Below are 144179 nucleotides of genomic sequence, written 5' to 3'. Positions count from 1 at the left end.
AAGTGTTTCTGTGAGTTTTGTTGAACTTAAATCTCATTTATGTCATTGAATTTTACCTCACTATATGTGGATTTTTATTTTTTATTTTGGGGTGCCTGTAAAGCCACACTAGCCAGTAGGCCCAGTGGTAGTGAGTGGTGCATGGGCCAAGTGTTTCTGTGGGGTGTCTTGAATTTAAACATCATTGAGGGCATGGATGGCATTGGATTAGGGTGCCTTTTGTGTGTTTTTCGACTTTTTGGGGTGGTGTTGGGGCCTGGCCATGTGGGTGGGGGCCATTTTGAGGCCTGGTCCCGGCAGGGCCTGGCCAGGTGGTGGGGGTTAAGGGCCATTTTGAAGCCAGGCAGTGTGCTCAGGCCTGCACCCAGGTTGCCTTGCTTTAATCCATTAGGACCAGTGGTAGTGGGTGGTGCATGGGCCAAGTCTTTCTGTGGGGTGTCTTGTATTTAAACATCATTGAGGGCATGGATGGCATTGGATTGTGGTGATTTGTTTGTGTTTTTCGACTTTTAGGGATGGTGTTGGTGCCTGGCCATGTGGGTGGGGGCCATTTTGAGGCCTGGTCCAGGCAGGGCCTGGCCATGTAGCTGGGGGTCAAGAGCCCATTTTGAAGCCAGGCAGTGTGCTCTGAGCCATAGGCCTGCACCCAGTCTGCCCTGCGTTCACCCATTATGCCCAGGGGTAGTGAGTGGTGCATGTAGCAACTCTTTGTGTGGGGCCTCTTGAATTTAAACATCATTGAGGGCATGGATGGCATTGGATTGTGGTGATTTTTGTGTTTTTCGACTTTTTGGGGTGTTTAACTGATGTTCCTCTGGCTTCCATTGCTTTTAGGTGCTCAAGAGAACCACCAGTGCCAGGAAGAAGTCCTGCAGCGGTGTGTGCAGCACAACGTCACGTGACATCACGCGTGGCCACAGACAAGACAACTCTGCAACTCGTGCAACTGCGGCCTGCTGTTCTGACATCTGAAGAAGATGGCCCCAAAGAAAGGTGGCCGTAGTGCCTCAGCGACAAAAGTTGCTAGTGCCACTGCCAGTAAGAAGGAGCAGAAGAAGCAAGTGGCACCACCTACCAAGGAGACTGGTGTGCCCACCAACACCTTTTTTCGGGAAAAAAAACTACGCCTGCAGCAGCAACGGTGTCCGCCGGGGACCAAGCTGGAAGCAGCACCTCCGCTTCATTGGGCTCAGTGCCACCACGCCAAGTTAGGTCCAAGACCATGAGTGCTGCTGCGGCAGCCACTTTGGTTGTTCAATCACCATCGACAAGGGATGTTAGCTCATCACAAGAAAGTACCATCCAATCAACGCCGGGTGTAACTCAGCTGACGAGTGTTCAACAACCACAGGTGCAACTAGTACAAGCACAAGTTCATGGGCAAGGAGAGGCGCAAGGAGAGGCGCAAGGAGAGGTGCATGGAGAGGTGCAACTGCCTACAACGCTTGTTCCTCCAGAAGTAGGGGCACATCAGGAAATTGATATTGAAACGGAGGTATCATGCGAGGAAGCCACTCCTCCTGATGTTGATCCATTGTCTTCCACATCCCCAGCAAGAAAAAGGTCAAGGAGGGCTACTACTACTACAAGTTCTTTTTCAAGCCCCCTTCATTCTGATGACCTTGATCCTCATTGGAACCCACAAATGCAGTATGAGAGTGAGGCACGGCATGAGCCGACAAAGGTAGCTAAGCCTAAAAGGAAGGTTCCTGCAAGGCTTCGACTTATGGGTGATGACGACGAACAAGAAGTGGTGTCTTCTGCTGCTGATGAACAGTCTGACGATAACCCAGTCATCACAGACATCACTCCAGCCACAGCGGGCATGCAGCAGACAAATATTTTCACCCTATCCCGAATGGCTGCTGAGCAGGATGTGGGCTGCATGGCACTGGTACCACCACCAACGCAGTTAACTACAACACCAAAACGACCTGCAGCTTCCATATTTTCTCGGCAGAAGGGCCGGCAGGGACCTCCATCCAGCTCGACCTCCATTACCTCAAGTAGTGGTGCTGTAAGTGAACAACAGAAACAAATTCAGCCACGCCCATCCTCCACTTCATCTGGCATTGAAATTCAAAGTAGCACCTCCACCACCAGCAGACATCTCCAGTCCCCAGTTTGGGACTTCTTTACTGTTAGCCAAAAAGCGGAAAACATGGTCGTTTGTTCGATTTGTAAAGTATCAGTTAGTCGGGGTAAGCTTGGTACCAATTATGGTACCGGAGGACAGAGAGGTCATCTCAAAAAACACCACCCTATCCAGTGGTATGCGCACCTAAGTAAGATCAAGGAATCGATAGTAGAACTGATCCAAATGTATCCATTCACATTGCATCTGATGCTGACGAGGGGCTGATTGTGCAGGGGGGGAAGTCAAGAACCGACCGACATTTTTTCTGGTACACCCAGTACCCCTGGCAGCAGACTGCAGTGGTAGCGCCCACACCCTCTACCCCTGCAACATGTATGAGGCACATTAAGAGTCTGGGACAGACACCAATGTAAAAAACTAAATCAATGAGCCTAACTGGTGTGAAGTCTGCATCATCATCATCACGTAAAACGGTCCAGCCTACCATTAGCAGCATGTTTTGGTCGGATGTGCCATTTGAACGCAACCACATAACGCAAAGCTGGCTAAAATGCACTGCACACTGGGTCTCTTTTGCAGGGGTCGCACAACTGGTAAAACAAGCAGGTGTTCACACGGAGAAAGTTTTTCAAGCTACTGGCAAACATGCAACAGTAGGCATGTTTGCCATGGAGAAATCTCACACTGCAACTAACCTTTTGGAGGAGTTTAACAGGAAGGTCAAAGAATGGCTGCATCCAAGAAATCGCATAGTTGGTTATGTTTCCACGGATAATGGCAGTAATATAGTTAGGGCCATGACTGATGGTGAATATTTCAGAGTGCCGTGTTTGGCGCACAGTATTAACATCGTGGTTAAAGAATTCTTGAAAAAAGAAGACCCAGTCATCAAATTACTGACCATCTGCCGAAGAATCTGCCCACATTTCAGCCATTCTTTTAAGGCCCGGAAGCAGCTGAGGAGCATTCAACATGAACGTAAACTGCCAGTCAAAGGACTAATCCAGGAGGTGGCAACACGTTGGAACTCAACCTATTAAATGCTTGACCATCTGTCTGAGCAGTGGGGGGGTAATAAATTAGTATGTCTATAAACTGGGTTCTACTCAGAAAGAAATTAAGCTAGAGTTGGAGGAATGGAAGCTAATTGCAAGCCTGACAGACATGCTTCGTCCTTTTGACGTCTTCACGTGTGAAGTCAGCAGGGAGGAAAGTTCTTTGGGCAAAACTATCCCATTGTTGGTCATGCTAGAGCACCAACTGAAGTAGGTGTCTTCAACGTTCAGAGATCATGCTGAAAAGCGAGAAGCATATGATTTGGCGGAGAAGTTATTAAGGCGCCTACTTTACAATGAAAGGCTTCAAAACATACATACAGAACAACATTACATTTGTGCCACTATTCGGGATCCACGGTACAAAAAGGCAGTGGCCAGCAAAGAATTCATTCCTTTTGATGAAGCAGATGTTTCAAAGTACAAACATTGGCTCGCTGTGTCAGCCACTCGGTTTGAAAAAGAGTGGCAGAAATTGCAAGGTGACAGCATAAGTACAACTGAATCAGCAGGCCATCCGGCGTCAAGTTCCACTTCTGAATCCATGGCCGAAGGGAGTCACTTACCCTCACAGCCGTTAACAACATCAGCAACCGAGTCATCATCATCCTCACCTGCACGAGGCCCAAAAAACATATTGTCGGAAGCGGATTGGCTAACTCAGCATGGGTTTGCTCGGTCCACTGCTGCAAAGGCCACAGATTTCACGCAAAGTGGAACAACCCTGGAGAACCTTGAGTCGGTGGTGCAGGCCTATCTGGATGAGGCAACAGAGGTCTGTCTTAATGAGAACCCGTTGGTGTATTGGTTTTGGAAAAGGTCTGGATGGCGACTGATCACCAACCTGGCTCTAAATTATTTGTCTTGCCCACTCGCAAGCGTGTCTTCTGAACGTGTTTTCAGTGCTGCTGGTGCCATTGTAACTTCAAAAAGGACCCGCCTCTCGCCCAAAAATGTGGAGAGGTTAACAATAATCAAGATGAATCAGCACTTCATACCACCCGATTACAAAATACGTGAATGCACGCAGGAAGAAGAGGACACCGACTTAGGTGACGCCGACGGAAGTTCTTCTCTGTCACCTGACCAACTCCTGTCTCAATTCATAGACTTTGAGGACGAGCTCTACTTCCCTGACACCGAGGCCTGAAAATTACTTCTTTTTTTTTTCGTCCTTATTCACTTTTATTCCTGTGTGTCTTTCTTTGTTTTGCAACTTTTACCACAACAAAACTCTAATCACCTAATCACAACACGTCCATCATCAGCACTGTCTTCATCTTATTTTCCTTATTGATTTGAAGGTGCCGCAGTCTGCATTCCTGATGTTCACAAGTTCACAACTCAATCATGCTCCTCTATCCTCCTCCTCCAGACTCCCCCTATCCATTTCCCTCAAGGCAGATGGATGGATTATGGAGAATAAATAAACTTTGTCTTCGTAGACGAGTCTCCTCAAGTGGGACTGAAATTAGTGAATGAGTACATGCTTGCTGATTGTTGACAGACTTACTTCTGAAATTGACAGGAGAGGCTGCCCTGTGGGCCCTCACTTTCCGAAGAAGATGCGGACAAAAAGTAGAACAGGTAATGAATAATGAGAAGATGCATGCAGTGGACAGCAATGGCTGTCTGTCTCTGTTGAAACCAATTGCTGTTTGTTTTTTGTGTTTTTTGTGAACAGCGCAATTTGCCATGTTTTGGATATATAAGAATTGCAGGTTTTTGGGGGTTTCTTTGGGGGTGTTCTAGATTTGCAGTGCTAGGTCGGGGGTCTGGGAACACTGCTGGCACAGTCTAATTTTGATTGCATTTGTTTTTAAGGAAATCCATGGTGGAAAAGGGGAGTTTTGGCCTAGCTGCAGAGCGTGTTTGGACAGAATTGAAAGAAGGCCAAAAATATTCTAAGTATGAGATTTTCCATTTTTGCTTTTTGCCTGTTTGGCGGTCTTCTACTTTTTTGCGGGTGGGTTGGCGGGTCTTGGGGCATTGCTGGGAAGGTCTATAGGAATCAAGTGGTTTTGACAAAATCCATGGTGAAATTTTGTTCCCGTTTTTGTTCACTTGCCTGTTTTTGGGGGGCTTTTTGGGGGGGTTCCTGGTGTTTCGGGGGTCTTTAAGCAATGCTGGGCATGCCTAATTTTGGTTGCAAGTGGTTTGAAGAAAATCCATAGTTGGAAAGGGGAGTTAGGGCCTAGCTGCAGAGCACGCATGGAGTGATTTTGGAACTAGGCCTAAATATTTCGAAGTCCCCGTTTTTGTATTTTTGCTTTTTGCCTGCTTGGGGGTCTTCTACTTTTTTGTGGGTGGGTTGGCGGGTCTTGGGGCATTGCTGGGAAGGTCTAATATCGGAATCAAGTGGTTTGGACAAAATCCATGGTGAAATTTGTTTTCCGTTTTGGCTCACTTGCCTGTTTTTGGGGGGCTGTTTGGGGGGGTTCCTGGTTTTTTGGGGGTAGGATTTGGGGTCTGGGAGCACTGCTGGCACAGTCTAATTTTGATTGCATTTGTTTTTCAGAAAATCCATGGTGGAAAAGGGGAGTTAGGGCCTAGCTGCAGAGCACGCTTGGAGTGATTTTGGAATGAGGCCTAAATTTTATTGTGTGACTTTTTCCGGTTTTGCTTTTTGGCTGTTTGGGGGTGTTAAACTTGTTTTCGCCTGGGTTGACGGGTTTATGGGCATTGCTGGGAAGGTCTAATACCGGATAAAAGTTTTTGGGAGAAAATCCATGGTGAAAAAGTTTTTCACTTTTCAGAGTTTTCGCTCACTTTTGTGTTTTCGGGGGCCTGCTTGGAGGGGGTTCCTGGTGTTTGGGAGGGATGGGGGGTCTTGGAGCAATGCTGGGTATGGATAGTTTTGATTGCAAGTGGTTTGAAGAAAATCCATAGCGGCAAAGGGGAGCTAGGCCCTAGCTGCAGAGCGTGCACAGAGTGATTTTGGAACTAGGCCTAAATATTTCTAAGTCCCCGTTTTTGTATGGTTGCTTTTTGCCTGTTTGGGGGTCTTCTCCTTTTTTGCGGGTGGGTTAGCGGATTTTGGGGCATTGCTGGGAAGGTCTAATATCGGAATCAAGTGGTTTTGACAAAATCCATGGTGAAATTTTTTCCCCGTTTTTGCTCACTTGCCTGTTTTTAGGGGGCTATTTGGGGGGGGTTCCTGGTGTTTGGGGGTGGGTTTTGGGGTCTTTCAGCAATGCTGGGAATGCCTAATTGTTGTTGCAAGTGGTTTGAAGAAAATCCATGGTTGGAAAGGGGGGTTAGGGCCTAGCTGCAGAGCGCGCATGAAGTGATTTTGGAACTAGGCCTAAATATTTCTAAGTCCCCGTTTTTGTATTTTTGCTTCTTGCCTGTTTGAGGGTCTTCTACTTTTTTGCGGGTGGGTTGGTGGGTCGTGGGGCATTACTGGGAAGGTCTAATATCGGAATCAAGTGGTTTGGACAAAATCCATGGTGATTTTTTTTTCCCGTTTTTGTTCACCTGCCTGTTTTTGAGGCGCTAATTGGGGAGGTTCCTGGTTTTTTGGGGGTGGGATTTGGGGTCTGGGAGCACTGCTGGCACAGTCTAATTTTGATTGCATTTGTTTTTCAGAAAATCCATGGTGTAAAAGGGGAGTTAGGGCCTAGCTGCAGAGCGCGCTTGGAGTGATTTTGGAATGAGGCCTACATTTTATTGTGTGAGTTTTTCCGGTTTTGCTTTTTGGCTGTTTGGGGGTGTTAAACTTGTTTTCACCTGGGTTGACGGGTCTGGGGGCATTGCTGGGAAGGTCTAATACCGGATAAAAGTGTTTTGGAGAAAATCCATGGTGAAAAAGTGGGGGTGTTAAGCTTGTTTTCACCTGGGTTGACGGGTCTGGGGGCATTGCTGGGAAGGTCTAATACCGGATAAATGTGTTTTGGAGAAAATCCATGGTGAAAAAGTTCTTCACTTTTCAGAGTTTTACGCTCACTTTCGTGTTTTTGGAGGCTTGTTTGGGGGGGTTCCTTGTGTTTGGGGGGGTTGGGGGGTCTCGGAGCAATGCTGGGTATAGATAGTTTTGATTGCAAGTGGTTTGAAGAAAATCCATTGTGGCAAAGGGGAGTTAGGGCCTAGCTGCAGAGCGCGCATGGAGCGATTTTGGAACTAGGCCTAAATATTTCGAAGTCCCCGTTTTTTTATTTTTGCTTTTTGCCTGTTTGGGGGTCTTCTACTTGTTTGCGGGTGGGTTGGCGGGTCTTGGGACATTGCTGGGAAGGTCTAATATTGGAATAAAGTGGTTTTGACAAAATCCATGGTAATTTTTTTTTCCCGTTTTTGCTCACTTGCCTGTTTTTGAGGGGCTGTTTGGGGGGGTTCCTGGTGTTTGGGGGTGGGATTTGGGGTCTGGGAGCACTGCTGGCACAGTCTAATTTTGATTGCATTTGTTTTTCAGAAAATCAATGGTGGAAAAGGGGAGTTAGGGCCTAGCTGCAGAGCGCGCTTGGAGTGATTTCGGAATGAGGCCTAAATTTTATTAAGTGTGTTTTTGGGGGCCTGCTTCGGGGGGTTCCTGGTGGTTGGGGGGTGGTTTGGGGGTGGTTGAGGGGTCTTGGAGCAACACTGGGTATGGATAGTTTTGATTGCAAGAGGTTTGAAGAAAATCCATGGTGGCAGAGGGGAGTTAGGGCCTAGCTGCAGAGCAAGCATGGAGTGATTTTGGAACTAGGCCTAAATATTTCTAAGTCCCCGTTTTTGTATTGTTGCTTTTTGCCTGTTCGGTGGTCTTCTACTTTTTTGCGGGTGGGTTGACGGGTCTTGGGGCATTGCTGGGAAGGTCTAATATCGGAATCAAGTGGGTTGGACAAAATCCATGGTGACATTTTTTTTCTGTTTTTGCTCACTTGACTGTTTTTGGGGGGCTGTTTGGGGGGGTTCCTGGTGTTTGGGGTGGGTTTTGGGGTCTGGGAGCACTTCTGGCACAGACTAATTTTGATTGCATTTGTTTTTAAGGAAATCCATGGTGCAAAAAAGGGGAGTTAGTGCCTAGCTGCAGAGCGCGAATGGAGTGATTTTGGAACTAGGCCTAAATATTTCTAAGTCCCCGTTTTTGTATTTTTGCTTTTTGCCTGTTTGGGGGGGTTCAACTTTTTTGCGGGTGGGTTGGCGGGTCTTGGGGCATTGCTGGGAAGGTCTAATATCAGAATCCAGTGGTTTGGACTAAATCCATGGTGAAGAAGGGGGGTTAGGGCCTTGGGTTATGGTTAGGGTTAGGGTTCTAAAATCGCAGTTTACACTTTACACCTAGCTTGAGGGGAAAGATCCGCACATTTCGCCCACACTTATTTATCCTTCAAAAGGAGACTCAGAGTACGCACTTTCGAAATGATGCTTGTATGTTTTGTAATACTATCAACTCTGAAACTGAAAGTGTTATTTTTGCACTACACAGCGTACCTTATATTTTTTTAACTGGTTCACTTACTGTTTTTTCCCATCAAAAATTACAGGACGGCTTTTAATATGTGCCATGGAACAAACGCTGAACTCAGATGCAATCCGCAATTACTCATCAGGCAGCCAGTGGACAGTGTGTCTGGTTACCAATATTCATCGACAGTGCGTAAGATGGAATGGAGGAGTATATCGCGAATAAGAGGAATGGCAGGATGCATGCAACTTCACCAATTCAACAGGACAACTACAACATAAAGTTACAGTATTCTCTCTTAACTTCTCCTTATCTTTTAAATGTTATTGTTGTAAACATTTTTAACTTCTACGAATGTGGCTAGGTGCGTTTCTTTGTTCCTGGCTTCAAAGTCATCTCTCCAGCTATTTCATACATTTCTTTGCTATTTTTATGCAGTAGTGCACTACCTTTATGTCACATAAAAAATGTATGGATATCTTTGAATCCAAAAATGTGTTTCTCTTCATTTGTTGTTTGCCCATGCAGTGTTCTCTTTGTCTTCTCTCCACAAAACTTTTCCCAAAAAACACCATTCCCATCCAATCTTCAAAAACCCTAACCCTCTTCCCCCGGGCTGTGTGGTTTTTTATTGAGGTATGACTGACACCAAGAAATTCCACACACTTGCAGGGGAGGATAAGGTCTAAGCAGCACCAGAAACATGTTGGGAAATGGAATTTCATGTGCGACATCGTGAATTGAGCATCAAACATCATTCTCGTACACATGACAAATCAAATGGTTAATTCTTATGTTTAAGTATCCTTTGCCTTCATAATATTTCTTATAGTAGCCATAGTCCACAAAGCTAGTAAAGTTATATTTAGAATACTGTAGCACTGCTTCGGCTACAATTTATGGCGCTGTTCTGTAGCGTACTATCTATCGTACTGTTTCTAATGCTACGCTCAGGCCACTCAATGTTTCATTTCCTTTTTTTTCACATGCTGCTACTGTCAGTGTGTACCACTACTACTACCAGCACAACAATGATATTTCATCCGTCGAGGATACATGTCAACAACCAAATTTAATCAACATTTGCCATGCAGGCAGCCCTGTGGCTACCCCTATTCTGAAACACGAATCACAGGTAAGATAAGCATTTTGGAAAGGTAGAATAATGGGCTAGGACTGGGAGGAGAGCAGAGACCGGCAGTACTACTAGTAAAGTACTAGTAGGGCTACTGATTTCACTAACTCGGTTACTGGCACTTTGGTACATTTCAGAAATAGATGTTTCATTCATGCTGGTAAGTTGGAAGAAACCAAACGTCCAGTAACCACCGCCGACCCCCACACAAAATAATATGAACGCGTATACTATGTTTTGGTTTGAAAAATAATTATTAAGAAATATATCTATGTAGTCATACAATAAAAAAATCAACCCAACTCACCCCCCTCCTTAACCCCAAGCAATGTCCAAAAGGCCAAAGGTCCCCTTTCCCAAACACCCAATTCCCACCCCCCCAACAGTCTTTAAAAAAGGGGCAAGGGACAGTCACTTCCTGCGGTGGCGTAGTGTGGACAGCTGTTGCTGCACGTCCGGCAGCTCTTTGCGGAGGTCCCGGAGCTAGCTCTGTTGTTTTTCGGCTATCCGCTCCAGGTACTCCACTCTCTTACGGAGGCGGCGCTGACGTACCATCCAGGATCTGGGGGGGAGAGCTGATCGTGTTGCTGCTGTACGGCGGCGGCGGGAGGCTGTCGGGCCACGGCTCCGTTTGGCTGAAGGCTTCTGGCTGGTGGACACGGGGCACTGGAAGAGGATGCAGTGGTTGCTGTTTCCTCCTCCTGCTCCCGAGCCCACAGCCGCCGATACTCGGCACAAATAGCCTCCAGCTTACGGGCCCTGTCCTGGACAGCCATCTCCTTTCTGGTGAGCTGTGTTGGAGTAGCATCTATATGAAGAAAGAAAGAAAAATACTGTAGCCAATAGTCTTTAACATAAAGTCAAAATAATTTTACTGAAAGTTGACTCTCAATAACACCAGCAAGTAGCAAACACAGTATAACATTTTGCCATGTATCTTTCCGCCGTCTTTGTAGGCGTGTGACATTATTGGGAGTTTCAGGAATTCTACTTGCAGGACTACGGATGGACTCACTAATACATTACATACATAGTCAGAGAGTACTAAAAAAAGTCTTCTGTTTTTTTCTCTTGTTTTGCAAAAGAAATTAGTGGTACGTGAACTTGTGGTAGCCGGCATGGCAGCTCACTCAGGCATGATGAGACTCGCAGTACTTTAAGCAGTACATGCAGGTGGGGATAGGAAGCTCTTACTTTTCTATAGGGGTGGCTCTGCCACTGGCCATACTTGGTTACATCAATGGCTACTGCTCAATGTAATGATATCTTTCGCACTGCCCCCCGGGCCTTTACTACAACAAAAGAAGAATGGAAATTATTCAATTCTGATCATATATCATTATCCTGCCGATCACATGATCTTTGGTTATATGATGGATGCCTTTAGGTGCTTTTATTTGATAGATTGAGTGAACTACAGCGATAGTCCACCCATAACACAGCTGAAATAAAATTATTACATAGGGAGTGAGTGTGGAACCCATAATTGGTGGAGGAAGGGACTTGACTTGATATAATGTTGTCAACTATACAATCCATACACAATAGATGCTGCACTTGCAAAGTAAAGTACTGTACTGTTAGTCAAGGCAGGGAGTATTTGTGATCAATCACAAATTCTAGAATTTGGATTTCCTCAGTTTTGCTACTCTGGCACGGACATGCTGTTCAAAGTAACCATCTTTATCCACTCAGCGTCTACTCTACTACATCATACACCTCTGCTATCGATGAGGAAAAATAAGATAACATCCAGGCTTCCAAAGTACGCCTATCATTCTTCTTAATGTCTCAAATGTCCCAAGTTTTCTTTTTCTCAACAACCAACTCACACCCTTTTCATTATATTTTGGAAACCACAGTCTTCTTCTCTTGACTTGCATTCAAAAACACCATTCTCTACAGTCCAACACAATGGTTCAGCACCCCACACAAAGTACAATTGACAATAATAGTCAAAACAGTAATCAGGAAGAAACGATTCAGTAGGACTTAAAGTTTTCTTTCTTGCTTTTATTCAAAGTCTTCAAGTAAAAAAAGGTAGCCAACGCGTTTTGTCCGTAGGACTTCTTCAGGGCGAAAGATATTGAGGTCGTTTAGTCAAATGGTTTTCTCTCAAGACTTTTTTAATATATATTCAGAGCTTCAGGTGTAAGTGGCATTAATGGCCTTATTATGAAGGACAGTAGTCAGGTCCTTTCTCTCAAAACATTATATTCAGAACTTCAGGTGTACAAGGCATAAATGGCCTTATTATGAAGGATAGCAGTCAAATCCTTCTATACATCATGATCGATAGGCCATCAGAAAAGTTTATTTTCATCGTCCACAACCCATTTCTGTGGTATTCGTGAATATCTTGTTTTCAATCACGAACAGCGTGTGCGTTCTCCCTCGGTCCCAGTCTCGAGTTGGTGGTTCGAACCACCAACTCGAGACTGCATAATAAGGCCATTTAAAACTTTAAAACTAACAAACACTGTGTGGTTTGTGTTCACGAGTGAGTGAGCGAAAGGGTTTGAACTACTGCACTTGGAAATCATGTTTCAGCAACTCAGATAGGCCGGGACTCGGCGGTAGTCTTTTTCTGTTGTTCTGGGTCGTGAAATCATTGGTCAGACACACTACATAGTTGGTCAGGGGATTGGGGGTTCAACCTCTGTTCTGGGTCAGAGGTTTGTTAAACACCGTTTGCCGACTGGGCAAGCTTAGCTTCCTACACAGACCGACTCATAATCTGGTGGGCGTGTACAAAAAACTGCCCCATGGTTCAACGATGAACTAAGAGTCCTGAAAACTGCACTGAAGAGAGCCGATAGAGAATGGCGCAGGACCTTCTCCAAAGAAACCAGAAACGCCTACTTGACTGAGAGGCGACTTTACCATAACCTAATTAGAAAGTCCAAAACAGCATAGTATACGTTCAGAATCAGTGAAGCTGGTAACTCAGTGAAAGAGCTGTTTTCGCTTTACAAAACTCTTTCGAGCGGAAAACCTGCAACTATCCCAGACGATTGTTCATCTGAATCGTGCGATAAGATCGCAGACTTCTTTGCAGAAAAAATATCCAAAATCTACTTGCATTTCCAACTCAGCCCATAAATGGGACAGAATTTGTGGAAAGTCCAAGGGATTGGGGGGATAGACACAGATTGACCAACTTTGTTACCCCGCCCCCAGAAGATCTAAAAATCTGCAGATCTGTGAGGTCGGGCTCTCCACGGGACCCTACCACCCCTAAACGTCTGGCAGATAGTCTGGTGGTATTGGAACCATACATCAGACATCTATTAGACCTGTCTTTTAGCACCAAGACCGTACCCAAAGATTGGAAAAAGGCGGTGGTTCTACCCCTAAGGAAGAAACCCACTATCAGTTTTGAGAAACTAGAGAACCTCCGTCCAATTTCACTTCTACCTTATCTGGCTAAAGTAGCCGAAAAAACGGTCAATATGCAATTGATGGGCTTCGTGGAAAAGGCTGCCTTATTACATGATACTCAATTCGGCTTCCGTCCCTGCCATTCAACGGAGTCTGCGCTCCTAACGGCGGTGGAGACCCTACGTCAGGGGGTGGATGAGGGTCACACCATGGCCCTCATCCTATTGGACCTGAGTGCAGCATTCGACACTGTAGCTCACGCCACCTTACTACAGTGTCTGAATAACGGAGGAATATCTGAAGCTGCACTCCAATGGATCCTATCCTTCCTGACTGGGAGAAGCTTTCAAGTTCGCCAGGGTGATTACTACTCCAGAGACATAGGACTAGGCCAGGGCGTTCCCCAGGGATCGTCCCTGAGCCCAACCCTGTTTAATCTCTATGTCTCTCCAGTGGCTCCGATTGCCGTGAGCCATGGATTGAACATTGTGTCATACGCCGATGACACGCAGCTGGTTATCTCCCTCTCACGTGCGCCCGGACTTGCCATGGACAGCTTCAGGGCTTGCATGCAAGATCTTGCAACCTGGATGTCCACTAATTGCCTTAAATTAAACGGCAACAAGACCGAGGTGCTCGTGGTGGGGAGGAATCCATCTGTCTGGTCGTTGGCGTGGTGGCCCCCATGCCTAGGTGAGGCTCCCGTGCCTCGTCAGGAAGTCAAATACCTTGGTGTCTGGCTCGATGCTGACCTGTCTTTTGGACCCCAAATAGATCGGGTGGCGGGTGTCTGTTTCAGAGTTTTAAAAACCCTACGGAAGGTCCTTGTCCCCCTTCCTATGTCCGCCCGGAGAACGCTGGTACATGCCCTCGTCACATCGCGCCTAGACTACGGCAACCTATTGTACCTCGGAGCAACCTGCAAGGCAATAAACCGCCTCCAGGTATTACAGAACGCGGCAGCCCGCCTCATCTTAAAAATCCCAAGAAGATCGGATTCTAAAGCTGCTCTTCAGACCCTCCATTGGTTGCCAGTGAGAAGCAGAGTGGAATTTAAAGCCCTCTGTACCTGTCACCGTATCCTTGCTAGGAAAGCTCCAACGCCACTTCAGAACCTAGTTACTAGGTACGTACCATCACGCGCTCTGCGCTCTTCACACGGAGGCCTATTAAAGGTCCCTAGGTTTAAAAGGGCCCACATGGGGGGACGCTCTTTCCGCCATTTGGTAGCGAAGAGCTGGAATGCCCTGCCTCCTAATCTCCGCCTGGACTCATCCGAATCCAGCTTTCGGAAGAACTTAAAAACATACCTATTTTCAAGATAATCGAGCTCTCTTCTTATTTCTGCCCTGAGTTTTGTTTTCAGTTGTAGCGCGGGGACACGCTTTTAGCGTAACCAAGCGCTTTACAAGCCTCCCTTATTATTATTATTATTATTATAATCGTAAATAGTAGTAGCACAGAGAGTGATGGTAGAGGCAGGATAAGAATGTAGAAAGTAGTCTAGATTAGAAGAAGATCATAGACTATTTTATAAAAAATAGAATTAGGAAACAGCTTGTAATGAATAGGAACTGGAAAAGTTAGGGAAGTATAAGTATTAATATAACAATAGAACAACTTACTGAGGCCAGCAGAAGAGCCTGCAAGGGACTGCTGTGACTGTCCACCTTCTTCCACCGGAGTCTAAATGGTGCTGCTAGTCGGCTTGCCCCTGGGAGGTGCTGATGATCATGAAATAAAGAAACACAACATGGATGATTGTTTTTTTGAAATATTTGATTTCTTTGACCACAATCTAAAATTATCTCGGGGAAACAAATTATCAACAATTGCACTACATGTATTAACCTATCTGATCTGGTCAACTTGGAGGATACTACTAGTACAGAATTGCTGGATTCGCAGGCCGTCTACTTGGAAAGTTATGTAAATCACCAACTAAACCAACAACAAAAAGGTTCTACTACAACTGCCAGCACTCAGCAGCACGCGACGTGACAGACACAGTCCGTCATCATGATTGCAGAGCACTAAAAAATGCCCTACTACTACTACTAATAACAAGTCATAATACACTCAACCTATCCATCCATCACTATCTCTTCTTCTTAGTGGCAGCAGGAGTACAAAGGGAGGACTAGACTTGAGTCTCTAGTCTCTCTAGCATTACGCAGTTCTGCTCAAATGAGCACATAGTTGCAAACAAGTAAGCATTGCAGAAACGCCACTCAGCAGGCGAGCACCTGCAATCACAGAAGCTATTTAAACATTAATTTACCTGCAATGTAATCGAATCTGCAGCATTCTTGCTCTTCGGGAAAAACATATATTAGCAATATAATACAGAGCAGAAGAAAACAAAGTAGTTATTAAATAGCTACTCACCAAGGCCAGGGAAATCCATACCTAGCAGGTGGAGCAGGTCCTGCTCCCGGTCGAGGGCGTCGGCCCACCGGTGCGTCGCTTGGTCGTAGATGCGCCAGACCCCCGACTCCCTCCGCATGGCCCGGCACACCTTATCCCATCGCTGGCGACTCTCCCGGAGGCCATACCCTTGACCGGGCCTGCCCCCTGCTGCCACGGTCTTAGGGAGGTGGCGCAGAACAAAAAATACCAGGGCGGCCACCTCCACCGCGGTGAAAACCTCCCTGGCCACTACATCAACTCCCCTCAATCGCCTGCAAGGGAGCCGGCTACGGGGTGCGGGACCCTTCCCGTTTGATTTGCCGGCTCCCTTTGCCATGGTCCTGGCCGAAAGAAGGAAAGAATAGGGGGAAGAAAGAAAAAAAAATGAAAGAGAGAGCTAAACTAAAAAAGGAGTTATAAAGTAACAAAAAGTTGGAAAAAACACTAAATATAGATCTAGTAAAATAGAGAGATGGATAATGAGCAAAAAAGAGCAAAAAAAAGTTCAAAGAAAGAAAGGATGGCAAAGATTCAAGCAGGATTCAAAAAGCATGCACAGGACCATAGCAATGTATGAAAAACAAGATGGCCGCGCCCATTGAGGACCGCGTGGGTAAGTTCACGTGATATTTCCCCCGCGGGCACGCAAAAACACGTGCAAACTTGTAATAGCGCGGCGCACACAACGGAAATGGAGATACGCAATGCGCACAAGATGGCCGCGCCCATGTACGACCGCATGGACAACCTCGCGGTCGGTGCGCTGCAAGCGGTCCGCGAATAAGCATAAAACCCGCGAACATGCAAAAAAAAAGAAATTCGCGAATTCGCACGAATTCACGAATTCTGCGGATCGCAAATTCGCTCTCGTGCGATTTTGAGGACCGCTAATTCGCAAATTTCGCCCATAATTTTCATTCAGAATGTTTTTGGTGCATCTTGGCCATGCCTTGATAACATTTTGGAGTGTTATGCAAAGTGCGGGTCTGCCTGCCATCTGGGGGAGTCCTTTGCAGGAGACAAGTATCTCACGAAGATGGTGGGTTGCACGATACAGACAAAATAGAGGCAACAAGCAAATGCTATGGTGTTAGATGAATTTATACGGTTATAAGGGAATGTGCGTCAGATGTGTCTGTGATTTGATTCAGGTGAATATAATTGTTTTATAAATGCTGGAGTTTTATCACTAGACTGTTGTGAATAATTTATTGTATTCATCATATTTTATATCACAACAGAGGTTTTTATTCAACATTTGAATTAAGATTTTTAGTTACCCTTTGGTTATTACACATGGTGCATGCCTGTTAGCCTTTCCAAGCATAATAATCTTAAATGTGCAAACCCCTATGCAAAGCCTTTACTTACGTGTAACCAAACAGTTACGTTATTATTTTATTTTTTATTTGTTATTGTAAGCTACCTGTATAATTTTATTTCAATGTAATTTTTTTAACATAAAATATTATATACTGTGTGACTGTATGAAACTGGGTTATTATCTGGGAGGAGTGGAAGTCCCACTCAGGTAACCACCACAAACCTTGTCAGGGTGAACCACAAAAGTCACCAAACTAACCTGTGCTTAACCCTCGTGCAGCTTGGCACAAAAGCATCCACCATTAATTTTAAGGCAATGTGTAGAGTATTTATGCAGTGCTCAACCAGTAATAAAGTGAAAACACAACACAAGAAAAATACCAAGCCATTTAAAAAGAAAAAAAGAGTAACTTTAAAAAATTCAAATGATACTAGAACAACAAAAATGCTAAAATAGAACCAGACATATTCACATTCAAAGTTTCTAGTGAAAATAGCACCTAATGGCATAAAGCAACACTCGTGGTACTCTGATCGTACTAGACCAGGGGAAGGTCGGTAAAAGTTCAGTTTGACCGATAGAGCGTGGGTTGGATACAGAGACCAGGTTAGTCCCCTGAAAAAGTTACCTGCTTAATGCCGAACACGAAGAGTTCTGTTTGCAGTGGAGGAGGCTATGAGGATCAGGGAGATCGCTGGAAATGGGCATTGCTGTAGCACGGAGAGCAGGCAGAGTGGTGTAGACTTTTGTCATTGTAGAGCAAAGAGCCATTTGGGAGCTGCGGAGATCTCGCATAGCCAGTTGTCGCTAGCGGTTGCTCTTATGCACACACCAGATTCCACCGTAGCTTTGTGTTGTTGGTCATCACGGGCGGCACAAACCAGGTGAGAATCATGGTTGCATATAGCCCAAACTTCAGGATTTCAGCTCTTTTTCTTTGGAGTTGCTCGAACTGATGCCAGCCTCAGGTCAAGTATCTGGGGGGCACATCGTGGGGCTCCGAAACTCACTCCAGCCGAGGTCAGCAGGACTCGGGGGGATCCAGTTGCAGGTCCGGGTAGGTGTACTGCAGCAAGTCCGCTGGCTAGTTGCAGGTTGGCCTCTGGAGCTTGTTATGCCCTTGTAGCACACACAGGAAGTCAGCCTACTGGCTCTTGGACGTGGGGGGGCTCCCTGTCCTACCTCCACCTCCACATCCGGTTCTGTAAAGTTCTACCCCTGCCCCTTGTCAAGGCTCCAAAACATCGGGGGTGACAAAAGGCAGGGCAGGCCTGGTGTCAGATTCCTTTATCTGTATGCAGGAGACAAAGCCTGCTGGCCTAGGTACATACTATCCTGCAAATCCTGTCCACACTGAATCCCCTTTTGTGTTACTCTTTGGAAGCAATATACAAACCCCAACAGCAGTGCCATTCACAGTCATGTGACCAGGAAATTGGCAAAAGGCACAAATGGTTAGGGCAAGGATATGCCAACTTTCTCAAAGTTGAAATCACAAAAAGGTGTCACGAGAGGTTTTTTAAATATTCGTAATAAACCTTAGACAACTAATTCTGAGTTTTTTTAAAGCTTTATTCTGCTTAATTTAGATATTTCAAAAATACATTCATAAATCAATTGGTCATGGCTTCTACATGAAACAATACACTAGTAAATCACACAATTGCAACACATTTATATGCATTATTTCGAACCATTTCTTAGTTAGAAAAATTATATAAACAACACACACATAATACGATACGTTTTTTGTGGAAAATACATATACAACAAACAAATGGTCACAAGACAAACGTCAAAAACTTATGTGTGCCAGCCTGAAATTAAACCTGTCCTGTTTTTACACTGGAAACACTAGGCCAGTGGTTCCCAAACTTTTTCGACCTGCGGCTCTCTTGACCCATTGGCCATTGCCCGTGGCTCCCCACTTTTACTTCTTTGAAAGGTGGAAGGATGTAAGCCCAGCCTTGGGGGTATTTGCATTTTTCTCCCTGAAAATATTTGTGGTGAAGCTGATGAAGGTATTATAATCATATACGCAGGGTGTTTCGTATTACTAAGATGGCACCTCTAGTGAAATATTCCTAGTTATAATTCTTTGCCCATGCCTTTTTTTTAGAGTACCCTCTCAAACCTTTTCATCCCACTTACAGTGCTAGAAAGCACCCCTATGCACGTAGGCCCCATTGCCAAAGTGTTTCTGCGCTTGAAGAATATTTGCATGCACCTCCATTTCTACTCATGTCATACGTGCTAACACACCTGTCTCAGCAGGGTGACTCATGATTTTTAAACCAAATACTGCTTATTTTTGCTGTCTCCTCCCTTTTGTGTCCTCCTCCCTAAAATTGCATTCAAATCAATGCAAGCCAAATAAATTCCTCAGGTTTTTTTTTTAAACGTCCTTCTTTCTTGCTTCCAAATGTTGGCATTAAGCTGTATATAGGGTTTTGCTTCCCTGTGCTCAAGGAGAGAGCAGGCCTGTACGGTAAGTACCTATGGTTCAAGTTCAAGTGTCAATACATTATGCTTGATGTGTTTAATAGACAGGACTGCTGAACTTTCCTGACAACTTGCATTGGTGTAAAATGCATTTGGAAAGAAACAAAACGTTTAATGAGTCTAACAATATAAATCAGGCATCTTCTGCTTATTTTGGGAGAGTTGGAACATGGGGATCAAGTGCAATGTGGAGGTCATCTGCCTCGACATGCCATCAATTAAGCACTATGTTTAGGCATGTCACTTACAAATCATCGGCATCATCCGTTTAAGTCTAATTAGTCTAACTGAAGCCAACCGACCCTAAACATTAAATGCATTAAAGTGCTTGGTGAGCATCTCCCCTGGCTAGGTTTGGCGGCTCCCCAGGGAGCCACGGCACACAGTTTGGGAACCACTGCACTAGGCGGAAAATTGCTCATTCAAAGACACATATCTACTGTCCTGCCTGTGAGAAGATGGGGATACATATCCTACTGGCTGTTGGCAACATTGCAAAGAGGGAAATCATTTCTTTGAATTCCCTCGTGGCACACCCTATATACAGTCCCCCATACTCAGAAGCCACCGTGTTTCGAATCCCCACCAATTCCGGGATTCTCTTCAGGACTCAGACTTGGTTTTTTGGCTCTTAATTGTACTGCTCCTCTAGTTCAAACTGACAGCTTTCGGTTTGAATTAGAGGAGCGCAATGAATTTCCAACTGCCTCTGCAGGATTGAAAGGAAACAGACAAAAACACTAGAAGAAATTCACAGTCAAGCGTCCGAATGCACAGATGGCACTTCACGATTTTCAAGATTTGGCCCGCTTTTTAAAAACTACCGAGAGCTTCCACAAGGCCAAATATTTTAAGCCTCGATCAGTATTAAGAACTGAAGCACAGATATTTGACATCTATCTGCAGTACAATTAAGAGCCAAAAAATCAGACTGTTCCAGCTCAACACCTTCCAGCCAAAAGCCCACCCACAAACCTAGCCGTCCCAAGAGCTGGATAAAGAACATCCACCAAATCACCCAAGCAGAGTTAGAAACACGTGTCAACTCCTAAATCCTACCTCTATTTGGCTTCTCCTCCACCGATTACCCTACTGACCATTACAACACAAAAATGGCAGAACTCATTGAAGCAATAACACCTTTGAAACTCAAGAAGTCAAGAAGTATCCCCTCCAGATCCTGGTTTAAAAATGACTTGAACTGAAAAGCATCAACTCTGTTCAGCAGAAAGAACCTGGAGACAGCAACCATCTGAAGCTAATCTCTCGATCCTCCGGGCTGAACACCAAATATGCAAAAAACATATTATCAGACTTCTGGACTGGTTCAAAAACAGATTGAAAGACCCTTTCAACATAATAAAGCAGTAAACATCTCCTTCCTCAACTTGCAATTAAAAACTCAGCCAACCTCTTTGAAGAATTTGCAATATTTTTCACAGAAAAAGTATCAATCACTCCCTTGAGCCTCCCACCCTGCCAGCTTATTCCAAGGATACCACCTGTGAAAAGGGCTCTCCCTAAACCCATCCTCTAAATGCAGCTCTCATCTCCTCCTTGTCAACAAAGCTCCTCCCTTCATGATCTCTGCTCTCCAACATCAACTCACCTGAACTGAAAAACAATCCAACCTGGTCTGAATTCAATCATGTTGGGGAAGAAGATGTCCGCAAAATATTTTCTAACATGAAGCCGACATCACACATCTCAGACTCTCCCCCAGCGGCACATGTAAAAAAGCTCAGTTACATCATCTCTCCTACATGTACTAAAATTACCATCTCCTCCCTATCAAGCAGTTCTATGCCATCTCCCCTCAAACCAGGCCAAGTAACACCCCTCACCAAGAAACAAGATGCTGACCCGAACGATCATAATAACTTCAGGCTAATAACTAACCTCCGTTGTCTTTAAGAAAATCATCAAAAAATGTGTTTGCACAACTCAACACCCAAATTGAAAAGTTACAACTTGCATAGCACCTATCTAGTTGGTTTCAGGAAAGGCTGCAGTACAGAGACTGCCAGATCTCTGGATGAAGGGCAGCCTTGCCTCGTAGTCCTCCTGGATTTTTCAGTCAACACTGTCAACCATGGCATCCTCCTAAACACCCTCTCGAAGAGAGCAGACATCAATGGAACGGTCCTTCAGTGGTTCACCTCCTTCCTAAATAGGTGTACACAGCTAATCAAATTCAACAACAAAATCTTAAATGCATCGTCAGTCCCACAAGTTATCCTGCAAGGGCCAACCCTGTCCCCTGCCCTATTCAAAGTCTATATGGACCCTCTAACAGTGATCCTGAAACAAGCTACAATTGCCTATTGTTAGATTTGGGGTCTCTAGTTGGTGCGACAGGCGTCTGCTGCGACATCGATCCTCTCCCCTGGTGATGCGAGTTGCTTCCATAAGGATGAGAGCCGCTACAGGCCCTTCGACACTCCTCCCGATGATGCATCGGCGTCTGCTGCGACGTCGATCCTCTTCTCCAGCGAGGAGCTGGGACATGCCCTGCGACATGCTTCCCAGGGAACCAGCAAAAAACACAGTTGATGGACAGAATGTAGAACAATGTCATACATTCACCCCAGTACAAGGATCTGGGCCTAAATCCATCGTTTATTTGCACTCCACACCACCCTGGGTTAGACACTGGCTATATGCAAATCAGCTCTGACCCTGTGCCTCATGGGAACAGTCCAGTCCGAACTACCAAGCCATGTCTTTCCCAGACCGGAATCAAGCATCCAAGGACCGGTTTCTGGCTATCAGCCTTCATCAGCCTGGATAGCTTGACTCCAGTGGTGTGGAGAGCCTGGGACTCACGTCTGAGCATACCCAGCACACTCGTGGTGAAAATTGCAAAAAACACAGTTGATGGACAGAATGTAGAACAATGTCATACATTCACCCCAGTACAAGGATCTGGGCCTAAATCCATCGGTTTTTTGCACTCCACACCACCCTGGGTTAGACACTGGCTATATGCAAATCAGCTCTGACCCTGTGCCTCATGGGAACAGTCCAGTCCGAACTACCAAGCCATGTCTTTCCCAGACCGGAATCAAGCATCCAAGGACCGGTTTCTGGCTATCAGCCTTCATCAGCCTGGATAGCTTGACTCCAGTGGTGTGGAGAGCCTGGGACTCACGTCTGAGCATACCCAGCACACTCGGGGTGAAAACTGCAAAAAACACAGTTGATGGACAGAATGTAGAACAATGTTATACATTCACCCCAGTACAAGGATCTGGGCCTAAATCCATCGTTTATTTGCACTCCACACCACCCTGGGTTAGACACTGGCTATATGCAAATCAGCTCTGACCCTGTGCCTCATGGGAACAGTCCAGTCCGAACTACCAAGCCATGTCTTTCCCAGACCGGAATCAAGCATCCAAGGACCGGTTTCTGGCTATCAGCCTTCATCAGCCTGGATAGCTTGACTCCAGTGGTGTGGAGAACCTGGGACTCACGTCTGAGCATACCCAGCACACTCGGGGTGAAAATTGCAAAAAACACAGTTGGTGGACAGAATGTAGAACAATGTCATACATTCACCCCAGTACAAGGATCTGGGCCTAAATCCATCGTTTTTTTGCACTCCACACCACCCTGGGTTAGACACTGGCTATATGCAAATCAGCTCTGACCCTGTGCCTCATGGGAACAGTCCAGTCAGAAATACCAAGCCATGTCTTTCCCAGACCGGAATCAAGCATCCAAGGACCGGTTTCTGGCTATCAGCCTTCATCAGCCTGGATAGCTTGACTCCAGTGGTGTGGAGAGCCTGGGACTCACGTCTGAGCATACCCAGCACACTCGGGGTGAAAATTGCAAAAAACACAGTTGATGGACAGAATGTAGAACAATGTCATACATTCACCCCAGTACAAGGATCTGGGCCTAAATCCATCGTGTTTTTGCACTCCACACCACCCTGAGTTAGACACTGGCTATATGCAAATCAGCTCTGACCCTGTGCCTCATGTCTGGGAAAGACATGGCTTGGTAGTTCGGACTGGACTGTTCCCATGAGGCACAGGGTCAGAGCTGATTTGTATATAGCCAGTGTCTAACCCAGGGTGGTGTGGAGTGCAAAAAAACGATGGATTTAGGCCCAGATCCTTATACTGGGATGAATGTATGACATTGTTCTACATTCTGTCCATCAACTGTGTTGTTTGCAATTTTCACCCCGAGTGGGCTGGGTATGCTCAGACGTGAGTCCCAGGCTCTCCACACCACTGGAGTCAAGCTATCCAGGCTGATGAAGGCTGATAGCCAGAAACCGGTCCTTGGATGCTTGATTCCGGTCTGGGAAAGACATGGCTTGGTAGTTCGGACTGGACTGTTCCCATGAGGCACAGGGTCAGAGCTGATTTGCATATAGCCAGTGTCTAACCCAGGGTGGTGTGGAGTGCAAAGAAACTATGGATTTAGGCCCAGATCCTTGTACTGGGATGAATGTATGACATTGTTCTACATTCTGTCCATCAACTGTTTTGTTTGCAATTTTCACCCCGAGTGGGCTGGGTATGCTCAGACGTGAGTTCCAGGCTCTCCACACCACCGGAGTCAAGCTATCCAGGCTGATGAAGGCTGATAGCCAGAAACCGGTCCTTGGATGCTTGATTCCGGTCTGGGAAAGACATGGCTTGGTAGTTCGGAGTGGACTGTTCCCATGAGGCACAGGGTCAGAGCTGATTTGCATATAGCCAGTGTCTAACTCAGGGTGGTGTGGAGTGCAAAAAAACGATGGATTTAGGCCCAGATCCTTGTACTGGGATGAATGTATGACATTGTTCTACATTCTGTCCATCAACTGTGTTGTTTGCAATTTTCACCCAGAGTGGGCTGGGTATGCTCAGACGTGAGTCCCAGGCTCTCCACACCACTGGAGTCAAGCTATCCAGGCTGATGAAGGCTGATAGCCAGAAACCGGTCCTTGGATGCTTGATTCCGGTCTGGGAAAGACATGGCTTGGTAGTTCGGACTGGACTGTTCCCATGAGGCACAGGGTCAGAGCTGATTTGCATATAGCCAGTGTCTAACCCAGGGTGGTGTGGAGTGCAAATAAACAATGGATTTATGCCCAGATCCTTGTACTGGGATGAATGTATGACATTGTTCTACATTCTGTCCATCAACTGTGTTGTTTGCAATATTCACCCCGAGTGGGCTGGGTATGCTCAGACGTGAGTCCCAGGCTCTCCACACCACTGGAGTCAAGCTATCCAGGCTGATGAAGGCTGATAGCCAGAAAACGGTCCTTGGATGCTTGATTCCGGTCTGGGAAAGACATGGCTTGGTAGTTCGGACTGGACTGTTCCCATGAGGCACAGGGTCAGAGCTGATTTGCATATAGCCAGTGTCTAACCCAGGGTGGTGCGGAGTGCAAAAAAACGATGGATTTAGGCCCAGATCCTTGTACTGGGATGAATGTATGACATTGTTCTACATTCTGTCCATTAACTGTGTTGTTTGCAATTTTCCCAGGGAACCAGCGGCATCTGCTGCGACGTCAATCCTCTCCCCATGCGATACGCTTCGGTGGCCCTGCGGTGACTCACGATTCTTCTGCAATGCACTTCCTGGTAATGTGGCGGCATCTGCTGTGACGTCGATCCTCTTTTCCGGTGATGCATTGAAAATCTGGTGAAACGAAACAAAGATGGTGCTTTCTTCTTGATGCAACACACATCCTGGTGATGCGGAGGTGTCTGCTGTGACGTTAATCCTCTTCTCTGGCGATGCGCCATACTTCACACAATGCGAGCCATGACAGGCCCTGCGACACGCTTCCCAGTGATGCAGTGGCATCTGGGGCAACGTCGATCCTCTTCCCTGGCGATGCGAGTTGCTTCCACAATGATGCGAGCCACGACAGGCCCTTCGACACTCTTCCCGGTGATGCAGCCGCGTCTGCTGCAATGTCGATCCTCTTCTCCGGCAAGGAGCTGCGATAGGCCCTGCGACGCGCTTCCCAGGGATGCGACGCCATCTGCTGCAATGTCGATCATCTCCCCTGACGATGCGAGGCGCTTCGGTGGCCCTGCGATGACTCACGTTTCTTCTGCGACAAGCATCCCTGTAATGGGGCAGCGTCTGCTGCAACGGCAATCCTCTTCCCCGGCGATGCGGGGCGCTTCGTGTTGTGAAGCGGCAGTTCTGCAACACGCTTCCTGTTCTTGAGTCGCGCTTCTAGCCCCTTGCGACAATCAGTTTCTCAGAAAGTCCAGCACAACTGCAGGCATTTCCAAAGAACTCTTGGGGAGTTGGTGGGAGAAGTCTGTTGTCCCTGAGACTTCAGCAGGAGGCAAGCTCTTTTCTCAAGCCCTTGGATATCCTTACAAGTTGAAATAAAGTACACAAAGTTCCTCTCTCCTTTCTTTGTCAGTCAGGCAACCACTGCAGGCCAATCCTCCACGCAACACTTCAGCTTAGGGATAGTCTCTCCTCAGTCTTTCTGGATCCACTCCTCAGCAGAGGTTTCTTCTTGTTTTCCAATGTGATCTAATTCTCTGAGATTTGGGTCCCCTCTTTTATACACAGTTGTTCTTTGTTCTGTGAAGGCAGAGAGACCTTGCCTAGTCCAAACCAGTTCTGGTCAGTCCTGGAATACTCTGTTTACACGACTCCTTCTTTCCTTTCACAGTGAAGGGCAGAGAAATCAGAAGCACCACAGGAAGTGGAGTCAGCATTGTGGAGGTAAGGCACAGTACTATTCAGGTCCCAGGTGCAACTCCTCCCTTCCATCTAGATGCAGGTATTTCTATTCACCACAGGGCTGACTCACCCTGTCTCCTGAAATCCCCCAGCCCCTGTCACTCAAACTCCAGACAAACTCCAGACAAGGAATACACAAAGTGGTATTTTCAAACACAGAATGTTAAAACTAACTTCACTAAAAGATGTATTTTATTATTCTGAGTTCAGGCATACTAAACTCAAATTTCTACCTAGTTCAGTACCGAGTCAGTTAGGATTATAAGATGTAATAATCTAACTGCCCACTCTGGCCTATGGAGAATAGGTAGCATTGAAATAGTGAAACACGAAAATGTCTGTAATTCACTATTAGAACATGCCACATACATTAGGGCATGTCCTACCTTATACTTACAATGCACCCTTCCCTTGGGCCTACCACAGGGGTGTCTGATATGAAAACAAGGGAAGGTTTAGGGACTTGCAAGTGGGTACAGGTGCCTAGTCAACATGGCAGTACCAGACTGCACACAGGCTGTGCAATGGCAGACCTGAGACACACGTTTACAGGCTGCTTCTGTGGCTGGCACAACCAGTGCTGCAAGCCCACTAGCAGCATTTATTTTACAAGCCCTCGGCACACTCAGTGCACTGTACTAGGGTCTGACCAGTAAACCAAATCAGCCAATCATGGAATCACTAATCCATACAGCAATTTACAATAGGGAGCCCTTGCACTGTGGCACTGGGCAGCAGTGGCACAGTGCCCAAAGCATCTAACACCAGCAAAAACACATGAGGCAACAGCAAAAATGGAAGGGAGACCCATGCCAAGGTGCCAGGTCTAACACTTATCACCTCTATGCGGATGACACCCAACTCTACATGAAAATCTTGTCAGCCAGAAACATCCGGCAATAAATAGTACTCTAAATGCAGTTCAATCCTGGCTAACTGGCAACCACCTCAAACTCAATCCCAACAAAACAGAAGTCCTCGTCACCCAACCAAAAAGAAAAACCCTTTCCTGTAAATAGCTGGCTCAACAACATCACTGCACTAAGCTGCAAACTGTCCATCTCCAATTCTGTCGATTCCCTGGACAGTCACTTAAGTATGAAGGAGCATATTACTGCCTCTGAAAAAAGTGCCTTCTTCTTGCTGAAACACTTACAAAAAGTCAAACGCTTCATCCCCAATGATGACCTAAAGACAGAGCTACAAGACCTTGTCCTCCTCAAGCTGGACTATGGTAACCCAATGATCATGGCTGTCCCAAAACATACCTACCCCTCTGAAAGCAACTCTCCATGCTGTGGCCAGGCTACTATCCGGAGAGAGTTGACATGACCATATCACTCCCACTCTCAAGCAGCTCAATTAGCTTCTAATAGAGGCAAGTGCCATTTTCACAACCACATGCATAACCCACAAAGCTCTTCACATGGATAAACCAACCTTCCACTTAAATAAATCAAAAGCCGGTCTAAAGAGATCTCTACAAAGCTTAAAAAGCCCTTTCCTGATTCCACCTAAATTCAAGAAAGAAAAATCTTGCGCTTCCTACTTCCTAGGGAATGTCCCCAGAATCTGAAATGCACTTCATCAAGACTTACACGAAAATCAATCTCTCCCCCACTTCAAGAGGAAACTGAAACTCCTTCTCATTAAGAAATATTTGAAAACACCTTCATAAAACTTTTGACAGACCCGTGCAGCCACCCACAAACTCAAGACTAACCTCAGCACCATTATCTCAGGGAAAACCCTTATACCTCCACTCGCATGCCACAAAGAGGCCCATCCATAGCTACCCATGAACTATCTCACCCATTCAATTCTACTGCATGTCACAGCTCACTGTCAATTCCTGGTCCTATCTATGTCTACTTGTTCCCCGGGTAACCTACGCAAATGTATCTATGCATTGTTAAAATATTATTATATTATATATATATGTGTGTGTGTGTATGTGTATATATATATATATATATATTACCTACTGGCGGTCGCCAGTAGGTATATATAGTTAGGATTTTTTCTCTATGGGATTTTTGAAAATTCTATGTCTAATAACTTTGGCGTTTGTGGACGGAATTGGCTGAAATTTTCAGGAAAATGGCACATTTTGTTTCTGAGCAGCCCTTGAAAATTTGGGGGGGGTTCATCAAGGGGGGGCCGAGAAAAAAGGGGGGTCCCAAAACGTGTTTTTAACATTGAGTTTTCCATAGGGCGGTTGGCCTCACTTTTAGCCCGAACGGCTGAATGGATTTGCACGAAACTTGGCAAAATTGTAGGGACTGGTAGCCCGATGTGCCTTTTGTAGGTCTCAATGTATGTGCTACAGTGGATTTTGAGAAATTAACGTTTAAAAAAAGATATATATCTGTAACAGCGGACCGGGCAGCGCTCCAGGACGCGTACTTTTCGCGCAACGGAGCTTTGTGAAGCGAAGCTGATTGGTTCTCCGGCGTCTGTAAACATTCCAAACAGTCCGTAGCGGCCGCCATCTTGTCTCTCGGTAGGATCGAGAGAGAAGAGGAGGCCAAAGCGAAGGGGCAAATGACCATAAGGGGGCATAGTAGATCCTCGCTGACCCCCTAGGTTTGATGTGGAGGTTTTAAAAGGGCCCCGCGGGGCAAAAAAAAAAAAATAATAATAATAATCGAACGGCTGAATGGATTTGCACGAAACTTGGTAAAATATTAGGGACTGGTAGCCCGATGTGCCTTTGCTAGGTCTCAATATATGTGCTCCAGTGGATTTTGAGAAATTAACGTTCAAAAAAAGATATATATCTGTAATAGCGCTCCGCTTCGTGTACTTTTCGCGTTACGGAGGTTTGCGAAGCTGATTGGTTCTTCGGCGTCTGTAAACATTCCAAACAGTCCGTAGCGGCCGCCATCTTGTCTCTCGGTAGGATCGAGAGACAAGAGGAGGCCAAAGCGAAGGGGCAAATGACCATAAGGGGGCATAGTAGATCGTCCCTGACCCCCTAGGTTTGATGTGGAGGCTTTGAAAGGGTCTCGCAGGGCAAAAAAAAAATATACAGTTTTTTTAGTTTTTTTGCGTGGAGTGCGCCCGGTTCGCGAACCGGGAAGTGTTCTGGGGAGCGTACTTTCTTGAAAATTAGTGAAAAAAGTTAGAGTAAAATAATAATTGTGAGTGATCAGATGTAGGGTAGCTCTGAGAAGAGCTTTTGGGTTTATGGTACATTTAGGTACTTATAAGTAGGTACCAATGCACAGTCTTAAATTTAGAGTGAAAATTCTGTTGCCCTCATCTGAGAAGTGAACTCCATCTCCTCTGTAGATATCTTGCATGTAGTAACGCAAGTTATTGTTGTACAGGGAGCCCATTCCATGGTCTCTCATGTAAGCTGAAACACATTTGTTTACATGCTTCCTCGATTTCTCAATTTGTGGACAAAATTGGTTCGACCACCTCCATTTTTGTCTTTGGCATATATTTGAATATACCAAGGCAGTCTGAGGAAAAAGTGCCATCAATTGCTCAAAGGTGTCCTTTAAAAGCATTTCCAGACCTACCCCAGTCAAAGTGCCCAAATCATTACCTCCACAGTGCACAATTAACAGGTCAGGTTTTGGCAAATGCATAAAGGTTTTCACCAATGGTATCAATTGGTGACATTTTAATCCTCTGTGGCCAAACCACTTAATTTCCACATCTTGTAAATTGAGGTTAGGTAAATTCCTGTTTTTAGCGTACCTTTGAGCCCAATAGATATAACTATGTCCAACAATCCAGACAGAAAACATGGCGAGAGAAGGTTCTGCTGCAGTCAGATGAAGTGTGGCAATGAAATGGCAGTTGAAAAAATGAGAGTGTAAAATGAAAAAAACTGAGGAGTTTCTGTGTTAATGAAGCAGTAAGAGTGATTGGTGGATTTTGATTGCTGAAAACAGAAAGTTAGTGTGCATGGATGAGTTCGTTGAAAGATGTATTTTGAGTGGCGAAGAAAAAATCATTAAATGAAAGAATGCTCTGGATATGCAGGTGCACTGAGAGTTCAGAGTTCAATTGCAACATTGTTGTGTGAACTTGGAAACACCAGAGGTTTTGCAAGAGGTGGTTGCTATGCAGAAAAAGCAGAGAGGGGGCAGGGTTTTGCTTTGAAAAAAAGTGAGGGAAGAGTTTTGATTGGTGTGACATGAGAGATATGTGTGAGGAATTACAGCATTTCTGTGCTTTTGATAGCTGCAGACTCTGGAGTGCATACCTTTTGCTCTGCTGAAGACAAATTGGTGTGTTTCTGAGACTGTTTTGAAACTCAAAGTATGAATATATAAAAAAAAGAAAATCGTTTTTGAGGTAAAGGAATGTTTTCAAAATTTATGTGCGCCATATGCCCCCAAATTTCTTTTTCGGGGGTGCAGCAGGGTGTTCTTGAGACACCCCTGCACCCTCGGAAAAATTTCGTAATTTGCGATGAGGTAATTGCTAATCGCAAATTGCACCTTCATTCCTATGGGCCTCCTGCTGCATGGAAATTAATGGGTAATTTGTAATTAGCAAATAGGTCATCGCAAACTAGGAATGGTAAAGAATCGCTATTTATTCCTTAAAGTTCGCTATTTAGGAAATGCAAAAAACTTTGATGATACATATGGCGGTTCATCTCTAACAAGATAAGAAGCATAGGGATAGATTTATGATGACTGGCGCATCACCAGGGATGTGTTAGTCATTCTGTGCCGCTGTTCCGTCACCTATGGTGTGCTGCATTTACAATGCGGCGCATCATGGGGCAAAAACAGCACAGATGCGTGACGTATCTGTGCCGTAAAGGTGGCGCATTGCTGGAGTTGTATCGCAAGTGTGATGAAGCTCCAGCAAGGCTCAGGGGTGCCCCTGTCGCAGGGTTTCTGTTCTCATACAGAACTGTGGACAGAGGATTGGAACCTCGGCGAATTAAAGTGTCCCAGAACTCACCTTAGTAATCAAAACCCCTTAGCAAGCTAGGTACAGTGTCACATTGGATATAACAAACTCTTAATGTTTAAACAATCCAGAATATGAACTTATAGTACCTCAGGATACGTGGAACTCATGAACAGTCGGTCGTTATATATTTCTTAGAAACCAGAACATGGAGTTAAGAAGAACACATGTGTATTTGAAATGTTTATTTACTAATGCCGTCTTCTCAGGCGTAGTATGTTAGATAATACAAGTACACATATTATCAGTAGCAAAATTACCAGCATAGTTACTAGTACATAAAAAGCGAATGGTGACAGTATGTTAACATGCTGTAAATGAATAAGAGTTAGCAACACTTATAAGCAGCCGCGGGCCGTGGAGGGAGTTACGGTGGGGCAGGGAGGCGGGGAGGGGGAGGGGCAGGGTGGAGAGGGCTCCACCCTGCCCCTCCCCCTCCCCGCCTCCCTGCCCCACCGTAACTCCCTCCACGGCCCGCGGCTGCTTATATCTCACCCTCCCTAATACACATATTATATTATTTGCTAAGAAGGTCTCTTTGTGTTGGTTTAGGGCGTGCCCATACTTTAGTGTCTTAGATTTGAAGGAATCACATCAGCATACACCAGCTCTCTCTTCATGTGAACCGCATCAACTGTTGTGTATGTGTGTTCGGCAAAGCAATATAAAACCCGCCTCATGCCCAGAATTGGCAGAAGTTGCACTTATGTTATGAGTATGAAGTCGTGGAGATCAGACCTCATAACAATTCTGTATCGTGTTGTTCTTGAAACTTCAGCACTCGCTGTACAGATATAGTTTAACAAGCAAAGCAGATAGTAGAGCAAGAACATATTATTCTCATGTAAACCACGATGAACTACTAGGTTGAAAGCTAAAGCAACAACTAAGTGTCGTGTGCAGAAGTTGCAAAAAAGGAAAAATGGCGTTTAAACCGGTAATGAGCCCATGCTAACTTAACACGGTGTAAAGATATCCAGGACCTAGATGACACCTCCCCATGATCCGGAAACGAACTGAATAAGATAATAGAAGTGCCATCTCATGAGAGCAGATTGCAAGTTTATATGTGGACGGTCCGCAAGGTAAAGCATTAAAAACTAGGAAAATTTAATGCTAAAGAAAAATAAAACAGCCAAGTACTTTATCGAGTCTTAAGCCAATAGGCAAGCTAAATAATAAAAACTTGACAAATAAGTCAATGAATTGTCAATGAAATGCTAGTACTCAGCATATCAAACATGAAAAAGGTCTATGACATAACTGTGTATGCAAAATAAGCTGCAACAGCCTCCAATAGGAAGTCACCGTCTTCATCCGAAAAGAGTTCAGCCATCCAATTTAAAAGCGGAAAAGAACATACGTGCTCTCCCAGCACCGGATCCTCTATCACCATCAGAGGACAGCTCGGTGGGTTTTCAAGAAAGCTCTGTTCCAAGAAAGACTGTGTTGCCGCCAGTAAATTCCAGGGACCAATTAGTCCATGCATCAATGCCACAGCCATAATCCTTTCGCCAGGACAAACCAACTCGTGAGTAATGATAGGAGTCATCAGCTGATTAAAGTCGACGTCAGGAGAAACCGGTCCGCAGAGACACAAATCAATGGCCCAATCGAAATCACAGGTCAGGCAGTGAAATACAGGCTGGACACAGGTGAAGTAGGAGAATCGAAAAGATAATCCATATGCCGTGCTTAATATCGCCAACGGCATTGTGCCATAATATTCTAGCATGCGATTGCGGAACAGTGTCAGCAGCTGCAGGGCGGGAGCTTGCACAGGAGGGACATCCATATTTAAAAATGTAAAAAAGCACAAGAGCGTCCGCTGGTAATGCAAGTAAAAATGGGAATCCACGAAGCAGAGTGGAAAAAATAGAATGAAAGAAAGCAGGGATGACTCCAAAGATTTTCTCAAATGAAGTCACGAGACCACTGGTAACAACTTTAAAAAAGTACGCCAGGGCCTTTGTGGAGGATGCTTTAAAGATAATCCGAACCATCTTGCTGAAATGGAAAGGCAAATCTGTATTGAAAAGGGTCTGCACCTCTGTACGGGTGTTCGCTATGTGAAGCATGAAAGTTTCACGGGCCGAACTCAAGGCCACCTCTCTCTGAGACAAAAGAGCTCTTATTCTTGCCATGCCGTTGAAATCTGCTCCCAAGGTTGGTATTTGTGGCGAGATTGAAAACTCCCTATGTTCATGTGTGGGAGGAAATAGAACATTTCTGCAGCAAATAACCCGTTCACTTACTGTTACGATAAAAGGAATACTTTTAATTAACCCAGAACAATCTTCATTATTGAGCATCAAATAACTACCATTTTCCAACAACTTGAACGTGGGGATGATAGCAGGAACTGGCGTGCCTTGCAACACGCAAGCCATATTTGGTCGGTGTTTGTTGCATGAACCGTGTAACTGTATGTGCCTACACATTAGTGAATGATGTGGCTTCTCAGTGCATTCCTCTCCATTCAGATAAACTTCTTGATCATCTTTGAAACATCTGTATGTGTATGGAAGCGACCAGACCTCATGAAGAAAAGCACTACCTAAAGGTTCATAACGACCTATTGGTATATATTTCATACAATTTGAAAACTTATATAAAGCAAAAGGCAGCGTTATTAAACCGTGGATAAGGCACGTTGCCAAAAAACCGGCAATCCTCTGCTGATGATGTCACTGAGCATGTCATGAATGATGTAATATGTGACATCATCAGCAGTGGATTACGGGTAATAGTATCTCTAGTTTACTCCCTTATAGCTGTCTTTCTTTTAACATAAGTGTCTGTTTCCTTCCCTTATACTTACTGTTCTTTTTTGAAAAAAAATTTTTTGGTTCACTTCCGGTTCGCGTACCGGCGAGCGAACTGGGAAGCGAACTACGAGAAATAGAGGTTGGCACAGTTCCAAATATTGTACCAATTTTTTAATAACGGGGAGGTAGTTCTGAAAAGAACTTTTTTTTGTATTGTTTTTGTTGTTTTATATTTTTTTAATTATTTTTCTGAACATTTTTTTACTTTTTTTGAATTTTTCTGAACAGTTTTATATTTTTTTGGGTTTTTCTTGGAGGGGGCAATGAAAACGATTCATTGTAAAGGGCTCAACAGGAGCAACAAAACAAAAAAAAGTATTTATTATTTTGGGCGTTTCGTACAAACTTGCATATGATAGTCAATAGCTCTGTTGATCAGAGTGATGCTTCTTTCTCCGTAGCAAATGAATCCATCGCAATGTACGCAGACGTGTTTTACTTCACCAAATCTCATTTGTATATTTGGCACTATCTCCCTGCCCTCTGGTCCCGTTACTTCCGGTACAACAGATCTTCTGGCCATAATAGGGAGATTATCTAGGTCGTTCCGAAACTGTGCAGCACTGTAGTTGTTAGGATGCCACCTAGTCATATGGCGATGCATTGTGTAGTTTCCGAAACTGTATTTTTTCTCGGTCCCTCTGGACAGTCTATCTTGACATATAAGGCAAGTTACGTATCTTGCATTTACTTTTTTCTGACCTTTGGGAATTTAAAAAAATTGCCAAATGAAGTTTTCTTTCCGGTGAGACGTCCTGGGCTCCTCAGGCAAAAACTGCCTCTCTTCGTGCTCGTCGTCCTGTTCCTCTTCTTCCTCTTCTTGTTGAATTATAACTTGAGCAGGTGGTCCACTCTTCCTTGGATGTGGTGGAGGTGGTGGGGAAGCACCAGCTGAAGCTACTAAAGAAGCCATTGCTCACTGGTAACAAAGGGTCTTTCTCTCACAAAGATGAAAGTCAGAGTGAGGAAAGAAGGAGGGATTTTCATCATTTGGGAAAAACAAGAGTTCTCAACCAATGAAAAGTGTTCATTTTATATTATATGACCTAGTCTTACATCATTAGGAAACCAAAAGTGAAATGAACCAATGAAAAGTGTTATTACCAAGTCACATGACCTGCTGTGTTTACGTTAAGCGCTTTGCAGGGCCTCCCGGTTTGCTTCCAGAAACCTGCGCTTTGCGACTCGCTTCGCGTACCAGTTCGCTAACGTAGCACGTCATATGACGTATCACGCGACAACGTGAAACGTCATGCGGACGGGAGGCGTCACAATGTTGTTTTCTAACGCGGCAGTTGCGGTAAAGAAACGTTTACCGGCTCGCGGTCTATTTCGCGGCATCAAGGTCAGCTAACGGGAAGCTTCCCGATTCGCGAAGCGGGAACGAAGAAAAAAAAATATTTAAAAAAAAAATTATTCATAAACATATAAAATATATTTTTGGATTTAAAGAAGAATACATTTTACAGCTACAGATATTAGCTGTTAAAAAACCAATGAAATTCACTGAAAAAACCATAGGTTATAGACCATATATAGTTAGGAATTAGCATTTACAAAACCTTGAAAATTCACTGAAAAAACCATAGGTTATAGACCACATATAGTTAGGAATTAGCATTTACAAAACCTTATTTTACTCACACAAAACCATTGAAATTCCATATATAGTTAGTTGCACTAACTATATATCGCGCACCCGCAATCCACTGCTGATGATGTCACATATTACATCATTCATGACATGGTCAGTGACATCACTGATGACATCACTGATGACATCTCAAATGACATCACTGATGACATCTCATTTGACATCAATGACCACATCACTGATGATATCATTCATGTGACAATACAATGCATCTCCTCACATTTTAATATAACCTCTGTTTCACCCAGTGTTAAATACAGAGTATAATTTTTGAAACCATTGACACACCAATACTAGTTACTACATACGCACTCACTGATTCCTATGTCTACACACACATTCACTCATTCACCCATACAATCATTCATACATACGATCACTCATCTTTACAACACTATCATATGCACTCATACACCTATACAGACACTCACAGTCTGCCACTCATCCATGGAGTTACTCACACACCTAGTCAGTCCTGTAAAGAATCAATGACACTTCCATTTTCTTGTCTATACAGTTAAACATAGAACACCTTACATTTTCAAACATATACTAACACATACTTACCTTCTTATACAATCATTGATACAAGTACACATTGATCTGCACAGAGTCACACACCTCCCAGCCAGCCACACACACACTCAGTCTCCCATACAAATACTTGGACAATCAATCAGTAACCCATATAGTTAATCATATAGCTACTGATCAACACATGCAGCAGTTTACAGAACAACAGACATAATGATGCACAAATTAAGACAGTTTAGTCACTAACCCATGCACTCAGTGAGACACATTTAATCACTCACTCATACATTCAGTCATGCACCTACTAAATCCTTTGTCCAGACACTTATACTTCCACTCATTCTTCAATATGTAAGACACATTTTAACTTTACAGAAACATACAGTCACTGGATGTTGTCATCAGTGATGTCATCAGTGATGTCATTTGAGATGTCATCAGTGATGTCATCAGTGATGTCACTGACCATGTCATGAATGATGTAATATGTGACATCATCAGCAGTGGATTGCGGGTGCGCGATATATAGTTAGTGCAACTAACTATATATGGAATTTCAATGGTTTTGTGTGAGTAAAATAAGGTTTTGTAAATGCTAATTCCTAACTATATATGGTCTATAACCTATGGTTTTTTCAGTGAATATATATATATATATATTCACTGAAAAAACCATAGGTTATAGACCATATATAGTTAGGAATTAGCATTTAAAAAACCTTATTTTACTCACACAAAACCATTGAAATTCCATATATAGTTAGTTGCACTAACTATATATCGCGCACCCGCAATCCACTGCTGATCATGTCACATATTACATCATTCATGACATGGTCAGTGACATCACTGATGACATCACTGATGACATCTCAAATGACATCACTGATGACATCACTGATGACAACATCCAGTGACTGTACTTTTCTGTAAAGTTAAAATATGTCTTGAGTGGATGTATAAGTGTCTGGATGAAGGATTTAGTAGGTGCATGACTGACTGTATGAGTGAGTGATTAAATGTGTCTCACTGAATGCATGGGTTAGTGACTAAACTGTCTTAATTTGTGCATCATTATGTCTGTTGTTCTGTAAACTGCTGCATGTGTTGATCATTAGCTATACGAGAGGCTATATGTGTTATTAATTGGTTGCCCAAGTATTTCTATGGGAGATTGAGTTTGTGTGGGGGTGGCTGGAAGGTGTGTGACTCTATGCATAGATGTGTGAGCAGTTTATTCACTAGGTGTATGAGTTCAAGAGTGCATGTGGAAACAGCTACATGGGCAGTTGACTGTGTGCATGAGTGTATTGATGAGTGAATGGATATCTCAATGCTACATGTCATAGTAAGTACATATGTAAAACACAGTACATGTGAGAGTTGGCATATATAAATAACTGTGCATGAGAGCCACTGAATGAGTGAGTGGTTGTATCGATCATTGTGAACTTGTATCAGGGATTGTATAAGAGAGTAAATATGTGTTAGTATATGTTTCAATAAGTAAGGTGTGTTTAACTGTATAGTTGAAGAAATGGAGGTGAGATTGTTTCTTTGCATGACTGACTGGGTGTGTGAGTAACTCCATGGATAAGTGGCAGTGTGTGAGTGTCTGTTTACACTGAGTGTATCTAAGGTTATATTAGAGTCTGAAGAGGTTTATCGTATTAGCACAAGAATGATGTCAAATGAGATGTCATCAGTGATGTCATTTGAGATGTCATCAGTGATGTCATCAGTGATGTCACTGACCATGTCATGAATGATGTAATATGTGACATGATCAGCAGTGGATTGCGGGTGCGCGATATATAGTTAGTGCAACTAACTATATATGGAATTTCAATGGTTTTGTGTGAGTAAAATAAGGTTTTTTAAATGCTAATTCCTAACTATATATGGTCTATAACCTATGGTTTTTTCAGTGAATTTTCAAGGTTTTGTAAATGCTAATTCCTAACTATATATGGTCTATAACCTATGGTTTTTTCAGTGAATTTCAATGGTTTTTTAATAGCAAATATCATAAGCTGTCGAATGTCAAGTACGTGGTAAGTAAAAACATTTTTGTGTTTATGCACACTGATCTGCTTTGAATGCTGCCCCCCACCCCTCATTTCTATTAGGAGTACTCTCTCTTTGCAGATAGTGAAGGGTAGTTAACGCAGCCCTTTGCCCCCTTTGTAATACGTCGTGCCTGCTTCTCTCTCCATTTGATTGATTGTTCTCTTTGGTTCATTCTCTATTTACAAACAAGCACAGAGTCGCAATACTCTGTTTAGTCTTTGCAGATAGCGAAAAATCGTGTAAAAAAACAAAAGGAATCGAGCAAAATCAGTAGGCCACTAATGGGATCTCTTTTTGACCTCGCTAAAATAGAAACATTAGGAACAACCTGTTGAAAATAGCAATGCGTATGTACATAAGCGGCGTTCATTTGTGTTCACAGTACCCCTTGTTGATTTTTTCAATCGAGCATTGAATTGTTCGAAGTTAATTCTCTTAAGGATCTTCTCTACCTGCAAACGAGGAAGAATAGGAATATTCTCTCTCCCTTTGCAGATAGTGAAGGGTAGGTAACGCAAGCCTTTAACACGTCGTACCTATTTCATTCCTCATTGATTGATTGATTGTCCGAACATTGACTGTTTGGGAATTAGTTCTTTTTGGAGGTATTCCCTGTTTGCAAATAAACGTAGGAAAATCTTTGCAAGTAGTGAAAGGGTACGTAATGCGGACCTTTCTCCCCCGTTGTAATCTGTCATGCCTATCTACTCCCCACTGATTGATGCACCTTTTTCACCCGGACCATTTACTAGAGATACGTCATCTGGCCCGACCAGAGAGCACCCCTAGTGAAAAGGACATATGCAATAATAACGAAGTGATCACTGTATCCTGTTAACAGAAACTTTACCATGAAACAACCTGGAAAGAAAAAAATAGGAAAACGAAAATCAGTAGGCCACTGATGAACATGAACTTTTATTAAACAACAAACAAAGAAACGATAACATAACGTAATGATAAAACCTATTAATGTCCTAGAAACAAGAAAACGTTAAAGTATGCCAGTGGTGAGAGACCAGAAAAACAGTCCGAGAAACCAAATCCGAGAAACCAAATCACCCCTCGCTGTCCCAACTCATGCACTCTGAAAGTTCAAAGTTTTGAGGAGTGCTTGTAACATTGTCTGAAGCCTATTTGCAATTGCTTCATCTTCACTATTCTTAAAGTAAGTGGGGGCTGTTGTGATGCGGTGCCACCCTGAACCGCTTGACGGAGGCCCCCGAGGGACGGTGTCATGTCGCGGACTCGGAGGGGGCGCTTGGCTCCGGCCCCCTCCCCAAGTCGTGTTGCCCTGGTGTGGCCTGAGATCGCCCCCGACATAGGTGGCCGGCTCCCGGGGTCAAGCGGAACTTTTTTCCTTTTGGTGACTCTTCCATTCTTCACCTTGTCCCACAATCCGTTTCACCTAAAGACACGCTGTAGTGGGGCACCCCTTTTCCGTTTCATTTGCCATTCAGCCCGCTTTTGCTACACTGTGCCTCTTCCGCTATTCAGCTGTTTACCGCCCGCTCTTTCGACTACAGCGTCTCGCTCACCATGTACTTGAGTTGCTCCCGCTCTTGCGGTGCAGCGATAGGCGGCTGCCACAGGACTCTCAAAATGGCGGCCATCTCTTCAGATTTGGGCGTGGTCCACTAAATGGGCCTGCGACACCTTGGAACTCGGACGCTTGTCTGCTAGAGCTTGGGCTCCATTCTCGAAAGCGTCCCCTCATCCTTGAAGATTCTACAAAAGTCTTGGGGGCCCCCGACTCCCGCAGGCTTCTGGTGGGGAGCGCCTAGCATGATTGCTCGTGGAATGGCCACGACGGAGCTACGAAATGGTGGTGCTCTCATGCTAACGCCAGCTTCAGTCTGAAACATCCAGAAACACTGTAGACTACCAATTCGATCAGTTCCGGTAGCGCTCCAACGTGACCCGGTAGAGAAGAACATGCCCTCCCCTCTTTGACTGATGGTTCTTGTTGCCTGTCCCTTCTGTTGTCATTTAACAGAACTATTTAGCCTGCTGAAAGGGGTTGTGTGCCGTCCGCTGGTTGGTGGAGACATTTTGACTATATTCTGGACCTGCGTTGTCGCGTAATGCGTCATATGACGCGCCGCGTTAGAAAGTTTAATAAATTATGAAACACAATAAACAATCCTTAAAAAATAAAAAAAAATAAAAAATAATCAACAAAAGCAACAGCTAGGTAATACACATTTAATTTTATCTCCGTGAAGCGGAGCGCTGTTACAGATATATATCTTGTTTCTGAACGTTAATTTCTCAAAATGCACCGAAGCACATATATTGAGACCTAGCAAAGGCACATCGGGCTACCAGTCCCTACAATTTTTCCAAGTTTCGTGCAAATCCATTCAGCTGTTCGATCCTACCGAGAGACAAGATGGCGGCCGCTACGGACTGTTTGGAATGTTTACAGACACCGGAGAGCCAATCAGCTTCGCTTCGCAAAGCTCCGTAACGCGAAAAGTACGCGAAGCGGTGCGCTGTTACAGATATATACCTTTTTTTGAACGTTAATTTCTCAAAATCCACTGGAGCACATATATTGAGATCTAGCAAAGGCACATCGGGCTACCAGTCCCTACAATTTTGCCAAGTTTCGTGCAAATCCATTCAGCTGTTCGATTATTATTATTTTTATTTTTTTTTGCCCCGCGGGGCCCTTTTAAAACCTCCACATCAAACCTAGGGGGTGAGCGACAATGTACTATGCCCCCTTATGGTCATTTGCCCCTTCGCTTTGGCCTCCTCTTGTCTCTCGATCCTACCGAGAGACAAGATGGCGGCCGCTACGGACTGTTTGGAATGTTGACAGACGCCGGAGAACCAATCAGCTTCGCTTCACAAAGCTCCGTTGCGCGAAAAGTCCGCGAACCAGAGCGCTAACCGGTCCGCTGTTACAGATATATATCTTTTTTTAAACGTTAATTTCTCAAAATCCACTGGAGCACATATATTGAGACCTACAAAAGGCACATCGGGCTACCAGTCCCTACAATTTTGCCAAGTTTCGTGCAAATCCATTCAGCCGTTCGGGCTAAAAGTGAGGCCAACCGCCCTATGGAAATTAACATGGGAAAAACGCGTTTTGGGACCCCCCTTTTTTCTCGGCCCCCCCTTGACGAACCCTCCCAAAATTTTCAGGGGCTGCTCAGAAACAAAATGTGCCATTTTCCTGAAAATTTCAGCCAATTCCGTCCACAAACGCCAAAGTTATTAGACATAGAATTTTCAAAAAACCCATAGAGAAAAAATCCTAACTATATATACCTACTGGCGACCGCCAGTAGGTAATATATATATATATATATATATATATATATATATATATATATATATATATATATATATATATATTCTCAGAAAAAAACATAGGTTTCAGGAGTTATATAGTTAGGAATTAGTTTTTAAAAAACCTTTGAAATTCACTCAAAAAACTATAAGTTTTAGTGGTGTTATAGTTAGCTGGACATTTTACTCATACAAAACCAATGAAATTGCTCCTATATAGTTAGTTGTACTAACTATATTTCGCGCACCCGCAATCCACTGCTGATGATGTCACATATTAGATCATTCATGACATGGTCAGTGACATCACTGATGACATCTCAAATGACATCACTGATGACATCACTGATATTTCATCAGTGTACCGTTCAGCGAGGCAAGGCTGAAGGAGGTGTCTGCGGAGGGAGCATCGTCATTGTTGAATGGCCTTAGTTCAAAACCACATTGAAGGATTCTATATTTTAGACTTGGGGCTTAATTATGATAACGGTGGGACCGCCACCAACAGTTCATCGCTGGCAGTCCCACCACCATCGTAATAGTGATTCCCACCCACCACATTAGGATGGCAGGCAAATGTTTGACGGTCAGGGAACCCTTCGCGCCATTAGACAGAACCACAATCCCTACAATAGTGCCGGTACCTGCTGGGCACCTCCCTAGGGATTACACAGTGTTCCTTCCTACCGCCCCTTTCATGGCCGGTGGGAAGGCATGGTGCCTGCCATATAGTGCAGTGGTATGCAAAGGTGTATTTTGTTGTTCTGCGGCAAGTGCTGCAGCTTGCAGCACATGCCGCACTACAAAATATACACTTTGCAACTGCCTTTAAGGCGGTTGCATTGTAATTAGCAGGGCGGGAGGGATCACAGCTAGCTAGGTGGTCCCGTCCCTGATATGGTGGCGGTTGGACGAAAGTCCATATAGAAAGTCTCCAAAATAAAAGTTGAAAACTCCAGCAGGACGAGGCTGAGGGCTGTAACTGAAGACCATTCTACAAGGTCAGATACCCCTTTCGCGGAGCACCACTTAAACTGATTTGCTGCTGTGGAGAAGAACATAGCGGGAGAAGCTGCAAAGTCAATCTGACCAGCGATGCACCTAGGCCGATAGGTGACCAGTTTGGTCCTGGTCTCCTTCTGGTTCTCAGAGCACTATTTGGGCAAATTTAGTTTAAGGTCGTAGGTTTGGAAATTGCCCATCTTTAGCACCACAACCAAGGGTCCAGGACTAGTGGGAAACCTCTTGGTGGTTCAGAATTCACCCAGGCTAGATCCAGGTGCAAGATGGTGCAAGCCGGGTATGTCCCTGTGGGTATGAACGGGAGGTCAGATAATTACCTCTTGGAGACACTTCTGGTAGTCTTGGGGGTAGGTGAAGATGCAGCGCTCAATAGCAGGGCTGGTCTCCAAGGGTTTAAGGAAGGCTCCAGCCAGCAAAACACTCCTTTCAGGTGCAGCAGCAGTCTGGCAGAGTGCACAGCAGGTCACAGCAGCAGGCAGTCTTCAGAGTCCATCCGCAAGTCCAGTAGTGAACTGAGGAGTGGGTCTGAAGGTCCTATTTTAATACCTAAAGGTCTTCTTCTGGAAAGTGGGAGAAGAGACTGAAAAGTTTATTTGAAGTGTCTGAATTTCCTGACTCCCCAGCCCTGGCACCAAGCAGGCTTAAGTGACAATGCATGTGTGTTAGGCCTGTTGTGTGGTGTAAATAACTAGTAATAATAATAATCAGTGATGTCATTTGAGATGTCATCAGTGATGTCACTGACCATATCATGAATGATCTAATATGTGACATCATCAGCAGTGGATTGCGGGTGCGCGAAATATAGTTAGTACAACTAACTATATAGGAGCAATTTAATTGGTTTTGTATGAGTAAAATGTCCAGCTAACTATAACACCACTAAAACTTATAGTTTTTGAGTGAATTTCAAAGGTTTTTTAAAAACGAATTCCTAACTATATAACTCCTGAAACCTATGTTTTTTTCAGTGAATTTCAAAGGTTTTTTTAAATACTAATTCCTAACTATATAAGGCCTGAAACCTATGGTTTTTTCAGTGAATTTCAAAGGTTTTTTAAATGCTAATTCCTAACTATATAAGGCCTGAAACCTATGGTTTTTTCAGTGAATTTCAAAGGTTTTTTAAATGCTAATTCCTAACTATATAAGGCCTGAAACCTATGGTTTTTTCAGTGAATTTCAAAGGTTTTTTAAATGCTATTTCCTAACTATATAAGGCCTGAAACCTATGGTTTTTTCAGTGTTTTAAAAAAAAAAATTGATTGGTTAATTGGCTTATTAAGTTTATCTTAGTGAATACATATATTAGCGAGTAATGTTTAAATATTTAAATATATGCATGAGTGATGTAATATGTGACGTCATCAGCAGTGCATTGCAGACGTGCAAGTTATAGTGAGTCCAACTAACTATAACGTGGGAATTTCAATGGTTTTATGCGAGTAAAATTTCCAGCTAACTATAACTGGTTTGAAACCTATGGTTTTTTCAGTGAATTTCAAAGGTTTTTTAAATGCTAATTCCTAACTATAACTGGTGTGTAACCTATGTTTTTTTCAGTGAATATATATATATATATATATATAAAATTTCTATGGCAAAATGAAACCCCTCATTTTGTCCTTTTCAAATTAAATGTATTAAGTGTTACGACTTTATTCCAATCAAGATGACCTCAGGTGTGCCATACTTTTGTTATAAGTAAGACTGTTAGCGTTCTAGTTGTTCTTTAGAACACTCTGGGACATTCTGTCATTGGGCTATAGTTGGGCTACATCTGGCTGATATTTGGGCTACATTTGGGCTCTTTTGTCTCTGGTGGCCATCTTGGGAGACTGCATATCAGAATTTTTTTATGAAATATAAGAGGATTTGAGAAGTCACTCAAAATGTGCCCTAATTTTTCTTTCTTCAGCACTAATCATAATTTCTATGGCAAAATGAACCCCATCATTTTGTTCCTTTGCAAATTAAATGTTTTAAGTGTTAACACTTTATTCCAATCAAGATGACTTCAGGTGTGCCATACTTTTGTCATAAGTAAGATTGTTAGCGCTCTAGTTGTTCTTTAGAACACTCTGGGACATTCTGTCATTGGGCTATAGTTGGGCTACATCTGGCTGATATTTGGGCTACATTTGTTTTTTTTGTTTCTGGTGGCCATCTTTGGGCTACATTGGGCTACATTGGCTACATTGGGCTACATTTGGGCTCTAACATATATATAGCCCAATGTAGCCCAATATATATTTTTTCAAAGTTAATTTTTGTAAAAACCACTGGAGCACATATCTTGAGACATAGCAAAGGCACATCGGGCTACCAGGCCCTACAATTTTGCCAAGTTTGGTGGAAAACCATTCAGCCGTTCGGGCTAAAAGTGAGTCCAACCGCCCTATGGAAATTAACATAGGGAAAACACGTCTTGGGACCCCCTTTTATCTCGGCCGCCGCTTGACGAATCCCCCCAAACTTTCAGGGAAGGAGCGGAGCGCCGCGAGGCAAAGTTAAGGAAAATTTCAGGAAGATTCCTCAACCGGCGCCAAAGTTATTCCCAATAGAATGTTGCGATTTCCCTATGGAAAACAATCCTAACTATATATACCTACTGGCTATCGCCAGTAGGTAATATATGCTGCAAGGCTCGTCTGTTCCACAACCTCTCCAATGGATTTGCAATAAGACGAGGTAGACCCTGTTCAGTGCTTCTTTTTAGTTTATTTTCAAATTAGCAACCATATAATCACGACGCGTTTCGGCAGCTCCCTGCCTTGATCACATGACAACATTGTCGTGAGATACACCCTCTTTTAAAGTGACAGTGCTTCGATAGACACAGAAGAGTTATTCAACTATACCTTTTCTAATCACGTTTTTTTAAAACCATTTCAACTATGTAAAACAATGTACTTAAAAATCATAATAATCATTTCATGCTTCGAATGCATTAACAATTTGGTCTGATTACAAATGTAAATGACGCTTTTGGGTAATTAATACCCGCTACCATTTCAATTTTTATACATACGTTTTGTTTAAAACAAAACATACAAAGTTGATTACATGCTTTGAATGCATTGACAATCAAATCTAAATACATTTCTATGGTAGCCGATACCATCTATTCTAGCATTCCTTAAGTACATTGTATCAGTCTACTAACCCATACGTGAAAAGATAGTGAATATTATTCTCAAAAAATGTCTAATGGCCATAATTCAAATGTGCATCCCCAGAACCCTAAAAAAACTAAAAAACCTTATATCTCCTAGTGTTGAGAAGAAAATAACCTTTTAACCTAAAATCAATTAACTACTATCCAACAAATAGCACCTTTAGTGATTACTTTGTGCTTTAACATATTTCTGAGGTATTACTGCAACGAATAGCCTAATTCTACATCTTGGAACAGTTTTCATAGAGACAGTATTCAAATGAATTCTATAGGATTTTTAAAGTTATTCCCGCAATCGAAAAAACAATATTTTGTTGGATTACTAATCAATTCATCCATTTGATAAAATACAATAAATAATTATTATATATATAAACAAACCTATATAGCATACAAAAATATATATTAATAGATAAATATATATACTGCTATAATACATCTCTATTAAGAACAATTTCCATAATGTACAAAAAGGCTAATTAAAATATTTACATAAGCACACACATCCACATATAACCAAGGTATTTTACAGTGCAATATATATATATAGGTTTGCATAGCTTGGAGAGAAGGAAACTCCCATTGCTGTTCCACACCTCTGCATGTATACTTTCTTGTTGAAAAGGAATACGTTGTTGTAGAGACACAAAGTATAATGTTTATACAGAGAGGCACTCAGCCGAAAATTAACATGAAATGCACATGATTTAATAATTAGAATTGTTTAAATAACAGCTAGACGTTTATGCACAAGAACTGCATATCCCAGAATGCAACAGTATGCCGACTATGTATAAATATGGAAAGGAAGTAGGACAAATGTTTGATGCCGCCGTGAGAAGGAACCATTCGGTTCGAAACGCGTAGGCTGCAACAGCGTATCAAATAAATACCAACTTCATCTATCAAGTGGAGTGCCGGAATATTATTTTCGTGTATGATATATATATATATATATATATATATATTACCTACTGGCGGTCACCAGTAGGTAGTTATAGTTAGGACCTACTTTCCATAGGAAATCCACAACATTCTATTTGGAATAACTTTGGCGCTGGTGGACGAATCTTTGCGAATGTCTCCAAGAAAATGGCCTGCTTGGTTCTGCTCCTTCCCTGAAAGTTTGGGGGTGATTCGTCAAGTGGGGGCTGAGAAAAAGGGGGTCTCAAAACATGTTTTCCCCATGCAATTTTCCATAGGGACCTTTAGCCAGGGCTACAGACCGAACGGCTGAACGGAATTACACCACATTTGGCAGAGAGGTAGAGTTCGGTTCGCAGATTGTGCTTTTTGTTAAATGGTGTAAATCCGTACAGTAGTTTCTGAGAAAATTACAAGTAAAATCATAGCGATATCTAGAGACAGAGTACGGCACACGTACGAAAATCCGTACAATTACGAGCACGAGCTGCATGCTGATTGGTTGTCAACCGTTTGTCAACATTCCAAACCAGGAAGTGTTGCCAGCCATCTTGTTCGTCGCTAGAACCGAGTCACAAGAGAACAGTAAAACAAAGTTGAGAAATAAGGAAAAGGGGCAGGGTAGAAACATCCTGACCCTCTAGGCTTGCTCAGGGGGTCGTTCATGAATTTTTAGGATACATATTTTTTTTTAATAGAAAAATCGCGGGGTACGTGTACGGAAATCCGTACAATTACGAGCACGAGCTGCATGCTGATTGGCTGTCAACTGTCTGTCAACACTGCAAACCAGGAAGTGTTGGCAGCCATGTTGTTGGTCACAAGAACCGAGTCATAAGGAAATAGGGAAACAAAGTTGGGGAATAAGGAAAGGGGGCAGGGTAGAAACATCCTGAACCTCTAGGGTTGCTCAGGGGGTCGTTCATGGATTTTTAGGTTATTTATTCAAATTTTATTTTAAAAATAGAAATTGCGGCGTACGTGTACGGAAATCCGTACAATTACGAGCACAAGTTGCATGCTGATTGGCTGTCAACGCTCCAAACTAGGAAGTGTTGGCTGCCATCTTTTAATGAAGTATGCTGTGGGGTCATGACCCTCGTACATGCCCCGGGGACCGCCACCTTCCTGGGGCAGTAATATTTTAAAAAGGGGGGGTCCGTGATGGCACGGACCTCCCAGCCCCGGGGATTACCACTTTTTCGGGGCTTTTTAATGTTGGGAGGGGGTTGTGTGGTCTCCCTCCTGGAGCTCTTGATGGCTCTGGGGAGCATCATCTCTCAGGGCTGGTTCCTGCAGTGTCCCGGGGTGTCTACCCCCGGGACCCTGCTGTTTGATATGGTAGGGCGGGAGCGTTGCGGCTCCCACTTTAGCACAGGAAACCGGTTTCCTGTTTGACAGAGAGAGCAAGTTAGGCTGCTGTGTCTTTGGAGTAGGAAAGCAGATTGCTTTTCATTAGAGAGAGCAGCAGATAAACTGCTCTCTCTGACAAAGCAATGCCGGCTCTCGAAGGACGCGGGAAGCCGGCTGGGACCGTGGGGGTATTGGTGTTCCCCACACGGTCCCTAATGATATTTTTTGAGTCCCGGGGAATGGGTTCCTTTGTAGCTCCTTAAACATTCGTACATTTAATTTCTGTAAAATCCTTTTTTTATGTTGGGGAACAGAGTATTCCTCTAGTGACTTCGTCATCCATGTATGTTTTTTACTTTTTCTTTATTTGAATTCCGTTTTATTTACAGTATGTTTCTACCTCTCTTAAAAATGAGTCCATTGCAGTGTATTTAGCTTTATCGTTCTTTTGCTTACTTACCAGTTTGTGTTCAAGATTCGGTGTCCTATTTGTGTAGCTTTCCTTTGTGTATCTTTTGTGCAGCTTTCTTTTGTGTATGTTTTTTTGAAACTGAGTTTTTTAATTCAGTGCTTCATCCAGTGTTTTGAATATAGCAGTACATCTGTAGACATGTTCTTTACTCCTTTTCTTTGCTTCCCTCCACCCTAATTGACAACGTAATGGGGTGAGTCAAAGCATGGCACTGGTGTCGTCACTGTTTTACGTTTGCAACACAGTAGGTAGGATAAAAAAATAAAGCACTTGACACAATGCAGAGTGACACTATTTATTGTATTTAATTTTCAAATATTTTTCAAAATTAAATACACTCATGTACAAAATAGTTTTGCTTTATTTGCAAGATAAATATCTGATATAATTCATATGAATCACCACATATGCTGATATTACAGTAAAGATAAAATTAAGTGTTTATGTTTTTGTACAAGGAGCTACAACATGAGAAATTCAATATGGAAAATCAACAAAACAATTTGGAAGACAGTTACACTCATGTACAAAATATTGTTGCTTTATTGGCAAGATAAATATTTAATATAATTCATATCAAGTACCACATATGCTGGTATTACAGTAAAGATAAAATGAAGTGTTTATGTTTTTGTACAAGGACCTACATCATAAGAAATTCAGTATGGGAAATCAACAAAACAAATTGGAAGACAGTTACGAAATTAGTAACAGTGTCATAGAAGAGCTGAACATACTTTTTACAAGTAGCGAGAATGAAGAGGAAGATATAAATGCTGCAGATATTAGCTGTGATTTCCTAGACTAAGCCTTTGATGTTGATTTTCTGGAAGCATTAGATGACATTGAGTATGATCATATGAGTTTTGAAATTGATAATCAGGAATATCAAATACATGATGAAATTATTTCAGAAGCTCTATTAAGTTATGAGATGTTATAAGAATACATTTATTAAAGTGGTTTGAGACATTCTTGTTGCAGAATTGTAATCATTCAGCTAGTACTGAAGTACTCATGTTGCAAAGTGGGCCTTAGGCATGGACTGTTTGAAACCCCTATAGACTATGTATGCAGTTTTTCATGCACCAGCAAATTTGTCTTTTATACCTTTAATTGCCCAGTCTGTTTCCTTACACTTCCAGGAAACACTAATACACTTCTAGAAAGGCAGTAAGTGTGCAAATTTCTTACTGCCTTTGGCTGGGGTAGTTGCTACAACAAAAAGGCCTGATAAAGGGCCTGCAGTTTGAATACGAATATGAAATAGAACAGTCGATAACCATAGCCAAGAAAGGCAGGAAGTAGGTGTGTGTGTACGTGTAGATGATGTATTGAGTGAGTTGGAGATGAATAATGTAAAAAATAAGAATGGCTACAAGTGTCCAAATTATCCACTGCCATCCACGGGTAGTAGTTATCAAGAAGGCTCAATAAAGAGCCTGTACTTTGAATTAGAATAACAAACAGAAGATTTGATAACTATAGAGTATACTGGCTCTTTTTTATTATTGGTAGAGTTTTGTTAAGCTTTTTTTTTACACATGAACGGCAGGAAGTGCGCCAATTGCCCACTGCTATTCACGAGTAATAGTTACGAAGAAGGCTCAATAAAAGGCCTGCACTTTGAATTTGTATTACAAAAAGGATAATTGATAACCCCATGCCAAGAAAGGCAGCAAGTGTGCAAATTTCCCACTGCCTTCAGCCGGGGTAGTAGCTACAACACTAAGGCTCGATAAAGGACCTTGACTTTTAATCAGAATATGAAATTGAACAATAATTGATAACCCCAGCCAAGAAAGGCAGTAAGTGTCCTGTTTTACCACTGCCTCCGGCCAGGGTAGTAGCTACTTCAAAAAGGCTCAATTAAAGGGCCACGAGTTTGAATCAGAATATGAAATAAAAAAATTATTGATAACACCAGCCAAAAACAGTAGCAAGTTGGCATGTGTTATGTGTAGATGATGTGTTGATTGAGTGGACGATAAAAAAGGTGAAAAATTAGAAAGGCTCAGACGTGCAAACAATCCGCAGACTTGTCAGGGAAGTGGATCTTTGGACTTCCACCTCATTATATGGATAGGGCGTCAAATTGTGCAGTGGGATGCTAAGAAATGGCTACCACATCGAAGGAAGCAATGTGAGAGCATTAAGTTACCACTGTGGGTGGTAGGGCTGAAAAATTACAACACCGGGCCCATTTTAAGGACTGTAGTTTGAATTAGAATAATACTTGGCAAAGGCTGCAAGAAAGTTAGCAGGTAGGTGTGTTTGAGGTAGTGGATGCAGAAAAAGGTGAAAAGGAAGAAAGGTAGCAGATGCGGAAAGAACCCACTGTCTTGTAAAGGAAATAGGTGTTTGGTTTTCTAGTGCATTACAGACTGAGTCGGATTCCCCAGTGGGAGCCTGAGAAATGGGTATCTCATTTAAGGAGTTAAGCAAGTGCACAACGTGCATATACTGTGTGGTGGAAAGGACGCAAGTGTTTAAATTACCCACTGCCATTCACAGGTAGTAGTTACCAAGAAGGTTTAATGAAGGGTCTGAACTTTGAATTACTTGTAGAATTATGGATAACCTCAGCCAAGAAAATCAGCAAGTGTGAACATTTCCTACTGCCTTCAGCCGGGGTATTAGCTACAACAAAAAGGCTCGATAAAAGGCTTTGACTTTTAATCAAAATATGAAAGTCAAGAATTGATATCCTCAGCCAAGAAAGCCAGGAAGTGTGCCAATTTCCCACTGCCTTTGGCCGGGGTTGTAGCTACAACTGTAAGGCCTGATAAAGGGCCTTGAATTTTAACCAGAATATGATATTCAAGAATAATTCATAACCCCAGCCAAGAAAGGCAGCAAGTGTGCAAATTTCTTTCTGTCATCAGCCGGGGTATTTGTTACAACAAAAAGGCACGATAAAGGGCCTGCACTTTGAATACGAATATGAAATAGAAGAATAGTTGATAACCATAGTCAAGAAAGGCAGCCAGTAGGTATGTGTAGGTGATGTGTTGATTGAGTGGAAGATTAATAATGTAAAAAATAAGTAAGGCTGCAAGTGTGTAAATTACCCACTGCCTTTAGCGGGGAAGTAGTTACAACAGAAAGGCCCGATAAAGGGCCATGACTTTCAATTAGAATATGAAATTCAAGAATTGATAACCCCAGCCAAGGAAGGCAGCCAGTAGGTGTGTGTCCGTGTAGACTATGTGTTGATTGAGTGGAAGATAAAAAAGGTAAAAAATAAGAAAGGCTCCACATGCGCAAAGTACACACTGCCTTGTGAGGGAAGTGGATGTTTGGATTTCCAGTCCATTACACAGACTGTACATCGGATTCTGCAGTGGGAACTTGAGAAATGGGTAGTACATCTAAGCAACCAATGCAAGTAGACAAAGTACACACACTGTGTGATAGAAAGGATGCAAGAAAGGTAGCAAGTGTGCACATTTCTTATTGCCTTTGGACGGGGTAGTTCTTACCACAAAAAAGCTTGATAAATGTCTAATGACTAATGTTGAGGACAGCGATGGTCCAGTTTCTTTTTTTTGATGATGTTGATAAACTGTTTCACGTAACACAAAAGTTGATCGCAAATAAATGCATAGAAATTTAAGTTTACCAAATTCAAGATCTATATGTGAGTATGGACTGTTTGCTGAAGATGCTGTTGCAGCAGTTTGATGTGCTTGATGCAGCAGGAAGTGGGTTATCCTGCAATCTCTGTGTTGCAGCTCAAGGAAAGTTGTTAGGGTGCAAGTTGTTTATGTGACGCACTATATTTGCTGTGCCAAAGGATTATTTTTTGGATTGAAAACACCTTGAAAGAGTTGTTTGGAAAATGTTACAGGTTACTAGTGGCTGGTGTGTTTCAGTTAGTATGTGTCTGGACTTCCCTGGAATATTTAATGGACACATTAGGGCTTACATAATACAGAAATACTTTGCACTTAGTGATATCCAATTCTATTTTATGATGAACGGTTGAATTCTACATCCGCCTTTAGGAGTAGTGGGAGGGTAGCATTTTAAAGTGTTTGACAGGTTACACTACATGTGTCCATGCAGGTAAAGAAAACTTAGCATGGTTATGCATAGGCACCCTCTCACACAAAACGTAGTACTCAGTATTCAGGATTGTAAAAGCTTGCAATAGGAGTGACTGATGAGTTTATATATGTCAGTGAGAAAAGAAAAACAAGTACGCTTGTTTTACATTAGAGATATACAGACTTGAAAGAATATGCATGTTAATGCATGATATATTTTTTGAAGGTATGGTAGAAAGCAGTGAAAGGGTGTTTAGAAACAATACTGTTCAGCTTAAAAAGTGCTCAATTGTTCTTTTTGTTGAGTGTAAACACACATTTTTGATTAGGACCATGGAATAGTGGTGTAACTATATCATAGATGGTTTACCACCGAACTTCGAGAGTCCAGGCGCACATGCCGCCGCCTCGAAAAGGCCTGGAGAAACACCAAATCCACAGAAGCCCACAACAACTTCAGAGCCGCCACCAACGCCCACCATCAACTCATCAGAGAAACGAGGAAAAAAGCGATTGAAGACAGAATCTCCACCCACGCACACAACAGCAAAGAACTCTTCAGCATCATCAAGGAGTTCGCCCAACCCACCAGCGAGTCTACCAACATCCCTCCCTCACAAGACCTCTGCGACAAACTCAGCATCTTTTTCCACCACAAAATCAAGAGCATCTACGACAACTTCGACGAAGACAACCAACACACTGAACCCTCACCAACCACCCCCGACACCCGGAAACCAGCGATTGATGACTGGACAGCACTCACCACCGAAGACACACTGAAGACAATGAAGTCAATCCACTCAGGGGCCCCCACGGACCCCTGCCCCCACCACATCTTCAACAGAGCCGCCAACACCATCGCACCCATGCTCCGCCAAACCATCAACCGCTCCCTGGCGACCGCCTCATTCCCCGACGACTGGAAACACGCCGAGGTCAACCCCCTCCTAAAGAAACCCTCAGCGGACCCCACCGACCTCAAAAACTACAGACCCATCTCCCTGCTCCCGTTCCCAGCGAAAGTCATCGAGAAAGCCATCAACAGCCAACTCGCCACATTCATTGAAGAACACAACATCCTCGACTCCTCCCAATCCGGCTTCAGAAAAAACCACAGTACGGAAACCGCCCTCCTCGCCGCAACAGACGACATCCGCACCTTACTGGACAAAGGAGAAACAGTAGCCCTCATCCTCCTCGACCTATCAGCGGCGTTCGACACAGTCTCCCACCGCACCCTAATACGCAGACTCTACGATGCAGGAATCCAGGACAAGGCCCTCGACTGGATCCGCTCCTTCCTCTCCAGCAGGACGCAGCGGGTCAGACTCCCCCCTTTCCTCTCGGACCCCACACCTATCACCTGCGGAGTCCCCCAGGGCTCCTCCCTCAGCCCGACGCTCTTCAACGTCTACATGGCTCCACTTGCCCCCATCGTCAGAACCTACGGACTCGACATCGTGTCATATGCAGACGACACCCAGCTCATCCTCTCCCTATCCAACGAGCCCAACACCGCCAGACGCAACTTTCGAGAAGGCATGGAAGCCGTCGCCAAATGGATGAAAAACAGCTGCCTACAACTAAACACCAACAAAACAGAAGTACTCATCATGGGCCCAAACCCCGACGCCTGGAGTGACACCTGGTGGCCTACCGCCCTCGGAAACCCGCCAACCCCCACAGACCACGCACGCAACCTGGGAATCATCCTGGACTCCGAGCTCAAAATGGACCGCCAGATCAACTCTGTCTCATCTTCCTGCTTCCACACCCTCCGCCTCCTTCGTAAGACCTTCAAATGGATCCCCCTCGAACACCGAAAGACAGTCACTCACGCCCTGGTCACCAGCAGACTCGACTACGGCAACGCACTCTACGCCGGAATAAACAAAAACCTCATCCGCAAGCTACAGAACATCCAGAACGCCGCCGCACGACTGGTCCTCAACCTGCCAAAACACTGCCACATCTCCCAGCACCTGCGCACACTCCACTGGCTCCCTGTCGAGGCGAGAATCACCTTTAAGATGCTCACCCACGCACACAAGGCCCTCCACGGCACCGGACCAGCATACCTGAACAGCCGACTCAAATTCCACGCACCCCAAAGGACCCTACGATCAGCCCAGCTTTCCTACGCTGTGGTCCCCTGCACCAGAAAGACCAGATCGGGAGGCCGCTCCTTCTCCTTCCTCGCGGCCAAAGCATGGAACGCCCTTCCGCTCCACCTCAGACAGACATCGCTCCCCATCTTCGCAAGAAACCTCAAAACCTGGCTCTTCGACAGACCCCCTCCTTGATGGAATGGAACCTGCACCCCCCAAACCCCCCCCCACCCCTAGCGCCTTGAGACCCTTACAGGTGAGTAGTCGCGCTTTAACAAACTCCTGATTGATTGATTCTATTGTCAGATATCTACCATAGTGATAGTGGAATTACCACTACTTTTTAGAGTACAATTGAACAATCATATGCAGAGAGGCGGTATTGCTTCTTGACTATCAAAGAGGCGGCAGATTTAAATTTATATTTCATCACCTAAACAAAATAATTGCTGAATTTCAAAAAGAAAATTAAGTAGGAATGTTAGAGGAAGTCTGGTCCAACTCTAAAAGGATTGCACAAATCTTGACAGCTGAAAGAAGTTTGTCTCAACATTACTTTTTAAAATAATTCAGACACAACACTAGATTGCAGGAGTGTGCAAATGTCTACTTATTCAAAAAGTGCAACCATACAATTATGGGTGCATCCCTGTGTAGGGCACACCTTAGGTTCCAAAAAGAAAGAAAGGACTCCTCTCTAGATATTACATCAACTTCAAATTTCAAAATGTATTTGAATCATATTTCGTTTTTGCTAAATTCTTCGAGTGTTCTCAATTCATGTAGAAATTCCAATTCATTCCCACAGTTTAATTATTCTCCAAGATCACATTTATCCATGAATGCTCCAATGCATTTCGGGCCTGGAAAGCCCTTCATCCAGGAGCTCTAAAATAAAAGGATACAGTAAACCCACGTAAGACCAATATGTACCCATGGCTATATATATAACTCATGTACTGGTAACATGCAAATAGCTCAGTGTAAAGAAAAACATTGTGTGTGATGAAGTGAAAAAATAATAAGTGACCAAAACCGGTAAGTGAAAAACGTAACTAGTGGATAATAGTAGTCCATACTTACATGGTAGACGACAAACGGATAACATGTGGTTGAAGCTGCAAAAAAAGGGGAGACAAAATCAGGCTTAACTCGTCGAGCGCTGAGCTCATGTAACGTTAACTAAGTAACAAGGGTAAAAAACAGTCCGCGGCAATAAGCCGACTTACAGGAGTTACTCCGTGGAGTTCTTTGGTGAAAGGTCCTCAGGAAGACCTAGAGTGGAATGGACGTCCTTGTGAATACACTTATGATCAAGATAGCTACACGCAACTAACGTGAGAGTTGGAAAAGGACACCAAACTAAAAAACGGACTAACGGAACGAAAAAATACAATCGGAAAGTGAAAAAAGACCCGTGGCTAACTTCAGGTGTGTGAAAAAGCGTGTTCCTCACAAAGACCATACATAAATAAATCATGAATTTAAATGCAGTGCAAAAAGCAGTGATTGGGTACAATAATATTAAAAAAAATGCACAATGGGAGACATAGCATCAACACCACGAACAGTGGCTGAATTAAATAAAGCACAAACATTCTAGTCGTTCATTGAGCCCGAAGGGCTTCATAGAGTGAAGTTTGTAAATCCAAAATATTTCTCTTTGCAACAGGTGCTTATGATTGTCTCTGCCCTCTTGTTTGGTCACTGTCTCCAGGATCAAAAATTTGAGCTGTGAGAATTGGTGTCTCATTTAGTTGAAATGTACAGCGATGTTAGATTTCTCATTTTTTGTCCTGATATTAGACTTATGTTCATTTATGTGAGTTTTTATTTTCCTTTCGGTCTTCCCAATATAAACTTTGCCACAAGGGCATTTGACCATATATATCACGTTCATGGTATCACAAGTGGCATTAGTGTGAAGTTTAATATTGAATCCTTTCATGGGATGTATTACTGAGTTTCCTCTTATGACGTTATTGCAGTTACTGCAGTTCATGCACGGTCTGGTACCGTGGGCTTCATTATACTTCGGAGATTCTCTAGCAAGTATTTCCTTTATGTTTGGGTTTCTGGTATATGCAAACACAGGAGGATCTTTAAATGCTGTGTTGAAGTCAGGTTCCGTGCTTAAAATAGGCCAATATTTGAGTATGATTTTTTTATAAGATGTACTCAATGTAGAAAATTTAGAGACTAAAACCATTCTGGTGTCTTTTTGTTTGTCATTTCTCTTGAGCAACTCTTCTCTGGTGAACGAGGAAGCTCGGTTTTCAGCTTGTCTAATGATGGTGTCAGGATAGCCTCTGGTTTTGAATCTTTCTCTCATCTCATTAATGCGGTGCTCAGTTTGTGTTGCGTTGGGCGTGATTCTTTTGGCTCATAATATTTGCGAGAAAGGTAAGTGCTGTTTGAGTGAAGCTTGATGGAAACTGGAATAATGCAAAGTGTTATTTCTGTCGGTCTCTTTGCGATGTAGGTCAGTTTCAATGCCATTGGGAGTTAGAGTGATTTGTACGTCAAGGAAAGTGATAGATCTATCATTGATCTCCCACGTGAACTGGATTCTTTCATTGATGTCATTAAGCGCCTTAAGGGCGTCTTCTAGTTTGTCTCTGGTGTTGCTCCAGATGATAAATACGTCATCAATGTATCGAACAAAAAGTTTGGTGTTGTTAATCCAATTGGGGTCTGCATAAATGTTGGTATCTTCGTATTCTTTCATTTCGATATTAGCGTAGGTAGGCGCTGCACAATTCCCCATTGAGGTACCAGACAGATGTAAGTACCATTCTTGGTGATATTCAAAGTAGCTTTGGTAAAGAGTAAAAAACATTAACTCCATCATAAATTTTTGCAAACCTGGTTCAATCTCGCTATTCAGTATGGCTTTTACAATGGCTTCAATGCCACCAGCATGAGGGATGGAGGTGTACAAAGACCTCACATCTGCTGTACATAAGTTATGGTGGTTGTTTTCATCAATGACAACATGTGACAGTTTCTGAAGAAACTCAGTAGTGTCTTTAATGTAGCTGGTCATCTTTCTGACCGTAGGTGGAAGGTATCTATCCAAAAACTTTCCTATGGGTTCATGCAATGATCCTCTGGTAGACACAATAGGTCGAAAAGGTGGGTCCACTAAGCTTTTGTGAATTTTGGGTATCATATACATGATCGGGCTCTTGGGGTGTTCTTGGAGAAGGTATTTTTTAGTTCTGTCGTCGATTGTGCCTTCATAGACCGCTTTATTCAGAATATGAGTCAGTATCTCTTTGAATCTCAAAGTGGGGTTCCCATCTAGTTTCATATAAGTTTGGTCATCCGTGACATGTTCCATAATTTTCTCACAAGACAGCGATGACTCTGTTCTTTTCTGAAGATAAGTTGCAATTGCTTTAATCAGAAAACTTTTTTCCAGTTCCAGCTTCTCCACTCCACTCACGTACAGTCGGACAGGTATAAATGATGTACATGAGCACTCTTTTTTCTCATGACATAAACCATGCTCAATCTGTTCTGTGACTTCGTCATATACTTGTCTCTGCTCAACATTTAATTCTTTTTCCAAATCTTCTAAGTTAACTACATCCTCCTGAGCTTGTTCCATGGCTCTCTCCACTTCATCCATGGCAGTGGCAGCTTCATTTTGGATAATTGGTCCTCCTAGTGGATCCTGACTCAATGAAGCAGAACTCTGACTGTCTTGAGAACTGTCTCTAGCAATCTCTGCTGCAATTGTAGCTTCTTGCTGTATTTCCTCGTACAACATTTGCAGATAATTTGAAAAAACAGGACATTCTATGGTATCCTTGGTTGCATTGAACGAATCTTCATAACTGAGAAAGTTCCTCTTCTCTACGCCATGGATTAAAGAGTTGCAAAAGAGCTAAATAGTAAAATTTCCTTTTGTCAGGAGATTCACAACTCAATTTTCGATGATTAATCAAATGGCCTTTTCTTTGTTTCACCAGACATCCTTCACATCCAATTACAGCATATACACCTTTATTGATATCTTCTGTGATGTTCCTCTTAAAAGTATAGGTTTGCAGAACTTCATAGAGACAAACGTTCTCAAGATGACTACTTCTATTTGGATAGTATGTATCCAACATGTTTGTCTTCAAAATATCTGTACTGTTTGGTTCTTTCTCCGCCAAGCAGACACAGGTGACATTATTGAAAAATGTGAAAATATAATTCCTTATTTCACACAGATACTCAGTGTGATCCTTGACCAAAATTTTAAAGCCAGACATTTTACCAGAAAACATTTACCAGAGTGACATGAGACACAGGCACAGAGTACCCTTTAAGCTAAGAGAGGCAAACTGTCAGCAGACACTGGTGACATTATTGAAAAATGTGAAATATAATTCCTTATTTTACACAGACACTCAGTGTGATCCTTGACCAAAATTTTAAAGCCAGACATTTTACCCGAAAACATTTACCAGAGTGACATGAGACACACGCAAAGAGAGAAATGACACACAGAAAGAGAGAGATTGGGCAGGTACAAAGTGATATGAGACACAGGCACAGAGTACCCTTTAAGCTAAGAGACGCAAACTGTCAGCAGACACAGGTGACATTATTGAAAAATGTGAAAATATAATTCCTTATTTCAGACAGACACTCAGTGTGATCCTTGACCAAAATTTTAAAACCAGACATTTTACCAGAAAACATGTACCAGAGTGACATGAGACACTCGCAAAGAGAGAAATGACACACAGAAAGAGAAAGATTGGGCAGGTACAATGTGACATGAGACACAGGCACAGAGTACCCTTTAAGCTAAGAGAGGCAAAGTGTCAGCAGACACAGGTGACATTATTGAAAAATATTAAAATATAATTCCTTATTTCACACAGATACTCAGTGTGTTCCTTGACCAAAATTTTAAAGCCAGACATTTTACCAGAAAACATTTACCAGAGTGACATGACACACACGCAAAGAGAGAAATAACACACAGAAAGAGAGAGATTGGGCAGGTACTAAGTGACATGAGACACAGGCACAGAGTACCCTTTAAGCTTAGAGATGCAAATTGTCAGCAGACACAGGTGACATTATTGAAAAATGTGAAAATATAATTCCTTATTTCACACAGACACTCAGTGTGATCCTTGACCAAAATTTTAAAGCCAGACATGTTACCAGAAAACATTTACCAGAGTGACATGAGACACAGGCACAGAGTACCCTTTAAGCTAAGAGAGGCAAACTGTCGGCAAACACAGGTGACATTATTGAAAAATGTGAAAATATAATTCCTTATTTCACACAGACACTCAGTGTGATCCTTGACCAAAATTTTAAAGCCAGGCATTTTACCAGAAAACATTTACCAGAGTGACATGAGACACACGCAAAGAGAGAAATGACACACACGAAGAGAGAGATGGGACAAAATGCTCAATTCATTTTTTTGACAGCATTACAAAACAACATGACACACAATGCAAGAATAAAGAAGCCCAATATGCTTCTTAATCTTCCCCATAGGTAGGTACTAAGTGACATGAGACACAGGCACAGAGTACCCTTTAAGCTTAGAGATGCAAATTGTCAGCAGACACAGGTGACATTATTGAAAAATGTGAAAATATAATTCCTTATTTCACACAGACACTCAGTGTGATCCTTGACCAAAATTTTAAAGCCAGACATGTTACCAGAAAACATTTACCAGAGTGACATGAGACACAGGCACAGAGTACCCTTTAAGCTAAGAGAGGCAAACTGTCAGCAAACACAGGTGACATTATTGAAAAATGTGAAAATATAATTCCTTATTTCACACAGACACTCAGTGTGATCCTTGACCAAAACTTTAAAGCCAGACATTTTACCAGAAAACATTTACCAGAGTGACATGAGACACACGCAAAGAGAGAAATGACACACACAAAGAGAGAGATGGGACAAAATGCTCAATTCATTTTTTTGACAGCATTACAAAACAACATGACACACAATGCAAGAATAAAGAAGCCCAATATGCTTCTTAATCTTCCCCATAGTGCATACAGCAGTCTATCTATATTAAATAAATCATAACTCACCTTTAAAAATGCTTTAGAAGATTTAGAACAGTGTCAGTCACACACACCAGATTTTCTTAAGCAGAATCTCTGAAATGCACCTCAAACACTGCAACCACAAATGGCCCTGATTCCCTATAATTCTTCACACATATCCCTGGAGTTAACCAATAAAAATTCTTCCCACACTATTTCAAAAGCAAACTGACATTTTAATTGGTTCTACATTTCAACACTTTCAAACTCACACAATATTCACCCATCCCCCAGTGCTCATTCAGCCTGTTACCATGGTAACTCCCACCTAACTCAGCACACTGTCGAAAAGTTGACCATACTATGTTGCAAATAAATCCAGCAAGGGTGTTTGACCTCTCAATGTACTAGCTAATCATGTGCAATGTTTCTTTCAATGACTTTTTCTCAACCATTACAATTACTTCTTTCAAAAAACAAAAGCATGCACCCTAATTTTCAGTGGAGAACTTTAAAAATCACCAATCATTTCTTCTCTTTCAAGAGCACTGCATCTCAACCACTAGTTTGTTCTTCACTCCTACTTTCAAGCTGCCATTTCATTTCCACAACTCATCTGAATACAACCACATCTACCTTGAAGATGCCAAAAGTCTGGATTGTGGGTCATAGCTTTGTTCACTGGAGTGAAAAATATGCAGCTAACAGAGGTATTCCAAAACTTGATTTACCAAATGTGGATATTATGTGGATTTGCCAGAGAGGATTGAGATGTCACCAATTGATACCATTGGTAAAATCCTTTATGCATCTACCACACCCTGACCTCATAATTGTGCACTGTGGTGGAAATGACCCGGGCACTTTGACTGTGGTAGGTCTGGAAATGCTTTTAAAGGACATCTTTGGGCAATTGATGTCACTTTTTCCAAAAACTGCCTTGGTATATTCTAATATATGCCAAAGTCAAAAATGGAACTGGTCCAACCAATTTTGTCCACAGAATGAGAAAGCAAGGAAACATGTGAATAAATCTGTTTCTGCTTTCCTCAGAGACTATGGTATGGGTTCCATTTACCACAACAACTTGCGTTACAACATGCAAGTCATCTATAGGAGAGATGGTGTACATTTTACAGATGAGGGGATAGAGTCTCCTCTTGAATTTTAGACTCTGCATCGGTACCTACTTGTAGGTACAAAAAACACCCACATAACACAACAGCTCTTTTCAGAGCTACCCTACCTCTAAGCACTCTAAATTATTTTTTTACTCAAATTATTTTCACTGTTTTTCCCCGTGGTGCGCGTACCGGGAAGCGTACATGGGAACGCACCCAGCGCTTACCCCGCGAATTGTTTTTTAAAAAAAATTAGTTTTTTTGCCCTTCAGGGTCCTTCTAGGCCCCCCTCAGAAAACCTAGGGGGTCAGGGGGTGTCTACCCTGCCCCCTTTTAATCATTTCCCCCTTTTTTTTACACCTCTTGTGTCTCGATTCTACCGACACACAAGATGGTGGACTCTCCGGACTGTTCGGAATGTTGACAGACATCCGAGAGCCAATGAACTTTCCGCTCGTGCACTTCCGTGGCGCGCCGGGTGCGCTCCCCGGTACTCTTACCGGTAAGCGCTCGAAGCACGCAAATTGATCTACATGTGTTTTTTAAGTTGTTTTTCATAAAAACCACTGGAGCAATTTTAAACAAATATGGAAAAGGCCCTATTACGTACCAGTCCCTACCATTTTGCCAAGTTTGGTGTAATTCAGTTCACCCATTCGGGCTGTAGCCGTGGCTAAATGGCGTATGGAAAATTGCATGGGGAAAACACATTTGAAAGTCTTGAAATTTAGAACCAATTCAAATGTTACTTTGGTTTTGAATTTGTGTGTGATGAAGTTTGATTGGTTATGTATATATCTAAAATGAGAGGAAAACACGGCCATTTTGTGATACTACTGTCTGAGGTACATTTGTGAGGAATTGTTGGTGCTCAATTTCTGGTGTTTGATTAACACAGTACTAACTCTTCTACTTTCAAAAAGGTGAGTTGTTAATTTGTAAGGGGAACTATGTTGTACACTTTAAGATAATTTGAAAAATGTTTTCTGTTAGTTATTTACAGTCCTTCTGTTATAATTATGGATTAAGATAGGCTTCATCACATGCACTGCTTTATATTTCTAGTTCCTGCCTGATACTTTACATTGCCCAATTAATTTTAAAGAACTAAATACTTGATAACGCTAGTTTTATCTTATGTATTACTAAAAACGATAAATGAAAGTGATTAGTTTTTTCTGCAATTTACAGATGGATCACAATGAAGAGACCGTGGAAATTTCTTTTGAATTTTCCACTACATCTATTTAAATTCTAAATGTCCCAGATATTGACAACACCAATAATGAAATATGTTCACAAGGAGGAGATGACATGAATGATTTTTTGGATCAGTCTCTTGACGGCGAATTTATCGAATGTTTGGAGACCATAGAGTTACAAGAATCATCATTGCAGACTTTTCATGAGGAGATTCCTGATGATATGATTGAAGACGAAATTCCTGATGAGGACATGTAGTTCTTTTAAGTTATGAAAATTTAGACGAATAAATTTATATTTAGAAATTAAAAATTGTTTTTAGACATTATTAATTTTTATTTGTAATTCATGTGGTTGTAGCAAAGTGATTCTAGTATAAAGTGAGACTTATAGTATAGAGTGCAACATTTTTATGTTACATAGTAAGTTTACTCATATTTACTTCCCTTCTCCCACTATATTATCTCCAATGTGTATTTGACATCTCTTCTTCATCTCCTGCCTCCTTTCTCTCACTGTCTGTCTTTGAACGTGAAAAGGGGGCAGGGTAGAGTGTCCCTCACCCCCTAGGCCTTCTCAGGCTGTCCCAAAAGGATCTGTTCGTACTTTCCTGAGAGACTATGGTATGAGTTCCATATACCATAATAACTTGCATTACAACATGCAAGATAACTACAGAGGAGACGGTGTACATTTCTCAGATGAAGGGAACAGAGTCTTTCTCTTGAATTTTAGACTCTGCATCGGTACCTACTTGTACGTACTTAAATCACCCACATAACACAACAGCTCTTTTTAGAGCTACCCTACCTCTAAGCACTCCAAATTCATATTTTACACTATTTTCTTTCACTGTTTTTTCTCTGCGGTATGCTCAGGGTACGCGTACTTGGAAGCATACATGGGAACGCACACAGCGCTTACCCCACAATTTTTAAAAAAAATAGTTTTTTAGCCCTTCAGGGTCCTTCTAGGCCCCCCTCAGAAAACTTAGGGGGTTAGGGGGTATCTACCCTGCCCCCTTTTAATTATTTCCCCCTTTTTTTTCACCTCTTGTGTCTCGATTCTACCGAGACACAAGATGGCGGACTCTCCGGACTGTTTAGAATGTTAACAGACACCCCAGAGCCAATCAGCTTTCCGCTCACGTACTTCCTGTCGTGCCGTGTGCGCTCCCGGGTACGCGTACCGGTAAGCGCTCGAAGCTCGCCTATAGATATATACATTTTTTTGAAGTTCATTTTCGTAAAAACCAATGGAGCAATTTTCACAAAATATAGAAAAGGCACTTTTGTGTACCAGTCCCTAAAATTTTGCAAAGTTTTGGGTTCCCCCCTTTTTTCTCGGCCCCCGCATGACAAATCCCCCCGAAACTTCCAGAGAAGAAGCGGAGCGGAGCTGGCCTAAATTTTGGAAAATTACACGCAAATTCCTCCACCGGCGCCAAAGTTATTCCCAATAGAATGTTGCGGATATATATATTCACTGAAAAAACCATAGGTTTCACACTTGTTATAGTTAGGAATTAGCATTTAAAAAACCTTTGAAATTCACTGAAAAAACCATAGGTTTCACACCAGTTATAGTTAGCTGAACATTTTACTGAACACAAAACCATTGAAATACCCACGTTATAGTTAGTTGGACTCACTATAACTCGCGCGCCCGCAATCCACTGCCGATGATGTCACATTACATCATTCATGACATGGTCAGTGACATCACTGATGACATCACTGATGACATCTCAAATGACATCACTGATGACATCACTGATGACATCATCCAGTGTCTGTGTGTTTCTGTAAAGTTTAAATATGTTTTACATATTGGTGAATGAGTGGACGTATAAGTGTCTGGATGAAGAATTTAGTAGGTGTGTGACTGACTGTATAAGTGAGTGATTAAATGTGTCTTACTGAATGCATGGGTTAGTGACTAAACTGTCTGAATGTGTGCATCATTATGTCTGTTTTTGTTTAAGCTGCTGCATGTGTTGATCAGTAGCTATATGAGTGGCTATATGGGTTATTGATTGGTTTCCCAAGTATTTGTATGCGAGGCTGAGTGTGTGTGTTGGTGGCTGGGAGTTGTGTTACTCTGTGTATAGATGTGTGAGCAGTTGATTCACTTGGTGTATGTGTTCAAGAGTGCATGAGGAAACAACTGAATGGGCGGTTGACTGTGCATGGGTGTGTTGGTGTGTGAATGGATATCTCAGTGCTACATGTCCAAGTAAGTACATATATAAAACACAGTGTGTGTGAGAGTTGGCATATATAAATGATTATACATGAGAGCCTGTGATTGCGTACGTGGCTGTATGGATCAATGTGTATTTGTATCAGTGATTGTAAAAGAGAGTAAGTATGTGTTAGTATATGTTTGTATATGTGAGCTGTTGTCCGTAAAACTGTATAGATGAGGAAATGGGAGTGTAATTGATTCTTTGCATGACTGACTAGGTGTGTGAGTAACTCTATGGATGAGTGGCAGTGTGTGAGTGTCTGTATAGCTGTATGAGTGCATATGATAGTGTTGTATTGATGAGTGTCTGTATATATATAAGTGATTGTATGTGTGAATGAGTGGATGTGTGTGTAGACCTAGGAATCAGTGAGTGCGTATGTAGTTACTGACATTGGTGTGTCAATATTTTCAGGAATGGTAGTTTGTATTTATCACTTGGTGTATCAAAGGTTAGATTAGAGTGTGAGCAGGTGCATCGTATTATCACATGGATAATGTCATCAGTGATGTCATCAGTGATGTCATTTGAGATGTCATCAGTGATGTCATCAGTGATGTCATTTGAGATGTCATCAATGATGTCATCAGTGATGTCACTGACCATGTCATGAATGATGTAATATGTGACATCATCAGCAGTGGATAGCGGAAGAGCAAGTTATAGTGAGTCCAACTAACTATAACGTGGGAATTTCACTGGTTTTGTATGAGTAAAATGTTCAGCTATCTATAACTGGTGTGAAACCTATGGTTTTTGACAGACATGCTGCCTAAGATTCCCTACTAGTACATATGCTAAAGCCTAACTGACTTTAAAAACACATGTACTTCCATATTTTTAAAGACATCAACTAAGCAAATTATTCACCCAGATCCATTTAAAATCAAGCTTGACTCACAGTGTGATCTTAGGCACATGACCAGGATGTTACATGTAATGTACCATGTCTGTCTCTGCATGCAATATGTGTGTTTGTGCTAATACTCTCCCACTGTCTCTACTTGCAAAAAACAGACCACATATATATAAGCAAGACATAACATTCCTTTGTCATTTCAAAGGCACACCCTGGATCTTGATTGCACAGCTTAGAGCCTATTTGTGAAGTAAGAGGCCTAACAGACACGCTGCCTAAGATTCCCTACTAGTACATATGGTAAAGCCTAACTGACCTTAAGAAAACATGTATTTCTATATTTTTAAACACATCAACTAAGCAGATTATTCACCCAGATCCATTTAAAATCAAGCTTGACTCACAGTGTGATCTTAGGCACATGACCAGGATGTTACATGTAATCTACCATGTCTGTCTCTGCATGCAATCAGTGTGTTTGTGCGAATACTATCTCACTGTCTCTACTGGCAAAAAACAGACCACATATATATAAGCAAGACATAACATTCCTTTTTCATTTCAAAGGCACACCCTGGATCTTGATTGCACAGCTTAGAGCCTATTTCGGAAGTAGGAGGCCTAACAGACATGCTGCCTAAGATTCCCTACTAGTATATATGCTAAAGCCTAACTGACTTTAAAAGAACATGTACTTCCATATTTTAAAACACATCAACTAAGCAAATTATTCACCCAGATCCATTTAAAATCAAGCTTGACTCACAGTGTGATCTTAGGCACATGACCAGGATGTTACATGTAATCTACCATGTCAGTCTCTGCATGTAATATGTGTGTTTGTGCTAATACTATCTCACTGTCTCCACTGGCAAAAAAACAGACCACATATATATAAGCAAGACATAACATTCCTTTTTCATTTCAAAGGCACACCCTGGATCTTGATTGCACAGCTTAGAGCCTATTTCGGAAGTAAGAGGCCTAACAGGCATGCTGCCTTAGATTCCCTACTAGTACATATGCTAAAGCCTAACTGACTTTAAAAAAACATGTACTTCCATATTTTTAAAGACATCAACTAAGCAAAGTATTCACCCAGATCCATTTAAAATCAAGCTTGACTCACAGTGTGATCTTGGGCACATGACCAGGATGTTACATGTAATCTACCATGTCTGTCTCTGCATGCAATGTGTGTGTTTGTGCTAATACTATCTCACTGTCTCTACTGGCAAAAAACAGACCACATATATATAAGCAAGATATAACATTCATTTTTTCATTTCAAAGGCACACCCTGGATCTTGATTGCACAGCTTAGAACCTATTTCTGAAGTAAGAGGCCTAACAGACATGCTGCCTAAGATTCCCTACTAGTACATATGCTAAAGCTTAACTGACTTTAAAAAAACATGTACTTCCATATTTTTACAGACATCAACTAAGCAAATTATTCACCCAGATCCATTTAAAATCAAGCTTGACTCACAGTGTGATCTTAGGCACATGAGACACATGTCATGACACACACACAAAGAGAGAAATGACACACAGAAAAATAGAGATTATGCACGTACAAAGTGACATGAGACACAGACACAGAGTACCCTTTAGGCTAAGAGAGGCAAACTGTTAGAAGGCACAGGTGACATTATTGAAAAATGTGAAAATGTAATTCCTTATTTCAAACAGACACTCAGTGTGATCCTTGACCAAAATTAAAAAGCCAGACATTTTACCAGAAAACATTTTCTATAGTAAATCGTTTTTTGACACAAAGCACAGCCCATTTAAATGACCACTACAAAACAAAGCAGAAACCTAACTCATTACCAAAATTCATTTCCAATATGCACCATTCAATTTTTAAACAGCATTACAAAAAAACATGACACACAATGCAAGAATAAAGAAGCACAATATGCTTCTTAATCTTCCCCATACTGCATACAGCAGTCTATCTTCATTAAATGAATCATATATCAGATAACACACAGCCACAGAGTAAGGTGAGACACAAGCACAGAGTACCCTTTAAGCTAAGAGAGGCAAACTGTTAGAAGGCACAGGTGACATTATTGAAAAATGTGAAAATGTAATTCCTTATTTCAAACAGACACTCAGTGTGACCCTTGACCGAAATTTAAAAGCCAGACATTTTACCAGACAACATTTTCCATAGTAAATCGTTTTTGACACAAAGCACAGCTCATTTAAATGACCACTACAAAAACAAAGCAGAAACCTAACTCATTTCCAAAATACATTTCCAATATGCACCATTCAATTTTTAAACAGCATTACAAAACAACATGACACACAATGCAAGAATAAAGAAGCACAATATGCTTCTTAATCTTCCCCTTAGTACACAGAGCAGTCTATCTTTATTGAAATAATCATTACTCACCTTTAAAAATGCTTTGGAAGATGAAGAACAGTGTCAGTCACACACACCAGATTTTCTTAAGCACAATCTCTGAATAATGCTTCTGTCACTGCAGCCTCAGAATAATGGCACAGATTCCCTCTCATTTCAGACCCATATTCTTGTACATAACCAATCAAAATTCTTCCCACACAAATTCAAAACCAAACTGCACATTTTAATTGGTTGTACATTTCAACACTTTGAAACTCACATAATATTCACCAATCCCCCCAGTGCTCATTCACCCTGTTACCATGGTAACTCCCACCTAACCCAGCACACGGTTGAAAAGTTCAGCATACTATGTTGCAAAAGAATCCAGCAAGGGTGTTTGACCTCTCAATGTACTAGCTAATCATGTGCAATGTTTCTTTAAATGAGTTTTTCTCAACCATTAAAATGACTTCTTTAAAAAAAAAACATGCATCCTAATTTTCAGTGGTGAATTTTAAGAAAGCACCAATCATTTCTTGTTTTTCTAGTGCACTGAATCTCAACCACTTTTTTCATAATTCCTACTTTCAAACTGCCATTTCATTTCCACACCTAATCTGAATAGAAGCACATCTACCTTCTGGATGCCAAAAGTCTGGTTTGTGGGTCATAGCTTTGTCTACTGGAGTGAAAAATGTGCAAGTAACAGAGGTATTTACAACCTTGATTTACCAAATGTGAACATTGTGTGGATTGGACCGAGAGGATTAAGAAGTCACCAATTGATACCATTGATAAAATCCTTTATGCATCTACCACACCCTGACCTCATAATTGTGCACTGTGGTGGCAATGACCTTGGCACTTTGACTGGGGTAGGACTGGAAAAGCTTTTAAAGGACACCTTTGGGCAATTGATGTCACTTTTCCCAAAAACTGCCTTGGTATTTTCTAATATATGCCAAAGGCAAAAATGGAACTGGTCCAACCAATGTTGTCCACAGATTGAGAAAGCAAGGAAACATGTGAATAAAACTGTTTCTGCTTTCCTCAGAGACTATGGTATGGGTTCCATATACCACAACAACTTGCATTACAATATGCAAGGCATCTATAGGAGAGATGGTGTACATTTTACAGATGAGGGGAATAGAGTCTTCCTCTTGAATTTGAGACTCTGCATTGGTACCTACTTGTGGGTACAGAAAACACCCACATAAAACAGAGCTACCCTACCTCTAAGCACTCTAAATTATTTTTTTACTCTAATTTTTTACACTGTTTTCCCCCGTGGTGCGCTCAGGGTGCGCGTACCGGTGAGCGTACATGGGAACGCACCCAGCGCTTACCCCGCGAAAATTTTTAAAAAAATAGTTTTTTTGCTCTTCAGGTTCTTCCTAGGCCCCCCTCAGAAAACCTAGGGGGTCAGGAGGTGTCTACCCTGCCCCCTTTTAATCATTTCCCCCTTTTTATTTTCACCTCTTGTGTCTCGATTCTACCGAGACACAAGATGGCGGACTCTCCAGACTGTTTAGAATGTTGACTGACATCCAACAGCCAATCCGCTTTCCGTTCGCGCACTCCTGTAGCGCGCCGGGTGCGCTCTCCGGTACGCGTACTGGAGAGCGCTCGGAGCGTGCCTATAGATGTATATGTGTTTTTGAAGTTAATTTTCGAAAAAACCACTGGAGCAATTTTCACCAAATATAGCAAAGGCACTTCTGCGTACCAGTCCCTACAATTTTGCAAAGTTTAGCGTAATTCCGTTTAGCGGTTCGGGCTGTAGCCTTGTCAATTCGTCCTTTGGAAATGAACACGGGGAAAACACCTTTTGGGACCCCCTTTTTTCTCGGCCCCCACTTCACGAATCCCCCCGAAACTTGCAGGGAAGGAGCGGAGCAGAGCTGGCCAATATTTTTGAAAATTACACGCAAATTCCTCAACCGGCGCCAAAGTTATTCCCAATAGAATGTTGTGGATTTCCTATGGTAGCTAGGTCCTAACTATAACTACCTACTGGTGACCGCTGTGTCCCTCTGGTTTCTAGATGGTGGAGAAATTGTTTTGTGGATATTTTGCGTGCTGGCCCCTGGCACACTAGGGGGACCACCTGTCAAGTGGCCAAAGTTTTAAGGGCAGGAGCTTTCAGCTCCGTCTTGTGCATTCCATAGGGATTGGATTCACTTTGGCCCCCACAACTAAGGACAATGTGTACTGCTGTGAGGAAATGTGGTCTGTGACTTCACGGAGAGACCTGCTTACTTAGGTGGAAGTTTCAGAACCGCAGGACTTACATGTTGCGGTAAGGTGGATGGCGGGCCGGGGAGAAGAGTTTATTTTAGCAGTGTTTACACCTGGCCATTTTAAACTGCACGCATTCATGCTTTTTACAGTTCCCAGCACTCAGTATGGGATTTAATGAGTCAACTGTAGACGTCTCCCGGTCAGCCAAGATGGTGCTTTCTGGGACCTGCTGTCCGCCGATGTGGGCTGCCATGACGTTTCAACTAATATGGCTCCTCTGTACTCCTACCAATCGGGAGCACAACTGTTATGTTTAAAAGTAGACCGATGCAGAACACTGGTGATCAAAGCATATGAATAAGGCATTCCGCTGAACGCATCATGCCGACAATGCTTTAAATAAACAAATGCTTCCTAGTATTCCCGCCGTGTCCCTCTGGTTTCTAGAAGGTGGAGAAATAATTTTGTGTATATATATATCCGTGTTGATTGTTGATTGTTAGCCAGATTGCTTCCGTTCCGGGTGCCATATTTTCTTCTGTCGCTGGGTGGGTGCTAATTGAAGATTCTCTTTATCCATCAGGCCAGGTTGAGTTGCTTGATGGCTTTTGTGACGGGCATATAGGAATTACACTTGGGTTGGTGAGAGGTTTTCCTCCGTGGGGAGCTGGCATTACCTGTGGAGATTTCCTGATGTTTGTGATGACTAGAGACATATATATATATATATATATATATATATATATATATATATATATATATATATATATATATATATACATATATGTATATATATATATATATTCACTGAAAAAACCATAGGTTATAGACCATATATAGTTAGGAATTAGCATTTAAAAAACCTTATTTTACTCACACAAAACCATTGAAATTCCATATATAGTTAGTTGCACTAACTATATATTGCGCACCCGCAATCCACTGCTGATGATGTCACATATTACATCATTCATGACATGGTCAGTGACATCACTGATGACATCACTGATGACATCTCAAATGACATCACTGATGACATCACTGATGACAACATCCAGTGACTATGTTTCTGTAAAGTTAAAATATGTCTTACATATTGAAGAATGAGTGGATGTATAAGTGTCTGGACGAAGGATTTAGTAGGTGCATGACTGAATGTATGAGTGAGTGATTAAATGTGTCTCACTGAGTGCATGGGTTAGTGACTAAACTGTCTTAATTTGTGCATCATTATGTCTGTTGTTCTGTAAACTGCTGCATGTGTTGATCAGTAGCTATACGAGTAACTATATGGGTTATTGATTGATTGCCCAAGTATTTGCATGGGAGACTGAGTGTGTGTGTGGCTGGATGGGAGGTGTGTGACTCTGTACAGATCAATGTGTACTTGTATCAATGATTGTATAAGAGAGTAAGTATGTGTTAGTATATGGTTGAAAACGTAAGGTGCTCTATGTTTAACTGTATAGAGTAGAAAATGGAAGTGTGATTGATTCTTTACAGGACTGACTAGGTGTGTGAGTAACTCCATGGATGAGTGGCAGAGTGTGAGTGTCTGTATAGGTGTATGAGTGCATATGATTGTGTTGTAAACATGAGTGATTGTATGTATGAATGATTGTATGGGTGAATGAGTGAATGTGTGTGTAGACGTAGGAATCAGTGAGTACGTATGTAGTAACTAGTATTGGTGTGTCAATGGTTTCAAAAATTATACTCTGTTTTTAACACTGGGTGAAACAGAGGTTATATTAAAATGTGAGGAGATGCATTGTATTGTCACATGAATGATATCATCAGTGATGTGATCATTGATGTCAAGTGAGATGTCATCAGTGATGTCATTTGAGATGTCATCAGTGATGTCATCAGTGATGTCACTGACCATGTCATGAATGATGTAATATGTGACATCATCAGCAGTGGATTGCGGGTGCGCAATATATAGTTAGTGCAACTAACTATATATGGAATTTCAATGGTTTTGTGTGAGTAAAATAAGGTTTTTTAAATGCTAATTCCTAACTATATATGGTCTATAACCTATGGTTTTTTCAGTGAATTTTCAAGGTTTTGTAAATGCTAATTCCTAACTATATATGGTCTATAACCTATGGTTTTTTCAGTGAATTTCAATGGTTTTTTAATAGCAAATATCATAAGCTGTCGAATGTCAAGTACGTGGTAAGAATTTTTTTTTTCGTGTTTATGCACACTGATCTGCTTTGATTGCTGCCCCCCACCCCTCATTTCTATTAGGAGTACTCTCTCTTTGCAGATAGTGAAGGGTAGTTAACGCAGCCCTTTCCCCCTTTGTAATCCGTCGTGCCTGCTTCTCTCTCCATTTGATTGATTGTTCTCTTTGGTTCATTCTCTATTTACAAACAAGCACAGAGTCGCAATACTCTGTTTAGTCTTTGCAGATAGCGAAAAATCGTGTAAAAAAACAAAAGGAATCGAGCAAAATCAGTAGGCCACTAATGGGATCTCTTTTGACCTCGCTAAAATAGAAACATTAGGAACAACCTGTTGAAAATAGCAATGCGTATGTATATAAGCGGCGTTCATTTGTGTTCACAGTACCCCTTGTTGATTGTTTCAATCGAGCATTGAATTGTTCGAAGTTAATTCTCTTAACGATCTTCTCTACCTGCAAACGAGGAAGAATAGGAATATTCTATCTCCCTTTGCAGATAGTGAAGGGTAGGTAACGCAAGCCTTTAACACGTCGTACCTATTTCATTCCTCATTGATTGATTGATTGTCCGAACATTGACTGTTTGGGAATTAGTTCTTTTTGGAGGTATTCCCTGTTTGCAAATAAACGTAGGAAAATCTTTGCAAGTAGTGAAAGGGTACGTAATGCGGACCGTTCTCCCCCGTTGTAATCTGTCATGCCTATCTACTCCCCACTGATTGATGCACCTTTTTCACCCGGACCATTTACTAGAGATACGTCATCTGGCCCGACCAGAGAGCACCCCTAGTGAAAAGGACATATGCAATAATAACGAAGTGATCACTGTATCCTGTTAACAGAAACTTTACCATGAAACAACCTGGAAAGAAAAAAATAGGAAAACGAAAATCAGTAGGCCACTGATGAACATGAACTTTTATTAAACAACGAACAAAGAAACGATAACATAACGTAATGATAAAACCTATTAATGTCCAAGAAACAAGAAAACGTTAAAATATGCCAGTGGTGAGAGACCAGAAAAACAGTAAGAGAAACCAAATCACCCCTCGCTGTCCCACCGCCTGCCACGCCAAAAAAATCGATAGACTAGGGAAAATGCAAGTCAGTAGAACATCCACCCCCACTCTGGAAACTTCCAAGGTGGGGCAGGGTTCCGGCTACGCCCAGCCGGGAGCAGCCCATATAAGGCAGGTCCTGCTGCCACGCCTCGGCCAGGAGATCCTAACGTAGGGTGTAGCCGGAGGAGAGGCCGAGACCAGCGGGACCCGGCCAGGGGATTGCCTTTACAACGCTGAACAGTTGCAGGGGGGGGGAATGTCTCCTCGACCCTCCCCTCTCTCTCCCAGTCCGGCCGCGGTGGCCCTTGAGAGTTGCAGGTAGTCCCGCCACATGCTCTTCCGGTCCGACCACCAACGGTCGGGGGGCCGAGGCCGACGGGATCCGGCTGCAGCCGATAAACCAAGAAACCCGTTCATGGGGCCAGAGCCAGGGGCGTCCGGCCGACATCCACCGGAAGCCCGGCCCGAAGACGGACGGGACACTTCTTTCTTTTATAATGGCTGCGACAACACTGGAGGGGGATGTCTTGCACATGCCTCCGACCCCCCCCTCGTCCTCATCGCCTGGTCCGGCCATAACAAATCTCAAGCGAGACGCCGTGGGGTGCACTGGGAGGGAGAGACGGTGCGAACAGGCCTCTCCCGCCTCCCCAGGTGGAGGCTTCCCAGCTGCACCCTCAGCGCTCCAGGCGGTGGCATCCTAACAACTACAGTGCTGCACAGTTTCGGAACGACCTAGATAACGGTTCTTCCACTGTGGCCATGCTGCAACGTCTCGCCCGGCAGGGTGGAGCCCGTCCGCTCATGTGACCCCGCGATCGCCGGTAGCTGCCGAACTCTCAAAATGGCGGTCGACCTGGCAAGAGCGGGCCCAACATAAAGAAATGGCCCGGTCACTGGTTGACTCCACCACCGTAGTCCTCCACGACCTTGAAGATTCTAGAGGAGCCGCGGGAGTCTCCGACCCCCGATGGGGAATGACTGCCATGATCGCCCGTGGAGTGACGAAACTGTATCCGCGGGACGTCGGCGCTCCCATGCTGGCGCCAGCCTCACTTTGAATTACTACAATCCTGCAGACCTTACTTCCGGTGAAAGCACAGTGTGACCCGGTAGGAAAAATTATTGCACCCCCTCCCCTTTTTGACTGATAGTTCAAACCACCGATCCTTTCCTTTGCCCTTTTAACGGAACTTTGGACTGCCTCCCCCTCTTTTACATTTTCTAGAGAAAACAAAACATTAACCACTACATTAGCATAGCAGTTGACACCAGAACTGTTTTCAAATTGAAAACCAACAACATCTTCAACAGAATCCTTTTTGTTTCTGCTGTGACCCTGCTACAGCACAGGCATTGTCCCCAGCAGTAATTCTGCAATGCCGGTAAGAATAGCTGTGGTGCCTACTGGACTCACTCACCCCCGCGGCGCCCCACGCCGTTTTTTGCTGGGCGGCAACTTACTAGACATCACTTTCGTGCCATCTAGATTTCAGCGCGTTCTGCTGCCTTGGAACTATTCGCACAACAGACCGCTACTGACAAGAATATTTCATTATTGGTGCTGTCAATTTCAATAAATCTATTGGATAATTAAAAAGAAATTGCCACGGTCTCTTCGTTGTTTAAATGTTTTTACTGTTTTTGTTTTGTTGTATATATTTATATGTTATTAAAGTTTTATATTCCTACTACTTTGTTGGAGTGCTATATATTTTTAATGTGACACATAATTGTAAAAACTTTGATGTACAAAGAGTCATTCCTGGAATCTTCCCCTTCAGGCTCGGTCCCCTCCCCAATCACAATACAGGATGGTTTTCAGATAGTAGGAACGCGTGTGCTGTGACGGATCACATCGGGTGTGGGCCTTGATCTACTATAACTCCTTTGAAGAGGGGTGATTCTTTACAGCTGGGGCCATAAACTACATCTGCAGGGCTAGCTGATAGCCTAGGACCGGCCTGGACATTCGGACACAGAGGAAGAGGAGTGTCAGAGGGTGCGGTAGTGAATAGGGCGAAAGGGAGGTGTCGGGCGGGCACAGAGTGTGATTCTCAGGGAAGAGCAGCGCAGATGGGGGAAGGTTTATTGCCCATGCATAAGACAGAGAGCGGTGGTGACCAGTGCCTGGGGGAGATGCTTACGAGGGTGAGGAGCCATGCTACGAATCGACAGCGTGCAGAGAGTGGGTCTGGTCAAGACATCTAAAATGGCTGCCGTGCACGACAAAAGTGTGGCATTTCAAAAAAGGCAAGATGGCGCAGACAATGTTTTTCAACACTTCCTCATTTCCTTCGAATCGAACGTTAACAGACGTTGGGGCATATTACCAAAGTTAAGCGATATTTATCGCTAACGATGCTTACCAACCAATTTTTTACCACTAAGCATCGTCAGAAATTATCGAAGATAAACCTTACTATTATCAAGGTTTATCGCAAATGCGATAATAAACGGCCGCAATGCATGAATATCGCTAAAAAGTCAGCGATATTCATGCATTACCGAGCTAATACTCTTAGCCATGTTATCCACCTCCCATTGGATAACATGGCTAAGAACTGCTCAGGGCAGGTGTTACTTTTTGGAGATATTCGCGCTTAGCGCGAATATCTCCAAAAGTTGGTAATAGGAGATAGATATCTTGCATGTTGTAATGCAAGTTATTGTGGTATATGGAACTCATACCATAATCTCTCAGGAAAGCAGAAACTGATCCTTTTGGGACCGCCTAAAAAGGCCTAGGGGGTGAGGAGTACTCTACTTTGCCCCCTTTTCACGTTCCGAACTATTTTATTTTACTCTCTTCTGTAATTACACAAAATACCAGCGATAAGATGCATCGGAGACACACAGTGAGAGAAAGGAGGCCGGAGATGAAGAAGACATGTCAAATACACATTGGAGATAATATAGTGGCAGAAGGGAAGTAAATATGAGTAAACTTACCATGTAACATAAAAATGTTGCACTCTATACTATAAGTCTCATTTTATACTACAATCACTTCGCTACAACCTCATAAATTAAAAATAAAAATAAATAATGTCTCAAACAATTTTTGATTTCTAAATATAAATTTATTCTTCAGAATTTTCTAAATTTGAAACAACTAGTAACATGTCCTCATCAGTAATTTCCTCTTCAATCATCTCATCTGGAATCTCCTCATTAAAAGTCTGCAATGATGATTCTTGTAACTCTATGGTCTCCAAACACTCGATAAATTCGCCATCAAGAGATTGATCAAAAAAATCATTCAAGTCATCTCCTCCTTCTGACAATATTTCATTATTGGTGCTGTCCATTTCAATCAATGTAGTGGAATCATTCAAGTCATCTCCTCGTGACAATATTTCATTATTGGTGCTCTCAATTTCAATCAATGTAGTGGAATCATTCAAGTCATCTCCTCCTTGTGACAATATTTCATTATTGGTGCTGTCCATTTCAATCAATCTAATGGAATCATACAAGCCATCTCCTCCTTGTGACAATATTTCATTATTGGTGCTCTCAATTTCAATCAATGTAGTGGAATCATTCAAGTCATCTCCTTGTGACAATATTTCATTCTTGGTGCTGTCCATTTCAATCAATCTAATGGAATCATACAAGTCATGTCCTCCTTGTGACAATATTTCATTATTGGTGCTCTCAATTTCAATCAATGTAGTGGACAATTCAAAAGAAATTGCCACGGTCTCTTCATTGTGAGCCATTTTATTTTGAAATTGCTTGCTGTAAATTGCAGAAAAAAATAATCACTTTCATTTATCGTTTTTAGTAATACATAATATAAAACTAACTTCATCAAGTATTTAGTATAACAGAAGGACTGCAAATAAATAACAGAAAACATTTTTCAAATTATCTTCAAGTGTACAACATAGTTCCCCTTACAAATTAACAACTCACCTTTTTAAAAGTAGCAGAAGTGTTAGTACTGTGTAAATCAAACACCAGAAATTCACCACCAAAAATTCCTCACAAATGTACCTCAGACAGTAGTATCACAAAATGGCTGTGGTTTCCTCTCATTTGACATATATACATAACCAATTAACTTTCATCACACACAAATACAAAACCAAAGTAACATTTTAATTGGTTCTAAATTTCAACACTTTCAAATGTGTTTTCCCCATGCAATTTTCCATAGGACATTTACATACGTCTACAGCCTGAATGGCTGAACGGAATTACACCAAACTTGGCAAAATGGTACATCAAACCTAAGAGGTCAGGAATGATCTACTATGCCCCCTTATGGTCATTTCCCCCTTCGCTTTGGCCTCCTCTTGTCTCTCAATCCTACCGAGGGACAAGATGGCGGCCGCTACGGACTGTTTGGAATGTTGACAGACGCCGGAGAACCAATCAGCTTCGCAAAGCTCCGTAACGCGAAAAGTACGCGAAGCGGAGCGCTGTTACAGATATATATCTTTTTTTCAACGTTAATTTCTCAAAATCCACTGGAGCACATATATTGAGACCTAGCAAAGGCACATCGGGCTACCAGTCCCTAATATTTTGCCAAGTTTCGTGCAAATCCATTCAGCCGTTCGATTATTATTATTTTGTTTTTTTTTTGCCCCGCGGGGCCCTTTTAAAACCTCCACATCAAACCTAGGGGGTCAGCGAGGATCTACTATGCCCCCTTATAGTTATTTCCCCCTTTGTTTTGACCTCCTCTTGTCTCTCGATCCTACCGAGAGACAAGATGGCGGCCGCTACGGACTGTTTGGAATGTTGACAGACGCCGGAGAACCAATCAGCTTCGCTTCACAAAGCTCCGTTGCGCGAAAAGTCCGCGAACCAGAGCGCTAACCGGTCCGCTGTTACAGATATATATCTTTTTTTAAACGTTAATTTCTCAAAATCCACTGGAGCACATATATTGAGACCTACAAAAGGCACATCGGGCTACCAGTCCCTACAATTTTGCCAAGTTTCGTGCAAATCCATTCAGCCGTTCGGGCTAAAAGTGAGGCCAACCGCCCTATGGAAAACTCAATGTTAAAAACACGTTTTGGGACCCCCCTTTTTTCTCGGCCCCCACTGGACGAACCCCCCCCAAATTTTCAAGGGCTGCTCAGAAACAAAATGTGCCATTTTCCTGAAAATTTCAGCCGATTCCGTCCACAAACGCCAAAGTTATTAGACATAGAATTTTCAAAAAACCCATAGAGAAAAAATCCTAACTATATATACCTACTGGCGACCGCCAGTAGGTAATATATATATATATATATATATATATATATATATATATATATATATATATATATATATATATATATATATATATATATATATATATATATATATTTATATATTACCTACTGGTGGTCGCCACTAGGTAGTTATAGTTAGGACCTAGTTACCATCGAAAAATGGCAACATTCTATTCCCAATAACTTTGGCGCCAATTGACGGATCTTCGCAAAACTTTCAAAACTAATTCATTGTTGAGAACAGCTCCTAAGTTGGGGGTGATACGTCAAGGAGGAGCCAAGAAAAAAGGGGGTCCCAAAACGTGTTTTTTTTATGTTAATTTCCATGGGAAATGTTAGACAAGTCTACAGGTGGAACAGGTGAACAGAATAACCCCAAATTTGACAGGGAGAAGGGTCCTAGTCTAGAAAGCACGCTTTTGTTTATTTGGTGTAAATTCGTTGAGTAGTTTTTGAGAAATATCAAAATGTACCGATATTAATATTTGGGAATTCTGCCATCTGATTGGCTGAGGCGTTACGAGCACGAGCTTGCTGCATATTAGCTGCAAGCGGAGTGAGCGGCTGCAACTAGGAAGTGTTGGCCACCATTTTGGGATTCCGTTGAAGTGAGTAATGGGAAAAAAGGGAGAAAAAAGTGGTAAAGAGGCGGGTAGGAGCGCTGTGAGTTTTGTAGGGTGGTTAGGGTGTGCTACAGAGGGAGTGTGAAGCGAAGTATTTACACCTTCTGGTGTGAAAGTGCTGTTTTGCCCACTGTGAGATGATGCTGAGGTGAGGTGCCAGTACACTCGGGGATGAAACCGTGCACTTAAACTGTGAGATGAGTGGTCTGTAGCATACTGCTAGAACTGAAGTATTTACACTTACCGGTGTGAAAGTGCTGTTCTGTCTAGAGTGAGATGGTGCAGAGGTGATGTACCGTTAAACTCGGGGATGAAACCATGTGCCTAAACTGTGAGCAGAGTGCTGTAAACTGATGTGCTCTGGGCAGTGTTGCATACTGGCCGAAGTGAAGTATTTACCCCTACGGGTGTGAAAGTGCTGTTTTGCCCACTGTGAGATGTTGCGGAGTTGAGGTGCCGGTACATTCAGGGATGAAAGCGTGTGCCTAAACTGTGAGTTGACTGCTCTGTAGTATACTGGCAGAAGCAAAGTATTTACACTTACCGGTGTGAAAATGCTGTTTTGTCTAGAGTGAGATAGTGCAGAGGTCAGGTACCGCTAAACTCTGGGATGAAACTGTGCATCTGAACTGTGAGCTGAGTGCTGTAAAGTGATGTGCTCTGGGCTGTGTAGCATACTGGCTGCTGTAGCATATCTATGCAGGTGGTGTTAGTATGCGTTTAGAGTATACCTGGAGTGGGAAGCAAAGTTCTCAGTGGTACCAGTATGAAGACTCGGGGATGAAACTGCAAGTGTAAGTCGTGAGTTTATTGCTGTAAAATCATATGCTGTGGGCACTGTAGGATACTGGCTGCTGTAGCATACCTGTGTAAGTAGTGTTAGTGTGCGTTTATTCTATACAGGGAGTGAGAAACAAACTACTCATCCCCATTGGTCTGAAGAGTCGAATGTAGAGTTTTAGGAAGCAGGAATAAAGGATTAATCGTGAAGAATATAATGCAGAATGTTGCAATCCCAGAGAAGGAAAATGATAAAATGAGTTGTGACTAAGAAAGTGGTTGTGTGTAAAAAAGGGATTGAGTTTGAAAATTATATAGAAAGTGTCTTTATTTAAGTGCCACAATTGGACCCACTGGTGCAAGAGCTAGGGTATCCAGCTGATGCAAAGTTGAACCACTTCTGCTGTATTCAAACGTAAGCTCCTGCATCGGTGAATTGTATATTACATGTTACAGTTACATGTGAAATAAACAATAGCTCTTACACTTGAATGACTCTATATTCTATAAGGAAAGCAAAGGTAGGATATGATTACCACATATATCCTTTAAGAAAAGAAATAAATAAAAAAGAAATTGCAAAGTGTAATCATCAAACGTTTTAGGTACCTTGGCAGTGTATTTTTGTAATAGAAAATTATCAACAGTAGAATAGTTAGCAATCTGTTGTACAGTAGATTGAATGTGGTGCATGTCAGAATTGGTACTAGTTCTACCCACATTGGAACTTTGAGGATGAATACGAACATTGCGCTTCTGAGAAGCACCTTCGGTACCTTTGTAGTCAAACCGTAAATTATTATCTTCAGCTGTTTCAAAAAAACATTCTCGTGTGGAGAGCTTAGGCATCAAGCAGAGACAAACTCCAACCACTTCTGCTGTAGTCAAATCAAAGCTTCTGCATCAGTGAATTGCACATTATATGTTACAGTTCTATGTGACCTACATATTGGCTATTAGACATGAATAAATAAATTGTATAATGAAAATAAAGGTCGTTTATGATTACCGCACTGTGCCAACCAGTTGCTACACAAAGTCATCTTTTTACATTTTTATCGTGAGGTTCTGAGCAGGGGCTGACTTTGAATAAAATTGTGTGAAAGGGATTTGTGAATAACAGGCAGGCAGAGAGGCATGTGCACAAAGAATAGACGTGGTTTCTAAATGGGTGTCGGTTTTAGGTTAATTTTGGAAGTAAATAGCATATTTTCAGGGCCATACATCACCGATACCTGGCTAGATTGGAGACGTAAGGGGCAATAATGAAGATAGAGTCAAATGTCTGAGTATACTTAGAAAGTTCAAATCAAATCAAGCTTTATTTGGTACATACATAATGTCCATGAAAGCATACTATAATATAAGATAAAAGTACATTTATATACAAATATTTCAAAAATTACTTTTTTGTGTTTAAAAATAAAAGTCTTATCCTCTTATACAATACAAGGAAATCTACTATCAAATACAATCTAATCTATTTCATAATTCAAATTTTCCAGATGTACGAGATCCTTCCTTTGTTTAATGGCTGATAATATCTAACAAATCACTGCATTACAAGTTAATACATTCTCCAGATTTCGAATATAATTAAAAGCAACATTAAAGGAATACAGACTATTTTCTCTTAAAGTGGGACAAAAAAGAGTTTTTCCTAGAATCTTTAAAAAAATTACAAAAAAGTAAAAAAGTGAAGAGTACTCTGTAAAGACCCATCATTGCATTTTGGTAAATTAGCGCACCACTTGCCACCCTTGGAAAATCCGAAAAGGTAGTGGAGTGTATTCATCCGTAATCTGGTTAGGTAAAATCTGTGCTGAACATCAGTTATAAAAATAAGATATGGCTGAATACCCGTTGATATTGGCCCTTCAAGATAAAAGGATATACATGATTTAGTACTCGAGGCGACATCCTTTGACAAAGCCATGGCATTGAGGAGCTTCTTTTTTAATTATAATTTACTAAAGTTTTGTACATCTTCGGTTTCTTCAGATTCACCGCCAAATCACATTCTTTTAAAAGACCGCAGATATAGCTTAGTCATGTTATTTTCTTACAGTGGTCTTGGGACAGACAATTCAATATAATATCCCTCGTAAAATGTGTCTCTTTCCTAATCCACATACGATGCCACAGAGTCAAGGCGGCTATGCTAATTAGATCATGGATGTATGGTGTGCCAGTCTCCCTGTGTAATATAATAATGGCTGTGGAGGCAGGTACGGCTAACAATCTTCTTAAAAAGTTATTTTCCAGGGTTTGCACTGGTGAGGTATAGGCCAAGCCCCAAATGGCCCCCCGTAACAGCTCCCGGTAATGCACTTAGCTCCATATAACTTTAGAATTTCCTGTACTGGTTTTTTAACAATTTTTTGGGAAAATCTAAAAATGGCCTCAACCGATTTCACAAATTTCAATTTACATAAAAAGGATCACCACATTTGAAATAGAAAATGTTCTCCTATTAGTATGCCGTCAATCTAATGTGATTTATTCTTAGTATTTCTTTTCCCACATGACATAACTAATGTTTTACTCCACTTAATTTTGAGGTGCTTTTCCGTCATAAAATTAGTAAAATTGTCCATTAATAATTGTAGACCGTTTGCTGTCCTTAAGATTAGGACATCATCATCAGCGTACAATAATATTGGAGTGACCGGCTTACCAACCTTAGCGGCATCAACTCTTAAATTCTGTAGTATTGAGTCAACCCTATTTATATAAAGAGGAAATAGAAGAGACGCAATAGTGTAGCCCTGTCTTCTCTTAGAAAGTTATTATATCAAAGTAGTAGGATTGAAGTGTATTATAAAAAATGTAAAGGAAAAAGTAAAAAAAGATGGAAAGAAATCCATTCAGGAAGAACATGACTTTCTTACTCCAGTCCAGAAGCTCTTCAGCAGCTTGAGATGCGTAATGTTCCAAGAGAATATGGTTGCCATTGTGTGAGAAAAGCGAAGCGATCCAATTCATATCCTCGAAGGGATAGTAATGTTCCTCAAATGTTGGAGCGGTAACTTGAATGGTCAGGCAATCTGCGATGTTGTGAAAGGTCGCACGTTGCAGCAGATCTTTCGTGGCTGTGCAGAAATCCCAATCCGCTGTTATTCCTTTTTGCATTGTATTCGCCTTTGCTCCGCTGACAGAACAATCACATTCATGGTTTTCAAGATACTCCATTACCTGCTGGATATTGGGGGTCATTGTTGAGATGTTGGCAAGGCATACATCCATTTGCCAGTCGAATAGGCAAGTTTTGCAATCAACTGATGGTTGTACACATATTGCATAAGTCTAGATAAATGTTATGTTGTAGCTAGCTCTGATAATAGATAGAGGCAGGTAGCCAAAGAGTTTTTCTGTTTTTTTACAGTATTGATGTAGCTTGGCGTAGAGGCGTATTCTGTCGGACATAGTTGTTTCCATAGAGAGCGTAGCCATTTCTAGAAGTAGAATTAGTAGTAGGATGGCCGCAAAGAGGGCGAGAATTATGGGCACTGTTCCTGTTATTCCAGAGATGATCAAATGAATGTCAGAATGTAGTCTGGTATTAAAAGAAGAACAGTTTGAAAGCATGTTGGAAGGCTGTAGGAGACCGTGTTAAAAAAGTGTGCCAGACCTTGAGTGTGACATGTGTTGAAAATTGTGTATCAATTCACAAAGTGTAATTGGCGGTTCGCATTTAAAAGGGAGTGTATTTTATTTGAAGTTTGTGGTACCTGCAGTCGAGAAATTTCTTTTGCAGAAGTGAGGGAGACTTCTGTTCTGAACAAAGGTGCTTTTAGTTTGGTTTGTTTCTTGAAATGTGTATTCTAACTAGCAATTGAAGGCCAAGTTGATGTTTGGGAGTTAGTTTGTGTGGGTGGGAATAGATATTGCCACAGGAAGTTACTGTGTTTAAAACAGTAAGTACATGCCAGCTCACATTCCGTAGGAGTGCATGTTATTGAGAAGCAGATAAAAGTCGTTAGAAAGCTGTGTGAATGTTGGTGTGATTGTGGGAGTTGGAGTCCTTTTAAGAAAGGATGCAAGATTGGGGGCTGTAAGTTTAGAAGCGCCGTGTAGTTAGACATTCATGGATAGTAATAAATGACTGCCATTGTGGTCGCACTATTCACCTGTGAGAAAAACTTCTGTATGCTCTTTAAGACAGCGATACGTAAATGGGATAAACCACTGCTCGTGAATAAACGTGCTACCTTACATAATGACATTCAGCATGACAAACAACATGTGCACGTAGCAGACACAATGACAATACATAATGTGGGAACCGTGGCTAGCCATTGACAAAATAGGTACAAAAAACAATGGTCCACAACCGGATTTCAGTTATGTCTAAATCAACATTTTCTATAGGTCTGTCAATACATTTCTGAGATTGTATGGAACTGATTTCTAATCTCACATTACTAGATACATTTATTAAAAAAATATAACCAAATATAAAATATAAAATAAAATATAACCACCCTACAGGCTGCTAAACCCCCCACCCCCACCGACCCTAGTCCTGATGAAGACCCGCAAGGCTGAGGTTTGAAACCACCCACACGGCCATAAGCCGGGTCGAAACGTTGACGCCCCACAGTAGGCCTGGACCCCAGATATATCCTCATCATGCTACTTAAGAATAATATTCAATATGAACTGTGAACTGTGTAAATAATTGAACATATCCAACCGTTTTTTGGTCATGCCCGTTAGGACGGTGATTATTAACCAGTCCGCAATATTGAATGATGATGTTTTTTCCTGTCACTTTATTTAATTCTTATATCACCACTCTTCACTTGAGCACCCTCCTTTGATGCACGTTCCCCCTGGAGCAACCTCTATTTCTTAAATTGAGAAAATATATTGACATTTGCTTGCCAATTCACATGAGAATAAATACATGTTGGGACGAGGTCTTATTGTGTTGCACTCTTTTGCTTATATTTTTTGAATAAATGTATCTAGTACTGTGAGATTAGAAATCAGTTCCATACAATCTCAGAAATGTATTGACAGACCTATAAGGAAATTTTGATTTAGACCTAACCGGAATCATGTTTAGAACCAATGTTTTTGTACCTATATGCACCCAGGTCCTAGACCATTATTGGGTAACCACATTTTTTGAAATGGCCATGTTTACAAACTAAACATGGCATGGCACCTCTGCCTCACAATGCAGAATGCGGGGAGAGATGGGAGCAAAGTATGTGCAAAGGTGGAAAATAATTTGCGATTATAAAAGTATACAATGCAAAGTCTTGAGGGGATGTGCAGGACAGACTTGAGTATGCAGAGCACAGACATGTATATGTCAACATACACTGATGGTCTATTAAGTGATGTGGACAGTGGACGCAACCATGATAGTACAGTCAGTAGGGAAGATTACGGAATGGTAGCATGTACGTGCCTCCCCCTACCCCAAATGTTTAGGGAAGTGGGCTGGCTCAGCGTACACAAGGGTAGCGTAGGGGAATGAATAAATGGCACGTTTCTCTGGGTGTGGTTCTCTTCTGGATTGGCGAACTTGTCTGCCAGGACTTTGCAGCTTACACCTCCACGAGGCTGATGGTGTAAGCGAAGGTGGATGCGTGAATGATGCTCTCAGCCTGCTGGTACTCAGAAGCCGTCATGGCAGCTTTGACGCATATATGCCCCACATTTCACCTTTTACCACCGCTGTATGTGAAAGAGGGCCCACCATGTGCCAGCGGAAGCTCCTGGTCCGAGGTCTGTCACGTGGCTGTGGGCCCTTCCTGAACGCTCTCTCTGGCCTATACTGCAAACTTCAGTGTCCACATTTGACATTGAGTTGGTATTTTAGATGATGCAGTCCTGTAGGAAAATACATTGCTCCAGTGCGCTCTGTCTTCACCACTCATATGCATCATTGCAGACTCTGCACATGTAGTTTTTGCTTTGTGTACTGCAAACTGTAGAGCTCAAGTGAATGCCAGGTGGTTGTGGGCTCTTGCTGACTGCTCTCTCTGGCCTACACTGCAGACAGCAGTGTTCACATTTAACATTGAGTCGGTATTGTAGATGATGCAGTCCTGTAGGAAAAGACATTGCTCTAGTGGACTCTGCCTGCACCACTCATACGCATCATTGCAGGCTCTGCACACATTTTTTTGCTTCGTGTATTGCCAACAGTAGAGCGCAAGTCAATGCCACGTGGCTGTGGGCTCTTGCTGAACACTCTCTCCGGCCTATACTGCAGACTCCAGTGTCCACATTTGACATTGAGTCGGTATTGTAGATGATGCAGTCCTGTAGGAAAAGACATTGCTCCAGTGTGCTCTGTCTGCACCACTCAAATACATCATTGCAGGCTCTGCACACATTTATTTTGTTTTGTTTATTGCAAACTGTAAAGCCCAAGTGAATGCCAGGTGTCTGTGGGCTCTTGCTGAACACTCTCTCTGGCCTATACTGCAGACTCCAGTGTCCACATTTGACATTGAGTCGGTATTGTAGATGATGCAGTCCTGTAGGAAAAGACATTGCTCCAGTGTGCTCTGTCTGCACCACTCAAATACATCATTGCAGGCTCTGCACACATTTATTTTGTTTTGTTTATTGCAAACTGTAAAGCCCAAGTGAATGCCAGGTGTCTGTGGGCTCTTGCTGACTGCTCTCTCTGGCCTACACTGCAGACAGCAGTGTTCACAATTGAGATCAAGCCGCTATTGTAGATGAAGTAGCCCTGTAGGAAAAAAGAATTCCTACAGTGCGTACTGTCTGCACCACTCATATGTATCATTGCAGACTCTGCACACGTTTTGTTTGCTTTGCTTATTGCAAACTGTAGAGCTTAAGTCAATGACACGTGGCTGTGGGCCCTTGCTGAACGCTCTCTCTGGCCTATACTGCAGACTTCAGTGTTCACATTTCACATTGAGTCGGTATTGTGGATGATGCAGTCCTGTAGAAAAAAACATTTCTCCAGTGCACTCTGTCTGCACCACTCATACGCATCATTGGAGACTCTGCACATGTAGTTTTTGCTTTGTGTACTGCAAACTGTAGAGCTCAAGTGAATGCCAGGTGGCTGTGGGCTCTTGCTGACTGCTCTCTCTGGCCTACACTGCAGACAGCAGTGTTCACATTTAACATTGAGTCGGTATTGTAGATGATGCAGTCCTGTAGGAAAAGACATTGCTCTAGTGGACTCTGCCTGCACCACTCATACGCATCATTGCAGGCTCTGCACACATTTTTTTGCTTCGTGTATTGCCAACAGTAGAGCGCAAGTCAATGCCACGTGGCTGTGGGCTCTTGCTGAACACTCTCTCCGGCCTATACTGCAGACTTCAGTGTCCACATTTGACATTGAGTTGGTATTGTAGATGATGCAGTCCTGTAGGAAAAGACATTGCTCCAGTGTGCTCTGTCTGCACCACTCAAATACATCATTGCAGGCTCTGCACACATTTATTTTGTTTTGTTTATTGCAAACTGTAAAGCCCAAGTGAATGCCAGGTGTCTGTGGGCTCTTGCTGACTGCTCTCTCTGGCCTGCACTGCAGACAGCAGTGTTCACAATTGAGATCAAGCCGCTATTGTAGATGAAGTAGCCCTGTAGGAAAAAAGAATTCCTACAGTGCGTACTGTCTGCACCACTCATATGTATCATTGCAGACTCTGCACACGTTTTGTTTGCTTTGCTTATTGCAAACTGTAGAGCTTAAGTCAATGACACGTGGCTGTGGGCCCTTGCTGAACGCTCTCTCTGGCCTATACTGCAGACTTCAGTGTTCACATTTCACATTGAGTCGGTATTGTGGATGATGCAGTCCTGTAGAAAAAAACATTTCTCAATGCACTCTGTCTGCACCACTCATACGCATCATTGGAGACTCTGCACATGTAGTTTTTGCTTTGTGTACTGCAAACTGTAGAGCTCAAGTGAATGCCAGGTGGCTGTGGGCTCTTGCTGACTGCTCTCTCTGGCCTACACTGCAGACAGCAGTGTTCACATTTAACATTGAGTCGGTATTGTAGATGATGCAGTCCTGTAGGAAAAGACATTGCTCTAGTGGACTCTGCCTGCACCACTCATACGCATCATTGCAGGCTCTGCACACATTTTTTTGCTTCGTGTATTGCCAACAGTAGAGCGCAAGTCAATGCCACGTGGCTGTGGGCTCTTGCTGAACACTCTCTCCGGCCTATACTGCAGACTTCAGTGTCCACATTTGACATTGAGTTGGTATTGTAGATGATGCAGTCCTGTAGGAAAAGACATTGCTCCAGTGTGCTCTGTCTGCACCACTCAAATACATCATTGCAGGCTCTGCACACATTTATTTTGTTTTGTTTATTGCAAACTGTAAAGCCCAAGTGAATGCCAGGTGTCTGTGGGCTCTTGCTGACTGCTCTCTCTGGCCTACACTGCAGACAGCAGTGTTCACAATTGAGATCAAGCCGCTATTGTAGATGAAGTAGCCCTGTAGGAAAAAAGAATTCCTACAGTGCGTATTGTCTGCACCACTCATATGTATCATTGCAGACTCTGCACACGTTTTGTTTGCTTTGCTTATTGCAAACTGTAGAGCTTAAGTCAATGACACGTGGCTGTGGGCCCTTGCTGAACGCTCTCTCTGGCCTATACTGCAGACTCCAGTGTTCACATTTCACATTGAGTCGGTATTGTGGATGATGCAGTCCTGTAGAAAAAAACATTTCTCCAGTGCACTCTGTCTGCACCACTCATACGCATCATTGGAGGCTCGGCACACGTTTTCTTTGCTTTGCGTATTGCAAACTGTAGAGCTCAAGTCAATGCTACGTGGCTTTGGGCTCTTGCTGACTGCTCTCTCTGGACTATACTGCAGACAGCAGTGTTCACATTTGAGATTGAGTCGCTATTGTAGAAGAGGTAGTCCTGTATGAAAAGACATTGCTCCAGTCCGTACAGTCTGCACCTTGCATATGTATCATTGCAGGCTTTGCACACGCTTTTTTGTTTCTTCGCTGATGACAAACTGGGTAGGTGAAGTCACCTTATGTACCTGTGGGTCCTTGATGACCGCTCTCAGTGGCCTAGACTGCAGACAGCAGTGTTCATAATTCAGATTGAGTCGCTATTGCAGATGATGCAGTGTTGATGACAACAGGTATTGCTCCTGGTATGGCCTGTCTACAGCACACATTTTCTGTGGCTATGCACATGCTGAATGCTTTTGATGTGGCTATGTGAGTGCACTAGAACTGATGGAGCGTTTATGATATAAACTTTTTGTGTATTATTTCAGATCTATTGATTGTGTGTAAGTATACCACAAGATGTTGTTCTTTTACAATATAATTATTTCTGTATTATTTCACATCTACTGTCCCTACCTTACTGTAGCATGCAATATTGATTCTTATAATATTGAGTCTCTGTGTGTGATCCAATGATTATTGTTGTAGTTGATGCTAGCAGAAACCATTCCCTGAAGGCTGGTTTACACTTACCGCACACACATCCAGCACAAACGTCACTGGATATGTCACCATGGTAATAAAATGGAGTCGAGCATACGTACCCGTATCCACTTCCACTATCTATCTGTGTTCGTTTGTTTATTATCAATGCATGATACTGTCTCTGAGCTGTACTATATTACGTTGTGTTGTGAACAGCGTATGCAACCATGTTACCTGTGGTTTTGGAGAACATTTCGATAATGTAACTTTTAGGTGTGTGACTATCATAGGTGGAAGGCTACTTTACAGAGCATGAATATTGATGAAAATGATGGTTACATGTTGTGAGTAGTGTAAAATATGTGTATATTGCAAAAACTTTAGAACAACGCTCTCTAAGCAGAAGAGGTGTCTCATGAAATGCAGTACAGATATTGACTAAAATAGGTAGCATTTTCTAACTTTTACAATGGGAATTGTTATGAACTGATGAAATGCTTTTTTTTCATGGTCACACGGCAATCACTCAGCCAGTGCGCAATGAGACCGCACCCGATGTGATTTTGAGAAAATATATTTTCTATAGGAATACGTTTGTTGCAGTTAGAAATATATAACGGTTTAAAATATTATTAATTATCTCTTGCTCTCATATACACTTTAAAGTTATTTAAATATAGTTTTGAGACAAAAAGAAATGAGGGAATGGCGTATGTGGCGCAACATCGTATGTCTATGACGTAACACAGGGCATGGCAGCTTGCATTTGTCGCATTTGGAATGCACAGCGGGTGCCACCCCATACGTACATGACGTAACGCACTGCTTGGTAGTGCGCATCGGTCGAATGCCACAGTAGCAGCTGGCGTGACCTGATACACACATGTTATTAAGCGGGACGCGGTGTCACAAACCCGTCGAATACGAAAAGCGCATCATTTAAATGTGGTGGATCGGATTAGCGTGTTGATCGAGCTTGGTAGACTACCGGTACGGGACTGTAGTTTGCTCCAGGAAAAAAAAGAAAAAAGATATACATGTTGTGTGGGGAAGATATAAAACATTACATAATTTGTAAAGTTTAAAGAAAGGATGATAGAGTTGCAAAATATAAAAAACTTTTTGAAAAAAATATAGGTTTTATAAATTTTAAAATATGAAATTAACATTTAAAAAACCTTTGGAATTCACTGAAAATACCATAGGTTTTACAGACGTTATAGTTAGGAATTAGCATTTAAAAAAAACTAGAAATTCACTGAAAATCATAGGTTTCAGGACGTTATAGTTAGTTGGACATTTGAATCACATAAAACCAGAGAAATTCGCCTGTTATAGTTAGCTGAGCTAACTGTAACTCGCGCACCCGCAATGCACAGCTGATGACGTCACACATTACATCACTCATGACATGGTCTGTGACATCACTCATGACATCACTGATGATATCTCAAATGACATCACTGATGACATCACTGATGACATCATCCACGTGATAGTCTGACACACGTCGTCACACTGTAATATAACCTTTGATACACACACTCTAAAATACAGACTACCGTTTTGAAAAGCATAGACACACGAATACCAGATACTAGATATCCATCCACTGATTCCTATCTATATATTGTGAGTCAGATATACACTAATACAGTCCCTCATACATGCTGTCACTCATCATTACATCAGTATAATATCCACTCATACACCTATATATACATTTACATAGTGCTACTGATCCATAGTTACTCACACATCTATTCAGTCATGCCAAAAATCAATCATACACCCATGTATGCAGATATATACACAACACCTGCCTTATTTATACACACACACCACTTTCCTTATTTGTATATATACTATCACATAATTACTCTCTTAAACAATCACTAATATAAGTGCACATTCGTGTATGTAGAGACTCTTGCAATCACTGTCTCTCACGTAGTCAAATATACACCCCAACACTCACATATACTGTGTAAAAACATATATAGTTACTCACATATATACAACTGAGACATCAATTCAGTAATCAACAGACCTGTACGCAGAGTCAGCTATCCATACAGCCCTTCTCAGTTGCACTTTTGAATCTATAGAACCAGTGAATCAGCCATTCAGACATGTATGCAGAGTCAGACACCACCCACCCACCCACATAGACACTCAGACCCCCTACAGATACTCATACAATCAATGAAAAACACATATGCACACTGATGTAGCTACTCACCAACCCATGCACCTGCTTACACACCAAGTGAGAGACTAAGAGAGACATTCACACAGTTTCGTCACTAATCCATGCATTCAGTAACATACATTCAATTAGTGACTTATAGAGTCAGTCATGCATCTACTAAATAATGCATTCACGCACTTTTACATCGATTTATTCTTGAATAGACCTTGGCATAAATATATATGAAAAATATTTAAACTTTACAGAAACACACATTTACTGGATGATGTCATCACTGATGTCATCAGTGATGTCACTGACCATGTCATGAATGATTTAAGATGTGACGTCATCAGCAGTGCATTGCGAGCGCGCAACTATCGATAACAGGCGAATGTCTCTGGTTTTATATGAGTCAAATGTCCAACTAACTATAACGTCCCTGAAACCTATGTTTTTTTCAGTGTGTATATATATATATAGATATTTAGATTTTTTTTGTGGTCTACCTTATCAATGTATTAGCTACTGATCCTAATGCCTTCACGTATTTTGATTACGCACACCACAGTCCAAAGTTAGTCTTTAGTCCTATGATTGATTACTTACTCCCCATGTAGCCCCATTCAAATGTATCTAAGTATTGTTCAAATGTTTATATAGACAGTTATGCTCCTGCTTAAGTTCTTTAGTTTATTAGTGTTGTTGTGAGGAACGTAGGGTTAGTTTTCCTTGCAGTAGAGGGCATTTGTGTTCCTGGTCCTCCTTGGAGAATTGGGGGCTTATTTATAAGCCCTTTGAGCTGCTGGTGCGTCACTTTTTGTGATGCTCTGGTGCCACAAGAGCCTGCTCTATATTTACCAGGCAGCCTTAAGCAACTTTTTTGGGTTTAATGCTTCTTTGGAAATATTGTTCCTTTTCACACAGTTTTCTGTGTTAAAGGTGCATGCAATGGGTTTTGGCGGGGTCGTTCCCAGCACCATCAAAGGCTTTTGACACTCCCCCAGATTTACTAGAAAACGTAAACCAGAGGTAGCGACTAAACACTTACGCTTACGCAGGGGGGGTAAGGGAGGCGGAACAAGGAGAAATATCTTTATTTCTCCTCTTTTTTTCCTCTTTCTAGGTTTGCTGCATTCTGCAGCATACATAGTAAGAGGAAAAATGCTCTTGTGATTCTTTTGTGCAAAAAGGTTTCCCATCCTGCATAAAAACAATCATCCCCACAACACAGGCACCGTAACAGCATGATGCAAAGGTGTCTGCATTGGGCACGGCAGCCCATTGTGCAGCAGTGCAGAGGAAAAGGACAGGAATGCATCATATCTGAAAGATACAGTGCGTTCCTGCCCTTTTCTTTTGCCATAGGGCAGAGCAGCAGGAAGCCCTGCATCATAACCCTACAGCAGTTGTGGAGGGGAATGTGTTGTTAGATTCCCCTCAAGTGTGAGCAGCAGAGGGTGTTTTGTGTTCCTGGTCCTACCAAAAGATCTAGAGGAACATGTAGTTAGTTTTCCCTGATGGATGAGCAGAGAAGTTTTGGGTAGTTTGATTAACCTTTTCTGTTCATTTCTTTGGAGTGGGATTTATAAATTTGTAGGACGAGTTGCTTGGGTATCTTACATTCCATTTTATTTGTAAATTTAGAGGATGTATTGCTAGTGGAGTATGCCAATTTATGTCCCATTGTATTTTCTAGTGTTGCTATAAGGGGGAGATGTGTTGTAACCTACTGGTTGGTTTAATGCTTCCTCCCCATTGGTGTTATCTTCCCTGATGCACAGCCAGCATGTGACTCATTGGAATGCTTGTGTTTAGATGAGTGTCAGTTGGAGTGAATGGGATGAGCAGGAGGGGTGCTACTCCTAGTGGGGCAATACAAAGGAATCTACTATCTCACTGATAACCTGTAACTGAAGACATAACTTAAAGAATAAACCTAAAACCGTAAGCTACATGACTTGGCAAAGCTGGCATCCTTTGTTATAACATAGAGTATGATTGTGGACAATGCTTAAGGTGGTGTAAAGATCCAGCAGTAATAGTTCAGCCTCTCCATTTATCTGTACAGTTATTATTGCTTCATGTCGTAGAGACTGGCGGTATGCCCTGCTCCACTTCCTGTTGAGAAGCAGCTTGCTGGTCATAGATTAGCCTGTTCCCTTTGATGAAGTTGAACAGATGAGGCGGTAGCTCTTTCAATCAGTTATAAATAGGCCACTGGAAACACTTTGTTACAGCCGTGACCCATGCAGGTGAGAGTGATGGGGCCAGGTGGGGAGGGATTTCGACGTAGGGAAAATGAAATAAATAAATATGCTTCCTGCTTCATCATCTGCTTCCTGCTTCATCGTCTGCCAAATCCCACCCACCCCACCCGGCCCCTCAACTCTTGTCTGCATGGGCCCCGGCTGCTTTTTGAAGAGCGCTGGAGTAGAACAACTAACTTTGACCAAACCCAAGTGGGTTGCCTATTAAGAAGCTGGATATTGGTCATCTAGCTCCTGAGGTAGGCTTCTCATTTTTTGTTTTAGAGATACATTTATTTGGGATGGTATTGCAGAAGATCGGTAAGTGCAGGGCTTTGTGGTGTTGTAGTCTGGATTACAGAATTTGAGAGGATTCGACGGTGTTTATGTCAGGGGGATTTGCATTTGACTGCTGCATGGAGTAATATAATGCATTCTGGACGTAGAAACTGTTGCAGCATTTGTCATTTTTGTTATTTGCTTGTCTCCATTGTCATTTTAGTGTGTTTATTTCTGTTTTTAGTTCATCTATCTTTTTATTTGACCAAGATATTCTCTTTCTGTGCTAGCGACATATTGACACTTTCTAGGATAATAGTTTGATTGTATTTTCATAAATGCTTCGGAGACCTGTTTGACAAACTGTTTCCCTTCAGTTATTTGGTGACTGCAGAGGCCACGAAGAGATAGGAGTCAAGTGCAAAATGGCTTATTTTCTTCCATTGTTTCGCAATAAATTTCCTAATGAAGAGCCTAAAGCTCACAGTTCTTAGCACAGTAAACGAAAATGTTTAAATATAGACATATTTCTTGGACGGAGACACTGCGACACCCTTGAGAAAATAAAGGCATTAGCAGCAATATATCATATTTCTTTGTATCGTTTGCTTAAAATAAAGATGGCTCATGCATGTGAAAGTAGCAAAGCAAAAATATGGTCATTTCTTATGCACTACCATAAATCATGTTGCATAAAACGTGAGTCAAAAATCCAAGATTATTGTTTTGAAGGGTCATTCATGCCAGCAATTTTGGAAAAAATCATCACTGTCAATTTTAGTGTTATCTATTCTTTTCCAAAATTTGATTAATACATTGCTATAATACCGGATTCCTTGGCTAAGGATGATTAGAGACAGTCTGGAGAACACAAACTTGGACCAAACAGCACATTGAATAATGATGATTCATGGACGTATCAGGATAGTGTGTCTTAAATAGCTAGAACACTTTCCAAGCTCTAGTAGGTCTTTGAACACAGAATAACAGATTGTAAGCATTAGTTTTAGGCAATAAAACTATAACCTTTTTATTAATGTTATTATTATATTTAGGTCTAACGCCACTCACCACTCACTGGCAAACTCCCCGTACAATTCGGGAATTGGTTCCATTAAAGGAATAATGCAGAACAGCACTGAATTCTGTTGAAAGATATAAAGAATAAAGTACATTATAAGGATATTGAAAGTCACAGAGGAGTTCCATAATCATATATAGGAAGGAGGTTGAAGGATTTTTTTTACATTTATTTTATTTTACGGAGTTTTATATAGTGTGAACTTGACCCTAAGGTATCGTGTATCAGAGTGCTTTACATGAGCACCAGTTGCTTTACATGAGGACACATTCATTTTTCGTAGGCACGGGGAGATTATGTGATTTGTCCAGAATCACAGGATGTTCAGTGTCATTGCCGAGCCATGAACCCAGTTCCCCAGATTCGAGGACGACGGCCCTAGCCTAAAATAATAATAATAGTATCACTAGTATAGTGCCTGGTTACACCAGCTGGTATGTTCCCACTCAAAGACTAACTCTTCAGAAAAGGAGAGAAAGTAAAAGGACCTATAGCTGGAAAAGCCAGGTTTTCAATTGTTTTCCAAGGAGAGTTTCTGATGGTTCAGCGTAGAGAGAGAAAGAAAGTGTATTCCAGTTTTTGGCTGCCAAATAACTGAATGAGCGTGCACCCATTCTTACTTTTTGTACCTTAGGAACACTGACCAGATAAGTCCTGGTAGATGTAAGTTGCCGTGTAGGATTATAAGGGGCGAGTAAATCATGAAGATAACTCGGACTCTGCCCTGCAAGCTACGATGACTAATGCATAAGGCTTTAAAAAGTATTCTTTTCTTAACCGGCAGCCAATGCAAGTCATCAAGAGCCTTCCCAGTGGAAGCTCTGATGGGAAGCTTCAGAACTAAGTGAGACACCGCATTCTAAATACATTTACATACATGCTACCAGGGCGTGGACCAGTGGTTCCCTAGCCGGAGTAGGGAGAGCATCCAGAGTTTTCCTTAACATTCAAAGGATTCCAAAGCACTTCCCTGCAACCTTTCTGGCATGTGCCTCAAAGGAAAGAGTGGAGTCCAGCCAGATTCCTAGTTTTTTAAATTATTTTCTTGGGGTAGGAGTAGGGCCCAGAGTCTGTGGCCATCAAGTCGAAGGCCAAATGGAGGGGGATTTCCCCACCACCAAGATCTCTGTTTTACTACTATTTAGTTTAAGGCAGTTATTTGTACTCCGGGCGGAGACCTCCGCTCTGCCTGCAGAATATGCTGAGATTTGCTTCCTCCACGTTCCGCGGAGAATGCGGAAAAGGCAAATCTCTGCACACTCTGTGGCGGAGCGGAGTTGGCCCGCCCCCGCCTCCACCCCCCTATTAACAAATAATTATAAATGACATAAACGTAAAGAAAAACAATTTACCTGGACTGCAGCATCCCCGGGCTGCCATCCTCCACTTCCTCGCCGTCTCTGCAAAAACTGCGCATGCACAGTTTTCGCAGAGAAGAAAAGGAAGAGGAGGAGGGCAGCCTGGGGACGCCGCTGTCAGGTAAGTAGTTTTTCTTTACTTTTATATCATTTATAATTAATTGTTAATAGGGGAGGGTGGAGACGGATGGCGGAACGGAGCTCAACAGAGTTTGTTCTCAACTCCGTGGCCCTCCGCGTAGCCCCGCTATGCACACTACACCCGGGGTTAGCTATTTGTCATCCAGGAAGGCAAGTCCTGCAGGCAAGAAGAAAACTTAATGGCTGCTTCATGAGAGTTGTGGGATAAACACAATATGCGTGTCATCCACATATGACACAATGGTGACAACTTGCTTAGCCACAGTCTCTGCCAAGGGTGCGATGTAATATTTAAAAGAGTTGGGCTCAACACGGAGCCTTGAGGAACCCCTTGAGACAGAGATATGCTTTTGGAGATATGTGGGCGTTGTGCACCCTGGAAGCTCAGATTCTGCATTAAATAAGCCATCCATTTTAGCGCTCCTTCACCCAGCCCTCTTGATCTGAGATGTTGTAAATGCAGTTTGTGGGATTCCATATCCAAAGCAGCACTAAGATGCAATAGGACCAAGGCAACAGTCTGACCCTCATCCACACGTCTGCGTATCGTCTCCGTAGCAAGGAGCAGTGCTGACTCCATAGAGTACATGGCTCTGAAGCCCGATTGTGTGGGGTGGAGTTAATTTTGCTGGTTTTCCTAATATGTGCAACTAGTTGTGTATTCACCACCTTTTCTGCTATTTTGGAGAAATAGGGCAGAAGTGAAATAGGGAGCAGGTTCTCCAGCTGATTCGAGTCAGCTCCTGGCTTTTTCTTTAGGGGGAGGACAATTGCCTGCTGCCATATATTTGGAACCACACCCCCAGAAAAGTAAAGATCAAGAAGCTGCCGTTTGTAAGGCATTATTATCTCCAGGCCTTCTCTCATAATGGTAGGTGTAGCTGGATCTATGGGAGAGCCAGATTTAGGGCCTCATTATGATGGAGGATTTTCCGCCTCCTCCGGGCCGGCGGAAGCCACCTCCGGCCCGGAGGAGGCGGAAAATCCTCTGCGGAGTCACCAAAGACCCACCGCCGCATTACGATGGCTGGTGGGTCTAGCTTTCTGTCCGCAGCTTTTCCGCCGCGGTCGGATTACAACCGTGGCGGAAAAGCTCTCATTTGGCTGGCAGTGTCTATCAGACACCGTCAGCCAAATTAGGAAGCATTTGTAAATATGCTTTTCCGCTGCGGTTTTTCCGCCGTGGAAAAGCATGTGTACTTTTGATTTTGGGGGCCCGTTGCGGGCCCCCAGGGTGTAGGCGGGTGGGGGGTTCACATGGGGGGTACCTATGATACCCCCCAGTATTTACATGCACAAAGCGGCAGGCACCACGCGGTGCCTGCCGCTTTGTGCATGTAAATGTTAAACATGCACTTTTAACATTGCGGCGGGTGCTGCTTGAAGCTGCACCCGCCGCAATGTTAAATATCCAGGATGTGACCGCCAGGGTGGCGGTCACATCCTAATTTGCATGGAGGGACCGCCGCTGCCCCTGCGGACGGTCCCTCCACCTCTGGGGTGGCGGACGGACGCATGTCCGTCCGCCATCCTAATCGGCCCCTTAATACTTAAAGCTACCCCTTTTAGATCTTCTAGTAAGGGTGGATAGAATTCAGAGAGGGAGTTGGCCCTATCCACAAAGGTCCTCTAAATGAGTTACTTTATAAGGTTATTGACCTCCAAGGTGATTTGCAATATCCTTATCATTATCATGTTCACCAGGGGGTACTTTTTCCCATATAATACATGGTCACACCATCACCTTTCCCACAAACCACTGAAAGCCTTGGTGCGTAGCTCTGTCTTATGAAAAAGCAAGCATGGAACCATGAAGAATACAAATAAAACGTTTACTGTTAAATTAAACATGTGAAAAACCTCTCACGTATTTGTGGCAAACAGATATTACAGATAGTTAAATACAAGTCAGTTAAAAAAAAAAAATCAGCAGTAGCTCGTAATGTAAAGAAACATGCAGACATATTCTAGCTTTTATATATCTCTTCTCATCATTGTAAGCTATTAAAAAAGAGCAGAAAAAAGAAAAGCAATGGTTTTCATTGCATTAAACAACTGCATCAATCATGCTCCATGACCCAACCTGCCTTTCACCTTTGCTGCTTGCTCTGGCAACATGCATTGTGATGTCAGAACTCAACTGCCAGAACTTATAATAGCCGAGTTCTGACTTATTTTCTTTACAATCAGTGACGGGGTGCTGTTTATAGAGGCACTACAGAATCCCATATTTTATAACACTGATTAACCACAGTATAGACGATTGGCTTATTAAACCACTTTGGGGCTGATTCACAAACAGGTCTTGGTAGTACATTTTATTGTAGTACTATAAAAATGCTACAAAACGTACTACAAAGTGTACATTTTGCCCATACTTATGACCTCCCGCGCATGTAAGTGTAGACTTTAGTAGAAAATGTGTGAGGGAAACAGGGAAGTGGGCAGACTTACTACTTAAGGCAATGTGATTAGGGAGGAGTAAGAGGGGTTTAGGGAGAGTTAAAAGGTGGTTTTTGGAGGGACGTTACCCACCCACATTCAAAGAAGCCAAGTGAATCCCTCTGGGAGTGGAGACATGTCACTTACACTTTTTTAGTGAGTTTACATTCTGAGTGCCTGATTCACAAAGGTAAACTTACACCTTTGTGTAAATGTACAATTGTTTGCTATTCGCAAAGCTATTTTATGAGTAGTATCTTTACAAATGTGGAGTTTCCGCCATAAAAAGATAGGACAGTCTTGTCTTTTTATGTGCAGAGACTCCATTGTAAAGATACTGCTAGTAAAATACCTTTATGAATAGCAAATAAACCTAAACTTGCTCAAAAGTGTATGTTTACCTTTATGAACTAGGCCCTGAGTTTGTGAATAGTTAAAAATAATAAGCTAACTTCAAAGTGTACACTTACTCAGAAGTGTAACTTACCTTTGTGAATCAAGCCCTCAGTGTTTTTATTATATGAAATAAAGCAGCAATTATTCTTCCTTGGCAGTGTAGTTATGTCACTTTAAAAGCCTTTGAATAGTATGAAGTGGAGAAAGAAGTAGCAGTTTAAGGTATTTGGAATCTACGATGCACACATTTTTAGAGCCAATTAGCAAGTGAAAACATCGTAGTCAATTTACAATAATCTTTCCCAGTGAAAGTCTGACTTGGATTTATAAAAACTGATGCACACTTTGGGGCTCATTAGGATGGCGGACGGAAGAGCCATCGCGGCCCTGGAGTACGCGGAAAATGCCTTTTCCGGGTCCGCCTGCCGCGGACACTCCGTCCGCCATATCAGGATAGGAAAACGTGTCAAATTTCCGTCCGCGACGGAAAAGCACGCACCGCCGTCGAACTACACACGACCACGCGGCGGACGGAACACATCCGGAGGCTCCGCCGTACGTACTGACGTCTAAGACCGTCCCCCAAATCAAGATGGCGGAAAATACACATAAAACCGCAGCGGAAATACAACCTGTCTGAACACGGCGGATTCCCCACAGCGAAGAAAAGAGACATAGCAGAGAGACCCACCACAAGCTGCTCGCCACCATGGACCCAGCGCTACACGCTTTCCCGATCCACCACGTCCTAGTCTTGGCCCACCATCGACGCCGACACAGGTAAGGCACAAACCATTGGCTGCATGGAGGGGAATACCTGCAAGGGTCGTGACGTAGGGAGGGGGAGTGTCATGTTACCCAAACCACTGATGAGAAGCAAATAGAAATACACATTTGTAGTACGCAAGCATGAATGACAACGACAAACCACGAGACTTGATAGACTACCTTTATTGCACATAATAGGGGTATAATCACAGTGTATGCGTGAGCATGGGCAAAGTGGGCACCAGAGCAGCTACATCAGAGGCAGCATGTGAGAGGGCAGAATGCAGTATCAGAACATCAACGGGGCATTGTAGAGTACAGAGCAGCTACATCAGAGGCAGCACATCAGAGGGCAGAATGCAGTATCAGAACATCAACAGGGCATTGTGGAGTACAGAGCAGGTACATCAGAGGCAGCATGTGAGAGGGCAGAATGCAGTATCAGAACATCAACAGGGCATTGTGGAGTACAGAGCAGCTACATCAGAGGCAGCACATCAGAGGGCAGAATGCAGTATCAGAACATCAACAGGGCGTTGTGGAGTACAGAGCAGCTACATCAGAGGCAGCAAGTGAGAGGGCAGAATGCAGTATCAGAACATCAACAGGGCATTGTGGAGTACAGAGCAGGTACATCAGAGGCAGCACATCAGAGGGCAGAATGCAGTATCAGAACAGCAACAGGGCATTGTGGAGTACAGAGCAGCTACATCAGAGGCAGCACATCAGAGGGCAGAATGCAGTATCAGAACATCAACAGGGCATTGTGGAGTACAGAGCAGCTACATCAGAGGCAGCACATCAGAGGGCAGAATGCAGTATCAGAACATCAACAGGGCATTGTGGAGTACAGAGCAGCTACATCAGAAGCAGCACAAGTACGTGTCCCAACCAACCCGTCCCAGGGACCACAAGAGTGCAACGCAGCTCTCAATGGACACACCATGTGAAATAACATTTGAGTGAAGTGATCAGCACCTCACATCACAGAATCAGGGGGACTGCGTGAACTACCTGCCTCGGACACACTGCCAGCACCAGCAACAGGAGTGTGAGACACAGCCACAGCCCGAGTGACACACACATGGGCCACGGACCCAGACACACTGCCAGCACCAGCAACAGGAGTGTGAGACACAGCCACAGCCCGAGTGACAGACACATGGGCCACGGACCCAGACACACTGCCAGCACCAGCAACAGGAGTGTGAGACACAGCCACAGCCCGAGTGACAGACATATGGGCCACACACCCAGACACACTGGCAGCACCAGGAACAGGAATGTGAGACACAGCCACAGATGTAGTCACTGACACGTGACCCACTGACCCAGACAGACTGCCAGCACCAGAAACAGGAGTGTGCAACACAGCCACAGATCTACTCACTGACACGTGAGCCATAGACCCAGATACACTGCCAGGACCTGCAACAGGAGAGGGCACAACAGAGACTGTGCCACTACATGATGCATGACAGAAAACAACAGACACAGTGCCACTATCTGATACATGAGAGTCAACTGCACCTGCGCCACTGGGACCACTGAAATGATGAGCCACAGGGCTTTATGGGCCAGGAGGCAGGGTGGCCCTGGGAGCTGGGGATAGCTGACCTTGAGCGACATAGGGGTGGGCAGGTGTCAATGGTGTGTGTCTGCGTTTCTTAGGGATGTGGGAGTGCACCCTGGACAGGACAGGACTGGCAAGTGGTGATGACTCTAAACAAATATCACCCACAACGGCGGTTGTGTACATGGCCGGCACGGCGGTTGTGTACATGGCCGGCACGACAATCCTAGGCCTCGCCTGGCACGGCGGTTGTGTACATGGCCGGCATGGCCGTCCTTGGCCCGGCCGCTCCGGCCGGTGTACGGTGGATGATGCAATGTGACTGTAAGAGGGGACATGAACTGGCATGTCCATTGAGTACATCTAAAGGGTGTATAGGCCTGCACCTCCCCCGCTGAGTAGGTGCACCGCCATGGTGGCGCCAGTGATAGAACATAGTTGCAACTGAAGCATCCGTGCCTGAAGCTTGCACGTGTGGTTGCCGATGTGTGCCCGTAACGGTCCGTGCACATGCAGCCAATGGGAAGAGGGACGCTGGCCGCGTATGGCCTTTGGGAAGTAGCGGAAGTTGTGCACCGCCATGGCGGCGCCAATTATGTTATCTTGTCAGACGCTGCACCGTGATGTGTTGTGTGCAGTTGCGTCATGAGGGTTGTGAGCGTGATAGGGAAAGGTCATATGTCATACACTATTGCATGTGTGTCCATACTATGCCCATCGGTGGGCACACAATAGGCAACAGATGTGCATTTGGACGTGTTGACGTCGGGTGTGACCCTACAGACGTTATTACATCTTCACAACTACACAGTACATCACGGCTGTATGGCCAAATTATGCATCTGTTGTCAGTGTGTTGTTCTGGCGAGGTGACTACAGTGGTGGTGGTACACATGCATTCAGTGTATGTGTTTTGGACGTTGTGTCACCATGCATGTAATTACCGTATGCACAACTTTATTGGTGTTGGCATTGGTGCATGATGACATGGTGTGTGTGTATCATTATCGTTTGTGTGCATGCACTTGCATGTGTGTCTGTGATGTGGCTACTAAACATTAGGGTAAAGACACACGTATTGTCAGTAAGGTTCACATGTGACTACGTTGCGTTGTACGTGTTGACACACTTCCTGTTGCAAGTGGCTGCACTTTGTTAAAGGGGCACTCCGTATTGTATAGACTATCAGAGATGTCACACATATGACCATTCTCCCTGGAAAATTTGTTGTTGCTAATGTTGGCTCACATGTGATGGAGTTGCACACGTATGCGTCGTTTGTAAGTTGACTCAAGTTACATTTCTCTCCCACACAGGAGGGCTCCAAATGTGCATCGGCCATACACTGTGCTGGAGGATATGGTTGACGAGGAGGTGATTAGGAAATTCCGGCTGGATCGACGTTGGTTGATGGAGCTTGTTGCCCAATTGTCTCCTCATCTGCAGCCACGTAGGATGTATCCGGGTTCGATTACACCCACTTCAAAGGTTATGGCGGCACTACATTTCTTTGCTACTGGCACCTTTCAGTACACAGTTGGATATGCCGGGGGGATGTCACAGTCCATGTTCAGCACGGTACTTCGGGATGTTTTAACAGCTATGATGCTGTATAAGAATGACTACATACATTTCCCACGGCCGGAAGAGTTGGCAGCAGTCAAAGCAGACTTCTATGCACTTGGCCACATACCACACGTTGTGGGTTCAATTGATGGCACACATATCGCTCTCATTCCACCACGGGCACGTGAGCAGGTTTTTAGGAATCGCAAACACTTCCATTCGCTGAACGTGCAGGTGGTGTGCCTGGCAAACAACATCATCTCCCATGTGTGTGCAAGATTTCCTGGCTCCGCTGACGCCCACATCATGCGGAGCAGCATTGTCCCCCAACTGATGGCAAATATGCGACCCGGTCAAGCGTGGCTTGTTGGTGAGTGTGCAGTGGGGACTCTTGTGATCTCTGTGTGGCATGGGGTACCCACCATATCTTGTTGTGATGTTTGTGTCTCTCATCCCCCTACATAGGCGACTCGGCGTACCCAAACCGGCCCTGGCTCCTCAGTCCCATACGTAATCCTACTACAGCGGGTGAAATGCGCTACAATGATGCACATGGAAGGACACGGAGAGTGATCAAACGTACCTTTGGACTGCTAAAGTCTAGGTTTCGGTGCCTGAATAAGACCGGAGGGGCCCTGCCTTACTCACCAGGAAAAGTATGCAGGATCGTGATTGCCTGCTGCATGCTCCACAACCTGGCAGTGCGCAATGACATTGAACTGCTCTTGGACCCTGAAGACGAAGAAGTTCCTCGGCCTCCCATCCCACCCATGTCGACTGATGAGGATAGTGGTGAGGAGGAAGGTGTGGACCAGAGGCGCCAGCTCATTGATCGCTACTTCCCTTGAATTTGAGTAACTACCTCTTGTGCCAGTTGACAATGCCTTAGGTATGTTTGCTGGTGTTGTGTGGATGTGGGGTGCATCAGCTGTGTGTTCTTGTTTGTGATGGTTGCATATGTGTGTCTTCATTTCTTTGGACATACAAGTCTCCATGATGTGTGTCCTCTCATCCCATGCTTTAGTGATGAGTGTAGTTTGTGTAATGTTGCTGTGCAGTGTGTTGTGATGTGTGTGAATCTGTTTCCTGACGTGTGTTTACTGTCTCTGATTTTCCCTAGGTCACTCCCGCAGCGCCATGATCATGTACGACTAGGATCCCTGAACCTGTTTACGTCTGTTTCTGAAGGCAATCATGTGAATAAACATGGAGGCAAAACATCATTGAGTGTGTAAGTGAAATTTATTTACAGGTTGTGCTTTTGTGCTGGTGAATATTTACAAGTAAGTGGGGGGGAGGGAGTTGGAGTTGAAGGTAATGGCAGATGAAATGTCCGTGCTGACACCACATTGGGGGGTGTCAGGCTAGTCCAGCAGACCAGTGGCAATGATTGTCTATGTGGGACAGGATACTTTGCAGGGTGAATGTCTGGCACAGGCAGTGACAAAGTCATTGGCGGCCCCTCTTGGAGCGTGTGGATGGCGCTCCAACACTGCTCTCACCCACTTCCAGCCTCGGGCGGCCCCTCCGTCTCTGAGGTGGAACAGAGTCAGCTGGGGTGCAGGTTGTTCATGGGCCACATCCGTCGCCAGGGGCACAGGTGGTGGTGGCGGCGGTGGAGGCGGAGGTGACGGTGGCGTTGGAGGTGGAGGTGACGGTGGCGGTGGTGCTACGACAATTGGTGGGGGGGGGGGGTTGTTCCGGGCAATCCATTCCCTCCACATTGTTGTCTGCTGGCCCATGATGTGCACTATCTGGCCAAGGTACCCCGAGATTTCACGCAACATGTTGGTGTTGTCCACTGAGTCCTGGTGTGCACGATCTGCATGTTCCTGGGAACGGTCGTATGACGCCTGGCACCTGGCAAGGGCTTGTAGGGACTCTGCCACAGGATGGGGTAGCTGTCCTTCCTCTGTACGGCGGAGTGTGGGTCGCCTGCTTGCCTGATGTCCCGTCGCCTCTCTCCTTTGTGGCCCACTCACCCTGCTTGGGTGTGAGGCCAATGGACCTGCGTCGTGCGCTGGGTTAGGCTGGGTATTTTTGACAAACAAGGGAGACCCAGCGGGTAGCCAAGAACCATGGATATGACTAAGTTATAGAAACAAAGGTTCATAACTTCTTCAAATTTTCAACAATACAGTATAGTACACAATGGACTACTATACGATTTCATGTTCCAGCCCAGCCGGACCGGAAGTTTATTTTTTCAAACAATGTAAATTTTGACACAATATTTTCAAACGATTAGTATGACACAAGCCTGTGCCGTACTTAGAAGAGGAGAAAAATAGAGAAAAGGTGAAAGGGGTGTCTTCAGGCAAGGAAAAAGAGCAAAACAGGGCACTTTATAATTGAAAAAGAAATAATAACAGTGTCGCCTGGAGTGAAACAAACATTCTCCAATAATGAATTTCTACATGTATGTACACTCATAGGTGTCGACGTTTCGATCCCTTCGCTCAATTAATTAATTGGGATCATCATCAGGACTTAATAAATAAGGTTACCTGAATATAACAAAGCCTGTTGAGAAGATAATAGAAACAAGCACAAAGAGAAATCTTTAGAGAAATTTTAAGAGAAATTTTAAGAGAGCAGTAAACACATGCCTTAAAATAGCTTTTTACAACTGCGATCACATATTGTGACATGTGCTGAGTGAATGTGCCTTTGTGAAGCAAACAATCAGGTTCATAATTTGTAATTGCGTTATGACATTTAATTTGCATACTGTTCCTCGGAATCGCAGTGGTTCGAGTGCGGAAAATGCTGGTCATTCAAAAAATCCTTGACTCCAGGCCCAGACCCCATAGAGTACCGACACTATTCATACTCCAGCTATTGGAATTGTGTCTCACGAAAAACTTTTTTGTCTTTGATGGAGTATTCTACCAGCAGATAAAGGGTACATCTATGGGGGCTATTTTTGCCCCCCACCTGGCAATTCTGTTTATGGACGCACTCGAGACAGGCACGATCCTATCGGATTTCAATCCATTCCGCTCTGGGATCGCCATCTGGCGGCGATACATAGACGATATTTTTTTAATTTGGAATCGGGATGAGAAGGCCTTAGATTCTTTCCTACACTGGCTAAATAATAACTGTGATGACCTACAGTTCACCCTCTCCCATCATAAAACAGAGATCCCTTTCCTCGATCTGACAATTTACCATGAGGAAGGTGAATTACTAACCCGATTGTACAGGAAACCAACCGAACGCAACACACTGTTGAGGTATGATAGTAATCATCCCAAAGCCCTTAAAGACTCTCTCCCCTACTCACAATTCCTCCGTATAAGACGCAACTGCTCATCAAAACTGGACTATTTCAGGGAGGCGGATGTTCTGTCATCTAAACTCAAAGCGCGGGGATACCCAAAAAGACTAGTCAGAAACGCTGCTAAAAGAGCTTGGTATTGCCTCCGAGAAGTCTTACTTGAACCAAAGAGTAGAGAGAGGTCCGATAGAATTGCCTGTGTAACCACTTTCTCCCCAGTTTCGAACCAAATTCGCAAGACTATCCTTCAGCATTGGTCAATCCTGAACGCAGGCCAACTAAATTTTGAAAAGCCATTGTTTGCATTCAAGAAAAGTAAAAATATAAAAGACCATCTTGTTAGGGCGGCCCTACCTATGACACCTATAAGTAACACGATTGAGTCTAACTGGGGCTTACCACCTGTGATAGGGCATGTTAAATGCGGACAATGTATTGTGTGTGATTTGACACTGGAGGGGCGCACTTTCACTCACAATAATGTCACGAATGAAATGAAAACCTTAACAAACTGTAACAGTCACAATGTAATTTATGCGGTCCTATGCCCCTGTCCAAAAATGTATGTGGAACAGACCACACAGAAGGTGAAGACACGCATAAGCCAACACCGGAGCCGCATAAGGTGTGGAACTCTCAATGCCCCATTAGTGGAACATTTCGCATCTATGAAACACACGGCTGATGATTTGAGATGGACAGTCTTGAAATCAGTAAAATTACCCCAAAGAGGCGGCAATCTGCAACAAACTGAATCGTGAGGAATTGAAATCTATTATACAGTTCAACACCATCCACACTGGACTGAACCGAAGTGAGGACTGGACCACTCTTTTGTGATTATGCAATACTGAATCAGTGAACTTCAAAGCATAAAGACTCAGTGCTCCCATCTATTGTTTTTACTAGTTTTTAATGAACATAAAAATTTATATCACAAATGCTTCACTGTTATGCATGCAATCCTTTCACGTCACCTTTCACCCCTGCAGTTGTTCATATGTTGGACTGCTCTGGTAGCAGCCCTTAAACTCGCTTGACTCTAGGCTCTTCACCTAGCAACTCCACTGCCAAGCAATTTGCGCTATTTAATTCTCCAAATTTGACTCTCCACTCCAGATCAGGGGGTAATGACCTTTTAATTTTAATTAATAAAGTTCGTCCCAACTCCGGGACACTTCAAAATGGCGCCCATGTTAGCGCACCAGCACTCCTTTAGTCTCTATAGCCAGATATGACGGGAACACCATTCCAAGATGGCGCCCGAAGTCACATCCACGTGACCAGACGCTCTTCTAGGATAAACAAGCCCGCGAAGAACAGCAACGGTAACTGGCATTGACACAGGGCACCCCGACCAAGCACGAGGTTCATCCATAACCGGTAAGTGGCTCCTCTTTAGGGGATGCAACCTGACTTTGACCTAAGTTGTTGATTTGGGTGCCTTGCAAACCTCGCGTTTTACTTGTATTGCAGCATTGACGACCTCGTTCGTATGTGCAGTGCACATTTATTGATCCTTCGCCTGTGGCCATCGAGCCCATAATGGCACGTCCCAGGAACGAATAACAAGGTAAAAATGCCCCTCGCTATGGCCAGACTAGACTTCCCAAGCCAACATTGTGGCAAATACCCAAAACTGTAATATTGTTTATTTCAGCACGCATAAATCGGCATCCTCCATTGTAGAGCCATCTTGCCCCTAGAGTCGGATGGAAATCATCACGTCTCGAAACGAGCCCACATTGGGTAGGTATCTTGACCAGCTAACCCGGTCACTTTCTCACCCTTTCCACGCATACTGAATCAAATAATTTTTCCAACAGCCCGGCGTATAACCACGAGGGGAAATAATTAAAGCCCTCGAACAGGACAAGCTATTGAACCCCTGAATGCTATTGGCCCTAGGCGCCCCTAGCAAGATTGACGCGTCATTGAAAACCTCTTCTAAATATAGAGGTAGGTGCTGAAATGCCCATTAATGCCTCGAATGCCCAATATGTTAAAAAAAACAAACGTGCATGTGCCCCGGCTCAAACACCAATTCACTGAGCCACAAGGTTTCCCATATTCACTATATACACCAGTGCACAATCCCCACAGTCACCTGTTATGCACAAACTGGCAGCATTTTCCGCACTCGAACCACTGCGATTCCGAGGAACAGTATGCAAATTAAATGTCATAACGCAATTACAAATTATGAACCTGATTGTTTGCTTCACAAAGGCACATTCACTCAGCACATGTCACAATATGTGATCGCAGTTGTAAAAAGCTATTTTAAGGCATGTGTTTACTGCTCTCTTAAAATTTCTCTTAAAATTTCTCTAAAGATTTCTCTTTGTGCTTGTTTCTCTTATCTTCTCAACAGGCTTTGTTATATTCAGGCAACCTTATTTATTAAGTCCTGATGATGATCCCAATTAATTAATTGAGCGAAGGGATCGAAACGTCGACACCTATGAGTGTACATACATGTAGAAATTCATTATTGGAGAATGTTTGTTTCACTCCAGGCGACACTGTTATTATTTCTTTTTCAATTATAAAGTGCCCTGTTTTGCTCTTTTTCCTTGCCTGAAGACACCCCTTTCACCTTTTCTCTATTTTTCTCCTCTTCTAAGTACGGCACAGGCTTGTGTCATACTAATCGTTTGAAAATATTGTGTCAAAATTTACATTGTTTGAAAAAATAAACTTCCGGTCCGGCTGGGCTGGAACATGAAATCGGGTTAGGCTGGGTGGCACAGGCAGGAGTCGTGGTACTGGTGGTACTGGTGGTACTGGTGGTGGTGGTGGTGGTGGTGGGGACTCTGCAGATCACAGAGGCAGGTGTCGCTGGAGTCACACATGTGACGGTTGTCGGGCCCGGGAGTCCCTGTGAGCCAGATGGCCCTGGATGTGTGCTTGGGCCCGCTCATCCTCCGCACCGGAGCTGCCTGTGTCATCGTCACCAGAGAGTCCGGTATGTGTGGGAGGCGAGGCTTGCGGCCGGGTACTGGTTTCCCCAGTCAGTTCACGATCACCTGAGGGACAAGATAGAGCTGGTCAGTAATGTGGACATTACATGTTCATATAGATTTGTAGACATTTCTGTTTCCTGTCGCACACACCCCACACACCCCACCCTCCACCACCACCACCCTCCCCGTGAACATGGGGGCCTGTTGGGAGTTGTAGTTTGGACCTCTCACACACCCCACCCTCCACCACCACCACCCTCCCCGTGAACATGGAGGCCTGTTGGGAGTTGTAGTTTGGACCTCTCACACACCCCACCCTCCACCTCCACCACCCTCCCCGTGAACATGGGAGCCTGTTGGGAGTTGTAGTTTGGACCTCTCACACACCCCACCCTCCACCTCCACCACCCTCCCCGTAAACATGGGGGCCTGTTGGGAGTTGTAGTTTGGACCTCTCACACACCCCACCCTCCACCACCACCACCCTCCCCGTGAACATGGGAGCCTGTTAGTAGCCATGTACATGTTTGTGAGTAGGTGTCCGACGTGCATGGGTTGGGGCGTAGGTGATGTGTCTTCTCAGTTGAGTGAGCCTGACCATGTCGTAGTGATCGCGGGGCTTGGTTTGTACTTACCAGCCTCTTCTCCTTCATCAAGTCCGTCTAGACTCTCTGGGTGAAGGTATCACCAGCACCTTCTCCTCCCAATCGGTGAAGGGTATGGGCTCCGGGGGTGTTCCTCCGCCAGTATGATTGGCTCTTGCATAGTTTTTGGCGCAGATGCCTTTCACCCGGGTCTTCAGGTCATGCCACCGCCTCTGAATGTCATGCTTCGTCCTCGGCACGGTCCCTGACGCATTCACCTGAGTGACGATCCTGTCCCACATGTGGTTCTTTTGCGCCACGGACGTCTGCTGGACTTGGGCCCCGAAGATGTGGGGCTCAACACGGATGACTTCATCTACCATTACCTTCAACTCGGTCTCCGTGAATTTAGTTTTTTTTTGGTGCCATGGTGTGTGGTGCTCAGTGTGTGGGTTGAGTGAGTTGGGGGGTGCAGGTGTGTGGTGTGTGATGTGTAGGAATTGTGTGGTGGGTGTTTGTGTGGTGGGTGTGGTAGGGTGGTGGTTGTGTGTCTTCTATGTGAGTTAGCTGTATCTCGATTAGGGCCTCTTGCTAGCAGCAATGCTGTGATGCAAAGGATTGTGGTAGTGTGTGGGTGTCATTTTATAGTCGTGTCTCAATGGTTGTTGGCAGTCAGGTGGTAGGTGGGCGTGTGCATTATTGGGTACTTGGGGCGTGTCATGGTGGCTTGTGCTTGGTGTTGGTGTATCGGGGGGGCGTTGTCAATGTTCGTATGTTTGCTTTGTACTTGCGGTACACTTTCTGACATTTGTTTGACGTTAGGGATGTTGTGCGTGTTGGCCTTCCGCAGTGATGCACTGTTTATCGTTGCATTGTTTCCGCCGCGGACGTGGATGGCTGTGCGTTCCGTGGTACAGGCGGATTTATCCTAATTGCGGACACGGAGTATTCACAGGTATGGCGGTACATGTGTTTTTTTCCGCGGTCATTTCCGTCCGCGGCGGTGGTTGTTCATTGGGCTCCGTCCGCCGCGGACGGAGTTAGATGTGTTCCGTCCACCGCGGACGGTGTTTGTTATGATCCGTCCGCCGCGGTCGGAGTTTCGTGACATGATTATCCTAATCCTAACCGCGGAATCTCCGCGGCGCAGCCGGGAGTAACATTTCCCCGACCATGGCGGACAGTACCCATTTCCGTCCGCCATCCTAATCGACCCCTTTATGTGCAAGTTACAACACAGAATTAATGTGTGTCTGTGGAGGACCGGTGTGTAATGTATTTAAAATGTACTTACATCACAGACATATTTTGTACACAGATAAAAACTAGGTGTTTGTAGGTGGAGTACCCATGAAATTGTCATCCAAATTCATTAAATGCCTGCACAATGGTATTTGGGTATTGATTACCTTGAATGGTGCACATTTTCTCTTTTTCCCTCAAGTATGCAGTGGAAGGATACAACTCATCCAATCAGAGAAAGACTGAAATGGTCCTGGATGGGATGAACAGAATTAAAGTGAGGAAGGCTATTGAAATCAGGTTTGGACAACTGGGAAAGACAACAACGCCATCCAATTATACGCACAGGTCTTAACTTAAGTCCACTATAAGTTATGTAACTGGAGACAACAAGTTTTGCTGAAACCTAACATTCAGAAAACAGATAAATGAGTATACATTGTCTCCATGGTAAAGTATAGGGAATGTTTCCCTATGTTTTACAATACGAAGATCTCTGCTCCAACTGTTTGGTCTTGCTATGGTAAGGAATAATAAAAAAGATTTTTTAATTCGAAACAATAGTATACATAATTTTATGTTAATTATTATTGTAAATAGTTTTTATATATTTATTTAATATAGAAGAAAATGCTTCAACAATATTTACTTCATTTTAAAGTATATCTTTAACATATTAAATTAAATACAAAATATTTTGCTGAAGTTGAATAAAAACAAAATTGTCACCTAAAGCAGAAATAAGTAGTGCTTTTATGATGCATTGATAAATATTAAAAGTGCTGTATAAAAATAATTAAAAGTAATTTAATTATATTTTGTTCAAATGTAATCTTATAAGTAAATAGGTTGTTGTGATAATTTATAATTCAATAATAAATGACTTATTTTACATATATTTATAGTAACATATTTATTTATATTTTTTACTGTTGTAAATAATTTACATTTATTTGACATTGTTTTATATAGGGTTTTATCATCAATTGATTTCCATGGGAGTGCGTTGCAGTACCAGTGGTTGACCCTATGTCCTGCTGGACATACCTAAGTTCTTATTTGGTGTAATTAACTACTGCTTTGGGTATCTCTGTAGCTGTAGTAAAGTTAGAAGGGTAGTTTCTGAATTGCAATTGGCTTCCTCTTTTGTGGGTGGGTGTATGTTACCCTCTAAAACACTCCCTTCCTAATCCCCTTCCCTCTATTTGTAAGTATTCCCAATTTTCCTGCCACTCCCCTCCTTCCCTCCCTCTCACATTTACTACTAAAATGTATACTTACATATGCATGGACTCCACAATGCAGTTAGTGAATAGGCTTGGATGGAAATTCCTCCAAATTTGGCAGAGTTACAAAATAACTCTGTAAGTATCTTAGAATTTCAGCAAACTTGCAGAAAATTGCGCTGCTTCATCAGGCCAGTAGCATGTTTCTCACCAAAAAATCTGAATGAGCTGCAACACGCGCCTGCCTGCTCCTGTCTCTCTCCTTGCTGGCAGTCATCCACTTTCCATCCATCCCAATCCAAGCCTATCTGACCTTCCTATTCCCAAACCAATTTTTTTTGTACTTGTTTTGTTACTGTCTCACTTTCCCTGTGTTTATTTTACGTTTCTGTTACTTTTTTGTACCTAGCTTTTTGTTTTCCTTTTCAAGCCTGTCCTCTCTGTCTGTGCTCCTAATGCTTTCTTTCCTGTTCCAATCCTATCCTAGTCCAACTCCATCCTGACTCGGTCCTGACTCCAGTCCAGTTCCACCAATAACAGAAGCAGACAGTGCAAGCATAAACCGCACCTTATGTGGGTGACTTAGATGGGCAAGGATGCAGCCCACCCTATATTCAGCGAGGAAGAGTTGGTCGCACTCATCTTCTGGGTGCAGCACCACCTGCGGTGCAAGTTGGCAGCAGACGTCAAGCTATGCCCTGTGGGGGCATTGGGTGCTCTGCGGCGGAGTGTGGTGATGTGTGTGCCGCAGCACTGACATCACATGTACCCAGCAGCAGTTGACCCACCACTGTGGAGATGTCCTTGATTGTGAGCAGGACCTGCTTGACTTGCTGGGTTTAGAGGTTGTGGGGCTCAGTAAGTCAATATCTTATTTGTTTTCTAAAAATTATAATTTTATTTTTAAGCAGCATGATCACAAGTTAGGTAAGTTTACGTGAAGGACAAATCTATATATATATATCTATATATATATTGCCGTTCAACTCTCCTCTGACCCGGACTTTCATCCAAAAAAGAAAAGCACTCGCGGGAGCCGTTTGAGTCGAATTAAGGACAGCAAACTCACACAGCAACAGACGCGTTTCGGTAAAAACCTTTATCCATGTTTACCGAAGCGCCGTGTAGACATGCTTTTAAACACCCATTTCCTTATTCACAAAATAAATAAGGAACTAAAGCAAGAATCGCTGTGTCCCCGTCTTAACCCTAGCGCCATCTTTGAATGTCCATAAATACAAACAAACAAATTATTAAAACAGGATAATAAAGCAGAACCAACATAATTCAGAAATGTGAACGAAATTAGTAATACCATCACGCCCGTAAATGGGCTATTTTTAAACTAATGCATAATTAGCGCTAGAATTATTTTTTAATTTCACTCAACCACGCCCTGTATGGGCCAAAAGTAAAGTTCGGGTGAGAGAAGAGTTGAGCGGCAATTGATATGCAGGAGCATCCCAGCATTTGAAGCACCCGCCTTGGTTTTCTGAAACCTGTGATATATATATATATATATATATTCACTGAAAAAACCATAGGTTATAGACCATATATAGTTAGGAATTAGCATTTACAAAACCTTATTTTACTCACACAAAACCATTGAAATTCGCATATATAGTTAGTTGTACTAACTATATATCGCGCACCCGCAATCCACTGCTGATCATGTCACATATTACATCATTCATGACATGGTCAGTGACATCACTGATGACATCACTGATGACATCTCAAATGACATCACTGATGACATCACTGATGACAACATCCAGTGACTGTGTATTTCTGTAAAGTTAAAATATGTCTTACATATTGAAGAATGAGTGGATGTATAAGTGTCTGGATGAAGGATTTAGTAGGTGCATGACTGACTGTATGAGTGAGTGATTAAATGTGTCTCACTGAGTGCATGGGTTAGTGACTAAACTGTCTTAATTTGTGCATCATTATGTCTGTTGTTCTGTAAACTGCTGCATGTGTTGATCAGTAGCTATATGAGTAACTATATGGGTTATTGATTGGTTGCCCAAGTATTTGTATGGGAGACTGAGTGTGTGTGTGGGTGGCTGGGAGGTGTATGACTCTGTGCATAGATGTGTGAGCAGTTGATTCACTAGATGTATGGGTTCAAAAGTGCATGTGGAAACAGCTGTATGGGCGGTTGACTGTGTGCGTGAGTGTATTGGTGAGTGAATGGATATCTCTGTGCTACATGTCAAAGTAAGTACATATTTAAAACACAGTACATTTGAGAGTTGACATATATAAATAACTGTGCATAAGAGCTAGTAAATGTGTGAGTGGCTGTATGGATCATTGTGAAGTTGTATCAGGGATTGTATAAGAGAGTAAATATGTGTTAGTATATGTTTGAATAAGTAAGGTGTGTATAACTGTATAGTTGAGAAAATGGAGGTGTGATTGATTCTTTGCATGACTGAGTAGGTGTGTGAGTAACTCCATGGATGAGTGACAGTCTGTGAGTGTCTGTTTACACTGAGTGTATCTAAGGTTATATTAGAGTCTGAAGAGGTTCATCGTATTATCACATGAATAATGTCATCAGTGATGTGCTCAGTAATGTCATCAGTGATGTCATCAGTGATGTCATTTGAGATGTCATCAGTGATGTCATCAGTGATGTCAGTTGAGATGTCATCAGTGATGTCATCAGTGATGTCACTGACCATGCCATAAATGATGTAATATGTGACATGATCAGCAGTGGATTGCGGGTGCGCGATATATAGTTAGTACAACTATATATGCGAATTTCAATGGTTTTGTGTGAGTAAAATAAGGTTTTGTAAATGCTAATTCCTAACTATATATGGTCTATAACCTACGGTTTTTTCAGTGAATTTTCAAGGTTTCGTAAATGCTAATTCCTAACTATATATGGTCTATAACCTATGGTTTTTTCAGTGAATTTCAATGGTTTTTTAATAGCAAATATCAAAAGCTTTAAAATGTATTCTTCTTTAATTCGAAATATATATTTTATATGTTTTTAATACAATTTTTTTATGTATTTTTTTAATTTTTTTTTTTGTTTCGCTCCCGGTCCTCGAACCGGGTAGCTTCCCGTTAGCTCAATTTGGTGCCGGGACCCGGTCCGCGAACAAGTAAACGTTCTGTTTGCACAACTGCCGCGTTAGAAAACAACATCGTGACGCGTCGCGTAATCGCGACGTATGGCGTTCTCGCGTAATGCGTCCTATGACGCGCCGCGTTAGCGCACCCGGAAGTGCTCCGGAGCGCGAACCGAGGCGCGAAGCGCAGTGCCCCGGAAGCGATCCGGGGCGCGGGGCGCGGCGCGGGGCGCGGCGCGCAGCGCGTAACGTAAGCGTAACAGGTCATGTAACTTGTTATCAAAACTTTTCATTGGTTCATTTCACTTTTGGTTTCCTAATGATGTAAGGCTAGGTGATGTGACCTAAAAATAATACTTTTCATTGGTTTAGAACTATTTTTTTTCCCAAATGATGAAAACCCCTCCTTGTTTCCTCACTCTGACTTTCAACTTTGTGAAAGGAAGACCTTTTTTGATTACTTAGAAATGGCAAGTCTTGTAGCTGCCCCCCTCCGACCACCACCACCTCCTAGGAAGAGAGGACCACCTCCTCAGATTATCATTCAGCAAGAGGAGGAAGAAGAGGAGGAGGAAGAAGAGGAAGAAGAGGAAGAGACGCAAGGGGGGAGGCAGTTTTTGCCTGAGGAGCCAAGAATTTCCCATATAAAGGAAGATTTCATATGCAATTTTATTCATTTCCCCAGGGCCAAAAGAAAGTGAATGCCCGCTATGTTACTTGCCTTATTTGCAAGAATGATCTGTCCAGAGGGACAGATAAGAAATATAGCTATGGCAATTACACCATGCATCGCCATATGCAGAGGTGGCACCCTAATAATTATAGTGCTGCGCAAGTACGTGACCTGCAGGATAACCCCCCTCCTGTGGCCAGAACATCAAATGTAGAGGCAGTGACGGGACCAGAGGCGAGGGAGACGGTCCCAAATATACAGATGAAGTTTGGGAGTGTCAAACAAGTCTGCGTTTATTGCGGCCAATTGATTTGCTACAGAGAAAGTAGCATCACTCTAATCAACAGAGCTATCGACAATCATGATTGTCCAAAACGCCCCAGAAAATAAATTATCTTTTTTTTTGTTGCTCCTGTTGAGCCCTTTATAATGAATCATTTTTGTTTCTCCCCCCCAAAAAAACCAAAAAAAATATAAAATCGTTCAAAAAATACAAAAAAAGTAAAAAAATGTTCAGAAAAATAATAAAAAAAATATAACACAACAAAAATAATAATAAAAAAAGTTCTTTTCAGAACTACCTCCCCTTTATAAAAAATTGCTAGAATGTTTAGCACTCTGGCAAACTCTATTTCTTTTGATTCGCTTCCCGGTTCGCGCGCCGGTACGCGAACCGGAAGCGAACAAAAAAAAAATAATTTAAAAAAAAAAGAAGAGTAAGTATAAGGGAAGGAAACAGAGAGTAATGTTAAAAGAAAGACAGCTAGAGGGAGTAACACAGAGATACTGTTTAATAGATCTATTTACCGAACAAAAGATGGAAGAGGGTATAATTGTGAAAAACAAAATAGATAAGGAAGTGAAAGAAAAAAAGGAGAGTAGAAGAATAATAAACAAGAGTTTCTTAGAGAATGTGAGTGAATGTTCAAAATAAGAAGAAAAATAGTAAAGGATGTGGAATGAGAGGTAGGGATAGAACCGGACTAAAAGAACAATCCTGAGGGAAAGTGTTAAGAAAACAGTGAGCAAAAGTAAATAGGAATAAAACAAGATGTATGATAGTGACTAAGGTTAAAACATGTGGAATAACAGAGAGAAAAAACAGAAAGCAGAAAAGAAGAAGTGACAGAAAAGGAATGATTGTGTGGAAAAGTAAATTTTGCCATGTTGTATGTGCCTACGTGTTACCCATATTATGCTATATGTGCATGATCGATATGCATGTATTCCCCTCTGATCGATTAAAGACGCAATTACAGTTGTGTCCATCTCTAGTATGCCAGTTTCCAGTTCTCGTGAAAGCAACGAATATTAGGCTTATGTAAACCTACGTTGCCACATTTTACAGTGTGCACGTTAACTCATTGAATTGTCCCCGTTTCTAGGCCTCAAAAGGGCCCGGACACCAGATTCAGCTCCTGTCTCCTGAACCCACTCGGAGGAGCGATACAGCCCCCACCTGCATCCCTGACCCTTCGCTTACTTTCTGCCTCACAGTGCCCGGCTCGGCCTGGCTCTGCCTGCCAGTCTGCCAAGAGTATGTTATGATTCTAGTTATCAGTCCAGCCCTCCTTCTCTGCATTCCTAAGCTACTGCATCGCATCAATAGTTTCTGTCATGGTCTAGCCTTTATGTCTCCATGTAAAAGAAATACTGTATTAATATTCATAGAATATTCCTCGTACATGCAATACATGTAGAATTATGCACGCACCAGTCTTAGTGTCTAGTAGCCTTTGCCCTGATAACTTTTGGATTCTATCAACATGTACTCTAAACACCAGATACCAGATATGCCTTGGGTACATGTCGCTCTGACACTCCAGACTTTAGTCTCCTCTTCTAGCGCAGAAGTCATAGCCCCCAGTTCTCCCTGGTAACACGTCATTGCCCGTTTGCGCGCACCACTAGGTTAAAGGTCCCAGCTGCTCAGGTAGCCCCCTCCATGTTTCCGCCCCGTTTATGACACTTCTGTTACGTTAACATCACATGTCTATGTATACGCCCTGTACACGCCTTCTTGTTACATCATTTTGCCCTTATCTTTCGCGACTGCTACAAGAAACGCCTACTGCTACGCCTACTGTATTGAATGTAATGCAATTGTTTTGATATATATACTGTGAACTGTTACTGAAAGTTGTCCAAGCCCCGATTTCCATTCCCCGGCAGCTGCCTTCATTCTATTCCCATACAGGCTGTCCTGTTCCTGTCCTTATGCCTGATTAAAGCCTGTCGACTCAAGATACCTCGAATCCTGACTCTTATTTATTGAGCTACCTGTTTTATTGATTATATGAAAAATAGTACCGGTAATTAATTATTTATTTACCACATAATGGCGCCCGAACAGGGACTTGCCCTTTCCCCACGCGCCGGCGAAGCCACGCAGGCCCCCTGATCCTCTGCAGCCGTGACGGAACCATACCGTGCACGTGCAGATATTTCTGCTTCAAGTATCCCTCAGGCCCACGGAGGAGACGGAGGTTGCGGTCCAGCATCCAGACGAGGCGGTGAGGAACGCGGCGAGTCCCGACCAAAGCCCAAGCCGAGAGTCCAAGGTCCGAGGTATCCGGAGGCCCACCTGTAACTGAAGTCCGAAGTTCGTAGTCCGTCGTCGTAGCAGTCCAGTCCAGTCCGAGGCCTTCCGTTCTTGCTGCCCGGTGAGTACCGTTGCTGGGGTAGTATCTAGACAGGGTCAATTAATTTGTCTCTGGTCCGTGGGTTTGGGTACACAGATCCAACACGAAGTGTCCACCTAGGTGGATGCGGGTCCTGACGTGTCTCTTTATGGGACCGGTAAGTTTCGTACTGTTTAGCAGTGCATCTAGTAATTCTAGTAAGTTCCGTTCTCGAGAAATTCATGTGTTCTGTTCTCAGTATATCAGGTAATATTCTGTCCGAACTGTTATTTTAAATGTTGTTTAATGTGTTTTCAATGTCGTGGTATGAATGATTTGTTTTTCCAGTCATTATTGTGTTTATCGTGTATTGTATTGTGTCCAGATTCCAGCCTAGACAATGCCTCTATTCTCCAAGTTACGTCAGTTAAAAACCAGAAAAGGGTTATTAAAGGAAGCTATTCCTGTCCCGCCTAGGGACAGTCCAGGTCATTTTATGTATCATAAGCATGGCTTAAGTGCCATATTATATCTAGACTTATGGGTGGAGTACACCAAGGAATTAGAAGAGAAATATAGATGGCCCACATCAGGTACGTGGGATGCCGAGTGCATCATGCGAGTAGAAGAAGCATTATGGAAAAAGAAATCCAGACAGTCACAGAAAGATGCCATCGAGTTATGGCGCAAAGAATCTCATAGAAGAACCGAAAAAGAAATCAGAAAAACAGAATTAAGTAGGGAATCCTCAGAAAAAGCCCAAGAAAGGGAATTAATCGAAGTAGGTGAACGAGTTAAAGCCGAACAGTCAGACAGACAGAGAAATGCCCTTATTAAGGGTATGTATCCTCTTCTGGCCGAGGGCTTGCCGAGAGCAACCCCGGAAGCACCATGTAATTTTCCGCCGCCATTAGTTCCGATTAAGCTACGTCACAAACCGACCGCAGCTGATATTTTTCTCTCGTCCTATTTGGATGACACAGTCCCAGCGTATGCAAATCCTGTTCCGCCAGCTCCCGTAAATAATGTAATTCCTGTTCCTCCAGCCAACGGGGCACCCGTTACAGCACCTGTTACGGCACCCCCGGTCCAGCCTACAGTACATGTACCCGCTACATCAGTCACTCTCCCAGCACGTACAATACCCGTCGACGATTCTAGTCTAGGGGCCACGGGGGGAAGTCCTCCTGGAACCCCGCCTCAACACAGACGTATCACACTACTCGAGCTACATGCACGAGCGTTACAGCGTTCGCCCAAACTTCAGTCAGTTGCAGATATCAAGCGAGCACTTACCGAATGCCGTTATGATCCGGTCCCAGGCGATGATGATATGGTCCTGTATTCATTGCGTGTAAGACGGGTGACCGAATATTTGGACACCCTGCCCAATATGAAAGGTTATCTAGACAGAATATATCGTTTTATCCGTACAGGAGTAGATCCAGAAAGTATTGGCGATGCCATGGTTCAAAGGAAAGTCGAGATTCAACTCATGCTTTTAAAGTTTCTAATTAATTGTTTAATAAGGGAACAAGATTATCCGGATAAAGATCCGGAAGAAATGAAAGTCCTGACCAGGTGGAGTGACCATATAGCCGAGGGAAGACACAGAACTGTATAGAGAGTATGTACAAGAAAATCCGTAAGGAAATAATAAAGTTACACGAGAAACGAGAAGCAGCACAAGTAACCGAGAAAGAAGACAACTCTTCTACTGAAGAGGTAGACGACGAGAATCCCTCCAGAATAGCGTATGTAGGTAGAACTAGACTTCCCGACCGACATTCACGCCTAGATCACAAGAAAGTTTTCCCTCCCCCAGCACCAGAACAAGGTTCTCTTGAACAAGTATTTCAAGCTACCGATCATATTCTGAAATCGCGAATCGGTTATAGTGAACTTAGTACCATGCATGAACAAGAACTAGCCCGATCAGCAGTCCGATGGACTACTGATTCTACCACTTTTCCAGACGAAATAGTGGCACAAATGTTTCTGAAACTGCCCCCAGCCGAGCAGCGACTGGTGGGTATGTATATGATCCAGCACCTCATTACACTGTATGAGGGACAGCATTCTGATCCAGGTCCGTTACATGATGTTCTGAACGAGTTACTCCAGTATAGATGGAGAGGTCTAGGTACCGATTTAATTAGTATCATTCTAGAACAGCGCCACAAATATCGAACGTTTTTGAATCCGCATTTTGTTCATGTCTCACCTCCAGAAAGTAAATCATTTTACATAGATAGACAGCATCCGTTACGAGAAGTACACCCAGTTAGGACAGCGGGTGGTGAACTAGAACGAGTATTTGTTTACACCCCTATCACAAAGATGGAACTCTTAGAGATGAAAAAGTTAATTCCCTGTCACGACAAAGATCCAGCAGGGTTCCACCGTGAATTAAAAGACATGCTCCGTATGGGAGAATATACGTATCCTGATATCATTAAAATGTTAAAGGTCCTGTTGCCCGCAGGGGTATATGAAAAACTCAAGGAAAAAGAATGGGAGGTGGGAGAGAAAAAGATAGATTGGACAGCTTTAGAAGCTGAAGATAAATCACGAGTACCAGGTACCGGTCTTGGGGGTAAAGTTAAAGAATTGCCCGAGTTATTGATACAGGTTTTGCCAAGGTTACTAGCCACGAAAAAGGAAGATTGGGATGCAATCTCAGCTTGTAAACAGAAACAGGATGAAGACACTAGTGATTTTTATTCTAGATTTGAAAAATGTTTTATTATTAACAGTGGTCTAAAAACAAGTAGTGAATCGTACCCTCATCTTTTTGTTACCAAACTAGTCGAGAATTCAAGTCCACAAGTTAAAAATCGAGTATTGAAAGTCGAAAGTACCTGGCAAGCTAATACTCCGTCACAGATGCTTCAAATGCTCCAGTATCACCAGAACAGAATCAGGGAAGAGCAAGAACACGAAAGGAGACGTATGAAAGACACGAAAATGAAAGTATTAGTTGCACAATCTGTTCCACAAGACAGTCAGAAGAGGGGTCCGAATCAAGCCAGTCATCCTACAGCTCCCGTTAAAGGGACATGCAATTATTGTAAACAGCCAGGTCATTTTATAAACGAGTGTGCAGTTCTGAAACACAACATAGCTACTGGTAAGACTAAAGAAAGACCACGTCCGCCTAGACAAGAACAAGTTTCACAGACTTCTCAGCCACCACAGAATGCACAACTGACAGTTCCAGCACCGCAGCCTATAGCTGCAACACAGCATGTTACACAGCAGATGTACCAGTATGCTCAGACAGAGTATCCAGATTATCAGCCGTATTCATGAAACAGCCTAGAGAGGGAGGTAGGCTTGCCTCTCATCGAGATACCTGTAGATCAAGAGGGTCCCTATGTACACAGTCAAGTATTAGGGAAAGACAGAACGTTTTTGATTGATACAGGGGCAAGTAGGACTACTATCAGTCATGACGAGGTTCCAGGGGCTCCGCTCTCAGGCTCTAAAAATGTTTCCCTTGGATTTTCAGGAAAGCCAATTGTTAATGAAATTTCTAAACCAATTACTCTAGAAGTTGGTCCCTTGTCCCGAACTACTGATTTGTTACTCACGAAATCATGTCCAGAAAATTTGTTAGGCATCAAGACATTAAAAGAATTAGGAGCAGTTATTTGCTGTTCCCCAGAAGGGGTCCGATTGTTTTTGAGAGATTTTAAAGGTCACTATGTATTGCGTGATTTTTATCCAAGATTATTGAATGTACCACAGCATTTATGGGCGCAAGGTCCAACTGATGTAGGTTGTATGCATATCACACCCCATCGTGTGACCCTCAAGCAAGGTGTAGTTTTACCACAAATCAGACAGTACAAATTGCCATCTGAGGCTGTAGCAGCCTTATCCAAAATTATCGACGAGCTTATTGCTCAAGGAGTGGTTGTAGAAACTGACTCCAATGTATGTAATTCTCCTATCATTCCAGTCCTGAAACGTACTGATCCAAATGCACCTCCAGTATATCGATTAGTGATTGACCTTCGAGAGCTTAATAAATGTATCATTCCCCAGTATCCAGTAGTCCCAGATATTTCTTCCCTATTGACAGCCATTGATTCTGAAGCTACATTTTTCACAGTTATCGATCTCAAGAATGCATTTTTCAGTGTTCCCATTCATCCAGACAGCCAGTACCTTTTCGGTTTTTGTTTAAATGGAAGGAGCTATAAATTCACACGAGCTCCTCAAGGTTTTACAGAAAGTCCTAGTATTTACAGTCAAGCACTTAAGAGACAACTAGACAATATCCGCATGCCAACTGACACTGCCCTGCTCCAGTATGTCGATGATCTACTGATCACAGCCCGTTCTGAACGTGACTGCGAGCGTGCGTCACTTACAGTTCTGTATTTCCTGGCCGAGCAGGGGCACAAGGTGTCCCCTTCTAAATTACAATTCTGTGTCCAGCAAGTGGTATACTTGGGACACTTGCTGTCCAAGTGGGGTAGGCAGTTGACACCTGACCGTATCCAGTTAATAGCGAGTCTTCCACAGCCCAAGACACAGAAGGAGGTACGAGCTTTTATCGGCCTTACTTCTTACTGCAGACAATGGATTCCCCAGTATGCATTTCTAGCCAAGCCACTGATACAGTTAACGACACAGGAGGCAGCCGTATCGACTGTCCTCCCTTGGACCCAGGAACATACACTTGTTTTCAATGAATTAAAGAAAGCCTTATGTCAAGCACCTGTTCTAGCAACACCCAACTACAGTAAGCCTTTTACACTTTTTGTTACAGAACGTGATGGTACTGCATTATCTGTTCTCACGCAAGATCAAGCAGGACAGTACAAGCCCTGTGCTTATTTTTCGAGCACATTAGATCCAGTAGCCCAGGCTCTGCCTGCGTGCCTCAAGTCAGTTGCAGCCACAGCTCTAGCAATCAGACAAAGTGATTCCATAGTGTTAGGACACTCCCTGACAGTACAAGTTCCACACTCCGTGGAAGTTCTTTTAAACCGAACACAGACTCAGCACTTGACAATTGCACGTTTAACAGGTTATGAACTGACACTGTTCCAGCCACACATAGAAATCAGGCGCTGCAACATTCTAAATCCTGCTACACTGTTACCGTCAGTTACTTCAAATCCTGCCACACATGACTGTGTGGAAGTTGTTAACACTATGACAAAGCCAAGACAAGACTTGAAAGATATTGCATTACCTGATCCTGACCTGACACTTTATGTGGATGGTTCATGTATGAGAACAAATACAGGAGAACTAGTAGCCGCGTATGCAGTGACTACTGAAACCGAAGTTATAGAAACACATCGTATTGACACCTTGTCTGCTCAAGCAGCAGAGCTAGTAGCTCTGGCCCAAGCCTGCATACGTGCCAAGGACCTGAAAGTAAACATATATACAGATTCACGTTATGCATTCGGAGTCGTACACGACTTTGGAGTGCTCTGGCAAGAACGAGGTTTTATGACTTCTCATGGAACCAAGATTCAGCATGGTCTCCTCATTCAAGCTCTGTTAGATGCAATACATTTACCGACAGCTATCGCTATCATGAAGTGCAAGGCACATACGAAAGTCACTGACATCATTTCCCAAGGTAACGATCTAGCAGATCGAACAGCCAAGCTTACAGCTCAGATTCCAGACATTCCAGTTAACACGACACAGACACTTACTCCAGATCAGACTACTTGTATGACAGTTAAGGACCTTACACAAGATGTCATAGACATACAGTTACATGCTACTCCTGAAGAAATCAAGAAATGGTCCGAACAAGGAGGGGTCCAGACAGATCAAGGATGGTTGACGAAGGGAAAAGCCACATGGTTTCTCCCCGACTCTATGGTTCAAGTCATTATTAATACCGCACATAGTCCAGCACATCTAGGAGAAAAAGCTATGTTAGACAGTATCCAGAACCTTTGGTTCAACAAACATTTACGAGCTGCAGCCAAGCAGAAAGTCCGTACCTGCATGATATGTTGTCAGTTCAACCCAGGTAAAAGTGTCCCGGTGGAACAAGGTGGATTCCAACCTCCTGACCACCCTTTTGAAGTCCTCCAGATGGATTATATTCAGATGGAGCGATGTCGAGGTTTCAAGTATGTTCTCGTAGTTGTATGTGCTTTGTCCAGGTGGACAGAAGCATATCCAGTTCCAGATTACACAGCCGCGACCACTGCCAGGCAGTTGGTTCGTGAGTTCTTTCCCCGCTATGGACTCCCTAGGGTCGTGTATTCTGATAACGGCCAGCCATTCTCATCCGAGCTCATGAAACATGTTTCCCTTCTGTTTGGGTACCAGTGGAAGTTCCATTGTGTGCGCCACCCTGAAGCAGCCGGTCTCGTAGAGAGACATAATCAAACTTTGAAAATCCGCATTGCTAAAATTTGTAGAGAAAAAGGTGTAGACTGGCTAGTAGCTCTGCCAGTTGCTTTATTCTATGAGGATGGTTGCACATTCCAGATCAGGTCTGTCCCCGTATGAGGTCGTATTCGGCCGCCCCCCAAACATGTGGGGTACACCTAGACCCCGCAGTATTACAGATGTTTCCAGTAATATGCTGACAGATTACCTAGCTTCCTTGATGTCTGCCCTACACTCTTGTCGTTCACAGGTTGCCGCCGCATTTCCAGACAACACCGAGGTGAAACCGCATGAAGTCGTCCCCGGTGACTTCGTATTCGTCCGCAATTTTGATCGTTCAAGTCCGCTGGAGCCCCGCTGGAAGGAGCCTCGGATGATCTTACTAACAACAAGGACCGCCGTAAAGCTCGAGGGCAGGAAGGGGTGGGCCCACCTGAGCCACATAAAGAAGTTCCATGGAATACGTAAACAGACTTTTGCTAAGGACTGCCTTATTCCGAAAGACTGCCTAAAAACAGACTCTGAACTTGACTCTGAACTCAAAGTTCCCCTGTTAGAGAAAACTCCGCAACAGGAGTATAAAGATAAACTCAGGTCTAGTAAAATAAGTCAGCCAGTTTAATTGTCTAAGTCCCTCTCGGGTGAAACGGTTAGACAGGTTCCTGACATGTATGAGATAGACCCCCACAGTGAGAGAGTTAGTCAAAACTCTAAAATATGTATTATTGTTCTAAGTTTCTTGTTATTTTTGAGTCTTATGGTTACCTGCACAAGTTATGCATTACATTTATGTTTTCCAGTTTCACATGTACATATGTTTTCTAATGCTACAGTAGAGCACACATTTAGTGATCTGCCTCCTCACGAGTTATCCTATCGTCTCGCTATGCGTAATAACACATTCATCCGAATGTTACATTATTCACACCAGACCAGCAATGCCACTAATTGTTGGGTGTGTGGTCGACTTCCCCCTTTCCAGACACCGAAGGGAGTTCTGCCACTCTTTCCCTATCCGTTTTCACATAATGGTTCGTGTGGAGCATGGTCCACTTTAACGTCATCCTCAACTGATATGTCCCTTCTGAATAGAACATGTTTTCCAGACAAGCAAGGTCTCTCCCATAGAACAGGGTTAGATCTAGAAAATGAAGTATATGATTTAGGTAATTATTCTTCGAATTTCATGGTCCTGAATGTTCAGTCAGATACTACTCCAGATTTGCCTGCTATTTCAGTACTACCAGTCAAAGGCGAATTATGTGTCAGAAAGAATGGTTCCGCACATGTAGGACATAGTGATTGTACTACTACTGTCGAGTATAGTGACAGTGGGAAATCTATTTTCAAAGCCTCACGTCATTCTTATTTTGTTTGTGGTCAGACCGCATATGTTCGTCTGCCCCTCGATTGGGATGGAACATGTTACATTGCCTTCCTACTGCCACCAGTTTTTCTAGCCCCATCCGATTATCACAGAAACACACATCTAGTGCACACCAGACATAGAAGGGAGATCGAGTCCCCAATTGTCGATCAAACTGAAACTACTCTAGAACAGTATCAAGACTTCAATAAAGGTTTCTTCTTCTTTATAGGACCTATCCAGAATAGTAAGTTAATACGTAGGTTAACCAGAACCCTTGAAGCAGTAGTGAATGAGACTACTTCTGCTCTAGGTAACTTAACTGAAGAGCAATCTGCTATGAGATTTGTCGTGCTCCAAAATCGTCTCGTTCTTGACGTCATACTGGCCGATAGAGGAGGAGCATGTAGAGTCATCGGATCTAGTTGCTGCATTTTCATTCCTAATAACGCGCCGTCTGTTTATTCAGCTATAACCAGACTTCATAAAATTGCCCATCAGTTGCACCAGAATCCAGGCACCTGGACATGGTCCGGTTGGCTCTGGAGTATTATATCTGCCTGGGGATGGAAAGTATTGTCATTTCTAGGTATTGCAGTAATGATCATATTCAGTTGCTGCCTCTGTATACAATGTGGCCCTGCGATTTGCGGCATGTGCGCTACCTCTTGTATTCCTAGTCCTAAATCCCGTTCCAAGACAATTCGAGAAGAGCAAATGATGCTATATGGAATGATAGATAGTATCATGAATATTGATGTTTCCTGATGGAAACGTAGGGCACAAGGAGGGAATGTGGAAAAGTAAATTTTGCCATGTTGTATGTGCCTACGTGTTCCCCATATTATGCTATATGTGCATGATCGATATGCATGTATTCCCCTCTGATCGATTAAAGACGCAATTACAGTTGTGTCCATCTCTAGTATGCCAGTTTCCAGTTCTCATGAAAGCAACGAATATTAGGCTTATGTAAACCTACGTTGCCACATTTTACAGTGTGCACGTTAACTCATTGAATTGTCCCCGTTTCTAGGCCTCAAAAGGGCCCGGACACCAGATTCAGCTCCTGTCTCCTGAACCCACTCGGAGGAGCGATACAGCCCCCACCTGCATCCCTGACCCTTCGCTTACTTTCTGCCTCACAGTGCCCGGCTCGGCCTGGCTCTGCCTGCCAGTCTGCCAAGAGTATGTTATGATTCTAGTTATCAGTCCAGCCCTCCTTCTCTGCATTCCTAAGCTACTGCATCGCATCAATAGTTTCTGTCATGGTCTAGCCTTTATGTCTCCATGTAAAAGAAATACTGTATTAATATTCATAGAATATTCCTCGTACATGCAATACATCTAGAATTATGCACGCACCAGTCTTAGTGTCTAGTAGCCTTTGCCCTGATAACTTTTGGATTCTATCAACATGTACTCTAAACACCAGATACCAGATATGCCTTGGGTACATGTCGCTCTGACACTCCAGACTTTAGTCTCCTCTTCTAGCGCAGAAGTCATAGCCCCCAGTTCTCCCTGGTAACACGTCATTGCCCGTTTGCGCGCACCACTAGGTTAAAGGTCCCAGCTGCTCAGGTAGCCCCCTCCATGTTTCCGCCCCGTTTATGACACTTCTGTTACGTTTACATCACATGTCTATGTATACGCCCTGTACACGCCTTCTTGTTACATCATTTTGCCCTTATCTTTCGCGACTGCTACAAGAAACGCCTACTGCTACGCCTACTGTATTGAATGTAATGCAATTGTTTTGATATATATACTGTGAACTGTTACTGAAAGTTGTCCAAGCCCCGATTTCCATTCCCCGGCAGCTGCCTTCATTCTATTCCCGTACAGGCTGTCCTGTTCCTGTCCTTATGCCTGATTAAAGCCTGTCGACTCAAGATACCTCGAATCCTGACTCTTATTTATTGAGCTACCTGTTTTATTGATTATATGAAAAATAGTACCGGTAATTAATTATTTATTTACCACAATTGAAACAGCAAAGAAATGTAAATAACATAGGGGCATATTATCAACACAGGCGATAAAATTATCGCTGCTTTTATCGACAGAAATCTGCCGCTAAAGCCGCTTTTGCGGAAGAAAACTGCCACTAAAGCCGCTTTTGCAGCAGTTTTCTGCCGATAAAAGCAGTGATAATTTTATCGCCTGTGTTGATAATATGCCCCTTAGTGTGCTTGAACTACAGGGAGAAAGCATAATGTACAAGTAGTGAAAGAGTGATCAGTCAGAGACAGTGAGAGTAATAGAGACGGAGTGAGTGAACAGGAGTGAGGGACTATGAGAACAGAGGGACTGAGAAAAGGAGAGAAGGAGTGGAGTAAGTAAGTAATAGAGAAAGGAATGAGGGAAGTAGCAAAGGCAGGAAACTGAGGGTTAAAGAAATGAAGCAGTGGAACTAATAGAAGTTAAATGTGATAGAAATGTAACGAAAAGAGTACAAAACATTTACCTTATAATTGTCGTTAACTTAGTCACTTGTTATTTTTATACTTTCAATCTGTGAAAGAAAGAACACAAATTTGAAAAATATTAAAACATGTATTTAAAAATTAGAAAAGACAAGGGAAAAGATTGACAATCATCCAATTTTACAAAGAAATAAAGTTAGAGATAAACATGCAGAAAAAAATGAGAAAGAAACGGTGATAGACAGTCAGAGACAAAAAGAAATTGAAATAGAGTAAATTACTAAGAGAAAAAAAAAGAAGATACTTTCAGTGACAGAAAAGAAGGATAGAAGAGAAAACTAAATTAAAGTTCTGTAAGCTACTAAAAGAAAGTGAGTAAGGTAAACTATATAAGGAAAGGGTGAATAAGGAAAAGAGAGTGAGGGAGAGAGGAGACAGAGGAAGTGAAGGAAACAGTGTCAGATACAGACTGAGTGAGGCATCTACACAATGTGATTCATAATGTTAGGAAACACAGGTAATGTAATTGAAAAACGTTAAATTTTTTTTGCTCATTCCACAATCACATCACCAGTGTTTCCTTTGCTTAGGTATCTCATTGTGCAGATGTAGTCTAGCATATGAAAGACTACGCAGAAGGTGACCACTGTATGCAACAACTTTGACACTTACAGAAGCCTCTGCTTCTCCATGCCCCCTACACAGTCCTAAATATATACATTTTAAACTAACAGTATCTTGTTGCAGATGAAGTGAGGCCTATCTTGCAACATGGTGCATCTTTTGCACTGCTGCTGTGTCACAAAAGTGACGCAACGGCGGCGCAAAAGAAGCGCACGGCCATCATAAATTTGCCCCTAACATTTTAAATGATTGATTCAGGATGACGATAAGGTGTGGCCTATCCAGAGGTTTGTTTGAGGTGAGGCCTACTCAGGGTTGCAGATTAAATTTAGGCTTGTTGAAGAGTACAGAGGAGATAATACATGTGCAGGCCTACCAATGAAGTGAGTCATGTCCACTGCACTCTTGAACAAAGGCCAGACCTCCTCTGTCTCCCTGGACAGACCTAAACCTCATCTGCACAATGTGATTCGTAATGTTAGAAAACACAGGTGATGTAATTGAAAAACGTGCAAATATTTATGCTCAATTCACAATCACATCACCTGTGTTTCCTCAGCTTAGGTATCTCATTGTGCAGATGTAGTCTAGCATATCCAAGAGTACGCAGAAGATTAGGACTATATGCAACAGAGCAATGTACATTACTCACAATAAAGCATTTATTTTTTAAAAAAAACGATTTTCTGCTCATAATTTGAAAACACAACACAGCTCCTATGTAGAAGCACACCCTGTCAGTACTTAAATTTGCCAAGCACACATGGGTGCGTATTTACAAGGACCTTGCACCACGGGGAAATGACTTAAATTAAAATGGGGAAAATAACATCAAAGTGACTCAAAGGCCTTGTAAATATGCCCCAAGCAGCCTATGAAACTCTAGCAGTACATATCAAGAAACCTAATTGACTTCAAGACGTGTACACGGCCATCATAAATCTGCCCCTAACATTTTAAATGATTGGTTCAGGATGCCGATAAGGTGAGGCCTATCCAGGGGTTTGTTTGACGTGAGGCCTACTCAGGGTTACAGATGAAATTTAGGCTTGTTGAAGAGTACAGAGGAGATAATACATGTGCATACCTACCAATGAAGTGAGTCATGTCCACTGCACTCTTTAACAAAGGTCAGACCTCCTCTGTCTCCCTGGACAGGCCTAAACCTGATCTGCACAATGTGATTCGTAATGTTAGGAAACACAGGTGATGTAATTGAAAAACGTGCAATTTTTTTTGCTCATTTCACAATCACATCACTTGTGTGTCCTTTGCTTAGGTATCTCATTGTGCAGATGTAGTCTAGCATATCAAAGAGTACGCAGAAGGTGAGCATTGTCTGCAACAATTTTGACACTTACAGAAGATTCAGCTTCTCCATGCCCCCTACACAGTCCTAAATGTATACAGTTTAAAGTGACGGTATCTTGTTGCAGATGAAGTGAGGCCTATCTTGCAACATGGTGCATCTTTTGCACCAATGCTGCATCACAAAAGTGACGCAACAGCGGCGCAAAAGAGGCGCACGGCCATCTTAAATTTGCCCCTAACATTTTAAATGATTGATTCAGGATGACGATAAGGTGTGGCGTATCCAGAGGTTTGTTTGAGGTGAGGCCTACTCAGGGTTACAGATGAAATTTAGGCTTGTTGAAGAGTACAGAGGAGATAATACATGTGCAGGCCTACCAATGAAGTGAGTCATATCCACTGCACTCTTGAACAAAGGCCAGACCTCCTCTGTCTCCCTGGACAGACCTAAACCTCATCTGCACAATGTGATTCGTAATGTTAGAAAACACAGGTGATGTAATTGAAAAATGTGCAAATATTTATGCTCAATTCACAATCACATCACCTGTGTTTCCTCAGCTTAGGTATCTCATTGTGCAGATGTAGTCTAGCATATCCAAGAGTACGCAGAAGATGAGGACTGTATGCAACAGAGCAATGTACATTACTCACAATAAAGCATTTCTTTTTTTTAAAAAACGATTTTCTGGTCATAATTAACCCTGGGCGAAGAACTACGCTCCGTTCGCGGAGCTTGCGGAGTTTTGGCAACTCCGCGTTCTACGGAGAACGCGAAGCTGTCGATTACTCCGCGATCCGGTGCGTAGCGTAGTTCTCGCGCGCTGAATAACATTATCGCGTGCGCCGGGGGTAAGTTCGCGCGATATTTGACGCGATCACGCACTTTGGAAATAAGGGAACGCAAGCGGGCGGGACAAACCTCTTGAGTAACTTAGCGCGCTAGCTATCTCGAGCATGCAGGCAGCGCCCCGAACACGCGCACCGCGCTCCCGAAGACGAAAAACGGCGCGCGAACGGGTCTAGCAAGCTACTACGCATGTCCGCGGAGCTACGCGAAGGTCGCGGAGTGCAACTGCGTCTTCGCGTAGCTCCGCGGAGTGCGGCTCCGCGAACTACGCCCAGTCATAATTTGAAAACACAACACAGCTCCTATGTAGAAGCACACCCTGTCAGTACTTAAATTTGCCAAGCACACATGGGTGCGTATTTACAAGGACCTTGCACCACGGGGAAATGACTTAAATTAAAATGGGGAAAATAACGTCAAAGTGACTCAAAGGCCTTGTAAATATGCCCCAAGCAGCCTATGAAACTCTAGCAGTACATTTCAAGAAACCTAATTGACTTCAAGAAACATTTTTAAACACATCAAGTAAACTAATTATTCACCCACATTCATGGGGAAGTGACTTAAAATGCCCTAACACACATGAAAGCGTATTTTTAAGGGCCTTGCACCATTTTTGCGTCACTTTTAACATGGCTATGTAACTCAAAGAAACAAACTCTAAATTTGCCAAGCACACATGGGGGCATATTTACAAGGACCTTGCACCACGGGAAAATGACTTAAATTAAAATGGGGAAGATAACGTCAAAGTGACTCAAAGGCCTTGTAAATATGCCCCAAGCAGCCTATGAAACTCTAGCAGTACATTTCAAGAAACCTAATTGACTTCAAGAAACGTTTTTAAACACATGAAGTAAACTATTTATTCACCCACATTCATGGGGAAGTGACTTAAAATGCCCTAACACACATGAAAGCGTATTTTTAAGACCCTTGCACAATTTTTGCGTCACTTTTAACATGGCTATGTAACTCAAAGAAACAAAGTCTAAATTTGCCAAGCACACATGGGGGCGTATTTACAAGGACTTTGCACCACGGGGAAATGTCTTAAATTAAAATGGGGAAAATAACATCAAAGTGACTCAAAGGCCTTGTAAATATGCCTCAAGCAGCCTATGAAACTCTAGCAGTACATATCAAGAAACCTAATTGATTTCAAAAAACGTTTTTAAACACATCAAGTAAATCACTTAATTACCCACATTCATGGGGAAGTGACTTAAAATGCCCTAACACACATGAAAGCGTATTTTTAAGGCCCTTCCACCACTTTTGCGTCACTTTTAACATGGCTATGAAACTCAAAGAAACTAAATCTATTTGTAAAACACTTGACACAAAGCAACATTTTAAATACACAACTTTCTTCATAAATGTATCCCTAAAGCATACTATTCTCTATCTAAATTAAATGAATCTTTTCTCACCTTAGCAAATACTTTTTGAGTTTCAAAACAGTCTCAGACACACACCAATTTTTCTTTAGCAGAGCAAAAGGTATGCACTCCAGAGGCTGCAACCAACAATGGCACAGAAATGATGTAATTCATAACACATATCTCTCATGTCACCCAATCAAAACTCTTCCCTCACTTTTTTCAAATCAACACCCTTCCCCCCTCTGCCCTTTCTGCCTTTTTTCCATAGCAACCACCTCCTGAAAGACCTGTCATGTTTACAAGTTCACACAACAATGTTTCAATTGAACTCTGAACTCTCAGTACACCTGCGTATCCAGTGCAATGTTTCATTAAATGATTTTTTCTTGACCATTCAAATTACATCTTTCAAAGAACTCATCCATGCACCCTAACTTTCTGTTTTCAGCAATCAAAATCCACCAATCACTGCTACTGAATCATTAGCACAGAAACTCCACAGTTTTTTTCATTACATACTCTTACTATTTCAACTGCCATTTCATTCCCACACTTCATCTGACTGCAGCAGAACCTCCTCTCACCATGTTTTCTGTCTGGATTGTTGGACATAGTTACATCCACTGGGCTCAAAGGTATGCTGATAACAGAAATTTACACAACCTCAATTTACAAAATGTGGAAATCAACTGGATTGGTCACAGAGGATTAAGATGTCACCAATTGATACCATTGGTGAAAACCTTTTTGCATTTGCCAAACCCTGACCTGTTAATTGTGCACTGTGGAGGAAATGACTTGGGTACTTTGACTGGGGTAGGTCTGGAAATGCTTTTAAAGGACACCTTTGAGCAATTGATGGCACTTTTTCCTCAAACTGCCTTGGTATATTCAAATATATGCCAAAGACAGAAATGGAGGTGGTCCAACCAATTTTGTCCACAAATTGAGAAATCGAGGAAGCATGTAAATAAGTCTGTTTCAGCTTACATGAGAGACCATGGAATGGGCTCCATCTACAACAATAACTTGCGTTACTACATGCAAGATATCTACAGAGGAGATGGAGTTCACTTCTCAGATGAGGGGAACAGAGTTTTCATCCTGAATTTAAGACTATGTATTGGTACCTGCTTATAAGTACCTAAATCTACCACATATCCAAAAGCTCTTCTCAGAGCTACCCTAACTATGATCACTCTAAACAAATTTTAAATGTAACTTTTTTTTTACTAATTTTCACGATTTACGCTTTCCGGAGCGCTACCCGGTACGCGCACCGGACGCTAACTGCGCAAAAATTTGAAAAAAAAAATGGTTTTTTTTTGCACATATGGGCCTCCTCAGCCACCCTCAGAAAGCCTAGGGGGTCAGGATACGTCTACCGTGCCCCCTTCTACACATTCTGAACATTATTTGCCCTCCATCTTGTATCTCAATTCTACCGAAACACAAAAAGGAGGACTCCCGTAACGCTGCCGGTGCGCGTACCGGGGCGCGCACCGGGAAGCGCTCGCTTAAAAAAGGTGGGAAAGTAATTCACAGAAAAACCACTGGAGACACTTTCACCAAATATAGATTAGCTCATACTACATACCAATCCCTACCATTTTCACAAATGTGATTGGATTTCCATTTAGCCATTTAGCCTGTAGACCTTTTTTACCTGACATTTGATTGGTTATGTACCTGAATATATATAAAGAAAGAGAGAGAAACACAGCCATTTTGACTACTACTTCCTGAAGTACATTGCAAGAGCATTTTCACTGACAACTTAAACTTGTTTTTAAAAGGTAAGATGTTATTTTGAAAACTGAAGTATAATGTGCACTTTAAGTTAATATGGAAAACTTTTTCTGATAGTTATATACTATCCCTCTGTAATAGTTATAGATTTAGATAGACTTCTCTGTTATAGTTATGGATGGATTTAGGCTTGTCTTGTATAATTATGAATTTACTAAGGTTTCATCACATACACATTTTTATATTTCTACTACCAGTCTGATACCATACACTGTCCAAAGATAAATTCACTGTTAAATTAATCCCAACAGTGCCCTATCTCTACTGATATATATATTTTTTTATGCAAATTTCAGGCAAAATGGAAGGAGAACAAAAAGTGTCATTTGAAATTGTCCTTGAAGAGACCAATCAAGAAAACATTGAACCAAATGACATTGAATTCATGGATGAATCACAGGACCATGAACTACTACAATGTGTACAATCTGTAGATTTCCTCCTTCAAAATGAGGACATTTCAGACACTCAAATGTTGCAAGTTATGTTCACTCAAAATAAGGACATTTCGGACACTCAAATGTTGGAAGTTATGTTCACTGAAAATGACGACATTTCGGACAGTCAAATGTTAGACGTTCTATTAAATTTTGAAAAACAATCACAAAAATAAAAAAAAATAAAAAAAAACAACAAAACGAACAATCAATAAAAATACAATATTTGAAAAGTCTATCATTCTTTTTTCCTCATAGTACGCTCCCCGGACCGCTTCCCGGTGCGCGTACCGGGCGCTCCCCACGCAAAAAAACCAATTTTTTTTTTTTTTTTTTTTGCCCCGCGGGGCCCTTTTAAAGCCTCCACATCAAACCTAGGGCGTCAGGGAGGATCTACTATGCCCCCTTATGGTCATTTCCCCCTTTGTTTTGGCCTCCTCTTGTCTCTGGATCCTACCGAGAGACAAGATGGCGGCCGCTCCAGACTGTTTAGAATGTTGACAGACACCGGAGAGCCAATCAGCTTCGCTTCGCGAAGTTCCGTTACGCGTCAAGTACGAGAACCGGGGCGCTAACCGGGGCGCGCTTACAGATATATATATTTTTTTGAACGTTAATTTATCAAAATCCACTGGAGCACATATATTGAGACCTAGCAAAGGCACATCGGGCAAACAATATCTACAATTTTGCCAAGTTTCGTGGAAATCCATTCAGCCGTTCGAGCTAAAAGTGAGTCCAACCGCCCTATGGAAAATTGCATGGGAAAAACGTGTTTTGGGACCCCCCTTTTTTCTCGGCCCCCCCTTGACGAAACCCCCCCAAATTTTCAGGGGCTGCTCAGAAACAAAATGTTCCATTTTCCTAAAAGTTTCAGCCAATTCCGTCCGCAAACGCCAAAGTTATTTGACATAGAATGTTCAAAAATCCCATAGAGAAAAAATCCTAACTATATATACCTACTGGCGACCGCCAGTAGGTAATATATATATATATGCATATATATATATATATATATATATATATATATATATATATATTCCAAACACTTCCTTCGTCTTACAAAAGAATTGGGGCGCACTCCTTTAGCTTTCCACAGCAAGATTTTTTATTCAGGATCTTTTAAGCATAAAAGCTAGTGATCAACGCGTTTCGATGCTGCTGGCTTCTTGCTCACGATCAACTCAACACTTTTTTTTGGCATTATTTAAAAGCATTCGTGGATGTGAATTACATCACTTCCTGTTTCCTGATCACAATGCATTATGGATACTATAGTTTTTCTTAAAAACCACTACAAAAGTGAACTTATACCAAACGTTTGAAAGTTATTTCATTTACACATTTTTTAAGGCTATTCTTCTTTTCTTTCAAATAGTGAGAGAGTCAATTTATTTTAAATTGTCCCATCCGTTGCGTTGTAATTGCATTATATGTTTAGTACCCTCTAGTGGGTTTATGTGACCTTTCCTTCATGTTTTTATTCCCTCCAGTGGGATTTCGTGAAGGAGCATCAATTCCTTTTTATTGTCCTCTCATTTATATTAATTTTTTTGTGTACCTTTCTTCTTTTTTAACTTTTTTATTTTTGATTTTCTATACATTCATATTTTTTCTATTTTTGAGGTTTATGTCGGTTTTCTTTATCACTCTTGTTTCTTTTTCTAAACGTTTTTGTTGTTATCTTCATAAGTGAATATATAACTCCTACTGATTTAGGCCGTGCGGGCTCAGAGTTCGGAGATTCAAAATGTGACATGACTCTTTCTGCAGCAAAAGTTTCTCTCTGTCTCCTCCTCAGACATTTCTTGGTATTGTTTCAATGCCATAAAATTTCAATTTTTTTCCAGTCTTCATCGTGTACTTGATCCTGAATAAAAAATCTCGCTGTGGAAAGCTAAAGGAGTGCCCCCCAATTCTTTTGTGAGACGAAGGAAGTGTTTGGAATATTGAAACGGCGTGGTTCTGCCATAGGGAGAGGCACCCATAATGAGCGCTGTAATGGCTGGGAAACCTGAACCGCTGTGTTTGCAACATATATATATGTATATTTATACCAGTAGGTAGTTATAGTTAGGACCCAGTTACCATTGGAAAAGCATTTTTGATTTGCAATATCTTTGGCGCCGTTTCAAAAATCTTCATGAGATTTTCCCAAAAAACAGGGTTGGACTGCTCAGTTTGTGTGTTTAAAGTTTCAGGGTGATTCATGAAGCAGGGACTGAGAAAAAAGGGAGGACCCAAAGTGCATTTTCCCCATGTTAATTTCCATGGGAAACTATATTACAGGCTATAGCCCGAACTGCTGAACAGATTTACACCAAATTATGCAAAAATGTTGGTTTAGACTGCGCCGTAGTTCATGATAAATTTAAAAAAGAATAGATTATAATATAGCACCGAGGAGGGTTTACAAATTCTCCCGAGCACAAGCTCAATTCTGATTGGCCACAAACAGTCCAAACAAGGAAGTACTGGCAGCCATCTTGTGACTCTGTAACCGAGTCACAAGAAAAAGGGGATTTTTTTTTAAAACAACAAAAGGGGGCAGTGTAGAAACACCCTGACCCCCTGGGCCTGCTCAGGTGTCCCATAAGGACCCCCAAGCCAAAGGAAAAGCATTTAAAAGCTGTAAAAATAAAAAAATAATGAATCACATGCTCTGGCGTTCATTCTTGTTAAGCCCTCTGGTGGGCCAGGTCACAGGAGCATTCACCAAATATTTTGCGGGGACCCCTGTAGTCCCGGGGACTGCCACCTCCCTGGGGCTAATATGAATGTATGCGGGGGCGCTTTGGCCCCCGCTGCCCCGGGGATTAAAAAAAATGTACGGGGGTCCCAATCCCTCCCGCGCTGCCGTGGGGACCGCCACCTCCCCGGGGCTTTGTAAATGAACTGCGGGGGGCACGCGGCCCCCTGCACTCCTGAGGACAGCCACCTCCCCGGGGCTGTGTTTAAAAAAAAAACAAGAATCCCTGGGCAATCTTTATTTAAATGCGGGGTCCGTTATGGACACCCAAGCCCCGGGGACCACCACCTCCTCAGGCCTTTAAACATTGGGAGGGGGGCTTTGCGACCCCCCTCCTGGTGCCCTTGATGGCCCTGGGGTCCGCCACCCCCCAGGGCCGGCTCCTGCAATGTCCCAAGGTGCCCACTCCGGGAGACTGCTGTTTGCTATGGCAATGCAGAAGCACGGCTCCCACCCTGCCATAGCAAACCCTGCTTTGCTTCCTTGAAGCGAGAGCAGGGATACCTGCTTTCGCTTCAAGGAAGCAAAGCAGAAATGCTTTTGAGCAAGGGGAGTTGCATGTCAGCAGCTCCTCTTTCTCAAAATCAATGCCGGCTCCCGCATAAGGCGGGGAGCCGGTGGGGCCGCAATGGCATTGGGGCTCCCCCCATGTTCCCCAACACAAAAGGCCGGCCCCGGGGGATGGGGTACCCGGGTCAGAAGTGGCCCAGAAGGGGGGGCCACATGGCACCCCTCCATCAATAAAAAAAATATTTATAAAAAAGATAAGAGGCACATGCCCTGGGGTCAGGCCTCAGGGGACGTGGTCCCCAGGGCCATGGGCCACACAGCCCCCTTCTACAAAAAAAAACCTGTCATTGCGCCGAAGGCCCCGCCCCCTCCCTGCAGCACTCAGCAAATGCACCCCTGGAACGTTGTAAGTTGGAGAATTAATTCCCCTTGAATACTGAGGGTCCCTAGGGGCCAACTAGCCCACCAGGTACGCGCCACAGAGCTGTGTTCCAGAGAGGTGTTCTGAGGCAACACTCCCTTTTTACACCTCTCTGCAACAGAGCTCTGTGGTGCTTACTGGAGGTACCTGGTGGGCTAGTTGGCCCCCGGGGACCCTCAGGACTCAAGGGGAATTAAACCCCCAATTTACAACGTGCCAAGGGGCGCGTTTGCACAGTGGAGCAGGGAGGGGGCAGGGCCTGACAAAACAAGTGTGCAAATGTACCCCCTGGCGCGCTGTAAATTGGGGGATTAAGTCGTCTTCAATCCTGAGGGTCCCTGAGTCTCAACTAGCCCGCCAGGTACCTCCAGTAAGTACCACAGACGAGATTGACGAGAGGTGGTCTGAGGCCATGCCCCTTTTTACAACACTCTGAAAATGCAGCTTCTGGCGCACTGCAGGTGGGGCAATTGTGTCCTGAGGACCTCAGAACACAAGTGACTTCATCCTCCGAGCAGCAGTGCTCTAGAAGCCGTGTTTGCAGCGTGGTGTAAAAAGGGACATGGCCTCAGAACACCTCTCTGCAACACAGCTATGTGGTGCTTACTGGAGGTAAGTGTTGGCTGAGCTGACACCCAGGATTCAAGGTGACTTAATCCCTTAACTTATAATGGGCAAGAGGGCATGTTTACACAGTGGTGCAGGAAGGGGGCAGGGCCAGATATAACAAGTAAGCAATCTTGCTGTGTGGAACTTACTGGAGGGTATAAAATGGGTAGTTGATGTTGGGGACTAACTACCCCTCATGTTACCTCCAGTAAATCCCACATGTGGGATTGCTAAAAGGTATTTGGAGGCCATGCTCACCTTTCTCCTCCACTCTGAAAACAAGACTGCTATGTTATAGTTAGAAATTAGCATTTAAAAAACCTTTGAAATTCATTGAAAAAACCATAGGTTTCAGGGACGTTATAGTTAGAAATTAGCATTTAAAAAACCATTGAAATTCACTGAAAAAACTGTGGGTTTCAGGCACGTTATAGTTAGAAAATAGCATTTAAAAAACCTTAGAAATGCACTGAAAAAACATAGGTTTCAGGGACGTTATAGTTAGCTGGATATTTACCTTGTACAAAACCAGAGAAGACCTGTCATTATAGTTAATTCAGCTAACTATAACTCGCGCCCCTGCTATGCACTGCTGATGACATCACATATTACACCATTCATGACATGGTCAGTGACATCACTGATAACATCACTGATGACATCTCAAATGACATCACTGATGACATCATCCAGTAACTGTGTGTTTCTTTAAAGTTTAAATATGTTTCATATATATGCCAAGGTGTGTTTCGCATGCTTACCAGACCTGTTCACTCTCAGCCTCCTTCGCCAGTGCCCTGGTCCACCACAGGTTTTCCCACTTGTTGTGGAGGGCGTGGGCATAGATTACAGGTCACTTCCTGGTTGGTGGGGAAAGTCACGAGACGGGTTAGCGGTCCAGCGCTTTCCCTAGTTAATGCGCATGGCAGGCTCGTCACGAGCGGTCACTGACGCAGTTGCATAGCTGGACGCCATTGTTTGCCTTATTAAATTAACCTTTGCATTTCTTAACGTTTTTATTGTAGAATTGTACTATTTTAACTTTGGGTGTGTCGCTTCTTTTGGCACTACATATGATTGGTGCTATTTCTTTTAATATTGTACTGCTACCGTGAGTTTTGCCTGCTTACCTGATCTGTTCACTCTCAGCCTCCTTCGCCAGCACCCAGGCCCACCACGGGTTTTCCCGCTTGTTGAGGAGGGCACCGGCATAGATTACAGGTCACTTCCTGGTTGGTGGGGAAAGTCACGAGACGGGTTAGCGGTCCAGCGCTTTCCCTACTTAATGCGCAAGGCAGGCTCGTCACGCAGCGGACGCGTGCAGCGGGCGTGCCGCTGGCGCGCCAAAGGTAAGCCTGTCTGCGCCCGTCTGCGCCCATCTGCGCCACGACTGTGCCAGGGGCCAGGGATGCTGCCCCGCCTGTCATTTTTGCCCATGTAAGGACTTGTTACTCGAGAAAGGACCTGTTTGAGCTTAGACCGACAGCCAAGGTCTGCTATCGCACTTGTGACCCTGAGGACCTTTTAGATTAAAAATATCAAGGGTGTCTAAGCTGTGACACCAATGAGAAGATCAAATTGAAGAATCTGACCGATCTTACTGTCATTAAGTCTGCCCCTAATCTGAATGTTGCTAAAGGGTTTCTCATAAATGCCAGATCTATGGTAAAAAATAATATCGCTTTTAGAGACTTTGTCTCAGCCAGAAAGCCTACTTGGGTTTTCATTACTGAAATCTGGGCCACCGATACCTCTGGACCTGATGTGGTTGATGCAATCCCCTCTGGTTATGCTTTGTCCAGATTGGACAGAGTAGGCCGTCGAGGAGGAGGGCTGGGAATTCTGTACAAAGACTCTCTCATTTGTCGCACCCAGACCCTCTCTACCCCTTCTGATCCCTATTAGGCCTATTACTTTTTGATTAACTTCCTCCCTTCAGAATGCTTCTCTGGCCTTTTGTTTTATAGGCAACCTGGGCCTAGATTCTCTTTCAGTCAGGATGTTAGCAAATTGATAGAGCCGTTCCTTGAGAGATCTAACATCACTCTCCTGGAGGACTTTAACTTTCACCTGGAGTATATGGCATGCAAGGATACTCAAGTTTTTCTGGAAACACTGGGTTTCTGCGGTCTGGCTCAGCTGGTGGAAGGCCCTACCCATCTGGCAGGTCACATCCTTGATGGGGTTTTCTCTAATCATCCCAGGCTGAAGGTGGGGCAGCCTGTCCCACTAGCCTGGTCTGATCATTTTGCTTTGCGGTTTGACCTGTACGTTCAGGCGGCAGTAGTCCCTACTTCTGTTCCTAGGAAGCAGGAGATAAGAAGGAATTCAAGCCTATAAATAATGAAGTACTCTCTCCCTTCCTGAATAAGCTGGAGCTTGCAGATCAGCTAATTCGGCTGCCCAGGAGCTCTCTCGCACCTTAATAGGAGCAATGGACATCCTTGCCCCTCCTAAGAGGCATTATTCAGCGAGGAAAAGTCCATCGGCTCCCTGGTTCTCAGACAGACATAGAATGCTGAGACAAGGATGTTGAAAACAGGAGAGGTTGTGGCGGGTCCACCTAGAGCCTAGCGAGAAAGAGCGGCATAAGCAATGTTTAAAAGAATATAAATTAGCCATTATGGAGGAAAAAAGAGCCTATTTTTCTAAGGTCACTGTCTCCCTCAAGAGATCTTTTTAAGATCATTGATTCCTTAACATCTCATCAGGTAGTAGACCCGATAGAGGGATCCCAGGATCTGTGTGATAAAATATCTGCCATTTTTCATTCCAAAATTTCGGATATTTATGCCGCCTTGGAATCTGCAAACTCTCGCACTAGTTCTATCACCCTTTCCTCTACTATGATAGGAGAGAGTCTACCCGGTGAGCAGACTCCGAGTCTTCTTACCTTACCTTTCCTCTGTTGTCACCTGAGATTGTGGACTGGCTTCATTACACCTCTCTGCAACGCAGCCCCCTGGTGCATACTGGAGGTTCCTGGTGCGCTAGTTGGCCCCCAGGGACCCCCAGTATGCAAGAGGAATTAGTACCCCCTCCACAAACACGCCAGGGGGCTACCTTGCAGAGAGGTGTCATGAGGCCACGCCCCTTTTTACACATCTCTGCAACGCAGCCCCCTGGCACATACTGGAGGTTCCTGGTGGGCTAGTTGGCCCCCAGGGACCCCCAGTATGCAAGGGGACTTAATCCCCCAACGGCTACGGGGCGCATTTACACAGTGGTGAAGGTATGGGGTGGAGCTTGAGGTGATATGTGTGCAAACATGCCCTGTGGAGCATTTTAAGTTGGGGAATTATTTCCTCTTCAATCCAGAGGTCCCTTAGGGGCCAACTAGTCCAACAGGTACCTCCAGTAAGCCCAACGGAGCTGCGTTGCAGAGTGTTGTAAGAAGGGGCATGCTCTCTGAACACCTCTCTGCAACGCAGCTCCCTGGCACATACTGAAGGTACCTGGTGGGCTAGTTGGCTCACAGGGGACCTCAGGATTGAAGAGGAATTAATTCCCCAACCTAAAACGCGCCACAGGGTGTGTTTGCACACATGTCGCCTCAGGCCCGCCCCCTTCCTTCACTATTGAGCACAATATTCCTCTAAAATCAGCGGCACTACGAATTCCGATTTACTCACCTATTATCACGAAAGACGTCAGTGCTGCATCCAGTACAGACCCTGAAAAGTAAATCTAAG

This window comes from Lissotriton helveticus, chromosome 2_1 (genome assembly GCF_964261635.1).
Source record: "Lissotriton helveticus chromosome 2_1, aLisHel1.1, whole genome shotgun sequence".
NCBI classification, from domain to species: Eukaryota; Metazoa; Chordata; class Amphibia; order Caudata; family Salamandridae; genus Lissotriton; species Lissotriton helveticus.
Note: the sequence above shows the minus strand (reverse complement) of the source record.